The sequence below is a fragment of the Coffea eugenioides genome, chromosome 5 (assembly GCF_003713205.1).
Source record: "Coffea eugenioides isolate CCC68of chromosome 5, Ceug_1.0, whole genome shotgun sequence".
NCBI classification, from domain to species: domain Eukaryota; kingdom Viridiplantae; phylum Streptophyta; class Magnoliopsida; order Gentianales; family Rubiaceae; genus Coffea; species Coffea eugenioides.
Genome location: NC_040039.1, coordinates 36,714,873 through 36,859,051, shown reverse-complemented (window position 1 = coordinate 36,859,051; position 144,179 = coordinate 36,714,873). Strand labels below are relative to the sequence as shown.

At 36.0% G+C, this 144,179-nt stretch overlaps 5 protein-coding genes and 1 pseudogene across 5 annotated transcripts; 4 read left to right on the top strand and 2 right to left on the bottom strand.

Annotated features, from left to right (window-relative positions):
• Nucleotides 1–48,991: 48,991 nt before the first annotated feature.
• On the top strand, nucleotides 48,992–70,278 carry LOC113771516. Its single transcript, XM_027316092.1, is given in 9 exon segments — nucleotides 48,992–49,236; nucleotides 61,333–62,572; nucleotides 62,908–64,225; nucleotides 64,464–66,489; nucleotides 66,782–68,453; nucleotides 68,455–68,569; nucleotides 68,624–69,311; nucleotides 69,399–69,755; nucleotides 69,864–70,278. Coding segments are annotated over 9 exon segments (8,076 nt in total).
• Nucleotides 70,279–82,348: 12,070 nt separating this feature from the next.
• LOC113771515 (F-box protein CPR1-like) lies at nucleotides 82,349–85,354 on the bottom strand. Its single transcript, XM_027316091.1, has 4 exons — nucleotides 84,287–85,354; nucleotides 83,341–83,475; nucleotides 82,884–83,228; nucleotides 82,349–82,372 (listed from the first exon to the last, which is right to left on the bottom strand). Exons 1-4 carry the CDS (start codon nucleotides 85,352–85,354, stop codon nucleotides 82,349–82,351), a joined length of 1,572 nt encoding a protein of 523 aa, XP_027171892.1.
• A 5,990-nt stretch (nucleotides 85,355–91,344) lies between these two features.
• Nucleotides 91,345–95,380, bottom strand: LOC113771514 (RNA-binding protein 42-like). Its single transcript, XM_027316090.1, has 4 exons — nucleotides 95,141–95,380; nucleotides 92,937–93,114; nucleotides 92,703–92,800; nucleotides 91,345–91,654 (listed from the first exon to the last, which is right to left on the bottom strand). The coding sequence occupies exons 1-4, from the start codon at nucleotides 95,378–95,380 to the stop codon at nucleotides 91,643–91,645; spliced, it is 528 nt and encodes a 175-aa protein (XP_027171891.1). The 3' UTR covers nucleotides 91,345–91,642.
• A 6,966-nt stretch (nucleotides 95,381–102,346) lies between these two features.
• Nucleotides 102,347–103,128, top strand: LOC113771513. The gene is made up of 2 exons (XM_027316089.1): nucleotides 102,347–102,621; nucleotides 102,864–103,128. Exons 1-2 carry the CDS (start codon nucleotides 102,347–102,349, stop codon nucleotides 103,126–103,128), a joined length of 540 nt encoding a protein of 179 aa, XP_027171890.1.
• A 22,332-nt stretch (nucleotides 103,129–125,460) lies between these two features.
• Nucleotides 125,461–126,532, top strand: LOC113771512 (GMP synthase [glutamine-hydrolyzing]-like). The gene is made up of 2 exons (XM_027316088.1): nucleotides 125,461–125,582; nucleotides 126,262–126,532. The coding sequence occupies exons 1-2, from the start codon at nucleotides 125,461–125,463 to the stop codon at nucleotides 126,473–126,475; spliced, it is 336 nt and encodes a 111-aa protein (XP_027171889.1). The 3' UTR covers nucleotides 126,476–126,532.
• A 2,070-nt stretch (nucleotides 126,533–128,602) lies between these two features.
• Nucleotides 128,603–143,013, top strand: LOC113771511 (annotated as a pseudogene).
• Nucleotides 143,014–144,179: the final 1,166 nt, after the last annotated feature.

The following is a 144,179-nucleotide window of genomic DNA, read 5'->3' as shown; positions in this document are numbered from 1 at the left end:
GCGAAGAGTTGCGTCTGAGATGAATGGTAAGAATGAACTGAATGACGTAGAGACTTTCTTTATAAGACACAATTTTTAAGTGTCGAACAACCGAACGAAGTGAAGTGTTCGACACAGCCGTCCGAACCAAAATTTTTCTGGAAAATGTATGAAGAACACTATCGGACATCCGTTCTAACCCATTGGACGTCCAATAGAGAATGACCAGAAAAAAAAATCTTAGAATATTTTTTGTGAAACGCCCAGTTTTGTTCTCAGATACACAAATTGATCCAGTGGGAGGGCTATTGTGAGGATATCAGCAATTTGATCTTTAGAACAAACATATTGAGCACAAATTGTACCTTTGTGGACAAGATCGCGAATGAAATGATGCTTTATGTCTATGTGCTTAGTCCTAGAGTGTTGAATGGGATTTTTTGTCAAATTGATGGCAGTAGTGTTATCACAATACATAGGCACACAATCATACACCAAACAAAAATCATTCAATGTATTTATCATCCACAACAATTGAACACAACAAGCACCAGCAGCAATATATTCAGTTTCAGTTGTAGACAATGAAATAGCATTTTATTTTTTGCTAAACCAAGACACTAAGCAATTTTCAAGAAAGTTACATATACCTGTTGTACTTTTTCTATCTACCCTATAGCCACTAAAGTCAGCATCAAAAAATCCACATAGAGGAAATTCATGACACTTAGGATACCAAAAGCCAAAATTCAAGATTCCTTTTAGATATCTAAAGATTCTTTTTACCGCATTCAAATGTGATTCCTTTGGATAAGACTGAAAACGAGCACATAGGCACACAGCAAACAAAATATCAGGTCTACTAGCAGTTAAGTAAAGCAAATTACCAATCATACATTTATACTTCTTTTCATCAATTTTTGTACCTTCTTCATCCTTGTCAAGCTTGGTAGATGTGCACATAAGTATTCCAACTTGCTTTAAATCCTCCATTCCAAATCTTTTAGCAGCCCCTTGGTGTATTTGGTTTGATTGATGTATGTTCCATCTCGGGTTTGAACCACTTGGAGTCCAAGGAAGAAATTTAATTCTCCCATCATGCTCATTTCAAACTCTATTTACATGATATTGAAAAACTCCTTGCACAATCTCTCATTAGTAGCACCAAATATGATATCATCTATATATATTTGCACAATTAAAAGATCACGTGAACTTTGTTTAGTGAAAAGAGTAGTATCTACAATGCCTCTTTTAAAACCATTTTCAATCAAAAAACCACTCAAACGTTCATACTATGATCTTGGAATTTGTTTTAATCCATACAAGATTTTTGAGAGTTTAAAAATATGATTTGGATAAATTTCATTTTCAAAATCAGGAGGTTGATCAACATAAACTTTTTGATCAATAAATCCATTTAAGAAAGCACTTTTAACATCCATTTGAAATAATTTAAAGTTCTTAAAACATGCAAAGGTTAAAAACATTCTAATTGATTCTAGCCTAACTACGGGTGCAAATGATTCATCAAAATCTATTTCTTCTTCTTGAGTGTATCCCTTAACTACCAGTCTGACCTTATTTCTTACTACCTCACCTTTGTACCAATGATAGGATGATCTTGTGGTCTAACAACTAATGTCCAAAATTTATTTTTTTCAAATTGATTTAACTCCTCTTCCATAGTTAAAATTCAGTTCTCATCTTTCAATGCATCAACAACATTTTTGGGTTCAAAATGTGAGACCAATGCAAAATTATCTATTAGTTGTATAGAGGAGGAACGTGTTCTGACCTTTTCGGATGGATCACCAATGATGAATTCTTTAGGATGATTTTGGGCAAATTTTCAGACTCTTGGAAGATCATTAGGAGTGGTAATGTCTCTGTCGTTGTTTTTCCTAGTTGGACTGTCTTGAGTTTCATCTTCTTTTGAATCATTTTCTGGTGAAATTGAGTCTTGGTCACTGATTGTTAGTTTCTTTAGTTCTTCTTGAACACCTGCATCATCATCTTCACCACAACTCATAGAAATGTCACTATTAGATTCATCAAAAGTAATGTGTATAGATTCCTCTATAATTAGAGTCCTACGATTATAGACTCTAAAACCTCTCTTATTCTCACAATATCCCAAGAAAATTCCCATATCAGATTTTTTATCAAACTTTTCAAGATGTTCCTTGATATTTAGAATGAAGCATCTGCAACCAAAGACCTTAAAATATCCAACAACAGGCTTTTTATCAAACAACAACTCATAGAAAGTTTTGTTTAAAATTGGTCTTAAAAGTACTCTGTTCATGGTATAGCAGGCTGTGTTTATAACTTTAGCCCAAAAATACTTTGATAAATTACATTAACTAAGTATGGTTCTAGCAGTCTCTTGAAAAGTTCTATTATTTCTTTCAACAATCCCATTTTGTTAGGGGACTCTTGCAACAGAAAATTCATGTGTAATACCATTGTTATCATAAAATTCTGAAAAATCACAGAAACAAAATTCTGAACCATTGTCACTCCTTATTTTGATGATTTTTACACCAATCAGATTCTGAACTTTTGTAAATAGTGAAACAAAGTTTTTGAAAGCATCATTTTTGTGTGTAATAAATATCACCAAAGTGTATCTAGAATAATCATCAACAACAACAAGACAAAATCTTTTGCCACCTAGGCTTGTGGTTTGAGTAGGACCAAATAGATCAAGATGTAAAAGTTCTAGAGGCTTTGAAGTAGAAACACATTTCTTGGGTTTAAAAGATACCTTGACTTGTTTTTCAAATTGGCAAGCATCACAGATTCGGTCTTTTTCAAATTTAATTTTTGGAAGCCCTCTAACAAGTTTCTTTTTGAAAATTTCTTTTAGCAAATTCATATTGAAATAACAGAGCTTTCTATGCCATAGCCAGGGGTTCTCATTTGTTGCTTTGAGACAACTAAGGCTAGAGGAATCAACTTTTTCTAGGATAACTACATAAATGTCATTTACTCTTTTTCCTTTGAAAACAGTGTTGAGTTTTGAGTCAAGAATAAGGCATTCATGCTTTTTAAATAACACAAACAAATTCCTATCACACAATTGAGTAACACTTAGCAAGTTGTAGCTCAAATTGTCAACTAAAAGAATATTGTGAACAAAGGTTTGACCATTCTTACCAACATCACCAATTCCAACAGTTTTGGCTTTATTGTCATCTCCAAAAGTTACTTTTCCGCTTGCTTTTGGCTTGAGCTTAATAAACTGTGATGTATCACCAGTCAATCACTTACTTGCAAAATTAAGTATAGAGAAGAAATCTCATTAAACATGTAAAATTATAGGCATAATTCTCCCTACTTTATGGGATATACTTTCTAAAATACAAAAATCATAATTGCATGATAACCATTTCTAAGTCAAATGAGGATTAAATCTTCCAAAATACACATAAAGATTTCAAAAGTGGAAGAATTAGACACTTAAAATTGGAACAATTTGACACTTTTTAAATAAAATCGCAAAATTTTGAAGAATTTTTGGGCCATAGCAAAATATTGAAAAATATTTTAGAAATATTTTGACAGAACTTCCCCTTGTAACTGGGCAAAACTCCTTACCAACAAACCCAATTTCAAGAAAATTATCCACATGGCAATATTTTCAAGCACAATTTCAACATTTCTAAGTATTTAAATCCACAAAATATCATCACATGGCATTAGAATGTAAGTTCAAATATTTTCCTCCCCCACACTTAAACGTCACATTGTCCTCAATGTGAGAAAGGAAAAATAATGAAAATAAGAGAAAGTAATACTCTCCTAATGAAATTGCGCTGTCCAAATCCATGGTCAAGTGATGAATTTCCAACCTTAAGACGTCTTGAAGCACTAAAACCACAACATAAATGAAAATCACTTGAATGAGTTCATACAAAAGAAATAAGAAAAATCACTAAAAAGTAAACATCAAAAGCACTAAGGAAAACCACTACAACAAAAGAAAACTAGTGGCAATGCTAAAGTAAACATGCAAGGTTGGGAAAATGAAAGATGGTGATGGTGACAAGCACTCCCTCAAGTACCCGCTTGGTCAGGTAAAGAAGCTGGAGTCGGTGGAGCTTCAATGCCAAGTTTAGCCTCAATGCGCCGAAGACGCTCGAAATTCTGTTTGTTCTCTTGTCTACTCTTTTTTTACCTCGGTCTCGACGCAAAGCAACTTATCCATTATCTTCTTGAGAAACGACCGAATGTCTTAAGGTGAGGATGGACGACATGAGGAAGACGGATCAGTTGAGACCGATGGGGTAGCTATCTCGACCCCTTGAATTTCCTCAATACGTGCAATTTCAGAGTCCTCCTCTTGCCGAATGTCACCTTGAGCATCTCCTTGAGTTGAAGGACCACCCACATCTTTGATCTTCAAAAGAAACTTACAAAAATCCAATGTAAAGACGTCCTTCTTCTTGAAAGCATTACAAATATCAACTCTTGAAACACCAAGGTCAAGAAGCGAGCATATGGAAAAGCATGTTTGACGTCATTACATCGAACCACAGCCCACATGTGGTTGGTAATAATGCTTCCCAATGGAATGCCTTGGATGTTGCCTAGACCATACTTCAATTTATCCAAGAAGTAGATGTCACTTGTGCGCTCCTCATTGTACCACTTGCTCTTGGAATTATATTGGAGGCAAACAAGTAAATAAGAAAATGGTGCGACTCCAGAAATGAGGAAGTCAACACGGAATATCGCCCAGTCTTACAAGTATACTTGTACTCAACTCCAAAATGCACAAGTGCTTCTAGCATGTTTGAAGAGTCCAAATCGCACGGTTTGAGTGTTTTCTTCAAATCAATCTTATACCCCACGTCAGAAACTTGAAGATAGCTTTCCAAATGAGTTCTATGAAGTTGAACTCTTCTTCCTGGCACTGTACTTGTAATCACTTCCGTGTCGAAGTGAAAAGCTTGCTTGCCCTCCATATTGGCGTAAAATTCTCGGACAAACTCCTCGTAATAAATATTTGGGATATTGAAAAAATTCTCCCATTCCAATTTGGCAAAATAGGCCTTGAGATGGTAGACCTCCTCAACATCCGGAGTGACGTCTTTCTCAACCAACACCTTAGTTCCTTTCCTAGAATTATACCATGTTTTGTTTTCGGCGGAGGTAAAACGCAACCTATCATAAGGGACTTGCTGCTCTTGTTCCTCTTCTTACGCTACTTGTTGTTGAGTCTCCTCTTCGGATGATGGCTCATTTTCAAGCATTAGTCGTCTAATTGCTTTTCTCTTCATATGTGGTGGTCTAGAAGTAGACATAGAGGCTTTTTCATTTCTCTTGGGAGGTGGAGATTTCACCCCGACTTTCTTAGTATGAGCCATTGTACCTAAATAAAATTATTAAACATTAACTTCATTTAACAGGTACATTGCTAAATAAAGATAACGAACACTCGTTTACTTTTATCTTTAAAAAGACAACTTACTTACATAATATTAGCAATCAACACCATAAGTAATTATCCAAATTGACTATTAACAACAAGTACTCCTATAATTTTTCCAAAACAAAACATTTAAGTGTATAATGTCCACATAATTAAAGGAAACAATCGAGAAAACATACAACTCACTTTCAACTTAATTACCTAAATAAGCATAACTAAATGCTGTTGACCTTGGTCCCTAACTTTTGATGTTTACAAAATAATGAATAATACTAATATCTCTTTAAGAAATATTTTCAATTGTGAAGCAAATTAAATTCAAAAATCAAGTGCAATTGAAAGGGACAAAGGCTGTTGAAAGCTGTCGGATGCTTGGATCGGACGTTCGATAATCATTGCGCAACTTCAAACGCATGAAGAATTTCACCACCGGACGTCCGAAGGAAATAAGACATTCACCCTGGCTCACTGACCTCGATCGGACGCAAGCATCGGACATCCGATAGGATCGTTCAAACTCGACGAAACCTGTCGAACGCTCACAAAGACAATACCGGACGTCCGATAGAATTGAAGAATATTTTGCAAACTCACTGCCTGCTGTCGGACGCATGCTTGGGTAGTATCGGACGTCCGATACTTCAACGACCAGTTGACTGTTCAGCTACTTTCTATCCGTTGGAAGCATTAATGAAGCACTTTTTTGGTCTCCTATAAATAGAGTATGGTCAGAATCTTCAAACAACTTTTGCACACTGAAGATACAAAAGATCTAGAGTATTTTTAATGAGAAAATACTCTTCAAGAAAGATTTGTAGTCTTAGTGGTGTGAGGTTCATTGTAAGCTTTTCATTTGTGAGTGAATACTTCATGAGTGTAGCTCTGCGAGGGTTGTCCTAAGGGATAGTAAAATTTCCTAACTTGACCGAGTGGAGTTCGGGGTAAGAAGGAGATGAACCTTCCTTTGTATACAAGAGTGATTGTAATTCATCAACTTGAAAAAGCTTGTTTGAATTAATCTACAAGTTCAAGAGGAGTTGGGTAATTAATTGGTTTGCAATTCTTTCCTTTTTATTTATTGTTATATTGTAATCTTTTAATTGCTTATCTCTTCTACTCCCAAATAATCGTGCTTTCTTACTAATTGCTACATTGTGTGATCTCTTAGAAAAGAGGGTAAATTTCATATTGAGCAAAAAGTTTTCATAAGTTAATTAGGTTTTTAATCAACCTAATTCACCCCCTCTTAGATTATCTTCGATCCTTACAATTGGTATCAGAGTTTGGTCTCCTTGAGATTAAGCTCAATCGGCTTAGGAGTAAAAATGACAACCAATAATGCCATAGTTTTTGAAGGACATTCTGTCATTAGACCACCTATGTTTAATTGGTCAAATTATATGAGTTGGAAAGAATGAATGATTATCTTTTTGCAATCAATTGATATTGAATTGTAGTTTATTATTAGTGAAGATCCATATGATGCCTCTCTTATAAATAAGAATACTCATAAATCTAGACCAAAAACAAGAAGTGAACTGACTACTGTGGATAGAGATCATCTCACCTTAAATCCAAAAGTCATGAATGTGTTATATTGTGTTTTAGACTCAAATGAATCTATTAGAATTAAGGGTTATAAATCCGCTAAAGAAATCTGGGACAAACTTAGAGAAATCCATGAAGGAAGTGAGAATGTGAGAGAACAAAAGAAGTCTATTCTGGTTACCAAGTATGAATCGTTCAAGATGGAATCTCGTGAAAATATTGATGAGATGTATTGTAGATTTAACGATCTTATTAAGAATTTAGAGGTGTTAGAAAAGGAATACTCTCTAGGTGAGAAAAATAAAAAAATTCTGAATGCTTTATCCAAGGATTGGGATAATAAAGTTATTGCCATTGAAGACGCTAGAGATCTAAATTCCTTACCCATTGAATCTTTTATTAATTCTCTAACCTCTTATGAGTTAAACCTTAAATCCAAAGTGCAAGAGGAAGAGGATGTGAAAGTAAAAAGGAGTATTGCTCTAAAGGCATCTCAAGATGCAGATGATTCTGTCTCCCTAGATGAAGAAGATGCGGAAGCTGATGATAGTGATCTAACTCTTATCGTAAAAAGTTTCAAGAAAATGCTCAACAAACGAAGGTTCAGAAAAGAAGGAAATAGCAACTCATTCCCAAATCAGTTCAGTAACACAAGAACCAAAGAGAAGCAAGAGTATAATAAAAAGCAAACTGATAAATGCTTTGAATGCGACCAACTTGGACACTACGTGGGTGAGTGTCCAATGATAAAAAAGAAAGAAGGAAGAAAATCAAGATTTAACAACTTTCAATTCACATGGAATGAGTGGAACTCAGATAGTGAAACTGAAGAGGAAGAAGAATCTGCTCAATTGGCTTTTATGACCATTGGAGATGATGAGGTAACATCTTCTAACTCTCAATTTAAAAGTGATGATGAAAGTGATGATGATCTTGAATCTTTCATTATAAAATTAGATGATAGTTTGAAAGAATCTTATACTAGAAATAAGGAATTAAAACATAAAATTAGTTTTCTTCTTCAGGACAATGCACATCTTTTTCAAGAAAACAAAAACTGAAAACTGAAAGTGATTTCTTAAAAAAGAGTGAGACTGTTTTACACTTTGAACTTGATAGAAAAATAAGACTTTGTGAAATGTTCAAAAAGGAAAAAAGTGATTTGAAAGGAAGAATGAATAGTTTAAATGAGTTGCTCCAATATAAAAAATAAGACTGTTTTCATGGTAATAGATCAAAGGCTCATCTTGGCACTCATGAGAAGAAGTTGAATTCTGGTGCAAATAAATTTGCTATTTATAAGAGAAAACAAGTAAAATTTATTAAACCTGTTCATGTAAATAACTCTTTGATTTTGTATAATTTTTGTTATCAAAAAAGTCACATGAAAAGTGATTGTTATGTGAGAAAGGACATGAGAAGAGGCATGAAATGCGTGTGGATAGTTAAACATGATACTAACTCTAACAAGTAGAAGATATTGGTAAGATTGATGAGATTCTTGTTCATAATACTTTTTTGTAACTCTCTTTTGATGTTTCTGATACTTTGAACTGAATTTTTCTTGATATTTTTTACTGAATTTATATGATGTCAAAAATGGAGAGAAAAGAATAATTCTGATTGAATGATGATTTGCTTTGTTAAACTCTTTGTGATATGTTGGTACTTCTTTTGGTATCAAGTCTCTGTGATATATTGGTATGTTCGTGATTGCTGAATTCTGGTATCATTTCTCTGTTTTTGTTTGAAATATTGGATTCTCTGTTATTGTTACTGGATTACAATATGAGATTTTTATTCTCATCTTATGATGACAAAAAGGGGGAGAAATGGATGCTATGTGTAAGGAGGAGTTATTCTAAGATTATAAGTTTGGATGCAATGAGTGAGAGGGAGCTTATACTCATATGCTCTCTTTTTCCATCCATTGTTTTGTCATCATCAAAAGGGGAGAATGTTGACATTGGTCCCTAACTTTTGATGTTTACAAAATAATGGATAATACTAATTTCTTTTCAAGAAATATTTTCAGTTGTGAAGCAAATCAGATTCAAAGATCAAGTGCAATTGAAAGGGACAAAGGCTGTTGAAAGCTGTCGGATGCTTGGATTGAACGTCTGATAATCATTGCGCAACTTCGGATGCATGAAGAACTCTACCACCGGACATCCGAAGGAAATAAGACATTTCCCCTGACTCATTGACCTCGATCGGACGCAAGTATCGGACGTCCGATAGGATCGTTCAAACTCGACGAAACCTGTCAGACGCTCACAAAGACAATACCGGACGTCCGATAGAATTGAAGAATATTTTGCAAACTCACTGCCTGCTGTCGGACACATGCTTGGGTAGTACCGGACGTCCGATACTCCAACGGCTAGTTGACTGTTCAGCTACTTTCTATCCGTTGGAAGCATTAATGAAGCACTTTTTGGTCTCCTATAAATAGAGTATGGTCAGAATCTTCAAACAACTTTTGCACACTGAAGATACAAAAGATCTAGAGTATTTTTAATGAGAAAATACTCTTCAAGAAAGATTTGTAGTCTTAGTGGTGTGAGGTTCATTGTAAGCTTTTCATTTGTGAGTGAATACTTCATGAGTGTAGCTCTGCGAGGGTTGTCCTAAGGGATAGTAAAATTTCCTAACTTGACCGAGTGGAGTTCGGGGTAAGAAGGAGATGAACCTTCCTTTGTATACAAGAGTGATTGTAATTCATCAACTTGAAAAAGCTTGTTTGAATTAATCTACAAGTTCAAGAGGAGTTGGGTAATTAATTGGTTTGCAATTCTTTTCTTTTTATTTATTGTTATATTGTGATCTTTTAATTGCTTATCTCTTCTACCCAAACAATCATGCTTTCTTACTAATTGCTATATTGTGTGATGTCTTAGAAAAGAGGGTAAATTTCATATTGAGTAAAAAAGTGCCCACAAGTTAATTAGATTTTTAATCAACCTAATTCACCCCCTCTTAAATTGTCTTCGATCCTTACAAATGCTAATAACACCTTAACCATGAGTTTTAGGTTTAAAAAGATCATTAATTCTCCTTTCAACAAAATTCTAGAATAATTATGTCAAAAATCAAGAGATAAGCAAATTAAGCCTAAACTTAGCATGTAAATATCTTAGAGCAATCCATTAATCTCAAACAATTTTTTTCAATCCAATTAACTCAAGAATTTAGCTAATAATTATCAAGTCACATTAATTCTCAAAATTAGCTAAAAATTGCTAAATTTACCAAATAATCACAAACCCATGAGTTAAACATCACGAATAATTATCAATAAGCTCAATAAGTATAATAGAAAGCATCAAACTTCACAAAATGAAAAAAAATTCTAAATTGCCCAAAAAAGTGAACAATGGCAAAATTCAAATAGCAACATTTGGTGAAAATTTGTTACCTAAAACTTGTTGGTTGATGATTATGGACACAAATGATGAAGAAACCCCTTAAAATCTCACTCTAATTCGGCCTCAAATGGAGAGTTTAAAAATTTGAAACCCTTATTCTTGCCAAACTCAAATCTGAATTAAAGGTTGTTTTTGAAGAAGTTTAAACTATGGAATCACTTCTCAAGTGAAAGGGGAGTGTTTTTGTGTATTTAGTTGGGAAATTTGAGGGTGAAAAGAGATATTTTGGCAAGTAGTATGTGCTTTAGGTGTGAGTGTGTGAGAAGGTTGAAGAAGAAAGTAAGGAGGAAAGTGCGCGGATTCCTCTTTGTGCATGTTTCTGGCTAGAATCCGGCCGGATTGTCGGCCGGATTCTAGCCAGAGAAAAAATCCGACCGGATTCGAGGCAGTGAGTTTCAAAAAAAAATTTTCCGCCTCCCCTGTCAATCCGGCCATGAACCCTGCTAATATTTGGCTGGATTTGCTGCAGAAAAATCTGTTTTCTGTAGTTTTTCCTCCAATTTTCTTGTTTGATCAAGTTTTCGCACTCACCCGATTTTTAACTGTTTTTGTGTTCTTTAAGAAAAATTCACTTTAAACCATAAAAATGTGCTTCTTTCAACTAAATACACTTAGAAATATGAAATCATGCATCAATATAATTTTAGCATAAAGCACTTTAAATGCATCAAGTGAACATGAAAACTCTCTTTTTGCTTCCTTCTACGCTCTTTCGCACTTGAAACAATTTGTAGGAACCCTTGTCATTGCCACCTATAAAACATACAAAAATACTAGTTAAACAACTAAAACTTGCTAAAAACATGAAATTGTTGGGTTGCCTCCCAACAAGCGCTTCTTTAAAGTTATTAGTTGCACTATAGCACCTCATTTTTTTAAGGAGGTTTAGTTAACGAATAGTCCACCATTTTAGGTCGTGGTGGATCATTAAAAGATGACTCGATCACATGAGTCATATATCCAAATGATATGAAAAATGGAAGTGACTTACCAATCTCAAGTGACTCATAGTTATTACCTTAGATGTACATCACTTGAGTTTTTTTTTATATAATTACATGTGTAAATCCAATTTATACCCATTTTGACTACAAGTATGCAGGTCAACTAGTAGTTTAGGGCATATATCGAGTCGATCCCATGAGGAAGATTGGATAATTACTGGTACTAATAAAACTTCTGTATTATTTAGACGATCAATGAATTAAAAAGAGGTTTTATGCTAAACTTATGCAAGATAATAACAAATGAAAGTTCCTTAAGCTATAGTATCTCTAACTACTCATGCAAGTGCTATTTTTGGATCATTGAGTACTACTATCTTGACTAGTTATGGTGTAATTTCCTTATGTATGTGAAACCTATTTTCGTAGCCAATCAACTATACTTACAACTAATCCATACCTGCTCTCATGGTTATGAAATTAATTACAAGTTCATTTCTTCTATGAAATTACATGAACTGAATCACTAAATCCACATAAGTGTACCTCTACTCTCGTGAGTGTACCCCCTAAGTTTAGCACTTCTTGAACTAGTGTTAAATCTCAATTTTTATTGAAAACACAACACTTTTAGATAATCACAATTAATGGTGACAAGTTAATCATGATTTAAATAGCTAAAGTGCTAAATAACTTGCTCAAAATAATAGCATCAAATAGCCAAATAATAAACACTAACAATCATAGAAAGTTCAACCAAACTCAAGGCATAAATTTTAGAAACACATAATAAACATAAAATCCAAAACTTGTATATTAACTAAACTTAGAATCAAGTATCAAAGATAAAGAGTTTGGAAAGAAATGTAATCCTTGTCACATGAGTTCATCTCCTCCATCTTCATCTTTGCCTAACTAATAAACAAGAAGGATGAACTACAAGTTAAACTATCTTATATTAAACTAACCTAACATTAAGAAAATGTAAGAACTACATTTTTGTGGTATTTCTTGCACTCTCCAAGCTCTCTTTTACCTTGAAAGTCCATGGCTATATATAGTCAAGAAATAAGGCTTTAAACTTCCCTTTTTACAACTGCAAAATGGTTGTCGACGTCCATCAATAGCTGTGAATTATTGGAGAGGAAAACAAGTTGTGCAAGTGGAGAGCAACCATTTCTGAACAGAATCAGGCCGGATTGTTCCCCTGCCATACTTAGCAATTTATGTCCAGTCTTCAATGTTGCTCCAATTCTGCCTCAAATTTAATTGAACCTTTCTTGATGATAGAAGCTGAATTAACTCATAATCAAAACATGAAACTTATATCTCTTTGAGATAGCTTTCCAATGCATCAAGAATCACCTCATTTGGATTTGTGTAGGCTGAGAAATGATATAAATACCCCTGACTGCTCACTGCCTTGTTTCAGTTTCGACCATAGAAAATTAGCTACTGTAATTCGGTTTTTTGACTTGGAAAACCTTCAAACTGGATTTCGATGTCTTCACATAAATTGTAGATCTATCTCTTATCTTCAAAATAATTCAAAAATCCTCTCAATCCGATCATTATAGCTCAAGTTATAGCCGAAATATGAAAATATGTCAAAACTGTCAACTTTACTTTCTCATCCAAATGAAGTCTATTTTCAACTCCTATACAAATTATGGACAAAATGCAAGTAAAAAATGACAAAACCCTCATTTAATCAATTGAGAGCATTTTAAACTAATTATAGCCAAAATGATCCATTTTCTTGCAATAATATAGCCAAAGTGACTAAAAATAACATAAAATGTCATTCAAATATAGCGTAAATTAGTCACTTGTCAAGTTTTATTACTTCTACATTTATGGTAGTCTAGATAACAAAAAAATTTGAAAATCACCGGTAATCGAAAATCTTCTCTGTGGGATCGATCTTTAATACTGTATACTCGCTCATGACCTGTATACTTGCAGAAAAATCGTGTGTGGGGTATTTAAGATTTATAAATATAAAACTTGATTGTGGAATGAGCTTAATTATTATGTGTATATCTCGCACACATTATAAACATATTTTAATACTTTACCCACTTTTTTGTGTATTTTCATATTTGTTTTGTTATTCAAGATTTTCAAAAATTTTATATTCCAAATCATAACTAATTTAGTATAAATGACTCAATTGTTTCTCTCCATATAAATATGTAATATTTCCAATGTTATAAGGATGGTTAAGTCATTTGACCATCCATGAGGTATGCAATGGGACCCAATGTGAGAACTCGAGAAATCATATACATTTTGAATTTATTTTATTTTCTTATGTTACTAAAAACATTGCATATACCATTCAATTGATTAAATTAAATATCTAATTGATTTCTTATAAATTGGGAGCATGGAAATATCCTAGGTTAATGTAAGGAAATTTTTATAGGGATATACAAATTTGAACAAACAAAGTTTGAGGCAATACATGAAGGTAATAAAAATAACAACTCCTTAGCAAATAAATAAACTAATGTCAAAGGACCATTTTAACCTCAAGGCTTGAATCACTTACCATGCAACCAATTAACCAATTTTGATCAAGCAAGGGAAAAATCGAGAGCTAAGCTTTCTTACTTCTCCAACCTCAAAACTGTGAGCAAAGGTGAGAGTGAGGGAGAGAAAAATTGTTAGATTCATTACCTATTAGCTTCAATCGAGTGAGAATAAAGTAAATAGAAGAAAAAGAGGATCGGTGCTGTTTGAAGGAGCCGAAGCAGAAAAGCTAGTGCAGTCTGCAATTTCAGATTCTAAGGAAAAAAAGAGAGGTAAAATTCTGTAATAAACTCTTACTCAACTAATATATATGATACTTAAGCAGCATGTTAAAATTTAACCAAGGAAAATTCTGCATAGAAGATGAATAAGCTATTGGACAGAAAATTGAAGCAACCGAGAGCTGTTTGCTTGAGTTGCAGCCTGTTATCAGTATAAAATGAAAAATAGTGTAAGAAATGCATGCAATATGTACACCTTAAGTTTTATAAGAGGTTTAGCTGAAGAAACTTGTGAAAGGTTGGAACTTTAGCTGAAACTATTGAAAGAAACCTGCTGGGATTTTTAGCTTCACCCGAGAAGGGAAATGAGGAAGTTCCAGCTATCTTTTTTGAATTTCAGTTCTAAAATTCTGTATTAAACTGTAATATGTTGAATAACATCTTGATTTCCTCATGCATGAGAGATTTGAGCATAAAACTAAAAAGAAAATTATGGAGAAAGCACCGTATGTCAAACTGCTATACTGCTGGAAATTGTAATTAAGTTAATGGCAGAATTAGTTGAGGCCTTTGGTGGGATTATTTTATGGAATTGTGTGTTATTTGCTCTAGTTTAGGTTGCTCTAGTTTAGGTTGGACAGAATAGAAGATAGGTGCTTAGTGTTTTAAGCAAGTAAAAGATGGAAATTTGTTGAAAATTTTGAAGTGATGTTGCTGGAAATCTTGCTTGCTGGCCGAAACAGTAAAGAATTGAGTCTTCCTTGAAGTTTTCAAAAAATTCTAAGATAATTTGTTGTAATTATATATAAAAAATAGTTTATATCATCTTGACTTTGTTTTCACAAACATTTTAAAGAACTTGAAACTTGAAGGGCTGGTGAAGTGGAACAAATTGGAATAATATTCAAACTAGAGTCTAGTTTAGTCTAAAAAGGAAGAAATAAAAGTTCCACCAGCTTTAATTATTAAGATTGGAATGAAAATGATTTAATCTTAGCTCAAATGTTTTATAGGATCTTAAAATTTGTTATATATGTACATTAACCTTTTTTAGAGCTACCAAACTTAATGGATCTTGAAGGAAAACGTAAGAAAGATCGCTGGAATTTTGGTGACTTATTTTATAAACTTAGGAACTTGGGTTTTATTTACTTAAACCTTAAATTGGTATAAGATAAGTGGCTGTATATAAATTGAATATTCACTTTAGAATCATAAACTTGTCTTAGGGAGCAGCAGTGATCCAGAAAGCAACTCCGAGGTTCAAGAATAACTTATTTTAATTAAGGTGAGCGTTCTTAAGTTGCTTGTGCATGATTATTTGATGCTATTGCTTACTTTTGAAATTTTATTGATAAAAGGGCTAAAGCGTACTTAATCGCTTCTGCCTTAATGTTTTGAAATGGATATCACGGTGAATGAAGATTGGATTGTGCATGAATGATTGTAGGCCGTAGTGTACTTTATCATTTCGGCCGAATTGGACCCTAAGCCTTGGCAAGCTAATCTAGTCGAGCTAGTAAAGGACTTCGTCGATTAGGTTGGCTACCTTGAGCAATTGAATGGTATTCTCGAGTATTACCGGGAAAAGAGGAGATTATTGAATTGCTAATTGATTGACAGGATTGTTTATTGTTTTGGAGATTATAAGGGGAAAGAATGATGGAGTGAGAAGAAGTTGTACCCTTTAAATGAATGTCTACTTTATTGAATTACTCTCCTAGTTGGTTATGCTCAAGAAATGTTTTGTAATGTTATTGATCGTAAACTTTTGAGCCTCACTGAGGTTTTGCTCAACTCTTTAGGTTTTTTTCCTTACAGGGGTTGAAGTTTGGAGAATGGACAAGTGTCATTGGAAAGATTATGAAAGATCCAACTTGGTGTATAAGGATTGTTTTGTATCTTGTAATGACTGAAAGTGTAGTATTAAGTATGGTTGAATGATTAGTGTGAAATGTTATCTCTGAAGTTAATGTTAATAAATGAGTCCTGGTGAGAGCCAGGCAGGCGGGCTGCTAACTTCTAGGATACGCCCTAGGAGAAGGTGAGGTCATCACATGTGGTATCAGATCTCTTAATGAGCTCACACAGGGAGAGAATTCTCAAACTGCGGGGAATGTCCTGTTAAGTGTGAAAGAATTGCCATTTTTATGGAAAATTAAATATGTATGTTGGGTAGTCTGACAGCCCCTCGACAATATTGTCCCACAGTTTGACACCCCGTGGGGCCGTGGGTTTTGTTCTTGGCGGTGCTGCACAACACAACCGGCACCCGTAGGCTATGTCGCGCCCCACTTTTTGAATGTGTTAGTGTGGTGTGGTGAGTAGTGTGGAATATGTGAACGTGTGCAAAATGAAAATAAAGGCCATGGGACTTGATAATGCGACGGTTTGCGACGGTTTGGCCATATAAAGTTCAAAAAGGGTTTTTTGTATCAAAAATGGAGTCGCCACTTGGTATAGAGTTAGGGTGTACCATGTCACCCAAAAATGATTTTTGTTTTTGAATGAAAAAGTAAATAAACCCTTTTTGAGAACTTTTGGGTCTACGTAACCAAAAGAGGGATCGGGGGTCACATTTGACGAAGGGGAAGGCAAGGATAAAAATCCAAGGCACCCCTTCGACCTAGCCAAGGCTAGTTGCGTGACTTAAACCAATTTTTCCTAATTTTTCTACCCAAGGTATGTATCGCGTGTTGGATATGTCTATATGAATGCAAAAACCTAGACCTAGGGGGACATGGGGGAAATTTCTCTTCAAAGGTCGAGTGGTGCCAATCACATTAATTGTGAAGCCCAATAATGATCCTTTGGAGAGGTCACACCTAATCCTAAATGACGTAAGAATGAGTGGAATGCATGCCATGTGAAAATGTGAGTTTGTGTGAAGTGAGAAAAATAATAAAAATAATAGGATGTAAGTGAAGGTGTGCAAATGTATTTACAAGGTAAGGTGAGTAAAGAATGTGAAAATATCATAAGGTGCATGTGTGCGAGTGATATGGTGTAAAGTGTGAGTAGTTGAATGAAAACGTGCAAAAGTAGTGTGAAGTGAGAATGTAGAAAAAGAGAGAGAATATAAAGTAAGTGTATGTGATGGTGAATGAATGAAATGCATGAATCCTATAGGAATGCATCAAAACGGGTACGGGGACTCCTAACTTTGTGACTTGATTTTTCCTTTGGTAGAGGGAATACAAGCGTGCTAAAGCTTAGAAAAAGCCACACTCGTCTATATCCCATATTTAAGGGGACCTCAAGCAAATGGACCCTATACCTAGCATGAGATGCAAAAAACCTAAAAATGAGGGGAAGAGGGGTTCGAGGAGCATGCCAAATGATAAACTAAGAATAATGCATGACATGTAGTGAACATGCAAGTATGCACTAAAAAAAGGACGGCCTATCGGGTCTAGCGTTGGACTAGCCCTTTCTATGAATTCCTACTAGCATTGGACTAGTGGAAACGGAACAAAGAACCACAACTAGCGTTGGACTAGTGTGGTGACGGGAAAGGGAGTTACAACTAGCATTGGACTAGTGTGGGGACGTACATTCATCCATCAAGTTCATTTATGACTATAGAAAGCAAGTAGGCATGCAAACCATCTATAAACACGTAGCACATAACACTTAGCATGCTCGACTAGATGCAAGAACCTAATAAAGCGATTAAACACGTAGCAACAAAGCAAGCAATGAACCTATTACATTTGCTAACTAAAACAAAGGGGGAAGGGGAAAGTGGACCAAATTGCTCGCCAAGCCCTATCTATTACAAGCCAAGAGGTGTACACATACCCCATAATGAATAACTTAAATGAAAGTAAAGTAAATGAAATAATTGAAAGGAATTTAGGCAAGGCAAGAAAAGCGAAGTAGACATGCATATCCACATAACACGTAGGAGCACGTAGGAGAGACAAAAAGGGATAAAAGAAGTTGTACCTTCCCCCCGTGGTGAAATGAAGGAAATATTAGCTTTAAAACAATAAAAAGGGTCAAGGCACCTCAAATAACCAAATAAACATGAAATTGAACCATTGAAAGCATTTAAATAACTAAACAGCCCATGATTCACAAAATTAGGACCGAATTAAAAGGGAAAAAGAAAGTTGGAGGGATCAATTTGATTGATTTTTCAATTGTTTGGGCCATAGTGAAGCAAAGGGGAACTTGGGGGGTCAAAGTGCAAATTTTGAAAAAACATTTCATGCAATCTTCATGCAAATGATACGAAAACAAGCTTCTGCAACAAAACTTCAGCAACTAAGGAAGCTTTCATTCTGCAACTTTGGGCTTTCAAACGTATACTTCATACAAGATTTCAAACAAAAGCCAAAGAAACCATCACTCAACATACCCAATCGTGATCAACACAACCCAATCGTGAACATCAAAACATTAAAGATCAAGTGAAGAAACAAACAGAAAACACATGCGGCAACGGAAGAACAAAAACCAGCTTTCTAAATTTCTAAAATGGAGCTTCATCATTCAACCAAGAGGTCTATTGTGAAGTAACTCAAACGAAGCCTATTAAATCAAACCCCCAGATGCTATAACTTCGTACCATTGTCATTAACATCACCCAAAACAATTATCTATCCCTAAAAGAACTAATCACAGCAGTTAGCCATAAAATGCAGCAAAAGTAACGCAAGGATTAGCAGCCACTTCGTTAGACCAGAAATTCACTCGAGAGTGTTGTTAGCAACACACAAATGCACATATCTACTCTCAAAATGTCCAATAATGCTCTTCATACGAAAAATGCAAACCAAATGCAAAGCAATAAATTCAATAACAATGAAATGATCATTGCTGCAACAAAAAATGGAGCGAAACCTGTTGTTCGAAACAGCTTTGCTCGAAAAAGTTCATATTTCAGACAGAAACACGCAGCTTTGCTCAACAATTTTCAACCAAAATCATAGTTTTTAAACTAAACAACAAGACACTCGGCTCAGTCATCCAAACACACAAGAAAACGTAACAGAAATTGGTGCAAAAAATTCTGGACAAACATTCGTGTGACAGTGGCTTAGCAACCTGAAATTTACTTTTTTTCATCAAGCATTTGAACATGATTCAAGCATTTCAGTCTCTAAAGCATGCAAACCCAACACCAAATCATTCCATTTCTTCCATTCTACATAAGATTAAGCATGCCACTTAAATGCAAAAACTCAACGAATCAGCCACAGAGAAGAAAACATCACAGAAAAAATTGTAGCATCTTTTCCTTTGCTGCAAATTTCATAGCTTCAAACTTGCGCAGGTTGTTGTGTTAAACTCACCATTTATTCATCAAACTCACACACATCTTTAAACATACAACTTAACATAGTTTAAGCAGGATAGCCTATCCCCTAACCATCCCAACCAGTAGGAACCAAATCAAGAAAACGAGAAAACACAAGGGGATGCAGCAAAGCAAAAACATAGCTTGCGATAAACTTGGATAGCCCATTGCGGTCAAAATGAACATTTCGGTCAGGTCAAGAAACTTCAGCATAACACAGGAAAAGGAGACTATAACATGGTACTCTGAAAAGGATTAGCAAATCAAAAATCAGCGAGTAAAAGAAAAGAAAGGCTACCAGCGCTCCCTTGAATTGCAGAAAGATGGCGTCAGGATGGAGGAACAATCAACCTCAGCGTAAGCCGAATGAAGCTAGAAAAAATTCCATCTTTTTACTGCAACTCCTTTACAGATTCTGTACCACCTCTCTTCTCGCTGAGTTACCCGTTTCTTTCTCACTCGGTAGTTTCTCTCTCGGCTCTTTCGTTGTTGCCCGTCGCTCTTTTCCAGTTTCTTTCTCTGACTTTTCCCAGTCGCCACAAAGCTGCGTTTTTTTTCTCTTCTAAAACCTTAGTCCCTCTCTCTCAGCCCTCTCTGGTTTCTAAAACCTCTCCGTAGCCCTCTGTGTTCTGTCCCTACTCCCCAGTAATCTTACGCCGCCCCCTCTCTCTTTTTTCCCTTTTCTTTTTCCGTCCACCTCTCTCCCTTAGCTCTCTCTGTTTTGTTTTTGTTCTCTCCCGCGTCTCCCTTGCCTCTCAGTTTTTCTTCCCGTCAGCTCTCTCTCCTCCCCTCCTGCCTTTCTTTCCTGGTTTCTTTTGTTTTTGCTGATTTTTCTTCTTGCCCGAGAGCTCCTTTTTTTTCCTCTCTTGTGGCTGTCTTGCTGCTTTCTTTTTATATCAAATGATCCCCCCTTTAACCCTAAAACCTCAGCCATCTCTCCTATATTTGCAGCTAAGGGCTGCCTGAGCCCTTCTTTGCAAGCTGCGAACAAACGCAGCTTGCTGTCGCGTATTGCTCTTTTTTTTTTTTTTTTTTTTTTTGAAAGTAATTTTTGAAAGTAATTTAACAAAAATGATAATAAAAACTAAGTAATAAAAAACAACAATTTTACATCAAAATAAACAAATTAAAACAACAAAATTGCCATCTTCAATCTTTTTCTTTCATTTTTCATTTTTCATCATTTTTCTTTTTCATTTTTTTTCACTTTCAAGAAAGCATTGAATTTAAATTACAAACGACTAAATCATATTTTTTGAATGCTTTTTCCTTTCCAAAAACCCCTTTTTTTTTTAACAAATTCTATGATAAAAACTTAAAAATAAAAATAAAACTAGAAACTAAAACTAAAAAACGAACACGACAAATAAAAAACTAAAAATGAAATTACACCAAAATTTGGTGTCTACAGTTTGCCCCTCTTTGTCTGAGTTTTGAAAAAACTTGAGACAAAGAAATAGACACCAAGTACTTACCTGTGTTATTCGGCTGCGAATTACTCAAACGATGGGGACTGACCCCTGACAGGAAATTTTAAAATCGGGACTGACCCGAGACAGAAATTTAAACGGGACTGACCCGAACAGAATTTAAACAGGACTGACCCGAACAAGAATTTAAACGGGACTGACCCGAACAGAATTTAAACGGGACTGACCCGAACAGGAATTTAAAACGGGACTGACCTGAACAAGAATTTAAACGGGACTGACCCGAACAGAATTTAAAACGGGATAGACCCGAACAGGAAATTTAACACGGGATAGACCCGAACAAAATTTAAAATCATGGGACTGACCCGAATAAAATTTTAAAATCATGGGACTGACCCGAACAAAACGAAAATCATGGAACTGACCCGAACAAGTTTTTAATCATGGGACTGACCCGAACAAGCTTTTAATCATGGGACTGACCCGAACAAGCTTTTAATCATGGGACTGACCCGAATAAGCTTTTAATCATGGGACTGGCCCGAATAAAATTTTAATCATGGGACTGACCCGAATAAGCTTTTAACCCGAATAAGCTTTTAATCATGGGACTGACCCGAATAAGTTTTTAATCATGGGACTGACCCGAATAAGCTTTTAATCATGGGACTGACCCGAATAAGCTTTAAAAATCATGGGATAGACCCAGACAGACATGTGAATGGGACAGGCCCGGACAGAAATGTAAAATGATGATGCACACTAGTGGGACTGACCCACGGCTAGTGGCAATGCAAATGAAAATGTTCACTGGCAGGACTAACCTCAAGCTCCAGTGGCTGTGAAAATGAAATGCTCACTGGCGGGACTAACCTCAAGCTCCAATGGCTGTAAAAATGAAATGCACACTGGCGGGACTAACCTCTGCTCCAGCGGCTGTGAAAATGAAATGCACACTGACGGGACTAACCTCTGCTCCAGTGGCTAAGTAAATGAAAATGCTCACTAGTGGGACTGACCCACGGCTAGTGGCGATGCAAAATGAAAATGTGGGTATGTATGAAGAAAATTGTATAAGACTTTATTTGAAAATTTATCCAAAGATTTGCCCCAATAATGAATTGGTCAGTGGGATTAAACCCGAGCCTGCCATGATAATCGGCCAGTGGGATAATACCCGATCCTACCGAGGTTGGCGGGATGAAACCCGGTCCCAACGAATATGAACGGTCAGCGGGATAAAACCCGGTCCTGCCGAGGGTTGGCGGGATGAAACCCGGCCCCAAATGAGTATGAACGGTCAGCGGATAAAATCCGGTCCTGCCAGGTTAAAAGTCCCAACGAAGGATGGTCAGCGGGATAAAACCCGTCCTGCCGAGATTGGCGGGATAAAACCCGGTCCCAATGTGAGATGGCGGTCAGCGCGGATTAAACCCGGTCCTGCCGAGATTGAAACCCGGCCCCCAACGAGCTATGAACGATCAGCGGATAAAATCCGGTCCTGCCGAGGTTGGCGGGATAAAACCCGGTCCCAACGAAGTTTGAATGGTCAGCGGGATAAAACCCGGTCCTGCCGAGATTGGCGGCGATAAAACCCGGTCCAACGAAAGTGACAGGCAGCGGAAAAACCCGGTCCTGCCATCCAATTGGTCAAGAAATTGAATTTGGTTTGTCAAGAAACAAGAAACTAAATTTAATTTTCCAAGAAACAAGAATTTGAACTTGATTTTTGACTTTTGACTTTTGAATTTTTCTGATTTTTTGAGGGAATTTTTTTCAAAAATAATTTGCCCCAGTGCAGGGACCTTTTTCCCTTCTTTCTTCTCTTTCTTCGGCATCGGCCTTCCACAACCAGATGCTCTTTCGTCGATTTCAACTATGAATACCTGCACAGGGGGCTTACATGCACTCAAATTTTCATGAAAAAGGCAGCGTGATTGATTTGAAAGTCTTGCTTGAGTCTTTGACGAAATCCTCAAATGGACTATAAAAAATTTGCCCCAGTATGAGCCCATTTGATTGCAAACAATTGGTTTGGATGCCTCTCCATTTATTTGAACAAAGTAAGAAACTGTGTTTCCTATATAATGGGAGAAATCTGAACGTCTTGCTCAAAACCACACAGAAAATGTCATGATGAATTGGGGCAAATTTCAAGAGTGGTTTGAAGAATCTGAGATCGCATTGTTGTTCCAACCCTATTTTAGGGTAAAATCAGAATTTGCCTCAGTTTATGCTCAATTGAGGCTTTTCACTTTCATTTTCTTTTTTCTTTTGACTTTTCGGCCTTTTGCCATTCTTTTGAACTTTCACAAAATTTGCCCCAATTTATTTTTGAACTGAGGTTCTCTTTTCTTCCTTTGTCTTTTGATTTTGTGGCTTTTCACTTTTTTCACTTCTTGAAATTTTCCTTTTTCAACCCAACTTGCCCCAGTGTGGGGTTTGCGATTCTCAGGGGTTGCCAAACGAAGTATTTCATTCTGAAGGCTCAAAAAGGATAACTAGGGATAGATGCTTGATCGGAAAAGAAGAGGGCCTGACCTTTATTCCGTTCCTTACAATAACTCTGAAAGGAAACTTTCATTAATTGGAAATTTTTGGCATGTATCTGAATTAACTGATTGAGGAAGACCCTTGTTCATCCATATTTGTGAAACATAGGCGATCCACGCGGACAAAACTCTTCCTTTTTTCAAAATTGGGACCCAAGTAGAATCAAATTTCCGCAATTCGCGGTTCCCTCTTTTCTTTTAACTTTCGCTTTTCTCCTTTTTGGAAAAATCCCCAATCTCCCTCCCCAATGTGGGGTGCGATCATAGGTGCATTCGAAAAGAACCACCAATTTTAGCTCAAATGAGGGTGCAAGGGATAAATGGTGTTTAGGTTGTAGAAACGATGGCCAAAGCATCATTCTTACACCTCATGACAACCAAAGTAACGAAATGGCTATTGAAAATCCATTCCCCTTTTTTTGATATTTGAAAATTTTCCAATAGAGGGTAATGATCATTAGGGCTCTTATTTGAAACGAAATTATTCTTTCAAAGGTTCAAATGGGAGAACAAATGATAAAATATGTATAAGTAGAGAAAAGAATGCTCAAAGTATCATTCCAAATTTTCAAAACAAACGAGAATAACGCACATTTTTGCTTTCACTTAGATGTGATTGAATCAGATTAGACACCACGAACATTTTCAAGCAAAAGTTGCCCCAACTTGCAATTTATCAATCGATGTGACTGATTTTATTTTGGGGTTAAGTGAAGGAGAAAAGGTATCTCATTGGGCCTTTTGAGTGACCGTTCACCCTTTTCCTTTCTGAGCACTCTTATTGTATAGCTCGGATCACCAATCTAGTGTACGTAAGAATTTTAGAAAGCATACACTTATGAATTTCGAGGTTGAGGAAATCTTCAATTTGGTCTTATTTCTCAAAATTCATCATAAAATCCCCAATGAATAAGAATAAAGAATGAAATGTACATAAATTTACACAAAACAATAACTGTCCAGAACTTTATTGCTGAAAAGGTTTGAAACAAAAATTCCTCGTTCAATTACGATACAAATGAGGAGAGAAACTTCTAAAGAGCTCCACATATACACTTTTCGTCTCCTTTTCTTTTGAAACAAAAAAATGTATTAACAAGTCAAATATACAAAATTTTCCTTGAAAGCAATTATGAAATCTCTTAGAAACTCTTAGCCTAGAGCTTTCAGATGGATCTTTCATGTTGCCATTGTTGGATCTGCCCAAGAATCAAATAATACTTTCTGAACTTTATCGGATCAAAAATTGTTATTCAATATAGGGAAATATTTTCACCTTATTGACACATTTTTATGAATGCAGGGGAGGGGGGAAAAAAAAGAAAAATACCCAGAGTTAGTAGGCAAGACTACAAAAACAGTATGCATGTCCTATGGGGGAACCCTTTTTGTGCCAAGGGTAGGCCTAACATGAAAATGCAATCCTCCAGAGCAGGCACTATACAATACCTGATGGATCCAATCAGCTTATGGAATGAAAAATAATTTGAAACATTTGGCCCATTGGAATGAGAAGAGACGTTTGTCAAAATGAGGATTTCGTCCGAAGGGATTGATCACTTTTGATCGATACAAGAACTTACAAAAACGCACGGGTTTGACCTTGACGAACTTCCTATCGAAGATATTGGAATTCGTTTTGACAACTTTTCTCAGTGAAGCACGGGTCAAAACTCCAACTGATCAAATGGCTGGATGCAATGGATGTTTTTCTCAAAATCGACTATGTTTTCCATTTTGAAATTCGACATTGAAATCCTAATTGATCAAATGAAATTGACAATTTATTAAAAATCGACCGGATTACCCTAAGAAGGGAAACAGGTCAAATGAATTGAATGAAATTTAATTTATCCAAAATTAATCAGATCACCCTAAAAAGGGTAAATTGATCAAATAGATTGAACGAAACTTGATTTATTCAAAATCGGCTCGGTTGCCCTAAAAAAGGGTAAATTGGCCAAATGAAATGAAATTGAATTAGTGATTTATTCAAAAATCGGCCGAATGACCCTAAAAAGGGTAAATTGGTCAAATGAATTGACGATTTATTCAAAATCGACCAGGTGACCCTAAAAAGGGTAAATTGGTCAAATGAATTGATGATTTATTCAAAAATCGACCAGGTGACCCTAAAAAGAATAAATTGGTCAAATGAATTGATGATTTATTCAAAATCGACCAGGTGACCCTAAAAAGGATAAATTGGTCAAATGAATTGATGATTTATTGAATGATTTGGCAAAATGGATTGGTTGAATTGTCCGGCCATTGGTTATTTCAAAATTATTGAGGTGCATTAGTCTATGACCTTCTAAAAATCAAATTTTGGCCTCAATTTATTTATCGTCTCAATAGGAGGAATCATTTTTGAATTTCTTCAAATTAATGTCCTTCACGCAAGGGATTTTTACCAATTTTTGATAAAATGGCCAAAAAGTGATTATTAGATGCTCATATTCCAAAGATCACTCTATGAAAATTATCGGATCCTACCTTACCTTGTGCACTACCCCTTTGGATGGTACAAAATGTAAACGTGCAAGTCTCACTGGATTAAGTATCTGAGACACAAGGTGGTTTATTCCTAAATACGGGATTCCCTAAATGGCATTCCCCTTCTAGGGTTAATGCACGATGCCAGTTTATTAAAGTTATGTAAATATGTGACAAATATGACCTAAAGGACATAAATAATGCATCGAGGGGAAAAAGGTCTAAAATGAAATGTATTTATTAAGTATAATGACTGAAATTTAAACATGTGAGTTATCTAGTGGGTAAGTCACTAAAAGAGTACCAAAGAGGCCTCTTATTGCTACGGCACATGAATGCAGGCCAAGAAAACAAAGAAATGGTTAGTGCAATTGATAGTACACATAACACATTGGGAGCAATTAAGAAAAATAAATGCAATAAAGCAAGTAAAAGGGGTGGAACCCCTTCCCTCGTGCCTAATTGTGCTTAAAAAGGGTGAGGCTGACTCTACCCTAGGCAAACCCTAGCATGGATGCATGAGGCTGGGGTTCACTAATGCGACTAGACTCGATAAGGCTTCGGCTCCCAAGCCTTCAGACCTAAAGGCGAAGGGTCATCACTCCCAGGGCCTTCGATCGGTGGCTCGAGTGATCCCTTAGGTAGCGCTATGGGCGCAGAGCACACCATCCGCCTACCCAAGGCAATCGATCCTAGTCCTACAAGGCGGTGTGGGATGGCGCCCACGAAAATAAAATAAAATGCGATAACAGTAAGTAAACGTGCACGTATGAAGTGTTCCCTATTTTGAGGGAAAGGGTTGAGAACCACGCGAGGCTCTAAAGGTGACACACACCCCCCCAAATGCAATGCAAGCGCGAGATAAACAAGTAAACATACATCCAATCAACCAATCATACATTCGTGAGCGAGGGAGTAGTTTGAGACGTGAGTGAGGCAAAGGGTCCTAAAAAGGGAGAATGTAACCCTAATATCCACATGCCATGCATAAAAAAGGGTAGAAAAAGGAAACGAATGGGTAAATCAAATGCTTGGACCCACTTAGGAAGTCCCCAGTGGAGTCGCCAACTGTCGCGCCCCACTTTTTGAATGTGTTAGTGTGGTGTGGTGAGTAGTGTGGAATATGTGAACGTGTGCAAAATGAAAATAAAGGCCATGGGACTTGATAATGCGACGGTTTGGCCATATAAAGTTCAAAAAGGGTTTTTTGTATCAAAAATGGAGTCGCCACTTGGTATAGAGTTAGGGTGTACCATGTCACCCAAAAATGATTTTTGTTTTTGAATGAAAAAGTAAATAAACCCTTTTTGAGAACTTTTGGGTCTACGTAACCAAAAGAGGGATCGGGGGTCACATTTGACGAAGGGGAAGGCAAGGATAAAAATCCAAGGCACCCCTTCGACCTAGCCAAGGCTAGTTGCGTGACTTAAACCAATTTTTCCTAATTTTTCTACCCAAGGTATGTATCGCGTGTTGGATATGTCTATATGAATGCAAAAACCTAGACCTAGGGGGACATGGGGGAAATTTCTCTTCAAAGGTCGAGTGGTGCCAATCACATTAATTGTGAAGCCCAATAATGATCCTTTGGAGAGGTCACACCTAATCCTAAATGACGTAAGAATGAGTGGAATGCATGCCATGTGAAAATGTGAGTTTGTGTGAAGTGAGAAAAATAATAAAAATAATAGGATGTAAGTGAAGGTGTGCAAATGTATTTACAAGGTAAGGTGAGTAAAGAATGTGAAAATATCATAAGGTGCATGTGTGCGAGTGATATGGTGTAAAGTGTGAGTAGTTGAATGAAAACGTGCAAAAGTAGTGTGAAGTGAGAATGTAGAAAAAGAGAGAGAATATAAAGTAAGTGTATGTGATGGTGAATGAATGAAATGCATGAATCCTATAGGAATGCATCAAAACGGGTACGGGGACTCCTAACTTTGTGACTTGATTTTTCCTTTGGTAGAGGGAATACAAGCGTGCTAAAGCTTAGAAAAAGCCACACTCGTCTATATCCCATATTTAAGGGGACCTCAAGCAAATGGACCCTATACCTAGCATGAGATGCAAAAAACCTAAAAATGAGGGGAAGAGGGGTTCGAGGAGCATGCCAAATGATAAACTAAGAATAATGCATGACATGTAGTGAACATGCAAGTATGCACTAAAAAAAGGACGGCCTATCGGGTCTAGCGTTGGACTAGCCCTTTCTATGAATTCCTACTAGCATTGGACTAGTGGAAACGGAACAAAGAACCACAACTAGCGTTGGACTAGTGTGGTGACGGGAAAGGGAGTTACAACTAGCATTGGACTAGTGTGGGGACGTACATTCATCCATCAAGTTCATTTATGACTATAGAAAGCAAGTAGGCATGCAAACCATCTATAAACACGTAGCACATAACACTTAGCATGCTCGACTAGATGCAAGAACCTAATAAAGCGATTAAACACGTAGCAACAAAGCAAGCAATGAACCTATTACATTTGCTAACTAAAACAAAGGGGGAAGGGGAAAGTGGACCAAATTGCTCGCCAAGCCCTATCTATTACAAGCCAAGAGGTGTACACATACCCCATAATGAATAACTTAAATGAAAGTAAAGTAAATGAAATAATTGAAAGGAATTTAGGCAAGGCAAGAAAAGCGAAGTAGACATGCATATCCACATAACACGTAGGAGCACGTAGGAGAGACAAAAAGGGATAAAAGAAGTTGTACCTTCCCCCCGTGGTGAAATGAAGGAAATATTAGCTTTAAAACAATAAAAAGGGTCAAGGCACCTCAAATAACCAAATAAACATGAAATTGAACCATTGAAAGCATTTAAATAACTAAACAGCCCATGATTCACAAAATTAGGACCGAATTAAAAGGGAAAAAGAAAGTTGGAGGGATCAATTTGATTGATTTTTCAATTGTTTGGGCCATAGTGAAGCAAAGGGGAACTTGGGGGGTCAAAGTGCAAATTTTGAAAAAACATTTCATGCAATCTTCATGCAAATGATACGAAAACAAGCTTCTGCAACAAAACTTCAGCAACTAAGGAAGCTTTCATTCTGCAACTTTGGGCTTTCAAACGTATACTTCATACAAGATTTCAAACAAAAGCCAAAGAAACCATCACTCAACATACCCAATCGTGATCAACACAACCCAATCGTGAACATCAAAACATTAAAGATCAAGTGAAGAAACAAACAGAAAACACATGCGGCAACGGAAGAACAAAAACCAGCTTTCTAAATTTCTAAAATGGAGCTTCATCATTCAACCAAGAGGTCTATTGTGAAGTAACTCAAACGAAGCCTATTAAATCAAACCCCCAGATGCTATAACTTCGTACCATTGTCATTAACATCACCCAAAACAATTATCTATCCCTAAAAGAACTAATCACAGCAGTTAGCCATAAAATGCAGCAAAAGTAACGCAAGGATTAGCAGCCACTTCGTTAGACCAGAAATTCACTCGAGAGTGTTGTTAGCAACACACAAATGCACATATCTACTCTCAAAATGTCCAATAATGCTCTTCATACGAAAAATGCAAACCAAATGCAAAGCAATAAATTCAATAACAATGAAATGATCATTGCTGCAACAAAAAATGGAGCGAAACCTGTTGTTCGAAACAGCTTTGCTCGAAAAAGTTCATATTTCAGACAGAAACACGCAGCTTTGCTCAACAATTTTCAACCAAAATCATAGTTTTTAAACTAAACAACAAGACACTCGGCTCAGTCATCCAAACACACAAGAAAACGTAACAGAAATTGGTGCAAAAAATTCTGGACAAACATTCGTGTGACAGTGGCTTAGCAACCTGAAATTTACTTTTTTTCATCAAGCATTTGAACATGATTCAAGCATTTCAGTCTCTAAAGCATGCAAACCCAACACCAAATCATTCCATTTCTTCCATTCTACATAAGATTAAGCATGCCACTTAAATGCAAAAACTCAACGAATCAGCCACAGAGAAGAAAACATCACAGAAAAAATTGTAGCATCTTTTCCTTTGCTGCAAATTTCATAGCTTCAAACTTGCGCAGGTTGTTGTGTTAAACTCACCATTTATTCATCAAACTCACACACATCTTTAAACATACAACTTAACATAGTTTAAGCAGGATAGCCTATCCCCTAACCATCCCAACCAGTAGGAACCAAATCAAGAAAACGAGAAAACACAAGGGGATGCAGCAAAGCAAAAACATAGCTTGCGATAAACTTGGATAGCCCATTGCGGTCAAAATGAACATTTCGGTCAGGTCAAGAAACTTCAGCATAACACAGGAAAAGGAGACTATAACATGGTACTCTGAAAAGGATTAGCAAATCAAAAATCAGCGAGTAAAAGAAAAGAAAGGCTACCAGCGCTCCCTTGAATTGCAGAAAGATGGCGTCAGGATGGAGGAACAATCAACCTCAGCGTAAGCCGAATGAAGCTAGAAAAAATTCCATCTTTTTACTGCAACTCCTTTACAGATTCTGTACCACCTCTCTTCTCGCTGAGTTACCCGTTTCTTTCTCACTCGGTAGTTTCTCTCTCGGCTCTTTCGTTGTTGCCCGTCGCTCTTTTCCAGTTTCTTTCTCTGACTTTTCCCAGTCGCCACAAAGCTGCGTTTTTTTTCTCTTCTAAAACCTTAGTCCCTCTCTCTCAGCCCTCTCTGGTTTCTAAAACCTCTCCGTAGCCCTCTGTGTTCTGTCCCTACTCCCCAGTAATCTTACGCCGCCCCCTCTCTCTTTTTTCCCTTTTCTTTTTCCGTCCACCTCTCTCCCTTAGCTCTCTCTGTTTTGTTTTTGTTCTCTCCCGCGTCTCCCTTGCCTCTCAGTTTTTCTTCCCGTCAGCTCTCTCTCCTCCCCTCCTGCCTTTCTTTCCTGGTTTCTTTTGTTTTTGCTGATTTTTCTTCTTGCCCGAGAGCTCCTTTTTTTTCCTCTCTTGTGGCTGTCTTGCTGCTTTCTTTTTATATCAAATGATCCCCCCTTTAACCCTAAAACCTCAGCCATCTCTCCTATATTTGCAGCTAAGGGCTGCCTGAGCCCTTCTTTGCAAGCTGCGAACAAACGCAGCTTGCTGTCGCGTATTGCTCTTTTTTTTTTTTTTTTAAGTAATTTTGAAAGTAATTTAACAAAAATGATAATAAAAACTAAGTAATAAAAAACAACAATTTTACATCAAAATAAACAAATTAAAACAACAAAATTGCCATCTTCAATCTTTTTCTTTCATTTTTCATTTTTCATCATTTTTCTTTTTCATTTTTTTTCACTTTCAAGAAAGCATTGAATTTAAATTACAAACGACTAAATCATATTTTTTGAATGCTTTTTCCTTTTTCTTTTTTTTCAACAAATTCTATGATAAAACTTAAAAATAAAAATAAAACTAGAAACTAAAACTAAAAAACGAACACGACAAATAAAAAACTAAAAATGAAATTACACCAAAATTTGGTGTCTACAGGCTACCTCACCAAAAGCCCTCGTCGAGGTGGGTCATACCACAACAGATTTATCAAAGCAGCCCAGGCTGTCTCCCTAACCGATATAGGAGCATGACACTCCACCCTCCTAAGGAGACCCAGTGTCCTCGCTGGCACACCGGGGTCGGGAATCGACTCTGATACCAACTTTGATAGCCCCTCGACAATATTGTCCCACAGTTTGACACCCCATGTAGCCGTGGGTTTTGTTCTTGGCGGTGCTGGACAACACAACAGGCACCCGCAGGCTACCTCAGCAAAAGGCCTCATCGAGGTGGGTGATACCACAATAGACTTATCAAAGCAGCCCAGACTCTCTCCCTAGCCGATGTGGGAGCATGACACTAGCCCCACCTCCCCCTAAGGCGAACCAAAGGGTTCGGCGGACCGCCTGCCCATCTCTCGCCGGGACTCACTCACTCACTACAGTTCTCAAATAAATTACAATATACATCTCAAATATTGCATCTTCAAAAGCTCCACGAACAATCATACCACAAGGTACCTTTCAAATAATACATCAAATTCTCCATGAATTACATATCAAGCGAAGCGAAAACTAGTTCCCAAGCGTGGAACATACACATACATTCGTTCAATTCCAAACATTCATACAATCTCCACTATTACACAAGATGAATCTAAAACTCAAACTAGACAGCGAATAATCCATCCAGTCACCCGGAGAACTTAATATAAATGCTTCCTTTGCCTCGAGCCCTGTGGGGAGGAAAATTATTTTGGGGTGAGCTAGAAACTCAACGAGTATCCAGTAAAATTAGTAATCCACTAGTTTCACAATAATGCATTGAAATGATATCATGAATCAATGATCAACTGTATGTTTATTGCTCTTGTGAGCCAGTGAAATTACCATACTTAAACCCCAACGCTCAAACAGATCCAGTAAGTCAAATAGTACAAGGGAGCCATCGGTGCTCCAAATAAACAATGGAGAGACATTGGTTCTAAGTACAAGATTTCTCACGAACTCAATGGAGCCAAATCATGTCATGGCTGTGACAGCCCCACCTTACCCTAAGGTGAACCAAAGGGTTCGGCGGACCGCCTGCCCAACTCTCGCCAGGACTACGGATCCGGAACAGACGTAAACCCTACCAAACGCTCCAAAGGACTTCGAGAAATAAACGTTGAGAACCCAATCGAGCCCAACTAAAAGATACAATAACTCTTTGGTACAACGTTCCCACAAAAATCAAAACGAAAAGGAAGTGTCGTTGCCACTTCACAATCCAACCTAGTACAACTAAACTTTGTTTGACATGAGAGACTGTACATTCCCAAATATATGTCATATAAACACGAGGAAACACTTCAAAAGATACATAGTAGTAAGTTTACAAACCACAGGGAAACATTGTATTAAGATATATTTAGGGTTTCCAACTTCCAAGGAGCTATACAAAAAAGGTATTTATACAAGCTCAATTCATTCTCCAAAATGATCATTGGTTCAAAAGATGATTCCCCGTAAGGAAAACAAGGATAACGGGATGGGGTGAGCTAGAAGCTCAATAAGGTACCAAAATTATAAACAGTGGAAGTCATGAGAAATCACTTTTAAGGCACTTATTCACGTCAAATACAAAAAATAAATGAACACCACAAGGTAAAGGATACAGGTGGCTCTCAGGAGTCAAATTCCCATTGCCATACTTGATCCAGCCTCGTTGACCCTCCGTCAATGTTTAAATAAAGGAACCAGTCCAGTAGAACACCACTTTAACGCCAAAATTTCGTTCACCAAACATACCCCTTACCGAGCCCGAACGCCAAACAGGAACAGGAATGATAATACTCGAGTATACCGGAAATCCAGAGTCTCCAATACCCATATATTCCCAAGGAACAGGCACCCATGAATTGTCAATTTCCTCGACCAAGCCCTTGCTGGCTCGATTCAATCAACTCCCCATGAGGTTGAACTCAGATTTAACAGGAAGGTCGTTGGATACACTTCCAAACGACATTATAACAGGTGCAGGTAATAAATTCAAATATATACAGGAAACAAGTCACACAGGCTAGAGAACGAGTGTGATAAAGTACACCCTCATCTCGTACAGGATAAACAGTCAGGAAAGACATTCAAATAGCAATTTACAAGTACAGAAAATCAGTTTAGCAATAATTCAGGGGAGTGGTACACTCACCAGTTCAAGTACAGATACTTCAAAAGTTTTCACTCCAAAGTGGCTTTAATCGCCAAGAAATCCTAAAAGAACCAAAGTAAAACAATTAAAGGTTCCACATCCAAAATCGAGTAAACAGAATGCACAAGTGAGGCTCGACTACTAGTCGTATGCCTCACCAAATAATTACTAATGCAAGGGTGCAAAATATGATTTTTGGGAACGAAAAGGTAACATGAAGACCTAGGGCTCAAACAACCCAAAAGCCCTTCAGTTCTACCAAAAGACAACTCAAACTTAAAGGAACCAAACGACCTAGAAAATTGGACAGCATTCCCCCTAATTTGCTTACTTTTCCAACCATCAAGGCTTCCTTTTTTCCTCAATCAATCCCAAAGTCGCACATAAAATAATTTCATTTCAATAGCCGTTCAATAGGCTCCAAGTAGTACAAGTACAAATTCAAGTTAGGGAAAAGTCCGAAAAGGAAAACAGGTTTGACATTATTTTACGTAGCGGACACAACTGAGGCTACGCTTATCGGATTGGAATGCAATTTATACCTTTTCGAAGCTAAGACAAAGGCCTACAACTTTGATGAAGACCACTCAATCCAGTTCGTAGTGTAGCTAGGTCAATAGTGCAATATATGAAACCAGAATCTCACAAACAGGTTGGCTAACCGCACTATGGTTAGACTATAATAACTCAGGCTATCGAAGTCCGATCGAGGTGTATCTTATGGAGTTTCGAAGCCAAGACATATACCTACATTTCTTATGAAGACCTCCAAATCCAAATCATGCATTTTCATGGTCAAAAATGATACAAAACAGGGTGCATGGCCAGCCAAGGGTATTTCGGTCATTTCACATGCTACAGTGCTCAGATCGAGCTGAAATTTTGTAGGCAGCTATTGAATTCTATTTTATACAACTTTCATGTTTTAACCTAAGCCTGATTCAGCCTCTATCATGCCCAAATAAATCCGGTCATAATAGGGAAAATGTAAACCCTAAACCTGGAATTTGCTCACCAAACCAGAAATTTTCTACAACCAAATATATCCAACATATACCAACTCCATTTTACACCATAATAGGCTATCATACCATGAGTAAACCATAAAATACCATATAAAATAGAAAAATCCTCAATTAATAGAAAAATTAGACAACTCAACCATAACTTATGAAATAACCCACAAAATGACATGCTTCACCACTAAAAACCCTTAATTGATCATTATTATCATGAAAGGGAAGATATCTAGACAACTCACCTTTGCAACTCCAAGAAACAAGATGGTTAGAGCTTGTTCTTCACAAATAGCTCCACTAAAGGCCTTAAACTAGCTTATCAACTCACTTTTGTGGATGAATTTGGAATTTAAACGGTAGGTTTGCAAGATTCAAGTAAGAAAGGTAGGAAAATTGAAGAAGCTTTCTCTCTCTTTTTTTCTATGAGTTTTTGCTTTGTATTTCTTTTGATTTACTAGCATAGAAGATATTTAAACCAATGGTTGTGAAAAGTAACTTTGAAAATAGTTGTAAAATCACTCACCAATCACGGCTCATGAATCTCATCCATCATAACTCATTGCCTTGCTCAAGTCCAAACCCTAGATCACAAATATCAAGTCAAGCAAAGGAAATTCTAAAATCATCAAGTTCCTATCACCTTTTGGCATTTTAATCACAATTGAAGCTACACTTATCCGATTGAAACGAATCTTATGGCGTTACGAAGCAAAGACATATACCAACATTTCTTATGAAGACCTCCAAAGTCAAATTACACATTTTCATGGTCAAAATCGAAATCTTAGAGAAAAATGGAAACTGTCCGTGAAACAGGGCTTACGGGGGCAGTCAAGGGTATTTCGATCATTTCACAAACTACAGTACTCCAATCGATCTAAACTTTTGCAGCCAGATAGCTAACTCATATATCTACAACTTTCATGTTTTGTCCAAAAGTTGGTTCGGTCTAAAACATGCATAAATTTGCAGTCCAAGTTGAGGCCAGAAACAAAGTAAAAATTGAAATTACTCTTCTAAACTAACCTTTGCATATAACCACAATTACACATACGAATCATAAAATATACCACACATCTAATTAGGCCACATTACCCTTGAATTTGAGCCAATTGATAGCTCCAAAACCAACCACAAATAAAACCAAATTAGAAACCCTAAAGCTGAAAGAAACAAGGTAAAAACTGAAATTACTCTTCTAAACTAACCTTTGCATATAACCACAATTACACATACGAATCATAAGATATACCACACATCTAATTAGGCCACAATACCCTTGAATTTGAGCCAATTGATAGCTCCAAAACCAACCACAAACAAAGCCAAATTAGAAACCCTAAAGCTAAAATTTTCCGTACAAACTAAAATTTTTCCGCAACAACCACAACTAACACACAAAAGCTCCATTTGACACCATATCAAGCCACCATTCATGGCCAACCAACAATTATCATCTAAAATCAGAAAATTCACTAATAAATCAGAAATTTGTCAAACTCTACTTCAAATCATGAAATCATCCATAAACTAGCATATCTAACCTCTACAAACCACTAATTTCTGATTATGAGGAATAAAGAGAGGATTTCTTGGCAACTTACCGTACAACCACAAGAAACAAGGTAGTTTTGTGCTTTCCCTTCACCGAAAACTCCACCAAAGCCTTTATTCTTCCTTAGTACACACTTATATGGAGTAGCTTCCAAAACTAACGGTTGAAACTCAAGATTTGAACAAAAATGAAAGTTGAAGTTGAGGAAACTCTCTTGGTTTTTCTCTCAAAGTGGCCGGCCAAGCAAAGGAAAGAAATGAAGAAATATCAGCCAAAAAACAAGATAAAAATGAAGGAAAACAGCCAGTCAAAGTTGACTGCCAGAGGTGGCACATCACAATCCGGCCGAATTCCAGGCCGGATTCAAGGCAGTGGCGAATTCAAATTTTTTTTCCAAAATCCCTTCCAATCCGGCCAAGAATGCCGGATTTCGGGCCGGATTTCGGGCCGGATTCTCACTGAACACTATTCACCAGAATTTTTTCCTTTTCTTCTTCTTTCGGGCGTCACAAACTCCCCCCTTAAAAAAATGTCGTTCTCAACATTCCAACTTGTACTAATCAGATCAAAATAGTCCTCGAAAGTCAGTCAAGTACTAAGAATCACTCCAATCTCACTTATCACTGAGCAACAACCAATAGATAGCTAAACAAGTAACCAAAAAGAACATGCAAAAGGGCTCGGTTCAACCAATTAGCCCTGAGTTGGAAATAAAGTCCCAGATATTCAGAAAATTCAGGATATAACGTAGCCTCAAATAAAAAATTTTACCCCTGGCGGTGCTGGACAACACAACAAGCTAGCACAACAGCTATATTTCGCCAGAGAGCCTTAGTTCAAGAATTTCATCTCTGGTGGTGCTGGACAACACAACAAGTTAGCACAACGGCTATACTTCACCAGAGAGCCTTAATTCAAGAATTCCATCCCTGGTGGTACTTGATAACACAATAGGCATGCCTCGCTAGAACAATGGCGGTGCTTGATAACACCTCAGGCAATGCCCCACCAGAGAGGTTCAGTTCAACCGCTACAGAGGAGTAGTAGCCGGTCTACAATCACATATAAAACATACAAGTTCAAAAGCAAGATCAATTACTTCAAGTTCATGGAGCACGAATATGAATAAGAACTCACTCGCCTAGCCTATGCCCAACAATTCACATTCTCAAGCAGTCACAGAATTCAAGTCCATATACAGGTCATATACGAATCAAACTACTTACTCATGCATAAATGAAATATCATATATTTTGTCAAGTCAGGTCCATTAAGTGTACGTAAGAGCACACTCGCCTAAACAGGTTCAAGTCTCAAGTGCTTAGCTTAGTCGATCTCAGGCAGTTCAAATAGTTCATAACCTAACACTTACAAATCAGGTGGTGCAAACCTGAATCAAACAAGAAGACTAGAAGAAGGATGCAATACCAGAAGTTTTCTCAATAATTCCGGCCACCACCACAATCTATCAAAACCCTAGCCAAAATCTTATTGGACAAGTCCAAGATAACATTCATCATTTCAATGTCCTCATTTGGTTAAGTCTCGAGTACAATACAAAATCCTTTGTGCTCTAACCTGTGCCATTACAACTTATCTCAAACTCATACATCATCATATACTAAACCACGTTCCTTCCAAATTCACAAGCATTTCCTGAGGAAAAGTATCGAGTACTCAAGTACAAGAATCCAAAACTAAGAAACTGTACAACTCAGGACTTACGCTCGTACCAAAATCGGTTGATGTATGCTTGGGAGCAACCAAGTCATATCTTAGGCTTACCGCTTTCAAACCAGTCCCATAGTCCGGCATCCTAAACTTTAGTCTAGGATACACTACAGAGATCTGAAACCTAAGCTCTGATACCAATTGTGACAGCCCCACCTCCTCCTAAGGCGAACCAAAGGGTTCGGTGGACCGCCTACCCAACTCTCACCGGGACTCACTCACTCACTACAATTCTCAAATAAATTACAATATACATCTCAAATATTGCATCTTTAAAAGTTCCACAAACAATCATACCACAAGGTACCTTTCAAATAATACATCAAATTCTCTATGAATTACATATCAAGCGAAGCGAAAACTAGTTCCCAAGCATGGAACGTACACATACATTTGTTCAATTCCAAACATTCATACAATCTCCACTATTTCACAAGATGAATCTAAAACTCAAACTGGACAGGAGATAATCCATCCAGTCACCCGGAGAACTTAATACAAATGCTTCCTTTGCCTCGAGCCCTGTGGGGAGGAAAATTATTTTGGGGTGAGCTAGAAACTCAACGAGTATCCAGTAAAATTAGTAATCCACTAGTTTCACAATAATGCATTGAAATGATATCATGAATCAATGATCAACTGTATGTTTATTGCTCTTGTGAGCCAGTGAAATCACCATACTTAAACCCCAACGCTCAAACAGATCCAGTAAGTCAAACAGTACAAGGGAACCATCGGTGCTCCAAATAAACAATGGAGAGATGTTGGTTTTAAGCACAAGATTTCTCACGAACTCAATGGAGCCAAATCATGTCATGCCACACACACAAACACAAATGATATGCAGTCGAGTAACCAATGCAAAAATTGGTTCGAAAAGTAACTTTGAAAATAGTTGTGAAATTACTCACCAATCATGGCTCATGAATCTCATCCATCATAACTCATTGCCTTGCTCAAGTCCAAACCCTAGATCACAAATATCAAGTCAAGCAAAGGAAATTCTAAAATCATCAAGTTCCTATCACCTTTTGGCATTTTAATCACAATTGAAGCTACACTTATCCGATTGAAACGAATCTTATGGCGTTACGAAGCAAAGACATATACCAACATTTCTTATGAAGACCTCCAAAGTCAAATTACACATTTTCATGGTCAAAATCGAAATCTTAGAGAAAAATGGAAACTGTCCGTGAAACAGGGCTTACGGGGGCAGTCAAGGGTATTTCGATCATTTCACAAACTACAGTACTCCAATCGATCTAAACTTTTGCAGCCAGATAGCTAACTCATATATCTACAACTTTCATGTTTTGTCCAAAAGTTGGTTCGGTCTAAAACATGCATAAATTTGCAGTCCAAGTTGAGGCCAGAAACAAAGTAAAAATTGAAATTACTCTTCTAAACTAACCTTTGCATATAACCACAATTACACATACGAATCATAAAATATACCACACATCTAATTAGGCCACATTACCCTTGAATTTGAGCCAATTGATAGCTCCAAAACCAACCACAAATAAAACCAAATTAGAAACCCTAAAGCTGAAAGAAACAAGGTAAAAACTGAAATTACTCTTCTAAACTAACCTTTGCATATAACCACAATTACACATAGGAATCATAAGATATACCACACATCTAATTAGGCCACAATACCCTTGAATTTGAGTCAATTGATAGCTCCAAAACCAACCACAAACAAAGCCAAATTAGAAACCCTAAAGCTAAAATTTTCCGTACAAACTAAAATTTTTTCGTAACAATCACAACTAACACACAAAAGCTCCATTTGACACCATATCAAGCCATCATTCATGGCCAACCAACAATTATCATCTAAAATCAAAAAATTCACTAATAAATCAGAAATTTGTCAAACTCTACTTCAAATCATGAAATCATCCATAAACTAGCATATCTAACCTCTACAAATCACTAATTTTTTATTATAAGGAATAAAGAGAGGATTTCTTGGCAACTTACCGTACAACCACAAGAAACAAGGTAGTTTTGTGCTTTCCCTTCACCAAAGACTCCACCAAAGCCTTTATTCTTCCTTAGTACACACTTATATGGAGTAGCTTCCAAAACTAACGGTTGAAACTCAAGATTTGAACAAAAATGAAAGTTGAAGTTGAGGAAACTCTCTTGGTTTTTCTCTCAAAGTGGCCGGCTAAGCAAAGGAAAGAAATGAAGAAATATCAGCCAAAAAACAAGATAAAAATGAAGGAAAACAGCCAGTCAAAGTTGGCTACCAAAGGTGACACATCACAATCCGGCCGGATTCAGGCCGGATTCCAGGCCAGATTCAAGGCAGTGGCGAATTCAAATTTTTTTCCAAAACCCTTTCAATCCGGCCAAGAACTGGCCAGATTTCGGGCCGGATTCTCGCTGAACACTATTCATCAAAATTTTTTCCTTTTCTTTTTCTTTCGGGCGTCACAGGTAGGAATCCCAAATATGGCTGATTTACTCTTGGGACCTGCTGGTTTGAGTTTTGAATTATCCTATTGTCAGATTTTTGTACCCGAGTACTAGGTATTTCATTCAATGGTGTATCTCCAAATTGGAAAAAATTTAGTATGTTGCATTATGATGTGACTAGAAATCATGATTAAATTTGGAAAAGTTGAATCGAATGGACCAAGTCTAACCTTTGAAATTTAAAGGTGAAGAGTCAATAGTGAGATCTTGAAGATTAGTGCAAATTCTACTTTTTAAGATGAATAATTTTACTAGTCCTTCAATGGTAAATTGATTGTATGCCATCTCTTACCCAAAAATATGGGTTTTAGACCTAGACTTTGAGTGAAATAGTAGTTTAAGTAAGAACTATGCAGCTGTGAATAGTTCTAAACCATGAGGAGAGTTTTCAAAAATTGAGGTGAGATAAGTTTGACAAATCTGCCATGTGATTAGTGTGCTACAATTTGCAAATAATTATATGTGAGTTCTCGATGAAATCGTGGCTCCTTAAATTTTATTGGAGGACTATTTGGGGCTAATGTCCAATAGGATAAAAATACCTAGTTGTTAGGCTATTAGAAAACCTAATGTCAGAAATGTTTGAGTTCATTTAGAATACTTAAGAGCCATTGATGTATTTAGGTAATGATCATACTATTTGATTTGATATTAGACATAGTAGATCTACAATTTATTAAAGAATTTTTGATTAGTCTTACTAATAGGGTAATTGGATTAGTAAATGTGCTTGAAAAGATTGTCACCTTGGCTATGTTGGGATGATCATACACGGTAGTCAGTATGAAATAAACTTCTATCAATAGATAAAATTAAGACAAGGCTTAGATTAATGGTGCTTTAACTATTAAGGCAAGACTTATGATGGGGTGTTAATTGTCGGTTATTTTATTATTAATTTTCCCCTTTGTCCTTACCAAATATTGTTTAATTGTTAATATATACTTATATTTGGTATTAGGACCTATCTACAGGGAAGTTGAACTAAAATATGCTAAAAAGGGGAACCTGTTGGAGAAAATTGCTCCACATGTTGGCAACTCCAAAGAGCTTCACAAACCCTAGCCCACAGGGTGCCACAGACGGATTGCATTTCTTTTGCTGATTAGAAAAGTTGCTGACAAGGAGTTTTCCTATGGAGAGGAGACTGCAAACAAGGACTTCGGCAGAGAACTCCAATTCTTGGGTCCTTTGATCGGCGGGGACCACGGAGATAAGAAGCATGAGTCATTTGGGCTCTTGGAAAAGAAACGTACAAAGGCTTGTGAAATGGAATTGGACTCTCAATTCGTGCGGGGACCACGGGATAAAGGAAAGCATTAGTCATCTTTCTTTTGGCTTTAAAAAGGAGAATCGTACAGAGGCTAGGGGTTCTGATCAATAGCTTTTTGCATAGTTTAGTTTTTTTCTTTCTTAGTTCCTTTGATGGCCTGGACCTCAGTTAAATTACTTGGAGATTTTCTCATGAGGTGTGGCTAAGTTTCTTTTCTAGTCGAAGGCCAACTTGAAGGCGCGGTTCCAAATATCTGTGAGATCGAATTAATTTTATTTATTTCTTTTATTCATTGGTATTTGTACGTTTCCTGATTTAATTGCTTATGCTTGTTATGTTATTTGAATGTCGAGGGCCTGATATTCGAATTAACCTAATGATCTAATGCCAAATTAATTGATTGAATCCGTAATTGTTCAATCGATTAATACCAGTGGCGACTAGCGTGATTGGTTTCATGTTAGGGAAACGTATGATCTAACTTAAACAAACCCTCGTAGCATGTTTGTTGGTTAGGGTTGGGCTTTTCTAATTATTAATGCAATCGAGTAATTAAATCCTATGGTCGTATTTAGGGTTATTTCTTGGTTAGAGAAATAGTTAACGGTCGTACCTTAACTATCGAGAAATTAAGGAAAGACTGGTTTTTCATTGCGTGTATGACAACTATAACCAATCTAGTAATGAATAATTGAATTATCTTTGCATCGATGATCAGTTGAATGGACCGTGTCTGAAAAGTTGCACCTTTGGCTAGAGTTGTATTGGTTATTGATTAATTCTTGTTTATTTCTATTAGTTGTTTCATTAGTTAGTTAATTAGTAATTTTATATTTTCCAAAAATCCCTCATGCGCTGAACTCTAGAAGAAACGAATTATCCCCAGTCCCTGTGGATTCAACCATGCTCACCGCTATATACAAAAATTGTATTTTTCTTGAGTAGGTAATTATTATTGCACGGGCTCGAGAACCTGTCAACTTAGATGGATGAAAATAAGAAAATGAATTATTTTGTAGTAGAATTTAGAGAAATGTAATATGTGGAGTAGGTTATGATTCTTGGGGCAATGATATTATGGTGAATCGTTGCAGTTTATAGGTCTAAGGAAATACTTATCGTAACATGTTTTATAAGTAGTTGATATAACGGTTATTGATAACAAGCAGGAAAGGGTGAGAATATGTATAAAATTTAAAAGTTAGTAAATTTGATCTATTTATCATCTCATAAGTTTAGAAGTAAGAATAGACTAATATTGAAGCCATGACTTGATAGTTCTATTGAATGGAATGATATTATTGGGATATTTGAACCCAACAGTTAGTGTGAGATAGACTATGATCGATCTAAAAAAATCCTAAACTTTTGTGAATAAAAGTAGGAATTTCAGGGATCTATCAGCTCTATTATGGACTGACCTAATAAACCATTAGGTTGGGATGATTGAGTCAAAACTTTGTCATGTTTGGATACTGAATATACTTATACTAAAGACTTGTTTGACTTCTTATTAAAGTGTACTTGAGCTTGATATATGTTGTAATTGACTTTGTTATGTGGTGTAATTTAATTGATCATGAGTTTGTTTTGTACCGATGATATATGTGGAGTGAATGTGTTTCTAGGTTGTAGTTAACTACAATTGTATGCATGCATAATTGATTATTACATATTTGTATATAGACTAGTTGTAAGAGATATAGAGTTTAAGGAGCAATAATGTCAGGTATGTTATCTTAGGTATACGCCTAGTGCAATTGTATAATTAAAGTAGTTGAATTTTGTATACTTGGGGAAGTAGCCGACACACACTTAAATCGGAAGGAGAAAATGCTAAGAAACAAATCTCTTTGGTTAAGGTCCGGTGGAAACATGAATGATTGGAGGAAGTGATGTGGAAATTAGTAGGAAAAAATGCGAAAAGAATATCCGAAACTTTTCTCAGTTAAAGGTACGCATTTCGAGGACAAAATTCTCTTAAGAGAGGAAGGGTGTGAGAACTTGAGAAATTATATATATTTTGAATTTATTTTATTTTCTTGTGTTACTAAAAACATTGCATATACCATACAATTGATTAAATTAAATGTCTAATTGATTTCTTATAAATTAGGAGTATGGAAATATCCTAGGTTAACTAAGAAAATTTTAAAGGGATATACAAATTTGAACAAACAAAATTTGAGGCAATACATGAACATAATAAAAATTACAACTCCTTAGCAAGTAAATAAGCTAATGTCAAAGGACCATTTTAACCTCAAGGCTTAAATCATTTGCCCTGCAACCAATTAACCAATTTTGATCAAGCATAAAACTAAATAGAGAAGGGACTCAGCTGATATCATTTGGTACCAAATTGTTAGGAGCAAAAACAGGGGAAAAATCGAGTGTGAAGCTTTCTTACTTCTCCAACCTCGAAACCGTGAGTAAAGGTGAGAGTGAGGGAGAGAAAAGTTGTTAGATTCATTACCTATTAGCTTCAACCGAGTGAGAATAAAGTAAATAGAAGGAAAAGAGGATCGGTGTTGTTTAAAGGAGCTAAAGCGAAAAAAAGGAAGTGCAGTCTGCAATTTCAGATTCTAAGGAAAAAAAAGAGAGCTAAAATTCTGTATTAAATTCTTACTCAACTAATATATATGATACTTAAGTTGCATGTTAAAATTTAGTAAGGAAAATGAGTTCTTAACTAAGGAAATTTTTGCATAGAAGATGAATAAGCTATTCGTGACAGCCCCCCCTCCCCCTAGGACGTACCCAAGGGTTTGGTGGACCACCTGCTCAACTCTCGTCAGAACTCATTCACGTAGTACGAAATTTACCAAATATTAACATCAACAATGAAGGCAATAACATTTACAACCTTAGATATATACAATCGTGGACATCAACTGTCCACACAATCTCTAGATATAGTCGAGGGATTAATGTTACGAAATAAAACAAACAAACCTGCTAGAGAGCTAAGGAGTGCCTATTCGAGCAGTTAACAAAACTTAAACAAAGTCTATGTCTTCTCCAATTCCCACTTTCACGTTTTCACTCCTCTAAGGAAAAAAAATTGCATGGAATGAGTTAGAAACTCAGTGAGGTTCCAAGTAACCAAACAGGTAAAATAGCAAGCAAGAAACCATACACCAGATATCAAGAAACAAGTCAAATTCAAATAGAACATGACCCAGTATATAGTTAAACAAGTAGCCAGATAGATCATGCAATAGTGTATGGTAAAGAACACGTTCATGGCAAAGGAAATAGGCTGCTCTAAGGAGCAGGTTCCACCACAACTTGTTCAAGATCCTTGACTCTCCGTCAACCATGAAATTATAATATTTGTAGATCACCACTAAATATCAATCTCCGTCCACTGATCATCCCCTTATCAAGTCTGAACGTCAAACAAGTACCTAAGGTTTGTTGATCTTCTCGACCAAACCCTTGCCTATTCAATTCGACCAACTAGACTTGGGTTGGGCTTATAGCCCCAGATATTTAAGTATTCATGATCTGGCTTAAAACCCCAAATATTCAGGTATTCAAGAGTGGAGTCGTTGGCTGTTATCCAACGCTCACGCAGGTAATGATTGGAGACGTTAGTTGTCACTAAATGCTCCATATTCAGAAATGTCACAAGTTCAAATCAGGAATTCCAGTCAGGAGTAAACAGGTTAGGAACTTCATCCTTTACCCAAACCACTCTAAGGCTAGTCTCAAGTAAGAGATCCAATGAGGGCTCAGTTCAGCCGTTACTGATCTACATTCACGTATACGCACGAGTAACCCAAGTTTTCACCTATCCGACGTCTCGGATAAGGGTCCAAGGCCTAGTTCAACCGCTACAAGAGAAATGCAGCCGGTCTACAATTCAAGTGCTACAAGACGAATGCAGCCGGTCTACTATTCAACCATTACATGATGAATGCGCCGGTCTATAATTCAACTGGTGCAAGAAGAATGCAGCCAGTTTGCAAGTGTGAGAACCCTAAAATTTTCACATTTTCTCAGCCTTTCTTTATTTTCACTTCCGTTGTTTTATTCAAGTGAAACTTTGCTATCCATATTTCTAAGGAAGTTTTCATTATATATGTGAGGGTGTGGTTGTGTATATTAAGTGTATTTGTGTGAGAGATATGTATATATGTGTATGTGTTGGAAGTACGGATGAGCATGGCAATTGTACTAGAAAATGAAGAAAAAATTTTGTGAAAAGATGAAGGGCCAAATCCAGCCAGTTCTTGGCCGGATTGTTGAAGGGTTTTGAAAAAAAAATGGTTTTCTCCTCTGCTTGGAATCCGGCCGGAAATCCGGCCAGATTTCGGCCGGATTGTGACGTGGCACAGGCGGCCACCAACTTTGACTGCCTGTTTTCTTCCTTTTTATACTGTTTTTGGCCCAAAATATCTTCATTTCTTCCCTTGCTCAGCCGTGTGTCTTGGAGAGAAGAAAGAAAGTTCTTATTTTCCTAGCTTCAATTTTTGCTCGAATCTTAAGATTTCACCGTTGGATTTTCAAACTACTCCATACAAGTGCTAGCTAAGAAGGGTTAAAGGTGATAGTGGAGTTGTTTTTGGAAGGGAAGTTGTAAGTTCTTACATTTCTTGAGTCATAAGGTGAGTTGTTAAGAAATTCCCTTTTTGGTTCTAATATTGGTTAATTGGTGGTTCGTAGTGGTTAAATATGCTATATTGTGGATGATTTCATGGCTTTAAGTGGAGTTGGTTCCATTTCTAATTTATTGGGAATTTTTCTGATTTTATATGATAATCATGGATTGGCCTTGGATTGATGGATTGAGATGGTATTAAATGGAACTTGTAGGCGTCAATTGCGATTGTTTGCGGAAAATTTCCGCTTGAGGAGATAAATTCCGGTTCTAGGGTTTTAATTTGGGGGTTTTCTTATGGTTGGCTTTTGAGCTTCTCATTTGCTTTGATTGAAGGATATTGTGGCCTAATTGAATGTATTTTATTGCTTATTAACCGTATGTGTGATTGTGGTTAAATTGCTATGAGAATGGATGTTTGATTGTAGGGTGAAAGTGAAGAAAATTAGGGGAAGTGCTATCCGTTTCTTTTCTTGTAAATTGAGTGAATTAAAGTGGATTCGGAAATGTGATTTTTGTTGCAAATTGGACTTATTTCGTTTCATACTATCTAGACCCTCTCATAGGGAAATAAATGAACCGCTTTTCTTCTGGACTTGTACTTTTCCACCTGAGGAAGGTGGTGACCATTTTAACCGTTCTCAAACGTGATGCCTAGCTACAACTATCCAGTTTTCACCATCAACTGATTACTTATTTCTTGCCAAAATAAAGAGGAGTGGTTTAGGGTTTTCTTAGGTATTTTGTCCTCTTTTCACACGATTTTCATCAGGACTTTTGTTATATAATATCTACTTGATTATATATCGATTTTGAGTTACATAAACGATTCTGAAAAATAATATTTCTTAGCCTATCTAGCTGGATTCTGATTTGTCTTTGGTACAAGTGTTTTCCGCCGGAAATTTTATAACCCTTTTGAGTTTAGTTTTGTGTTTGGTTTATGAATCCCTAGTTATTTCCGTCCACAGATCCAAATACCCTCTTTTCACTTGAAAGTCATCTTTATATGTTTACTCGTAATTAGTCGGGTTTCTTCGATTTCATTTAATTGTTTTGCTAGATGAACTGTAATATTCTTTCTCGTTTAATCTTAGGTTTCATCGGTGACTGAGGGTAATATCTGGAAGGATATCTTGGACGTTATTTTGCGTAAATTGGTGAGTATTCCTTGTTTGTTATATTTTCCTTGACTTCATGGCTTGTTGTTATTGTTTGATAATGTGTTAAGTGCTTTCAATGATTGCCAAAACGAGTTTTCTAGGCGAGTGTGTACTTTGTCGCACTCGACTTAAATGAATGTGAAATTTTTAATGATTCAATGATTAAAATATTACTTGTGCATGAATGTAAGCCTTTTGGCTGAATTGGGCCCTGCCCTTCGTTACCGATCGACTCGAGCCAGAAGCGGACTCGGTCGGGCGATATGGTGACCCTGGGTGAACGTTTGGTATACTCAAGTATTACCTTGTTGTCGGGTAGAACCTGGCCAACGTCCAGGAGGAGGTGAATGAAATGAATGAACGAATGTCAATGCAAATGGATGGTTTTACTTATCAAAAATGGATTTTCAAATGATTGGAGGAATAAGGGAATGACAGGAGAATGAATGAACGAACGAATGAATAGCTCCCTGTGAGCCCGTATCCTTTCAATGGATGTGTTATTATCACTTTCCATTGTAAATGTTTCTTGAATTATTGGTTATCTATGGTTAATGCATTGGTTTTATTGTTTGGTTATGTGTTTAGAGCCTCACTGAACTTTTAGCACATTTCTTTAGTTTTGTTTTCCTTAATAGGGGAAGGCGAGCAAGGACGAGAGCTCTGTATAGACTAACTTAGTCTAGTTCTTTGATTTTGTAATGGTTCTCGCCCTAGCACTTGGCACGGGTTGAATGTATGAAGAATTGAGAACCTGTGTATATTTGAGATTGTACTCCCTTTTGGAGATAGAAATGTATATAAGTTTCGGTTTAAGTTTTGGATTGTTGTTATACTTATTTTGTGGTTTTATTCCGATTTTGATTGAGGTACGACTAAGTCCCGGCGAGAACTGGGCAGTTCGCCTTAGGGTGAGGTGGAGCTGTTACAGTTGGTATCAGAGCCTGCTTCGCGTGGTCTCTACGCGGAGTGAGCCTGGACCGAGTAGTGAATAAGTATGAAGGACTAAGTGCTCGTTCGAGCATAAGCTATGAATCATATATGTTATAGGCCATAAATCTTTCTCGTGGTGTCTGAGGACCATAGATAGGTACGTCAGGTAGGAATCTCGATTGTAGATAGTTTACTCTTGGGACTAGCCAACTCGAGATGTGAATTGTCTTATTTCGGATTCTCGTGTCCGAGTACTCTAGAGTTGAGACGATGCTAAGTATGTGAGATTTGCATTTTGGGAACATGAATAGGATTTGTTTGGCTAGAATGAGTACAAGATGTCAACGGACGTCTAGTTGGATAGAAAGTGACGTGAGAGACCGGACAGGGTTATTTTAACTGAGACTGGGACGACATCACCCTTTTCGTTTGATTTGCCTTATATTGTTACTACATGACGTTAGTTTGTGTATTTGTGTATATGATTATCTGTCTAACTTGATATGTATTTGTGTATTTAATCATCTGTTTCCTTGACATGTGGTGTGTTATGTATGTATATGTTTATTTGTATATTGGGTGTGCTAGAATTTAGTCATTTTAATCAGCTTACTGCGTTTATTTATTAAATTACCTTTTGAAAAAAGAAAAGAAAAGAGAGAGGAAAAAATATGGAGGGGAGACGTGGTCGTAGACGTGGACGTGGCCGTGGAGCTAAGCGAGTTCAGGAACCAAGGGAAGAAAGGGAAATATCGGCTGAGCAAGGACAAGGACCGAGAGTTGAAGCCGGAGATCAAATGGCAACGACAATACAACAAATGACGAATATCTTTGCAAGATTGGTAGATCAACAAGGTCAAATGCCCGTGAACCAACCCCAGAACCCTGAAATAGCAGAAGATCGGGCTCTTGAGAGGTTTCAGAAGTTTGCTCCTCCGAAATTCCTTGGAGGGTCTGATCCTGATGTAGCTGAACAGTGGCTGGAAGCCATGATCAACATCTTTGCAGTTTTGAACTACACCGAACAAAGACAAGTAAACTTTGCTGTGTTCCAATTTGAAAGACCGGCCCGAGCATGGTGGAATGTGATTAAAGCAAAGTGGGAAAGAGAACGGACTATATGGACGTGGGCGAACTTTATAAGAGAATTTAACGAGAAGTACCTTCTACCTTTAGTCCAAGAAAGGAGGGAGGCAAATCAAACACTTCCGCCCTTTCCGCCAACAGTCATTCTCGGTGTGATTGGCCTTTCCACAGTAGCCACAAGTCAAGTGAGAAGCCATCTTTTGGCTTTCTTGAGAAATCTCCTCATGTCCGATTTGGCTTCCTTTTGTAGACCTTTCATCTACAGCCCCTAATGTCCATGGTGGGCAGGGTAACGGGTTCACTTTCTGCACTTTAGAAGGTGCTATCGATTTACTAGGTTCTTCCAATACACTACCGCCGGAAGTGGTGATCATCAAGTTAGTAACTATCCGAGGAGACAGTCACGTGAAGTAGTACTCCGCAACTGGATGGAGCCAAAACAAAACAAGCGAATGAAAGAAGGAATCGAACAAGTGTACCGGCAAAAGTTTATGCGTTAGACAACCAAACAGTTCCGGACCCGTCTGAAGCAAATGAAGGTAAAAATTTCGAGAACAAAATTTCTTAAGGGGGAGAGAGTGTGAGAACCCTAAAATTTTCACATTTTCTCAACCTTTTGTTTATTTTCACTTCCGTTGTTTTATTCAAGTGAAACTTTGCTATCCATGTTTCTAAGGAAGTTTTCATTATATATATAAGGGTGTGGTTGTGTATATTAAGTGTATTTGTGTGAGAGATATGTATATATGCGTACGTGTTGGAAGTACGGATGAGCGTGGCAATTGCACTAGGAAAAGAAGGAAAATTTTGCGAAAAAGGTGAAGGGCCAAATCCGGCCAGTTCATGGCCGGATTGTTGGTTTTCTCCTCTGCTTGGAATCCGGCCAGAAATCCGGCCAGATTTCAGCCGGATTGTGACGTGGCACAGGTGGCCACCAACTTTGACCGCCTGTTTTCTTCCTTTTTATACTGTTTTTGACCCAAAATATCTTCATTTCTTCCCTTGCTCAGCCGTGTGTCTTGGAGAGAAGAAAGAAAGTTCTTATTTTCCTAGCTTCAATTTTTGCTCGAATCTTAAGATTTCACCGTTGGATTTTCAAACTACTCCATACAAGTGCTAGCTAAGAAGGGTTAAAGGTGATAGTGGAGTTGTTTTTGGAAGGGAAGTTGTAAGTTCTTACATTTCTTGAGTCATAAGGTGAGTTGTTAAGAAATTCCCCTTTTTGGTTCTAATATTGGTTAATTGGTGGGTTCGTAGTGGTTAAATATGCTATATTGTGGATGATTTCATGGCTTTAAGTGGAGTTGGTTCCATTTCTAATTTATTGGGAATTTTTCTGATTTTATATGATAATCATGGATTGGCCTTGGATTGATGGATTGAGATGGTATTAAATGGAACTTGTAGGCGTCAATTGCGATTGTTTGCGGAAAATTTCCGCTTGAGGAGATAAATTCCGGTTCTAGGGTTTTAATTTGGGGGTTTTCTTATGGTTGGCTTTTGAGCTTCTCATTTGCTTTGATTGAAGGATATTGTGGCCTAATTGAATGTATTTTATTGCTTATTAACCGTATGTGTGATTGTGGTTAAATTGCTATGAGAATGGATGTTTGATTGTAGGGTGAAAGTGAAGAAAATTAGGGGAAGTGCTATCCGTTTCTTTTCTTGTAAATTGAGTGAATTAAAGTGGATTCGGAAATGTGATTTTTGTTGCAAATTGGACTTATTTCGTTTCGTACTATCTAGACCCTCTCATAGGGAAATAAATGAACCGCTTTTCTTCTGGACTTGTACTTTTCCACCTGAGAAAGGTGGTGACCATTTTAACCGTTCTCAAACGTGATGCCTAGCTACAACTATCCAGTTTTCACCATCAACTGATTACTTATTTCTTGCCAAAATAAAGAGGAGTGGTTTAGGATTTTCTTAGGTATTTTGTCCTCTTTTCACATGATTTTCATCAGGACCTTTGTTATATAATATCTACTTGATTATATATCGATTTTGAGCTACATAAACGATTCTGAAAAATAATATTTCTTAGCCTATCTAGTTGGATTCTGATTTGTCTTTGGTACAAGTGTTTTCCGCCGGAAATTTTATAACTATTCTGAGTTTAGTTTTGTGTTTGGTTTATGAAACCCTAGTTATTTCCGTCCACAGATCCAAATACCCTCTTTTCACTTGAAAGTCATCTTTATACGTTTTACTCGTAATTAGTCGGGTTTCTTCGATTTCACTTAATTGTTTTGCTAGATGAACTGTAATATTCTTTCTCGTTTAATCTTAGATTTCATCGGTGACTGAGGGTAATATCCGGAAGGATATTTTGGACGTTATTTTGCGTAAATAGGTGAGTGTTCCTTGTTTGTTATATTTTCCTTGACTTCATGGCTTGTTGTTATTGTTTGATAATGTGTTAAGTGCTTTCAATGATTGCCAAAACGAGTTTTCTAGGCGAGTGTGTACTTTGTCGCACTCGACCTAAATGAATGTGAAATTTTCAATGATTCAATGATTCAATGATTAAAATATTACTTGTGCATGAATGTAAGTCTTTTGGCTGAATTGGGCCCTGCCCTTCGTTACCGATCGACTCGAGCCAGAAGCGGACTCGGTCGGGCAATATAGTGACCCTGGGTGAACGTTTGGTATACTCGAGTATTACCTTGTTGTCGGGTAGAACCTGGCCAACGTCCAGGAGGGGGTGAATGAAATGAATGAACGAATGTCAATGCCAATGGAGGGTTTTACTTATCAAAAATGCATTTTCAAATGATTGAAAGAATAAGGGAATGACAGGAGAATGAATGAACGAACGAATGAATAGCTCCCTGTGAGCCCGTATCCTTTCAATGGATGTGTTATTATTGCTTTCCATTGTAAATGTTTCTTGAATTATTGGTTATCTATGGTTAATGCATTGGTTTTATTGTTTGGTTATGTGTTCGGAACCTCACTGAACTTTTAGCTCATTCCTTTAGTTTTGGTTTCCTTAACAGGGGAATGCGAGCAAGGGCGAGAGCTCTGTATAGACTAACTTAGTCTAGTTCTTTGATTTTGTAATGGTTCTCGCCCTAGCGCTTGGCACGGGCTGAATGTATGAAGAATTGAGAACCTGTGTATGTTTGAGATTGTACTCCCTTTTGGAGATAGAAATGTATATAAGTTTTGCTTTAAACTTTGGATTGTTGTTATACTTATTTTGTGGTTTTATTCCGGTTTTGATTGAGGTACGACTAAATCCCGGCGAGAGTTTGGCAGGCGGTCCGCCGAATCCTTTAGTTCGCCTTAGGGTGAGGTGGGGCTGTCACAACAACTATGCGCATAAACATGCAAGTCCGCACGCAGGATCAATTATTTCAAGTTCATGGAGGTCGTGTACGAATAAGGAGACACTCGCCTAGCCATGACCAAGTCACATTTTCAAGCATTTCAAGTATTTCAAGTCAATATACAGGTCAAATGCAAATTAAGTTACTTGTACATGCATGAATGACATATCAAGTGTTTAGTCAAATTAGGTCAAGTGCGATAAAGTATACAATCGCTTATGAAATATCAAATCAAGTGTCTAGCAAATCTCTAGCAACAATGAACATGGAACATGTAGTTGGAACACTCACCAATCAATTGCAATCCTTCACTTTAACCCTGGTTCGTCCTCTTGAACTCTCTCAAGTCATGTGGTCATATACTATATTAAAAGACTAGCAATACAAAGCCAAAATATATGAAGAAATTGAGGTTTCAAAACTTCATTTAGAAAATGCATCAATTTACAAGTTTTATGCCCGTAAAACCTATCAAAATATAATATTTTCTTGTTGTAATCAAGGAGAAAACCTCATGTGCTAACTAAATCAATGTCGCAAAAGTCACTTGGAGCACAAGAGCATCAATTATAGTCAAATGTTTGAAGAAATTAGAAAAAAAAAATTTCAAAATACAAAGTTGGAAATTGTCCGACCTAAAATAATTCTAAAATGATTTGAAGAAATCCATTTTCTTTCATTTAAACCTCAATTCTACTCATAAAATCAAGCTCAAAATGGTTTAATAACTCCAACTTAAAGTTGGAAATGAAAGTAAGAACAAGTTTAGAAAACAGAATTTTTCTCCAGTTTTCCGCAATACTATATGAAAAATCATATCGCAAGTTTCTTAAGTTCAAAATTTATAAACTTTATACCGTTGGAAAATAGACTCAAAGGACTACAATTTTCCAGATACATATTTGTAAGATTCTATCCATAAATCAGTCAAATCCCAGTCTCAAGTTGCTACTTCATCAGGTAGAAAAACAGAGCAGGTGTGAAAATTCAGGAAACTTTGAAAAATCATAGATATTACTCTGAAATTCTGAAAATTCATAGGTATTGAGAAAAATTCTAAAATCTTCACGGTAGAATTTACTCTGAATCTAGTTTTAAACGCAATAAGTGAAAGTCAATTTGGATTTTTCTACACCAAGATATAACAAATTTCCCAAAACTGCTCTGAGTCTTCTACGGGAAAAATTTTCAGCAGCACTTCCCCTTATTTTTCCTAATTTTCAGCCATTTTCAAGGCTTCATTCTTACCACAAAAACAACCTCAAATCAAGCATATACATACCAGGCCAACAATTCACTAAATCAAGTATATACATAGCATATAACCATCACCTACTCAAACTAGAAAAATTAAACCCTAGGCTGAAATTCATAATTACAAACTGGAAATTTCTATTATAAAGCCAAAGAAGCATATAAAAGTTGGAAAAATCACATGTCAAGGCTAAATAGTCATAGCCAAACTCAACTCATCATATCAAGGCTGAAATTTATCACTCAAAGTTGAAATTTTCCAGCCACCACTTAACCCATGAAATTTTCCATGAAAACTACCAAAATCAAGCCCTAAACATACTCATATGCAAGTAATAAGAGAAGAAATGGTTTCAAGACATGATTACCTTTAATCCTATGAAGAAGAGCAACCGAAACTTTCTTTTTCCCCAAATTTCTCGACCCAAGGTCTTCCTCTTTCTTTAAAGTTACTTCCTATGGATTGGATTGGAAACTTATGGTGAGATCTCAAAATTCAAGCAAGAATTTCTAGGTTGGAAATGGAGTTTATTTTCTCTCCTTTTCTTCTCCAAGAGGTCGGCCAAGAGGAAAGAAAGGGAATGAAATTTTTGATCAATTTTTTTCCAAGATGAAAACTAAAACTAGTCTTGGTCAAAGATAAAGGTCCAAGGCCTTAATGACAAATAGCATCCAAGGGTTAATCCTCATCCTGTTGCCTTCTAATCACTAAAATATCTAACCAACCTTTAGTTATCCCTTAATACCTTATAAAATAATGTCCATTTACACAAAACTCCTTCTAATTTTCAAAAATTTATCGCACGCACCTCACTAGTGGGTCCTATTTCCATAATGCATTACAAATTAATATGTACTAACTTATATAACGAAAATGATTTAAAACCTTGACTCATTTGTAAAAATATCTAGAAAATGAAGGCAATACGGTAAAGTAACAAAAATGTATTCGAAAAGGTAAAATAAAATAAATTAAAATAAGAAAATTTTTGGGGTCCTCACACTATCGGACAGAAAATGGAAGGAACTGAGAGCTGTTTGCTTGAGTTGTAGCCTGTTATCAGTATAAAATGGAAAATATTGTAAGAAATGCATGCTGTGACGAGGTGAACCCTAAGGTTTCGATGGGCCGCCTACCTAGCTGTCGCTAGAATTCAATACAAGCCAAGTTTGTAACTTAGAACTACTCAACCAACAAGAAACTGATATAAAGAAGAAATCTCTTCCTTCAAAAGTTATTCAATTCTTCATCATAATATTTCCAAAAATTACATCAAGCTTCCCAAAAATATAACTACCAAAAGGTCAGTTAAATCATTTACATCCATAATCAGACCAAAATATATATCCAAGGCCAGCTTCTTCAAAATCTTTCCACTTCAAATTCCTGTTAAGGAAAAACAAACTTAAGGGGGTGAGCTAATGCTCTGTGAGGCTAAGAAAAGCAGACAAACAAACAAGTACAACTAGCATTAATAACATGTAGATAAAAGGCAGCCATAATATTTATGTAAAAGCACAAGAGAAAATAAAAGCACAATCACTAAAGGATACTCTTGAACCACAATTTCCAAATATTGACACTCCGTCAACCAAGCAAATAACAAGTCTGTAGAACCCCACTTTTCATGAATTTTCGTCCACCGTTATACTCCTTACCGGGCCCACATGTCAAACAAGATGTGATATTACTCGAGTATATCCAAACAGGTCAAGTACACGAGTCCAAAGTTCACCAAACCCCTTAACCAAACTCTCGCTGGCTTGAGTTGAATGGCTAGCCATTGGGTTCTGGGGCTCCCAAGATCAAGTCTAAGTCTATGAGATTGCTCTCAAATCGATGCCAGGTCAAGCACAAGTACAAGTATAATTGTCAAGTACGAGCAAATAAATTATCAAATCAAGCAAGAAAGGACAAGTGAGATAAAGCACACACTCGTCTCAATAAGTTTAATTCACATAATCAACAAGAAGTGATCCAAGTAGTGTGCAACAAGACAAGACATGCACTTTAAACTCACCAAAGCCAAAAGCAAACGAGCAAGCAAGTCCTTTGTTGTTCTGCACCGGGATTCCTTTCGAAATTCCTTTAGACACCTAAAGCAATATCAACCAACCATCACTAAATGCAAACCACCTTTAGGCCAATTCCCCCTTAAACCATCACTCATATACACCCTAAGTTACTTAGCACACAAGGAGAAAAAATTCATTTGCTTAGACAACTAAGATAACACTGTAGACACCAAAATTTTGTTAAAATTTTAATGTTTTTCATGAATACTTTTTATTGAATTATTTATTTTCTTACATTTTTATATATATGTATTTCCAGGTTTGTTTCTTAAAAAAAAAAGAAAAGAAAAAAAGATAAGAGGAAGTGGCGTTGGCCATCATGATGTTTAGATATCATGATGGCCACCAAATTTTGCTTTGACCAAGCTTTGGCGGACACAATTCCAGTAACGAATGGAAGAAGGAATGAAAAAGGCAAAAAGAAAAAAAGCAAAAGAAGAAGGAAAAGGAGCTTTTGGCTTCTATTATTGGCACTTTCTCTTGGACAAGATAAAAAGGGACAAGAAGCAAGAGAGAAAAGGTGGGGAAAGGGGGCAAAAGAAAAGAAAAGCAACGGATCTAATAAAAAGGAACACGAGGGAGGAAAAAAAGAAAAACGCAGAAATTTCCTCAGCAAAACCCACAACAAGGTTGACGTTTCAACCGACTTTCCTCCAGAATCGTTGCTGCCACACACCTGGTTCAACTGGCAACCTCGCTCAAAGCTGCTTCCATCTGGTTTTTTTTTTGCTCACACAAATCCAGTCCAGAAGCATTTCCAGGTAAGCCAAAACTTTTCTTTGCTCAATCTGACATTTGCAGAAGGATTTGGATGCTGTGGGTTTTATTTTTGTACAAGTTTCATGATTTAGTAAAGCTTATGTGTATGAAAATTTATTACTCAAATGTTTTTGGAGGATTTTTAGATGAGATTCTGTTTGTTTTGATTAAAATTTTTAGGTTTCAGTTTTTTTTAGATGAAAGCTGAAGTCAATTGTTTGTCTTCTTTGCATTTCGTTTTGCCTTCTGTTGCTTTGGATCTCTTGAATGGAATGTTTGTTATGAAGTTTTGTTGAAAAAATGGATTAAGGTCTTTGTATTAATTTAGTTGACGAATTGTTAGCTTTTGTTTGAGTTTTCTTGGCATAAATGCATCTGGGTTGAGGAAAGAAAGTTGCAGAGGATCTGCTGAATTGTTGTGGAAGAAGAAAGCTTTCGAAGGTTGCATGAATAAGCTGAAACAATTTCAGATTTATCCCCCAACTTTTACTTAATTCTAATATGGCCCAAAAACTTTTACAATTGAACCATTTATGCCCTATTGAGTTCTGATCCTATTTCCCATGTTTAAATGCATTTTTAAGTAGATTAATTCTGGGATTTAATGCATAATCAGAGTTTAGTATTTTTTTAGTTGAGTTTTTATCTTGTTGGGTTTTCACAAATAAGATGAGATTTGATTTGGAATTGTTGGTTGGGTTTGACAAATGAATTGATGACTTATTTTCTGGGTTGTTGATATGGGCTTTGGGAATAAAACCCATATATATTTTTAGCTGGGTTTCGCTTGGACCAAAGATAGGCTGGCCTGCTTGTCTTCTTAGGGCTTTCAGTTGGGCTAGGAAGCTTTCGGCCCAAACAAATAAGAAAAATGGCCCAACGGCCTGTTTAGTCAAGTATCTGGTCAACGAATTTGTAGGATGGTCCCTGTACTTTTCATTAAGTATACTGTGACCCTAAGACCTTTGATTTCTTTCAGTTATGTCCCTATTTTAATTACAAATAGGTCCCTTAACTTTATTTTTCTTTAATTTGACCCCAAAACTTTGTTTATTTTTGCAATTAGATCCCTAACAGATTTGATTGCTTAAATAGAAGTTGCTTTTCTCCTAGAATCATTGATTACACTTCATTTAAGTGTTTCAATTGATTGATTTCATGTTTATTTCCATTTGTTATGATTTATTTGTTGATTAAATTGGTGCCTTGATGATTTTGTTAATTTTGGAGTTAAATAGGTAAAACCAAACCCAATTAGCTACTACTTCAAGGGAGGTATCTTCTTGTTTTATTTTAAATTCTTTTATGTGCTCCAACGTGTTTTATGTGCAATTACATGTTTTGAGTGTTTTTCTTTTATTTATTATTATTATTCGTTTTTAATTTCATTAATTTTATTTAATTTAATTTTTGATTATTTGAGAGGCATTTAAATGCCAAATTGTAATAGTTAGATTATTATTATTATTATTTTTATTCTTTACCCCTTTAGATTGTAGTTAGGGCCCCGAATGTAATAGTTAAGTCTCTATTTGTTTTTATTTGTTTGTGTGATTGCATGCTTGTGTGATTACGTGTTTACTCGCTTCTTTAGGATATTTGCATCTAGATATTATGCTCACATGTTATGTGCTACGTGCTCTTACATGTTTATTTGTTTTAATTTACGTATTATTTATTTTACTATGTATTGTTAATGCATGACGTTACCACACTAGTCCAACGCTAGTTGTGGCTTCTCATTCCGTTTACTTGCTAGTCCAATGCTAGTAAGGGCTTTTAGAAATGAGCTAGTCCAACGCTAGGCTCTTAGATTGTTCATGCATTAAATTCATTTTGTGTGATATTCATTACTTTTTCATGCATATTTTTTAGGGTTAATTCCACTTTGTCCCCTCAAACTTTGGACAATTACCCGCTTAAGTCCCTAAATTTCAAAATGGGACACTTAAGTCCCTAAACTTATAAATACCTCCCACTTAAGAAAAATTGTTAACAAATCCTGAATGCCATTGGTGGTCGAAGTGTCCCATTTTATAAGGGTTTAGGGATTTAAGTGTCCCATTTTATAAGTTCAGGAACTTAAGTGGGAGATATTTATAAGTTTAGGGACTTAAGTGTCCCATTTTGAAGTTTAGGGATTTAAGTGGATAATCGTCCAAAGTTTGGGGGGACAAAGTGGAATTAACCCTATTTTTTATTTTTAGGATCTTTTCCCATTTGCATGATATTCCCTATTATCTATTATCCCCCTATCCTCCATGTGTTAATCCTGTTATTTAGAATTGCATCTCATTTAAGTTAGTTCATTTGCTCGTTCATGTTTGGAAAATTATTCTTTGAACATGGGAAATGGGTGATTATAACTCTTTAGTTTAAAATACCCCATCGATCCCGTGTAAAATTATTATGTCACGAGTTTTTGTCTCCCGTACCCATTATGCTGCATTTTCCTTTTTCTTTGATCACTTATACCTATGTATATAATTTAATTTTCTTTTATTTTATTTAATTTTCTTTTAATTTCATCATTTGCATACTCGTGATCCCTTCAAGGAATTATTTTGACCTTCGCAATTAATGCGATTGATATCAATTAAACCCTTGAATGGATATTTTGTTCCATTCGATATTTTATTTTTAAATTTGCATCCATATAGAAAATATCCAAATGTGATAAATTTAAGGGTTAGATTAAGAAAATTTTTGACTAAACCAGCAACTAGCTTAGATTAGGTTGAAAGGGTGCCTTAGGTTTGAGTTAATTAAACCTTTGCCTTCCCTTTCTTCAACCGTGACTCCCGAACCTATTTTCTCTTGTTTTCAAAGACCTGGAGTTGTCAAAAAGGGTTTTGATTTATTTTATTTTTGTCAAAAATATTTTTTGGGTGACTTGGTACACCAAAACTCCATACCAAGTGGCGACTCCTATTTTTTCTTAAAAACCCTTTTAGACTAAATTTTTGGACCCAAATTGTCGCATTTTTTTTAAGTCTAATTCTTGGTCCTTTTTCATTTATTTTAAAATAAAATCATATCTTTTTTATAAACTCTTTCTTTTTTCATCGCGAAAAAATGGGGCGCGACAACTTGGCGACTCCACTGGGGAAGCTAGAGAGTCCGAGCACTTGGTTTAGTGGTCTTTTCTTTTTCTAACCCTTTCACTTATTATATTTGGATGTTTTAGGTTGCATTTTTTTCCTTTTTAGGATGTTTTGCATTTTACTTTCGTATTCGTTCATCGTTTCTCGTGTATGTGATGAATGATTTATTTATTTACCTTTGTTTATTTACTTATTTGTATCGCGCTTTGCATTTGGGGTGGGGAATATTACCCTAGAACCTTGCATTGGTTCTCGATCCCTCTCCTCCAAATCGAGCACTAGCATACGTGCATACACTTTATTTTTTTATCCCTCATTTATTTTCTTTAGTGGCTTGTCACGCCACTCTTCCATATTAGGATTAGGCGACCCACTTGGACGTGTGATCGCGACACGATCTGTGCGTAGCATATTCCGAGGGGTCACTCAATCTTCCATTTTAAACTTTTGGTTGATAGCCTTTAGTTTTTAATCGAAAGTTGAGGATTTTTGATAGATTCACTCAAACACGTAGCCGTGACACGATGTGTGCGTAGCGGTGTTTGGGGAATCGCTCAAGCCACCGACAAGAAATCTTGGGAGTAATGATCTTTGGTTTCTAAATCTGAAGGCTCGGGGACCTTAAAACCTATCGAGTCTAGATGCATTAATGAGCCAATACCTCATGCATCCATGATAGTTTACCTAGGGTAGAGTTTGTCTTACCCTATTAGGGACACTATTCACGAGGGGAGGGATTTAACCCCTCTTTTCATTTTATTGTTTTATCTCTGTGTATTGCTTTGCTACAATGTGTTATGTGTATTTATCTGATTGAACTAACTTTTCTTGATTTTTGTCTCCATTGCATTCATAAGCCCTAGAAAATAAGAGTCCTGGCATGGTACTCTCTTGGAGCCACCCTGTTATGACACGTTTAAATTTCAATGTATTGCATTTATGGCATAATAACATATCATTTTAGGCTTACCCCAGCAATTAAAAGGGGATCCTTTTAGGTTACATTTCATATTTACCCGCTTTGATAAAATGGCATCATGCATAAACCCTAAAAAGGGAACGCCACGTAGGGAATCCCGTTTAGGAATAAAGCCAACCTTTGTTTTTCCCGTGGAGGGACTGCACGTTTAAATTATCGCCTAACTGGAGGAATGAGACTCGTAGGTAAGGTAATTGACAAACTGCTTTCTCCATTTTAGATGGATTGCCCTCGCCGAATTTATCAGTTGTTGATACCACCGACTGAGATTCAAAGATGGCCTACCTTCATGCTACCCAGTGAATTGCATCAAGTAGCCCAATATTTAGGACCGATTGGAGACTTTAAGGAAATAAACCCAACGGCTATTTGGTAGAGGCTTTAGTGCATCTTTGGGACCCAAAATGTTCTGCTTTTAGAATAGGTAATAGGCAAATGATTATAACACTCGAGGAAGTAGCTGGCCTCTTTAATCTGCCTATGCATGGAACTGCCTTGGTTTTTCCGTCCGCTTCAGACAAGGTAGAATTTTGCAAGATCATAGGATTGAAAGAGTCGGTATTGCGAGGATCAGACCAAGGCGTCGCCGTGAATATTCTGTTTGAACGTTTTGCACCACGCGATGGGTTTGAGAGGCATGTGAAAGATTTTGCGTTCACCTCCAAAGACATATGGGAGCATAAAAGACCATTAGTATATGGAGTAGCTATGGCTGGGATCTATTTCTTCCCGAGGAAGGATCAGAAGATAGCTTTCAAATTAGCAAAAGTTGTGAATGATCTTTTTTTGGGAATCCAGGAAAAACAATGCTCTATAGTCCCGACCCTTCTCGCAGACATTCTTTTAGCCTGTAACAGTTACAAAAAGGGAGAAAAGTTCTTTTATGGGGCGAATTTGGTTCTGCATATATGGGCCATGGGGCATTTCAGGAGACGATCATCTATTACCAATAGCCTGCCGGTAGTTGGATACAATTGGATAGTTACACATCACAAAAGAGTCAACGAAAAGGGTCTACCGAAGAACGCATCCGAATATTTGGATTATTTGGAAATGTTGCAAGATCATGACATTAGGTGGGTATTGGATTGGACGGACTGTTCTAAACCAGTACTTCGCACTAAGGTGTCAGAATGTGTTCTTTTGCTGGGCACTCAAGGAATCATCTCATATACCCCGAAGAGGTTTCTCAGACAACTAGGTCGCATCCAGGGAATACCGTCTGCATCTGAGTTGAGTGAAGTCACCGTTTTTTTTGATAAGGGAATATGTCCAAAAGAGATCCCTATGAAGAGCCAAATCACCGAAGCTTGGAGAACAATATCCGATGATAGATGCATTAGTTATCTTTCGGAACTCAAACAGAAAGGTGTAGCAACTTCCCAATATGAGAGTTGGTTAAGAAACTCCATCACGCAAGAGTTGCAATGTAAGCCATATGAGGAGTTCAAGAAGTTGAAAGCCATCATTGAAGCCAAGGACAAGGAGGTTCTACAGTTGAAGAAATCCGTCGAGGCACACAAGGAAAGGGCAGAGGAAAACAAAAGGTTGTATGAAAAGGAACGAGAAGAGCGCCAAGAGATGAAACGGAAATGTGGGAAATTACATGATCAAGCCGAACGTGTCAAGATTCCGTATGCTAGAGAAACTAGAGATTCTGTACTAGATAGGCTCGAAAATTTTGGTGACCTTGTACGAAGCCGCCTTTGTGACATGATGTAGACAAATGTACTTGGTATTTTGCAATCTCTCTTTTTTCACAAAATGATTGTCAATAACAGGTTTGATCAACGGGTCTCATTCCGAAAGTGTTGCATCATATTAGGCCTACCCTTGGCACAAAAAGGGTTCCCCCATAGGACATGCATCCGAATTATTTAAATATCTACTAACTTATGTTTTTTTTTTCTTTTTTCTTTTTCTTTTTCTTGAATAAATTACAGCAATTTGACAGAAAATCCATTCCTAAACCAGTTTCTTTTCTCCATTATCAGGTATTTCTCACAATAGCTACCCAAAGAAATCCCATCATCACCAGGTCTCGAAGTAGAGCCTTGAGACAGCCTGTAAACATGAGTTCAATGCCAGAAACTTCGGAAAGATCTGCTATGGTTACGACACCGGATTTCACAGCATTGGGAGCTCAGTTAAGTGAGGTAGTTGATAAGTTCAATGAGTTAAGTGTTGAAATGGCCGCACAGAGGCGTGTCATTGATCAGTTGGTAACAAGCAATAGTGGTGGTGGTGTCCCAAACGACCGAGAATCTGTCGATAACCACCCACATGCACAAGACAATCAACCACCCCACACATCCAATGCCCAGACAACTTTCCTTCCTTCCTTTGCTAATCCCCTTGAAAATACCTTTACCCAACTAAATTCAGACCTTTCCTATACGCATCCGAATTATATACTGATTAACCCAACCAGTAACCAAATACCTCAAACCCATCCACAAACCAATCTGAACGTTCCCCCCAACCCTCAGGAACCCCACCATCACGTTGCAGCACCTTTTGTGTTGGATACTGCATCTCAAGGGAAGGCGGCGGTAGAAGAACAACCTGTGCCTATTGACAAAGATCTGTTGAGAAGATTGGATCGATTCGATGATTTTATGAAGAAGAATCAAGGATTGAGCAGGCATGGTGGGTTGGATTACGATGAATTGTGTCTTTTCCCAGATATTCAGCTACCATTGGGATTCAAAACTCCCAAATTCAGCAAATATGATGGAACTGAAAATCCCAAAACGCATCTTAAGATGTTTGCCAACAAGTTAGGTAAGCCAGTGGATGATGAAAATTTGCCTATGCATCTATTTCCGGAAAGTTTAGAGGGGGACGCTCTAGATTGGTATTCAAATTTGAAATCTGGAGAGGTAAAAACTTGGTTAAATCTGTCAACAGCTTTTGTGAAGCAGTATGAGTTTAATTGTGAATTGGCACCGACACGAACAACACTGGAGGGTACAAAAAGAAAGCCATCGGAAGATCACAAGACCTATGCAAAGCGGTGGAGAAAGTTAGCTGCCAAAGTGGAGCCACCCATGACTGAGGAGGAGATTGTTCGTACTTTCATCAAGACTCATGATCTACCCTACTTTGAAGAGATTTTTCGCATGATTGGAAGTTCATTTGCCGCTATTATTAACAAGTTGGAGGAATACGACGAGTTTGTCAATGCAGGGAAGATTGTTAATGTATCGGCATTGAAGTTGCAATTGGATGCTTTACAGAATCAAAGCAACATTGGGAAAAAGTCCCAATTTAAGAAGAAAGAAGGAGAAACTGCTTTTATATGGGATCAAGGCCCGTCTTTTAGACCCAGAAACCATCCCATATATTCCGTTCCTTACTCGTATTACACCAACGCTCAACCAGTCTACCACGCTACTATCCAACTCCATCATTCCCGACCAAGTCATTTGAATACCTCACCATTACCTCCGACTCCACAACCTATCTTTCAAAATCACTCTCGTCCCAGTTATTATCCCAGACCAACCCTACAAAATAATAACCCTTCTCAAAATCCTTTTCAAACCAGGGAAGTGCAAAAAGCAAAGGCAATTCCGAACCTTCACCAATTTGGGCCGACCCATTGATCAATTGTATGAGCAGTTAAGAGCAGTTGGAAAAATTAGCACTGTTCCTCCCAAACTCTATCCCAGAGGTCCTCCTGACGGTTATGATCCACAAGCAATCTGTGCCTACCATTCTGGAAGTCCAGGTCATACCACTGGCAATTGTTGGGCTCTAAAACATAAGATCCAGGATATGATTGATTCTGGAGACATCGTTCTTAGAAGAAAGGGAGAGCAGGGACCGAATGTTAGTAAGAATCCTTTACCTGAGCATGGGAACACTGTGGGAGTTATCATCACTGATGAAGATTGTGTCGATCCCACTCAGTACATTGTAGATGAAACTGAAGTGTTTGGCGTGATAGAGGCTGACCATGCGAGAATGAGAAAACTGTCGCCTGTTGAAAAGTCCATGACTAAGGATAATGTCGAGGAAAATTTGAAATCTTTTGTGTTTGAAAAAGAGGAGCCATTCATAGCAGAAGGGGGAGTTTCCGAGGTTAACAAAGTTCCTTTTATTCTGGATCTGCCATCTTTTGAATGGGATGTATCAGAGCCTGTTATTCTCGAATTTCCAGAACAAATGCCTGTCAATAACTTGCAAGAGATACCATGGAACTACGAGGAACCTAGTCTGTTGATTGGAGATAAAAAATGCTTGAAGGAGGAGGTACCTACTGTTGCCAGGTCTGAAAAAGCTGCGAAAAATTCCGAAATCGGCTTTCAATTCAGAGCCAAGGATAATTCTTCAACGCCCAAGCCTCTTGTGTCTGAAAAGGAAGCTGTGGATTTTTTAAAGATGCTGAAGAGAAGTGAATACAAAACAGTGGAGCAATTGGATAGGATGTCTACTCAAATTTCTTTTCTGAATCTTCTCTTGACCTCCGAGCTACATAGAGAAGCATTGCTCAAAATTCTGAATGAAGCTCAAGTCCCTAAGGATATTCCGTTGGATAAATTTTCTAACATCGTGGGGAATGTACTTGCTGCTAATCATATTACCTTCTCTGATGACGATCTGACTGCAGAGGGGATCGGGCATAACACAGCCTTGTATATATCAGTCCGTTGCAATGGAAAGCTGTTACCGAGGGTTTTAGTGGATAATGGGTCAGCGTTGAATATCTGTCCATGGAACACTCTCACCAAGCTTGGATTTCTTGATATTAAACTCCGTCCATCTGCAACTGTGGTTCGAGGATTTGATGGTTCAAAAAGGGAATCTATGGGTGAAGTAGATCTGGTATTGGAGATAGGCCCTGCTCAATTCCAAGTTACTTGCCAAGTCATGGATTTTTCCAGCGTTTACAATATTTTGCTTGGAAGACCTTGGATACATGCTTCCAATTCAGTGCCATCTTCGTTGCATCAAATGTTGAGGTTTATTGCGAATGATCAACTCATTACTGTGTTTGCTGAGGATGACTGTACCATGATCGTTGATGCAAAATTCAATGATGAAAACAGACAAAGGAATCCAACTTCAGCTCATCATGTTGCTGACATCGTCTCTGTGGGATGGGCATCCAGGGATAAGTCGCTAACTCATTCAGATTTGCCAGAGGCCAGTATTATGATGGCGAGGGAGATGATCCGAGGCGGATACGAAATAGGAAAAGGTCTTGGGAGAGAATTACAAGGAATTTTGGAGCCAATAGATATCCCGACGCAGAAGGATACATTTGGATTGGGATTTAATCCGACTGCTAAGGATAGAAAGGAAATGCAAGCTCGAAAACAAGCTGAAAAGAAGGGCAAGCAAACTGCCTTAAATATCCCGCCGCTATATCACACTTTTCCTCGTCCATCAGAAGTGATCGTGCCAGAAACAAAAAATTTTGTGGAGGAAATTGAAGTGGACCTATCTCAATTATTTGTCGGGGCAATTGATGAAGAGGAGCCATCAGAGAATTCAAAATTTTTGCCAATTATCGAGGGAGCCATTCAAAATTGGACTGCTGATTATTTTCCCTCTCGAAGGGAATTTCGGTAAATTTAAGGGGATTGTCTTTTGTCTAGATTCATATCTAGATTGCACGATAGTCTGGAGATTTTGTTAAAATAAATTACTTTTAATTTCTGAAGTTTTATTCCCATTTCAGTTTATATTGTTTGTTTTGTTGAAGAAAACTGATTGGAATGGATGATATGTCTTTAAATGGCGATCATGTCTGTGTATTTGGCCTTTTGTGAAGTTTCAATGCATTTTGAATTTAATGAAATGGGCAATTTCTCTTGTATTTTCTATTTATTTATTACATATGTTCTATTTCATTTTCAGATGGCCACAAATAAAACCCTTTGACCCTTTGGATGTCACCATTTTGGAATTCGATGGCTGCAACCTCGATATCTCTCATGAGCTTGAAATCATGCAATTTGAAATTCAAAACGAGAGCGATAATGAGGAAGAATTTGAGTCTGTTTCCAGAGATTTAAAACAGTATGAAAAGAAATCCAAACCCAACTTAGAAGAAACAGAAATCATCAATATTGGCACCAAGACTGAGGTTAAAGAGGTTAAAATCAGCATTCATTTGAATAAGAAACAGAAGGAGGAAATGATTGAATTCTTAATGATATTTCAAGATGTGTTCGCATGGTCATATGATGATATGCCAGGGATCTCTACAGATATAGTGGTTCACAAGTTGCCAATTGATCCAAATTTTTTACCTGTAAAGTAGAAGCCGCGTAAATTCAAACCAGAAATGAGTCTCAAGATAAAGGAACAAGTTGTGAAGCAACTCAATGCTAAGATAATCATGGTGTCTCATTATCCCACCTGGCTATCGAATCCTGTGCCAGTGCCTAAGAAATCTGGTGAGGTGCGAGTATGTGTTGATTACAGAGATTTGAATAAGGCTAGTCCGAAGGACGATTTTCCTTTGCCAAATATTCATATTCTTTTAGACAATACTGCTGGACATGAAATTGAATCTTTTGGTGATTGTTTTGTTGGGTATCATCAAATCTTAATGGCAGAAGAAGACAGAGAGAAAACCTTTTTTATCACCCCATGGGGAACCTTTTGTTATCGAGTGATGCCTTTCGGGTTGAAAAATGCTGGAGCCACTTATCAGAGGACCATGACTACCTTGTTCCATGACATGATTCACAAGGAGATGGAGGTTTATGTGGATGATATCATAATTAAATCCAAGAAGGTCGGGGACCATTTGGTTGATTTAAAGAAGCTGTTTGAAAGATTGAGGAGGTATAATTTGAAGTTGAACCCTGCAAAATGTGCTTTTGGAGCTCCGGATGGTAAGTTATTAGGTTTTATTGTCAGCAAAAAGGGTATAGAGATAGATCCTGCGAAAATAAAAGCAATTCGAGATATGCCCATTCCAAAAAGTCAAAAAGATGTGAAAAGTTTTCTTGGAAAGATCAATTTCATTGGCCGATTCATTGCACAGTTAACCTCTACCTGTGAGCCTTTGTTCAAATTGTTGAAAAGGAATGCGCCGATGGATTGGAATGAAGATTGCCAACAGGCTTTTGATAAGATCAAGAATTATTTGTTAAATCCTCCGATCTTAGTGCCACCTCAGCCAGGGAGGCCTTTGATTATGTATTTGTCTGTTCTTGATGAGGCTGTCGAATGCGTTCTGGGACAGCATGACAAGTTTGGCAGAAAAGAGCAAGACATCTACTATCTGAGCAAGAAATTTACAGCATATGAGGCCAACTATTCTTTCCTTGAGAGAAGTTGTTGTGCTTTAGCATGGGCAGCTCAGAAGTTGAGACATTATTTGCTCGGTTATACCACTTACTTAATTTCCCGTTCTGATCCTCTAAAATACCTGTTGGAAAAGTCGATGCCCACGGGACGTATGGCTAAGTGGCAAATGATCCTTTCCGAGTTCGACATTGTCTTCACAACACAAAAGGCAGTCAAGGGTCAAGCTATAGCGGATCATTTGGCAGAAAATCCAAGAGATGATGATTACCAGAGATGATGATTATCAGCCATTGCATACCTACTTTCCTGATGAAGAAATCCTGTTCGTTGGAGCGGTTGAGGACATGAGTGAGCAGTATCCTGGATGGAGGTTATTTTTTGACGGTGCGTCAAACTCTTTTGGAGCTGGAATTGGAGCAGTTTTAGTATCGCCTGAAGGGAAACATTATCCTGCTACTGCCAAATTACGATTTCCTTGTACCAACAACATGGCTGAGTATGAAGCTTGTATTTTTGGATTGAAAATGGCATTGGACATGGAGATCAAGGATCTGATAGCATTCAGTGATTCAGATTTACTTGTGCACCAGACGCTTAAACAGTGGGTAACTCGGGATTCAAAAATTATGTTGTATCATTGTAACTTGCTTAGTTTGGCCAGCAAATTCAGGAATTTGGAACTCAGACATATTCCCCGCACTCGTAATGCCTTTGCTGATGCTTTAGCTACTCTGTCTTCGATGATCCAACATCCAGATGAGCTGGTGATTGAACCTATACAGATTCAACTTCAGAATAGGCCAGCGCATTGTCTGGTTACAGAAAGGGTCACTGATGGTCGCTCCTGGTACAAGGATATTAAGGAATTCATGAAAACAGGATCCTACCCTCCTGATACTGATTCTGTTGCAAAAATTTTCTTACGCAGAATGTCATCAAGATTCTTCTTGAATGGAGAAGTGCTATACAAGAAAACATCTGATTTGGGCCTTCTGAGATGCATCAATGAAGAGGAAGCCGATTATATGATGAAAGAGATGCATAGTGGGGTTTGTGGGCCACACATGAATGGGCATCTACTGGCTAAGAAGATCATGAGAACAGGATATTTTTGGCTTACCATGGAGCATGACTGTGTAGATTTTGTTAGAAAATGTGTTAAGTGTCAAATGCATGGTGATATTATACGTGCTCCTCCTACAGAATTGCATAGTATGACTGCTCCATGGCCATGTTCGATCTGGGGAATGGATGTGATCGGAACTATTGATCCTTCTGCTTCAAATGGGCATCGATTCATTTTAGTGGCGATTGAATATTTCACCAAGTGGGTTGAGGCCGCATCCTATAAGCATGTGACTAAGAAAGTGGTGTCGGATTTCTTGAGAAATAATATCATCTGTCGTTTTGGGGTACCAGAGACGTTGATCACTGATAATGCCAAGAACCTCAATAATGATATGGTGGATGGATTATGTGAACAGTTCAAGATTAAACATCGAAATTCGGCCATTTACAGGCCTCAGATGAATGGAGCCGTTGAAGCTGCAAATAAAAATTTGAAAAAGATTATTCGTAAGATGACTGAAGCACACCGGGATTGGCATGAGAAGCTGCCTTATGCACTAATGGCGTACAGAACTACCATCAGAACTTCTACTGGTGCAACTCCTTTCTCTCTTATGTATGGAATGGAAGCAGTCCTGCCTGCAGAAGTTGAAATTCCTTCCTTGCGCATTCTGATGGAAGCTCAGATAGAAGAAGCTGAATGGGTTAGAGAACGTCAGGAGCAGTTGTCTCTAATTGATGAAAAGAGATTGAATGCCGTCTGTCATGGACAATGTTATCAGCAACGAATGGCCCGTGCTTACAACAAAAAGGTTAAGCCCCGTTTGTTTGAAGTTGGAGATAAGGTTTTGAAACGGATTCTTCCAATGCAAGATGAGGCTAAAGGGAAGTTTGCTCCCAATTGGCAAGGACCATTCATTGTTAAGAAAGTGCTATCCGGAGGAGCGCTTATCCTTATGGAAATGGACGGTCAAATTTTTCCCCAACCAATCAATGCAGACATGTGCAAAAAGTTTTTCATTTGATTATAAAAATTTTCTTTAAAAAATACTGCAAGAGACGGATTTAAGGCATACTTCCTCTCATTGTTCCATTTCGATGTCTTATCCCTAATCTGTTTTCCCTTTTGACTTTTCATAACCACATTTTTTTTTTCTCGCTTGGCAGTCCCTTAAGATCACTAACCCCTATACCGGGGCAATTTTGTTTCTTTAAAAAAAAAGTTAAAAGAAGAGAGAAAAAGAAAAGGGAAAAGTAAAAAAAAAGGGGCAAAAGCCAAAAAAAAGTAAAAGAAAAGAGAAAAAAAAGAAAATATGAAAAAAAGGAAGAGTAAGTTTTATCTCTGCCAGAATTAAACTGGGGCAAATTTTATCTCTTTCTCACCCTAGATCGGGGTAAGTTTTGAAAGAATGCTATCTCAAATTATTGCAAACCCATCATATGATTCGCTGTCAAGCCTTTCAAGCCTTAACCTTTCCTTTGCCGAATTTCATCTTCTGCAGTATTTTGAAAAAAAAAATTTTCTTAATCAACTAGCAAATGATGTAAATACAAACTTTTCTGAAACATGTCAGAGAAGATTGTCTCACTGATGCTATTCATTATCAGAGCATGACTGCAGTGATACGGTTGGGGTTAAATTTATCTTGTCTATGTCTCTAGGTGAAAACCTGAAAGGGCACCTTCTAAAAAAAAAAAAAGAAAAAAGAAAAAGAGAAAAAGAAAAAAAAAGAAAAAAGGAAAAACAAAACAAGAAGAAAAAGAAAAAAATAAGAAAAAAGGGGTGGGGGTAACCTTAGTGAAAACCCAAAAGGGCGCTGAGGTAGGGTTTTGGAGTACAAGAGAATCAGCAACAGAAAATAAGATGTTGAGGTCTGAAAGCTGGTGACTATGTTGATTTGGGTCTCTTTCATACTGTTGTTCTTTTGTCGACAATGAATTCCAAAATGGATGACTACGAAAGGGTCAGATGGAGCATTTTTCCTCATCAAAGGCCATCCTCTAAACACAAATCCAAATTTTGATCCTTGGGCCTTTATTCAAAAATTCAACAATTTTGTTTTACTATTCTATTTGCTATTTTATTTATTTATTGTGTATCATTGTTTATTTCATATTAGCATTATTGCATGATGAATACTATTTTTTTTTATTTTATTATTTTGGGTCTCATTCAAAAGACAATCCCCTATAATTTATCTCTAAAGAGTCATGAAATTTAAGGTCCTATGATACTAAAGTACGGACAATTGACATTTGACAGTTGCAAAGGTTTTGAAGGGTTGTCGGCTGAATCTAAGGGAGCGATTGGTCGATATTGAAACTCATGTTTACATGGTTCTCAAGGCAAAGGGATCACATGGTGGTGGCAGTGTTTTTGTCAAAGTTGTTTCTTTTCCTTTTCTCCTTTTTGCAGGAAAAATTATGTGACACAACACTGGTTCATTTGAGCATGATTCACGCTGGGGCAACCAGTAGAAGGATTAAGTTCCGAATTTCGCTGGGCATTTCCGAAGAAAGAAAAGAAAAATCACTATTTTCTTTCTTTTAAAGTTCAAAAATCAAGAGGAGACTGTAAGTCCACCAAGTTTTGAGTATATTTTCATTCTCTTGAAATACTTAGATTCTTGGCAAAAATCAATTTAAATTCATGTTGGTGAGTCTCAGCGTCCACCGCGCACCCTTCTATCTTCCATTCATGACAAATTTAATTTTCTGTTGGAGTGTAATTCCGTACCCCCGCACATCAATTTAAATTCCTGTTGGTGAGTCTCAGCGTCCACCGCGCACCCTTCTACCTCCCCTTCTTGACAATTTAATTTGTTGGTGAGTCTCAGCGTCCACCGCGCACCTTTCTATCTCCCATTCTTGACAAATTTAAACCCTGTTGGTGAGTCTCAGCGTCCACCGCGTACCCCTCTATCTCCCATTCTTAACAAATTTCATTTTCTGTTGGAGCGTAATCGCGTCCCTCCGCGCATCAATTTAAATTCCTGTTGGTGAGTCTCAGCGTCCACCGCGCACCCTTCTACCTCCCCTTCTTGACAAATTTAAATTCCTGTTGGTGAGTCTCAGCGTCCACCGCGCACCCTTCTATCTCCCATTCTTAACAAATTTAATTTTCTGTTGGAGCGTAATCGCGTCCCTCCGCGCATCAATTTAAATTCCTGTTGGTGAGTCTCAGCGTCCACCGCGCACCCTTCTACCTCCCCTTCTTGACAAATTTAAATTCCTGTTGGTGAGTCTCAGCGTCCACCGCGCACCCTTCTATCTCCCATTCTTAACAAATTTAATTTTCTGTTGGAGCGTAATCGCGTCCCTCCGCGCATCAATTTAAATTCCTGTTGGTGAGTCTCAGCGTCCACCGCGCACCCTTCTACCTCCCCTTCTTGACAATTTAAATTCCTGTTGGTGAGTCTCAGCATCCACCGCGCACCCTTCTATTCCCCTTCTTGACAATTTAAATTTCCTGTTGGTGAGTCTCAGCGTCCACCGCGCACCCTTCTATCCCCATTCTTGGAGCGTAACCGCGTCCCTCCGCGCATCTTTTTCTAGTTATGACAAGTTGCTTTTCTTGACTGTTTTGGTTAATAATTGTGCTTTATCATTCATTTTTGTATTTCATGTTTAGAAGTTCTGAGAGCTCAGACTTTTTAGACTTTGCAAAGATCACAGATGGTCAATGCACATATTTCATTGTGATTCATTGGTTTTTGAACTACGTTTGACCTGATTCCCATGGTGGGATACGTAGGCAACTCTACATGAGTTCGGTCACGTGTTTTGTAATTTCGTTGTATCTTGTATTCAATAATCTCAGCCAAGTGTTGGTTTGTTTGTTTTAACTCAGATGCAGTTAGAAGAGATAGGTAAGCATTTTGGTGTCTACGTCTTTGTCTTGAATTTCCCTGAAACTCTAGACAAAGAGGGGCAAGTTGTAGACACCAAAATTTTGTTAAAATTTTAATGTTTTTCATGAATACTTTTTATTGAATTATTTATTTTCTTACATTTTTATATATATGTATTTCCAGGTTTGTTTCTTAAAAAAAAAAGAAAAGAAAAAAAGATAAGAGGAAGTGGCGTTGGCCATCATGATGTTTAGATATCATGATGGCCACCAAATTTTGCTTTGACCAAGCTTTGGCGGACACAATTCCAGTAACGAATGGAAGAAGGAATGAAAAAGGCAAAAAGAAAAAAAGCAAAAGAAGAAGGAAAAGGAGCTTTTGGCTTCTATTATTGGCACTTTCTCTTGGACAAGATAAAAAGGGACAAGAAGCAAGAGAGAAAAGGTGGGGAAAGGGGGCAAAAGAAAAGAAAAGCAACGGATCTAATAAAAAGGAACACGAGGGAGGAAAAAAAGAAAAACGCAGAAATTTCCTCAGCAAAACCCACAACAAGGTTGACGTTTCAACCGACTTTCCTCCAGAATCGTTGCTGCCACACACCTGGTTCAACTGGCAACCTCGCTCAAAGCTGCTTCCATCTGGTTTTTTTTTTGCTCACACAAATCCAGTCCAGAAGCATTTCCAGGTAAGCCAAAACTTTTCTTTGCTCAATCTGACATTTGCAGAAGGATTTGGATGCTGTGGGTTTTATTTTTGTACAAGTTTCATGATTTAGTAAAGCTTATGTGTATGAAAATTTATTACTCAAATGTTTTTGGAGGATTTTTAGATGAGATTCTGTTTGTTTTGATTAAAATTTTTAGGTTTCAGTTTTTTTTAGATGAAAGCTGAAGTCAATTGTTTGTCTTCTTTGCATTTCGTTTTGCCTTCTGTTGCTTTGGATCTCTTGAATGGAATGTTTGTTATGAAGTTTTGTTGAAAAAATGGATTAAGGTCTTTGTATTAATTTAGTTGACGAATTGTTAGCTTTTGTTTGAGTTTTCTTGGCATAAATGCATCTGGGTTGAGGAAAGAAAGTTGCAGAGGATCTGCTGAATTGTTGTGGAAGAAGAAAGCTTTCGAAGGTTGCATGAATAAGCTGAAAAAATTTCAGATTTATCCCCCAACTTTTACTTAATTCTAATATGGCCCAAGAACTTTTACAATTGAACCATTTATGCCCTATTGAGTTCTGATCCTATTTCCCATGTTTAAATGCGTTTTTAAGTAGATTAATTCTGGGATTTAATGCATAATCAGAGTTTAGGATTTTTTTAGTTGAGTTTTTATCTTGTTGGGTTTTCATAAATAAGATGAGATTTGATTTGGAATTGTTGGTTGGGTTTGACAAATGAATTGATGACTTATTTTCTGGGTTGTTGATATGGGCTTTGGGAATAAAGCCCATATATATTTTTAGCTGGGTTTCGCTTGAACCAAAGATAGGCTGGCCTGCTTGTCTTCTTAGGGCTTTCAGTTGGGCTAGGAAGCTTTCGGCCCAAACAAATAAGAAAAATGGCACAACTGCCTGTTTAGTCAAGTATCTGGTCAACGAATTTGTAGGATGGTCCCTGTACTTTTCATTAAGTGTACTGTGACCCTAAGGCCTTTGATTTCTTTCCGTTATGTCCCTATTTTAATTACAAATAGGTCCCTTAACTTTATTTTTCTTTAATTTGACCCCAAAACTTTGTTTATTTTTGCAATTAGATCCCTAACAGATTTGATTGCTTAAATAGAAGTTGCTTTTCTCCTAGAATCATTGATTACACTTCATTTAAGTGTTTCAATTGATTGATTTCATGTTTATTTCCATTTGTTATGATTTATTTGTTGATTAAATTGGTGCCTTGATGATTTTGTTAATTTTGGAGTTAAATAGGTAAAACCAAACCCAATTAGCTACTACTTCAAGGGAGGTATCTTCTTGTTTTATTTTAAATTCTTTTATGTGCTCCAACGTGTTTTATGTGCAATTACATGTTTTGAGTGTTTTTCTTTTATTTATTATTATTATTCGTTTTTAATTTCATTAATTTTATTTAATTTAATTTTTGATTATTTGAGAGGCATTTAAATGCCAAATTGTAATAGTTAGATTATTATTATTATTATTTTTATTCTTTACCCCTTTAGATTGTAGTTAGGGCCCCGAATGTAATAGTTAAGTCTCTATTTGTTTTTATTTGTTTGTGTGATTGCATGCTTGTGTGATTACGTGTTTACTCGCTTCTTTAGGATATTTGCATCTAGATATTATGCTCACATGTTATGTGCTACGTGCTCTTACATGTTTATTTGTTTTAATTTACGTATTATTTATTTTACTATGTATTGTTAATGCATGACGTTACCACACTAGTCCAACGCTAGTTGTGGCTTCTCATTCCGTTTACTTGCTAGTCCAATGCTAGTAAGGGCTTTTAGAAATGAGCTAGTCCAACGCTAGGCTCTTAGATTGTTCATGCATTAAATTCATTTTGTGTGATATTCATTACTTTTTCATGCATATTTTTTATTTTTAGGATCTTTTCCCATTTGCATGATATTCCCTATTATCTATTATCCCCCTATCCTCCATGTGTTAATCCTGTTATTTAGAATTGCATCTCATTTAAGTTAGTTTATTTGCTCGTTCATGTTTGGAAAGTTGGAAGTTCTTAAAATTACATTTTTGTTTGAAACCAGAAAATGGAGCTCTATGCAGTGGTACTTGAAAAATCATATTTTGAGATTTGTAAGTCCAAAAATTGGAAACTTTATACCGTTGGAAACTAGATTCAATGAACTAAAACTCTCTAGAAGACACTTTTTTCAGATTCAAATAATAAGTCAGTCAAATCTTAGCTCCAACTAGCTGCTTCATTAAAAACAGGGCAAAACAGTCTTGAATTTCAGTGAAATTTGAAAATTTAGCAAAATTCGTAGGAATCAAATTAGTTCCAGAAATTTATAACACTGAAAGAACTTCAAGTCTAATTTCAAAAAAAACAAGCAGAACTCAATTTGGATTTTTTTACATCAAGATACAACAGTTTTTCAAAAGCTGGTTTTTGAAACCTGGAACACAAAATTTCCAGCTTTGGAACTCCTGATGCAGTTTCTAAATCAGATCATAACTAAGGCTACACAAGTCCAAATTTAGCGTGGTTTACTGAGTTGAAAACTAGATTCAAAGTACTATAAATCATTATAAGAAACTGTCTTCAAATTCATTTCATAAAGGGAGTGAAAACGAGCTACAAGCTGCAGCTGTGCTTGTCTCACGATTAAAACAGTAAGAGAAAAACAGCCAATTTGCAGGTTCACTATGGCTCATAGAAAATGAATTAGTAGGTGTATTTTATACCTTTAGAAAGCCCTTAGAGTCTAGTTTCACATGCCAGAAACAGAACTTGATTTTGACTCCTGTACGAAAAATTACGTGCTATTTAATGCACTCTGGTTGGCTGTCCTGATCAGAATTTTCCAGATTTGTTTCTCTCCTCTAAACTTAACTTTCACCCAAACAAATGAAGTGATTTTTCGAAAATAATTTACACACACATAACCCAACTTATAACAAGCATTTTTGCATCAATTTAACCACAAATTTTGAAATTAAAGCAAGGGAAACAAACCAGCAAAAATCGGACAGCCTTGCTTCTTCTTTCCTTTCAAATTTTTCTTTCCAACTGTCACACCAAAACCAAGCTAGAAATCACTAAAACAACAACCAAACAAACAAGAAATCCTCAAGGCCACTACCTAATAATCCTCCTCAAGGCATTTACCTAAGAGTAAATCAAGAAAACAAGAATATCCTCAAGTCATCTAGCCTAACTTTTAATGGTTTCAAATACCTTTTCATAGCAACCCATAGCTACTATCAAATCTTGCATGGAATTAAAGATCAAGTAGAGTGGAGCTAGTTACCTCTTCTAAGCTTCTTCAACTCTAGTTAAAATCAAGCTTTGCACCACCAAATCCACCAAGAATCACCACAAGACAAGAGCTTTCTTCAAGCTTGAACAACTTCCAAAGGTGTGAAGATTTTTGAAGAGATTTTTGGGGCAAGATTTGTAGATGAAGAAGGAGTTTTCTCCCTCTCTTTTGAAGCTTCAAGGAGTCGGCCAAGAGAGATAAAAAGGAGAGGAGACGAAGGTTTGGTTGGTGATGTGAAATGAAGTGAAAGTTTGCCTTTTTGGTGGTTTAAAAAGTCAACTAGGAATAGTGATAAATAGTGTCATGCACTCACTAGTTTCCTTCTCGTTTCTTACTCTCAAATACTAATCTTCCAAGATAGTTTCTCTTACACCACTAAGACTCATTCTTACTAGTCCAAGGTTAATTCTCCAAATCCCCAATTAATCGTACTGGCGCGGTTTTTTTTTTTTAAAAAAAATTTTGACGCGTAAGTGATAAAATATAATTTAATTAAAGTTCATGTTAAAGTGATAAAATTAAATGACATGCCAATGCAAATAATTTTAAAACAGGTGAAATTAAGAATAAAAGTACGAGTCCACACACATGCAATATGTAAACCTTAAGTTTTATAAGAGGTTTAGCTATAGAAACTTGTGAAAGGTTGGAACATTGAGCTGAAACCATTGAAAGAAACCTGCTGGAATTTTTAGCTTCACCCGAGAAGGGAAATGAGGAAGTTTCGGCTATCTTTTGTGAATTTTGGTTCTAAAATTCTATATTAAACTGTAATATATTGAATAACATCTTGATTTCTTCATGCATGAGAGATTTGAGCATAAAACTGAAAAGAAAATTATGGAGAAAGCACCATATGTTAAACTGCTATACTACTAGAAATTGTAATTAGTTGCTGGCAGAATTAGTTGAGGCCTTTGGTAGGATTATTTTCTGGAATTGTGTGTTATTTACTCTAGTTTAGGTTGGACAGAATATAAGCTAAGTGTTTAGTGTTTTAAGCAAGTAAAAGATGGAAATTTTTTGAAAATGTTGAAGTGATGTTGCGGGAAATCTTGCTTGCTTGCCGAAATGGTGAAGAGTTGAGTCTTCCTTGAAGAAAATTCTAAGATAATTTGTTGTAATTATGTATACAAAACAACTTATAACATATTGACTTTGTTTTCAGGAACATTTAAAGAACTTAAAACTTGAAGGGCTAGTGAAGTGGAACAAATTGGAATAATATGCAAACTAGAGTCTAGTTTAGTCTAAAAGGGAAGAAATAAAAGTTCCACCAGCTTAATTATTAAGATTGGAATGAAAATGATTTAATCTTAGCTCAAATGTTTTATAAGATCTTAAATTTTGGTATATATGTACATTAACCTTGTTTTAGAGCTACCAAACTTAATGGATCTTGAAGAAAAACGTAAGAAAGATAGCTGGAATTTTGGTAACTTGTTTTATAAGCTTAGGAACTTGGATTTTAGTTACTTAAACCTTAAATTGGTATAAGATGAGTGGCTGTATATAAATTGAATATTCACTTTAGAATCATAAACTTGTCTCATGGAGCAGCAGTGAGCCAGAAAGCGACTTCGAGGTTCAAGAATAACTTGTTTTAATTAGGGTGAGTGTTCTTAAGTTGCTTGTGCATGATTATTTGATGGTATTGCTTACTTTTGAAATTTTATTGATAAAAGGGTTAAAGCGTACTTAATCGCTTCTATCTTAATGATTTGAAATGGATATCATGGTGAATGAAGATTGGATTGTGCATGAATGATTGTAGACTGTAGTGTACTTTGTCACTTCGGCCGAATTAGGCCCTAAGCCTTGCCAAGCTAATCTAGTCGAGCTAGTAAAGGACTTGGTCGATTATGTTGTCTACCTTGAGCAATTGAATGGTATACTCGAGTATTACCGGGAAGAGTGGAGATTATTGAACTGCTAATTGATTGACCGGGATTGTTTATTATTTTCAAGGTTATAAGGGGAAAGAATGATGGAATGAGAAGAAGTTGTATCCTTTTAAATGAATGCCTACTCTATTGAATTGCTCTCCTGGTTGGTTATGCTCAAGAAATATTTTGTAATGTTATTGATCGTATACTTTTGAACCTCACTGCGTTTTAACTCAACCGTTTAGCTTTGTTTTCCTTACAAGGGTCAAAGTTTGGAGAATGGATAAATGTCATTAGAAAGATTATGAAAGATCCAACTTAGTGTATATATTGTTATTAAGAATTGTTTTGTATCTTGTAATGAGTGAAACTTTTGTTTGGAGTTGATAGTGTAGTATTAAGTATGGATATTTGGATGATTAGTGTGAAATGTTATCTCTGAAGTTAATGTTACTAAATGAGCCCTGGCGAGAGCCAGGCATGCAGTCCGCTAACTTCTAGGGTACGCCTTAAGAGAATGTGAGGTCGTCACACCCAAATGACTTATAGGGGAGGTAAGTGATATTTCCAAAACTTTGGGAGTGGGCAGTGAAATTATTAGAAATGTCAATGGAGGTTTCTAAAATTATCCCTTAGAGCTTTATTAAAATGTAGTTTGAAACTTTAGAATTATAAAGTTAATCAAAGGTTTTGATATATAAAAATTTGCATTTACTTAAACTTAGCCCATTCAAACACTTAAAAATAAATTTTGACCAAGTTTTTGAACCAAAATTTGAAATTCAATTAAACAACAGGCCGAGTTTTGGCTAAATTAAAGTGAAATTGATTGAAACCTAACCCATTTAAGAGATTTATATGAACCGAACTCAAGCTAATATAGAAGATTTTTCTTCAAACTGAGCTTGAGCTTATTGAAGCTCTCATTTACAAAGCCTAATTGATAAGGTTATGCATATATATAGATTTTGGTTTAGACAATAAGCTTAGTAAGGGTAATTTAGTTCAAGGGCAATATAGTCCTTCTATTATGATATTAGTATGGCAAATTAGTCAACATATTTCAATTAATTAATAGGGGTAAATTAGTCAAAAAATTTAAAATAATGAATAGGTGCAAATTAGTCAAAAAATTTTAATACAATTAGTAGGGGCTCATTAGTCCATTTATTATCATATTATTGTGTGAGAGTATGGTTATATAATAGTCAGTATGAATTTGAATTATTTATAAAGGCAAATTAGTTCAAATATTATTATCTATGTAGTAGGGGCAAATTAGTCAAAAACTTTAAAATTAATTAGGAGGGGCAAATTAGTCCATTCATATTATATCGTGTGGGAGTAGGGTTATATAATTATAAGAGTATAAATTTTTATTTTTTATAAGGATAAATTAGTTTAAAATTGTATTATCCTATCTATTAGTCATCCTAATATAACTAATATTGCCTTCCCCATGGGATTATTTTATCCCATGAAAAGAGGATTAATTTGGTTAGGTAGAATGTGTCATCCTATATATCTAATGCAATGAAACATGAGATGACACAATATGACTAACCCAATCCTATGTCATCCCATCAACCAAACGGACCCTTATTGAATTATGCATCCAAACAATATAATTAGAAGCACTTAACCACTTAATAAGTACTTTTATCAAATGCTCAATTGGTGAAGTACATTTTAATAATTTACTACAACCCCAAACATGCCCTTAGACACACAGACATTAAGGAATGAGAAAGCCAGGAGGAGCTATCTATTCCTCGGCTTCCTTTTTCCTTTTTGTTCATTAGCTAGAAATAAATTTTCCATTAATCCTTTGCTTCATTTTTTCTAAAATAATAAATCCTAATCATATTTTTGCCTGCGAATCAATCATGAGAAGTGGCTAAATTTTTTTTCTAGTCAGAGGATAATCGAAACTTTGGTTCATCGAAAACTATGACATCTAATTGTTTTTATTGTTTCATTTATTTATAAGTATTTGCATATTTCCTGTTCGTTCATGAGAATGATTATTTTGTGTGATTAAATAACTGATCACTATTTAATTGTTGGAATAGTCTACTGCGATCTAAAATACCAAATCCGTAATCATTTGGTAGTTTTAGTACTTTTGGCGAGTGGTATGATTTGATTGTAGTAGAAACTTTCGAATTTATGTCACGGGAGTATATAATCTAACCTAAATGAACCAAGTTTGTATGTTGTTGGTTAGAATTGATAGCCTTTCTAATAATTAATATTGTCAATATAAATTAAATCCTAAGTGCTTGTTTAAGTTTGTTTAATTAATTGGCAAGGAAAACAATCGCACAGATTATTGTCGTTATCGAGGTAGTATAGAAATGTAGGTTGTCAGAGCTTGTTGACAATCATAACCAATTTATTTATCAATAAATGATTTTTATTGTTGCATCAATGATCAGTTAAGATGAACCAAAGGTGAAGATTAGCCTTCTGACTAGAGAATTGTCTTTTATTGATCTAGTTCTATTTAATTTTGTATTATTATCTTTATTTGATAGAGTTATTTAGCTATATTTCACCAATCCTTCATTTTTATTTATCGTTACTTTACAAGAAAATAAATTATCTAGTCCTTAAGGATATGATCTTATTCACCACTTTATTCGAATTTATATTTTTAAAGTAGAAATTTTATTTTTGCTAGTTTGACAATCCAACAAGCTTGATTGAAATTGAGGTTCTTAAAGGTTAAACGAAAAAAAAAGGAAGAAATAAAAAATTCTGACCTTGCATGTTCCCATCTCTTTTATAACTTTCATCACTTTAGAGAGTTGTAAAGACTGTAGTGACTTCTCTCTCCCTTAATTTTTTTGTGGCAAGACTTTTTTGCTTCGTATAATTTCAATAAAGGGTGAAAGCATGGTGGGGCTCCAGAGGGTCAGTTGTCCCCAAAGATCTTCCAAAATCTCATATACCTCTTTTTAAATTTCTTATATTTATGAGTTAATTTTATGTATACTAACAATGTATATATTATTGTGACTGGATACATGATATATATACAAAATTTGGATTTTAAATTCAAATTCAGATTATATATTATGCATCTAATGATGAAATTGTACTATCAGTGCATAAAAAATTAATCCTATATTTATTATGAATATTCACATTATAACACTATTCCGATATTAGATACTTACCCCTCCAAACATGAGAATATTTTATGAAGTAGACAGTATTTTCATGCATTTCTTTTGCTCTAACAAAAATGTCGAAATCCTTATTTGCACAAAAAAAAATTATGATATTATGTCCTCGCTCCACAAACTTTAAAACTTAAGTATTTAAAGACTGTATTGTTAAACATTTCCTATTTTACTTCCGGAAGTTGAAATCTTGGTTTCACCACTGACTCAAAATATGATTTTGTTGACAATCTATACGACACCAACAATTTAAGTCTCATAAGTATATCATATAACCTTTTGGAAATTGTGTTTGAAATTTGCCAAATCTAAGTGATCATTTGCTTTGGCTAAGTAGAAGTGAATCCCAGTCGTTACTACTAAAGTTTTTTAATTTGTTTTTTACCCTTAAGATGGAGAATATACTGCTTGCTTAGCTTAGTGTATCCAACTATCCATTCGATCCCCCCAAGTACCTGAAAAAGTAAAATATACGAGCCAATCTTCCCCAATATGAAATATAATCATCAAGTGTACTTTATAAGTAACTTTCCACAACATTTCTTGACAGTCTCTTATCAGACTAGGATCAGGTGAAAAAAAATGCAGTGGAACAAGCGTTTTATGGAAATACAATCTTGCCGTTTCCTAGCCCTCGATAACACGTCCTGGTACGTCTATGAGGGCAGTTAATGACGGAAAAAGAAACTTGCCCACTTTGGTTTTTGCTAGGTCGGTAGCAGATTCCTATCTCTTGCAGTACTGGCACATTGCGGTGAACTCGAGCGTCGTTCAGGCATTTTAGATCTGGAGTCCCATGAGTTGTGCGCCAAATCATAGAGTTAACGTCACTTACTTCATGACTGTGGCCCCGGGATAAGCCGCCCTGCTCTAAAATGCTTAAAAGATTATATCGATTCTTCAGTTTAATAGCAAGATCGAAGTACTGAGTCTGGTTGTACATGTTCTCGGAACACGTCCCATGCTTCTTCCATTCATGTCCCCAAAATGATTGGGCTAGGACACGACTTCCTACTGTGTCATATTCTGGTCTTGGTTGGTCAAGGTCAGGCCAGATTGAGTCCAGTTGTTCAAATTTGTTTTTATCCTGGAAATAATCCTTTGAAGTTAAGAGTAAACAAGACCTGTATTGGAGCAACAAGTAGTAAAAGTTACCTGTATTGGAGCAAATCCGGTTTTTTTGCAATTTTCCACTGTACCAGTGTGGTTTGCTGGCCACAGGCCATGGATAGTGAAATCATTTGGCCAAGGAACTCTTCGGCATCTGTGGAACTGGCAATAACCACCCGGCCACTGTTCAACCATATTGAAGTATTGAAAAGAAGAATCAATAGCTGAAGGACAAAGTGCAAGTATCAGGATTAAGAGTTTAAACATTTCAGCCAGCATGGCCACTTTGTTAATGTGAATAATGCGTATTGCAAGTGAGCAATTAGAGGTGGAAGGGATGGATTTCAGTAAAGATATGCGAGACTATTTATAGTCTCTCAAAGTCATGCTTCAGGGTAGATTTTTAGTGGCATTGTTACACGGTTAGGCAGGCCACATGCATGGGACATGTCACATTCATCATATGCATTTGTCACACAAAAAAGCAATTACTTGAATAGTTATAACTTTTGATAAAGTTTCAGCAAGAATTTTTAACAATTTGAGGTTGTTATGCAAAAATAAGTTAAATTTGTAACAAAACTAGTACTATTATTTACTTGAGAATACTGCAGTTTAATCCTTGTTCAACAATTAAGTCTAATTCTCTTTTCATCTAATGATCTACGCTCAAGAATGTGTGCCATCTTGCACTTCATTCGCAAGTCACAATAATTTGAGTTAAGAATCTCCAACGGATAAAGAAAAATAATTCAACTTGAAGAGCACACATGAGTAAACTTTCTTCTCCAATGTACTTGTATCATAGGAACAAAAGAAGACCTGAATTGCATAAAACCAAAACCCTGTATTAATGAAGCTAGAGAATGTATGAACCACAACTACTTGCATTATTGCAAAGCCGGGACATCGAGACGTACAGATGAGAACTAAAAAATGTAATCTAATCAAGTCCTAAACTAGACTATAACTATCATAGACATTTGTCCCACTACATTCAATAGAGAGAGAAACCAAACTTTCCTTTAGAATTACGAGTTGTAGGTAAAATCCTTTAATATCATATTTCTTCAACTTGGAATCATTTTGGATACCAAATGAAACCAACTGCTTGCAACAATCTGCAAGGAGTTTGTCATTGTTCCAAAAAGATAATACGCACTGGATTCCTGAAAAAGGTCCCAAGAAAAACTTCTTTACCCAAGACTCCTCAACACCGTATTCCATCATTGCCCATATCTCAATGTACTGTTCTGATTTGTCATACAATTCACTATCTAACAATCTGCCTCTTGAAAATAAAATCAACGCCATGGAATCATCTAAAACAACAAGACTGTGCTCTACCCACCGTGGTTCTGCTTGTTCTCCTAGCCAGCCATTAGGATACTTGATCTCTTTGAATACCTCAGCTCCCATCTCAAACGAAAGAATATGCGGGCTAGATTCCGGGCCTGCGCTCCAATGGAAAAATCCGTTGAAAAGTAGGTCGAAACAATCGCGAAGTATAACTGGTGGTGGAATGGCATCCACTTGTCTCCAAGAATCAGTACTCAAGTTGTATATCTCGGCTCGAAAATCATAAAGGGAGGATTCAAAAATTCTGACGACCTTGAAGTCGTCAATAGTGCTGTCAAACCCCAACCCCACAACATGTGTCTGTCGGAGGAATCCCCCTGGGCTGCCAAAGGAACTCTGAGGAAGTGTTCGAAATTTTCGCGTCATTGGATTACACAAATGTATTCCTTCATGAAAATCCCTGAGGCAAACTATCCCATTGCAGGGGCCAATTAGCTGCAGGGGCCAATTAGCTTCATCAAGTTCAGGCAGCTCCAATTCAGGGGCTGCAGCTAGAAGAGATTCATCAGCTGGAGAATGGAATGACAACACATTTTTGTTATCTTCGTCTCTTAAACGCTTGATGATTATGTACTCCGTGCTTTGCGCAAGGCAGAGATGCATATTGATGAAGCGACGACTATTGATCAAATCACGCCAACCTCTACAAACACAGTTGAATTTGATCAATGATTTGACGGGCAACCTCAGTAGGATCTCCATAACGATTTCTTCATTTAGATTTATCTCACTTGCGCCATCCATTTTTATTCGCTTGGTGAATGGCACAAATGATAAGACTAATAATCTGCTACCTTCCCGGTTTCTTTCTTCTAGTCACGTTGGTTTTTGCTTTTAGTAAGTGGTGAGTCTTATGGAAAGCTTTTCAAAAGTCATGAGGGGCCTAGAATGGTTGTAGATTGTGCATTTATGATGAGTGTAGTAGATTTTGGCTCGGAAAGTTTGTTGATGTGATAAATGCTTGTTGCCGGATTAGCCTCTTCTCCGCTACATTCCCCCTCCATATTTTTCAACCATATTTTTATTCTCTTAACTACCTTTTCTATGTCATATAGGTCTCCTGTCAAAAACAAAACCAAAAAAAAAAAAAATTCTACAGAATTACTTTTTTATTTATAAAAATGTACACTGCAAAGCCACCGGAGAGAGGTGTGCGACCATGCTACTATCTGGACATAACAAGTGCTATTATACATCTAATGACAAAATTAAGCTATGTGGGTAATATAATAGTGATAGGTTGTCGAGTCTGTGCAATAATAAAAATCTAACTACCACTAAAAGCAGTCAACAATCGATTCCAAGTACTGGAACAGGGACTCTAGATGTGCAATGGGTTACTTGATTCACCTGGCTCCGAAAAGTTTGCTTAATCCGATATACTAGAATTGACTAACTGACAAAATTACTAACTAGTAGACAGTGGCAAGCGGGGTTGAATCCACAGGGATTGGGGATAATTCATTTCTTCTAGAGTTCAGAGCATGGGGGGTTTTTGGAAAATATAAAATAATTAATTAACCAACTAATCGAAATAAACAGCAATTAATCAATAACTAATACGACTCTAATCAAAGGTGCAACTTTTCAGATACGGTCCATTCAACTGATTATCGATGTATAGATAATTAAATTACTCATTGCTCGATTAGCTATAGCTGTCATACATGCGATAAACAACCAACCTTTCCTTACTTTTTTAATAGTCAAGGTACGACCGTTAACTATTTCTCTAACTAAGAAATAATCTTAGGTACGACCGTAGGATTTAATTCCTCGATTGCATTAAGAATTAGAAAAGCCCAACCCTATCCAACAAACACGCTACAAGGGTTTGTTTAAGTTAGATCATACGTTTCCCTAACATGAAACCAATCACGCTAGTCGCCACTGATATTAATCAATTAAATAATTAAGGGTTCAATCAATTAATCTGGCAGTAGATTATTAGGTTAATTCGAATATCGGGCCCTTGACATTCAAATAACATAACAAATATAAGAAATTAAATCAAGAAATGTACGAATATCAATAAATAAAAGAAATAAAAAATAATAATTCGATCTCACATATGTTTGGAAGCGAATCCACAAATTGACCTTTGACTAGAAAACAGAGATTTAGTTCTTCATTGTTGAGAAAATTCCCAATGTGATACTATCAAAGAAAAACCAAGACATGCAGCCAATCAGCACCCCGAATTTGTTGCTGGCCAACTCCTAATCACGCGGGAATCTGGCTTTTAAATTCTTTGTTTCCTACTTAACCTCAACTACTAATAATAAGATATGTTCCCCAAAATATAAAAAGGAAACTACTAAAAATAATATTCCAAGCTAGTTTCCTAATCCAATACTAGCTAAGACTAATAATGAAAATTAAAATCTTCAAAATCTTCTTCCAATATTGCCTTGAATTTGATTCGGACTTGGAAACCGGTTCCGAACGTGCCACCATCAAATTAATTGGAAAATTACCCCTTTTGTCACGTTTTTCTCCTTTTTCTACAATTAGTACTATTAATCAAATATAAGTAGAATCCGACAGGCTAAAATCAAGGGAAGAATAATTATAAATTTAGCAACAAATTATGACCTATCAAATACCATAATACACTACCTCCTATGATGTGGAAATTATACATCTAATAACAAAATTAAGCTATGTCGGTACCATAATAGCATAAAAAAGTACTTCCTACGATGTTTAAACATCAAGTCAAAGAAATGTTGGTTGGAAACCTTTTATTAAAAAGATTGAAGATTAGGGGCATTCCCCTCGAAAAATATGTGAAGAAATAAAACCATCGTGGTCAACTGATTTATAATAAAATTCTTGATCCCAATCTATGTTTATCACAAACAAGTCCACACTTGGGAAGAAAATTAAAGGCTAATTTCATTATGCACCCACAAATTTCCAATTCTCACTTTCCACCGGTAATTGTAGTGTTGCACCCAAGGCTTGGGAATTCGTCCGACTTTGAACCTTCAGTGAACCATTTTGATAATACAGACTGCACATCATGATCTTTAGCAAGGAAATCAAATTCACCTTCAACCCTTAAATTCTTCCTATTTTATCTTTAAACCCCAAACTCTATAGTTTTTGCCCTAATTTTGTTTTAATTTCCTTATATATTTATTAAATGTGTAATAGGCATGCATAAATGTTTATTTGGTATTTGACACAATTCAAGGCCTTCAAATTTATAATATTGATTTTCTAATATTTGTATCTCTATAATGGCATGAATACTAAATTATAAAACGCTAATGCATCTATATGTAAGTGAGCGATGGGCATGGGTTAGTATAGGTTTTATTAGAAAGCAGGAATTTGTCTACAAGCAAGCTATTTACCACAAGTACATACATTCAATTCATATTTCATAGTTCAATATTAAATGAAAACATACTAGTACTATTTTAACGAACATATTTTTTAAAATTTTCTTTAGAAGTAAAGGTGCGGGATTTTAAGAAGTTGAAAAGGTGAAGGACAATAAACTCAAATCCTCTAATTCTTGAAATATCAACTTTAAATAAATACTGCGCCTAGGCCTCCTCGGCTCAACTAATATATATAATCCATTATGGCTCGCATAAGTTATATGTTGGTTAAAAACACAATGACTATAATGTTCAAAGCCAAATCATGATTATATACAAGTTGTTTATCATTTATGCATTCTTTTCAATCTTGATCTAATCTAGGAGATATTCCTCCCTCATTTTATGATTTCATTCAAAACCATATTCTTTTTTTTTTCAAAGTAAAACCCTGTAAATAGGGGAGGGATGCTAGCCCTCCTTGTGTGAGAAATTTATTTCAACAAGCTTCTATTTTGAAAGAAAAATACCAAACTCAATATTATGGAAATATATTTAAAAATCGAAGATTAGGCATAAGGTTTCAATGTTGAACAACACGTTTTAAAATTTTTTAATGCTTTTTTTTAAACCCTTCCACCCCTTTCCATTACTTATTCCTAGTATTCCATGGGTTGATTTTTCTATGGACTTTGTAATTGGGTTACCTAGGACTAGGTATGGACATGATTCTGTTTATATGGTTATTGACCATTTCTTTAAGATGGCACATTTCATTCCATGTCATAAAACTGACGATGCTAAGCATGTAACTGATTTGTTCTTTAGGGAAATTGTTAGATTGTATGGAATGCCATGTACCATTATTAGTGATAGAGATGTCAAATTCCTTAGTTATTTTTGAAAATCTTTATGGAGTAGGTTAGGAACTAAACTCTTGTTTTCTACGTCTAGTCACCCTCAAACTGATGGTCAAACTGAAGTGGTTAATAGGACACTCTCTACTTTGTTGCATGCTATCATTCAAAGGAATCTTAAATCATGGGAAGATTGTTTGCCATATGTTGAATTTGCTTATAGCCGCACAGTCCATAGCACCACACAATACTCACCATTTGAAGTTGTTTATGGTTTTAACCCTCTCACACCTCTAGACTTATCTCCTTTACCTATGTCTGAAAGAGTTAATATGGATGGTTTGAAACGAGCTGAACAAGTGCATGCTTTGCACCAAAAGGTAAGAGATAATATTAAGAAAAGGAATTTCAATTTATTCTAACAAGGGTCGTCACAAGATGATTTTTGAGCCAGGTGATTGGGTGTGGATTCACATGCGCAAAGAAAGGTTCCCGGTAAGACGATGCAATAAACTCTTGCCTAGAGGTGATGGACCTTTCCAAGTGGTGGAGCACATCAATGATAATGCTTACAAGTTGGACCTACCAGGTGAGTATGGTGTACACGCTACTTTCAATGTGGTTGACTTAAGTCCTTATCTTGCAGATGATGAGCTTGATTTGAGACCAAGTTGAGCTAGGTGGTCCAATGACTACATTTTTTGGCAATCTCTGCCAATTTAGAGACTTACATTGTTCATGTTGAGACACCTGAATCTTTTCCTCAGCTGTCCACAGAAAGTTTTTCAAGCCCAAAAGTTGAATTTCAAACTCAAATTTTGCATAGTTGTCATTCATTCAACGCTGATAGTGTATACACTGTCAGTGTAGGAAATATTGGTTATCAGGATATCTTCACAAAATAAGTTAATAATGTGTTTTTTTTTTTGTATAGATTTGTTTAGATCGAGTACAACTAAAACATTGGTTAGCAGGATATCTTCACAAAATCACTGAATGGTAAAAAAGTAACAAGAGAGTCTACAAGAAGTTTATTATGGAATACTTAGCTCTAATACCTTACATCCTAGAATTCCAATCATGGAAACAACTAGAATTCTTTAGTCTCTTCAATGAAGCTAAAAATCTCATTGTCTACAAGCAATGGCACAAAATCTTTTTTGCTTTTTGATATGTACCTTATGCCACACCCCCAATATCAGGTGGCAGCAATAATGGTACAAAGTCAACTGCAGCACTTCGGCAATAAATTAAGAAGAAATTAGATTAGAAAGATTATGATTTGGAGATTTTCTGGTAATCAACAGATGACACGGTGATATTGCATAGCAAATCTGAGTAGACCAACTCAGCTGACACTGCATAATATGTAACAATCATCTAACGTGAAAAACTGATAACTAATCAACAGAAAAAGGTACTTAATTTCTAGTGACATCTTCAAGAATTCAAAGATACAAATTTATTGGGAAAAAAAAAGAAAAAGAGAAACTATTCCCACATCAAATTAATCCTAATTATCCTAGGGTAAAGAACTGAATCTGCTTTGCTCAAGTTTCCAACTTTTGAGCATCTGTAGAAGTTGTTGGACCCAAAATTATACTCAAATATAAACCTACAGGAACAATAACGAGAATTTGATATATGAGGCAAAGCAAATTTTCTTCAATTAATCAAACAAGGCTGCAGCTACAATTCTTACAATGTACAAAAAAAAAAAAAAAAAGAACCACCGGAGGCTACTGACTTTTATATCCAAGAGACACGAGACAAACTACTTCAGACTCCAACTACTCCTAATACTAACATAGGAATTAATCATCCGCTTCACACTACGAAACACAATCATGCACCTATATAGTCAATCAATTAAAATAAATTAACAAATACACGTGGCCACACTACAACAAAAATGGCCTTTAGCGGCATTTAAAAGTGTCAGTATAGACAATTTAACCTGACATTTTATCTATCCTCACACCTAGGGCGAGTGTTGTCCCTTCCAATGTGGGGATAGCCTCAAATCTTTAGCAACATTCAAACGTGTCAGGAAAACCATGCTGCTATAGCATTCCCTCTGCCAACAAAAACTTTTTTTTGTGATAATCGAAAGTATCCGTATAGCATTAGAACATCAGTAGCGGATCAGTAGTATATCCAATTTATGAAGGCATCTTTAGTTGTCTTAATATATGACTTTAAGGACACGTAGCCATGTGAATTTACACTGCTTTGGACGACATGCCCATTTGTCATTAGTGTTTTTCGAAGTTAAGCTATGCTGACATTTTTAATTGCCAAGAGTTTTTTCCCTGTTTTTTTTTTATATGGAAGCAACCTGCAATTAGTCCTCCCTGCTGTACATTCCATCAACCAGAATCCCAAGGGACTTGTAAAATTATCTCAAAGAGCAGAATGCATATAGCAATTTAAAAGAAGAAGTCGATACTCAAATATAATTCATTGAATTAAAAGTCGATAACAAGTACAAACATAGCAAGTACTAAAATCGCAAACAAGTGCTCAAAGCAAGTACTAAAATCCCAATAAAGTACCGAAAGATTCTCATTTACAATAACTTGAAAGACTTTCTTGTGCACAAACAAAAAGACTCTCATCCCTAACAAGTTGAAAGAAATGCTAAAAGTCAGGTAACGTAATTGTACAATATTAGCAACGATCCGCGAGAGGTATAGTATATATATAGTACATTGTTTGGGCTCATCAAGATGAAACAAACAACTACCACTGCCCATGTTGATGTATGCTCAAGAGTTGTCTCCTCATTTCCACTTCCTTCAGCCATCTCTAGGTGGAGCAGTCCGGCTATGCTTTAGTAGAGGTTAGTGCCAATCCTTCAGAAGAAGAGAAAACAGCCGAGAAATTGAAGGGATGAAGAAAAGTGTATGCAGTGATCTGGGGAAACAGAAATTTTTTTTCCAATTCTTGAGCATTTGAGATTGGAAAATGATAGGAAAAAAATTGCAACAATAATAATATAATAACACCCCAGGAAATAGTTTGCGTTCAAGCAATTCAACCTACTAGAAATCATGTCATGCTAGAAATATAGCCTTTGGTCTATCAAATGCGATGGAAAAAATTATAGATATTGGACATAACTATGTACTGCAATTTCCTACTTGACAAGGTGTGTGGGACATGTGTCCAAGTCTCTGCCTCAGCTGGTCCTCACTTAAGTCAGTGCTAAACAAGTCATCATTATTTTTGAAGCCAAATCAATCATTGAAGCAGTTTTGGGGATCGTAGCATTGTACTCCCAATCACTAACTGGTGCCTGAACAGCCAACATTGTCAACAAGCTGAAACTAAAGCTCGTCGTCCAGGCAACATTACATACAGTAGTGATCACAGTACCAACACTGTCAAGTAATGCACTGAACAAAAGACAGTATGACTAAGCAGATTAATCATTCTCCTTTAAACATCAGATAATATATATTATGTTTGACTAACTACAAGGGGCATTTGTCACGACAAAAGGGACGAGTGTGGATGCAGACACAAAAGTGCACAGATTCAAGAGCTCAGAGGCATGAGAGATTCTTAAATTTCTCTCTTTTATAAAAATGATGGTAGAAGCACCAGTATGATCAGCCAGAACAGTGTTCGATACCAAGCATCCCTTAAGCTAAAGAATCATATGCTAGCAAAATTTAATCTTATTTCACACAAACATAACCATAGATGTTGTCCAAGTTCAAAGTTTTAAACTCGTACATCAGATCAAAGCACTTCTTCGAAATCAGATTAAGGGATCATGCAAAATCAGGTCAGAACCTCACCAAAGGCAACCACGACAAGGAGACAAATTAAAGTTTCGATAATTCGAACAAGAGAAGGTTGAGACATATAAAAAGTGGACGAGTTCAAATAACTCACCCTGGCCATGTTAAAAGATGGAAATCTTGAAAATGCTTTGGATAGAACATCATCATTCACCTCATTACCAAGATCACCACAGAACAAACGAGAATCATCTGCACAACACAAACAGTAATACTGAAGGCATTAATACTAGCAAAAACAAGATCAGTGAAGGAATTAAGACAGGCGAAAATTGTCATAAAAAATGATGAATGCAACCACACAAGGAGTAGAGTACATGAAACTCACTCTCTGGCCAATCTGCAAGTGTAGGATCCTCCCATGCCTGCCCTGCTGCCTTACGAGGTACTGTTTTCTTCTTAGTCTCGGCCTTGTGCTCAATCTCACTACTTGCAAGCGCAGCTTTCACACTCTCTAGCGCTTCAAGTGTTATTGTTTGTGCATCCCTCTGAAATAATTGCTGGGCCTGTCCACCAAAACTTCAGATATTAAGAACTGACTGGTTTAACTTTAAATATTGCCATCATTCCTCTTCCTCAAACTATACTTATACCTAAATTAAGATGCAAATATAAACCCCCCCTCCCAAAAAAAAAAGAACTCTTGCCCACACATACAAAACCCCTGGGTCACCAAACTTCCACAATAATATCACCACTGCGACAGTCAGCCCCCAAAAAAATACTAATACACCACTGCGTCTGGATAAGCTATCCAAGATTATCTATTTGATCAACATTAACATTTTTTTCAGTATTAGATATCGCTTAACTTAAAGTAGGTTTGAATATGAAAACTCTGTATTTATAAAATCATTGCAAGTAATAAGCATGTGCCCTGTAAAATTGGCTGCAAAATTTCAGTAACTTTTAGTAGAATGTAATGTACTATAGTTCTGTATTCTCAGATAATGGAAATCCGACATTGAAAGACCAATTTTTCGATTACCTTTTTCCAATTCATGTCGTACCTTTATGAATTTCTAGTTTTCTGTTCTTGTTTCAATGCTGAAATTGAAGATAATTGGCAGATTGATGTCCCAACAATGGGCCGGTATGGTTTGTCTTCTTCATTACAAAGAATCAGTTCAAGATCCTGGGACCAAAATTTACTTTCATTTCTGGTTTGATGGGATGTTTTGCTGATCAAGTACTGCAGTAAACTGTTTTAGAGCAGCAAATTTTGACAACATGTTTCAAGTATGAAGACACATTCACTGACGAGTCTAGTATGCCTAACAAATTAATTAATTGAAGCAATCAACTTAGTAACTTGGGAAAAGAATAGTGGCTGTAGCAACTAAAATCTGTCGAATGATTAGACTCCACCTTTTGGATTGAAATGAGCACGTCTACCTCAGTGTTGTCACCGGGCAAATTTCCCTGCGTGCAAGCAGCAGCATCAGCTTCTTGTTATAAGGTTAGAACAAGATAATATAACACTTCCCAAAGTCCCAATAATTTTTCTATATATCTGGTTTAGATTTCAGGGCCTCCTAAAGCAGCATAATCTAAGGTACAGCTTCTCCCCATGCAAAGTCTGAATAAATAAAAAAAAAGAAAAAAAGAAACTGCAGTTAGGATACAGAAATGTAGTCATGCAATAGCTACTCAAGTAATGTGTTGGCCAGTAATCCAAGAACAAACATGAAGGAGAACTCCTTCATTTCATTTCATTTCATTTCTGCAGTAACTCTCAAGTCTGCTACTCATAATTAGCTCTTATACACATTGAAAATTTCAAAATCATTTGCTTCCGTTTCTCTTAGGCGATGGTGTATAGAAATTGAAGGACAAGACATTCTACTGTGAAGCTGTGAGAGTATACTACTTCCACACTTCAGTTCCCACTCTACTAGTTCATAAAGAAACGAAGCCCATCAGGAGCTAGCAAAATGAATACTCAGCAAGTCTGCAATTCTGCCCACACATACAAAACCCCTGGGTGCACGCGACAAGTTTCCCCAATATTTTATTTGGCCCACCTTTGCACCCTAAAATTTGTGAAATCCCCTTCACCTTCTACATTGCCCCCCTCCCTCTTTTCTAAAAACTAAAATCTCCACCACTATCATATCAACTTAAGTAAATAATCACACCTCAACAATAAAGAAGGTCAATAATTTTAGAAGAAAAACATTAACCTAAAGTTCTTCTAATGCCTAAATTCAACTTCCTAAATCAATTTAGGAAGTTCTTCCTAAATGAATTAAGCCATATATATAAATGAACAGACCGGGTATTTTACCGAAAAATTGGACTTCCTGGTTCCTCCACTCACATAGACAACAATGGTATACATATCTCGACTCCTACCAATAATTAAAAAGATCAATAGTTTCTCATCATAGCTGCTGACAAGGGAATTCAAATGTCAGGGGAAGAGGAAAAAGAGCCGAAATCATTGCCCTAAATCTCTCCAAAAATATTCCATCCAAAATTCATATAAAAAAAACAACGTGGCTTAATGATTGGATATAGAAAAGTTCGTACCTGTTGATACTGAGGGAGGGAGTACACGGTAGGGATTGTAGCGGGAGCAGGATAAACGTGGGGAACCGCAGGAGGAGGAGCAGGAAATTGCAGAATTGAAGCGGCAGCGGCAGCAGCCACATAGGTTTGCGGCTGTTGTAGGTGAAACGGAGTCGGAAAGTACGTGCCGGTAGTGTAGGTGAATTGAGACGACGCCGTTGAGGATGAAGAAGAAGCTGCAGCAGCCGATGTCGACGACATTGCGAAACCGCGAGATTTGAGAAGCGGGACCAAAAATTAGGGCTTCGTTGTTTTTGGAGAATTCAAACTCGTCCTTTTCAATGTCATGTTGTTCCATTTTCTGGTTTTGACGAACCTAAACCTGATGATGAGAGGGAAAGAGTAGGGGCGACGGGACGGCAGAGGTAGGGAGCAGAGGAGAGGAAAGTGGCCGAGAGAGGCAGAGGGCAAAAATTTAGGCAACCGAGAGAAATCAATTTAGGGCAAAAATTTATCATGGAATTACATCCCTTCAATGGGAAAGCAAGGATAGTTTGATTGCGGAGAGATTCAACAGGAAAAACTTTGTGGGAAAGCAAAATTTTGGCCAAGAGTTTTGAGAGACAGTTTGCCGAGAGAAAGACTTTGTGCGAGAGATAAAGAAGAAGCAAAATTTCACTGGGAGGCAAAATGAAGTTTCGAGACTTCACTTGTTTTGGCAAAGGAATCTTCCGCCAAAATCCAACGACGTCGTTTTGTGTTTTAATTTTTTTTGGTGTATCTCACATTTTCGTAAGTGTCATAATAGGGAGTCTAAAGGTACATTATTATTTTTATATCAAATAAAATAAAAAAAATTAGAGTATATATTATTGAGTTGATAACTAGTGTCATGATAGAAGTTTTATAATGGCACAAACCAGCAAGTGTCCTTATAGATATGTCAGGAAAGACCATTTTTGTTGTAGTGCCACTAATTGATGATGCTTGGCTTAATATTTCTACAGAAGTTTATGGCACAAAACTTTTCCTTCAATTAAGCTCAAGCTCACATTTTCTGGTGCACCTTGAGAAATTGATCAACTTTTTGGTGACCGAATAAGGCCATCCTTTTGCTATTCCATCTGGCGCAGCAGTCAGAGACACCAACTTTAGCATAGCACTCTGCTGTAATATACGTCGTACAAACTCTAGATCAGATTCACTGCTGCTAAATTGATGTACTTTAATTTCCTTAATCTGTGCAGAATAAAACGAAACTTCCCCCGCCGACCCGATGAAAGTCACACTCAAGATAACGAAGATTTGGGGCGTCAAATCCAACAACGTCGGCCAGACCTGTGGCTTTGATATTAGTCAATGTCAATTTTATCGGTGCAGTAAGTCTAATTCAAAAGTATACAAGCTGATCAATAGACGTTGTAGTAATCTGTAAATCCTCAAGCAATGGGTAGCCATTTTCAGAGATTTCCCAACCTTTATCATTGCCAGCCAATACGTTCATGTTATCCAGATGCAAGACCTTGAGATTTGGCTAGAAATTCAGCTCACGTAGTTTGATTCTTTGTCCAGATAATTTCAAGACCACAAAAGTTTTTTTATGAATATTTGATTGGGCAAAATTTGACTACCGACGAACTGCTGGTACCTTATGTCAAGAACTTTAACATCCCGAGAAAGCATGGCAATCATCCAGGAATTAAGCATTTGATCAGGGTTAAAGAACTAATCCGAAATTTACTCACTGAATTCGCTCTGGATTGCAGTAAAATTGTGTTGACAAAATCCATGAAATTATCATTGTAAATAAATGCATTTTAATTTGCTTTGAAGTTTGAAAGGCGTCGGATCGTCGAAATCAAAGCTGTTAAAATCGTGTTAGATATACCTCCACCTGGTGGACAGAATTGAGGTGGCGACTGCAAATTTTGTGGGAAGAAAAGAGAGAATGTGACTTATGATAGAATCTAGTAATCTGCTCAGTCTGTCTCCATATACATCATCTGGGCGCCTTCCTCCTCCGGAAGCCTTGACTCCTTTTGCCATGAAGGAGAGAAAGGACGGGAAGATTTGAGGTGGCAGGATTTATGAACTTGATGTAGATGACAAGGATTCTTTTCTCTACCGAAAATCGATACTCCCAGAAAGAACCGCACTGCGTTTGGATTTGGATTGTCACGTTTTTGGAAAATTTTTTTTGAGTATTACCTAAATAGGTTTTTCAACTACTTTCTTGTTTCTAATTTACCTTTTTTCTTTCTCTTGGGTGGGTCACATATCCATTGAACTTTACTTATTTATTTTATATGAGTTTGCCCATTAAACTTCTGAAGGTAAATTATTTTGGGGTAAGGGATAAGAAAGGTTGTCATAACAACTGTCATGAATGGTGTAATGCTATTTCAACAAACTGTAAAATATGCTTAACTACTTGTACAATTTTACAATAATTGTGTGATACTCCATCACTATTCATATGGACTCTATATATATGTAATAACTGCATTTCTGTTATGAAGTTTTATAAATAGTTAGACATAACTTACAACCTGTTATTAAGTTATTACAATGTTTAAGAATGGAAGTAGAGGCATATGATGTGCAAACCTTACCCTCATGGGCAGGGGTGGAACTAAGACCCCACAGTAAGTGGGGTCAAATTTTAGTATAGTAAAATTAATTTTAAAAAAAATAAAAACTACTAACATTATATACAGGCTATAATTATACTCTATGAGTACTCTTTTTCTAAAATGTTGCAAAATCAATTCATTATCAATTTTGTTAAATGTGTCTTTTTCAATGTAAGCAACTGAACCTCTTGAATTTTTTTAAAACAATCTGTGAATTACCATCAACTTGATCTTCTACAGGTTTCTTTTATAAAATTTATCTTTACCCTATTATAAATAAAAATCATAATAACTTAATTTCGTATTATAAATAAAAAGTTCGCCATCCACTTGAATAATTCTTGTTTTTGAAGACTTTGAAGTTTGAAAAAAAATAATTTGAAAAATTGATTTTCTCACTCCACTCAAGAAAGTTCACCCCTTGTGTTTGAAAATTTTAGATAAATTTATTCTTAAACTAAGTTCCATAGATAATTTATTCAAAATTATTGTGATGGTAAGAATTATGAATTTTCAATTTTTTGTGGTCAATGTTAATAGGAAAGAGAATTTGATAAAATATAATGGAGTCAAATAAGATGCAACTTTGAAATTTTCTAAAATTCCTAAATCTAAGAACTAATTTTTCAAAGTTAAGTGGGGTCTGTGGCTCTGCCACTGCTCATGGGGCATTTTTGTCTTTACAATAATAGCGCATCTTTACAAGTCCCAGGAACCAATTTTCAAAAACCCAGTTTTCATATACCTTCCCCAAATCTGAATTTACGGGCTTAATCTCAAGTTTAGCATCATCGTCTTCCATTTGTTTCTTTTCTTTTCATCCTTGATTGCTGGAAAATTTTGGGGTTTTGTTTGGCCGAATTTCTAGAAACAAGCGAGCTGAAATCGTGTCAGACGGGATTCTCTGTCCAATTTTCTGTGTCCAATTTCCTGTCCAACACAAAACTACGTAGTTCCATTTATTCTTGTGGCTGACGTGGCATATAAAAATAAATGCCTGTTTGGCTCAAGCACCAAGCAACAGCCCTGTCAAATTGTAACCATTCACCGTGAATTCCTCCAAAGCAAACCACTAGCCTAACGGAAAGACATAGCAAAATTTGAGACATACAGAGAGACAATCAAATCCTTGGAAGTACAAAGCAAAATTTGCAGCTGGGCCTAACGGAAAGAATAATCTAAAAAATTGGTGAAGGAAAACAAATTGTCCTTCTCGCTTTCTTTGAAGGAAAACAAATTGTGTTTTAACATTTTCAGATAGAAAAAGTGTTTCTTGTACCTTTTGCAATCTATTTTTTATTCTGGTAAATTGATTCCTTTTTTTGTTTTTTAAGTAGAATTATGTCTTCATTGATACAGTGTTCATTTAATTTATAATCCATCTCTTGGGGAAATATGGTTAAAAACTGACATATTTCATTGGCTTGGTTGACAAAGTTGCTAATTGAATGAAAAATCATGCGATGGATAAAAATTGAAAACCTTTAACCATCATGGAGACCTCTGCTATTTTAAGATGTAATAGCTGTTTTCTTTTCTTACCCCCCCCTTTCCCAGAGAAAAAAAACACCACCCCCCCCACATACACACATTTTATAAGGCATACGGATTGCGGTGGTAAACAAATATATGTGCTGCAATTTGGTTCACGATGATTGTTGTTTCAGATGTCAATGCCTAGAAGATTATATGCTTAGCCAGTTTTTTTATTTTTGGTTTTATGGAATTATATATTTCCTTTTCACATACAGTGATTTTTGTGATCACTGCTAAACCGAGGGAATTGTTATGGTAGTAATAGGGTTTTGGGAATTGTAATAAAGATATGTAAATAAAGGAAATTCAAAAAAGAAGAGAGATCCAAAAGTATAATGGAGCCAAACAGGCATTTATTTTTGTGTGCCACGTCAGCCACAAGAATAAGTGGAACTACGTAGTTTTGTGTTGGACAGAAAATTGGACACAGAAAATTGGACAGAGAATCCCGTCTGAAATCGTGTATACCTCATGTTTGAGTATTTGTCCAAGTGAAAACCGTTTATAAAAAAAAAATAAAAACTTCTAGCTTCAGTAAATTAAGAGTGCTGCCGTCTCTAGCCGCAACGGATATTCTGTCTCACATCCTGTGCCAATCTCTATCCCACTTTTTATTATATTGCTATTTCTCCTTCACAAACATCATGTTTTAATTCTTTTTTATTTCCTTAAGATCCAATAAATATTAATTGAGTAATACACAAAATTTAACAAACTCGAAAAATCAAAATGCATAAAAAATGAGATTTTTTATGAATTTTCTGCTGTATTTTTTAATTTTATATTATATATTAATTTTTTGAAACTGTTGTATTTATTTTTTACTCAATTAATAGTTGTTGGATCATAAAAAAAATAAAAAGGAATTAAAACATGATGTTTGTGAAAGAGAAATAGTAATATAATAAAAAGTGAGATAGAGATTGGCACAGAATGCGGGACAAAAGATCCGTTGCGGTCTTGCGGTCTCTAACTCGTGCTTGGTTGACGTATTTTAAGTTTGGCATCTTTATAGCTATTTTTAGAAAGTAAGGGCTTGAAGGGGTCGCGCAGCCATCTTGGGCTGCTTTGCCTTCATGGCCACACGTCCCTCCTCCTCTTTGGGGAAGGACATTCCCTCTACTGAAGACGCAAAGGCTACCCCTCTCTCGTTTGCAGAGGTTGTTTCGGCGAAGTAGACCGTGGGGTTTCAGTCGAAATCTTTCGCTTCACTTTTGTCCCCTGCCTCTGGGGAAACAAGAGTGCATGCCGTTGCTTCCACTCACAGAGGGGAGCCAGCAGTGTGTTTCTCCGTGGAAGATATCGAAAGGGTCGCGATTCCATTTCAGTTCGCATTGGTGGGGAAGTTCTCTAGGGGACGTCCTGCTTTGGAGGACCTGGGGAAATTCTTTCGTGCGCTAGACCTGAAGGATGATTTTTTGCTGGGTTTGCTGGATCGTCGGCATATTATTATTAAGTTAACAAACGAGGCAAATTTCTATCGTATTTGGTCGCGTAATATCTGGTATGTTCAGGGTGCTCCGATGAGAGTGTTTAAATGGTCGACTGATTTTCACGTGGACAGAGAATCCTCAATTGTGCCAGTTTGGTTCTTCCTGCCCAAACTCCCGATACACCTATTCCATAAAGAATGTCTCTTCTCCATTGTATCTTGTCTGGGTCGTCCGCTTTGCGTGGATTCTGCAACAGCTGTATTTTCACGGCCAAGCATAGCGAGGGTTTGCGTTGAAGTGGATCTATTGAGGGAGCTCCCAGGAAGGGTGTGGATTGCAGTGGGGGATAGGCTGGGTTTTTGGCAGGCCTTGGTGCTAGAAAACCTCCCTAAATATTGCTGTTTTTGTCTACACCAGGGACACCATGAGGAAGAATGCCGGCTCAAGCATCGTACTGCACGTCCTGAGAAGATGGGGCATCCGCAGATAGAGAAGACAATGCAGCGGTTAAAGCAAAAGGCTGATCCCACGACTGGGCATCGTACTTGCATGGCCGGGGGAAAGGCTGAGGAGTGTGGAGGAAGCGCTGGAGCAGAGCTAGAGGATCTTGGTAAGGAGGCAGCAAAGGAGGACCATGGAGTTGAGGGCCAATTGCATGAGAGGGTACCACCAGGTCATCAGGTGGGTTCAGAGAAGGCAGCGACATCGTTCGTGCCACCTCGACTAGATTTGGTGAAGGTGTCAAGCAGTGGGGAGAAAATTTTGTCAGGAGCCTGTGGGAGACCTGCCGATGAGCTAGTGGATGCCAATCTTTCTGCTATGGTGACGTTGGTGGAGGAGGTAATTAATAGAGCTACTGACAGTGTCATCCAGGACACTGCTGAGCGTGTCATGGCGGAGGAAATGGAGGTAGCGGAACAAGGCAAGCAACAAAGGAGCGACAATGTGATTGGGCCTCTCCAGCAGCCATCCATAGTAGCTACGGACAGGTCGTGTGATAGAGAGGGATGACGATGGGATTGATGGGAGATCCATTGATTTACCCAAAGATGCAGGTAACCTGTCGCCAAGGATGGTCATAGTGCCAGAGCCCAGCTCGGCATCTCTTATTGTGGAGCTGAACATTGAACACCCTGGCGAAGCAGGGAAAGGGCATAAAATGACTACGGGTCGGGGAGCTCGGGTTCGTATTCCGTCAGACAGACAGCTCAGGTCAGCAACAAATGTTCAAACTTCTTTACATTATCTCCATCATGATTAATGTCGTTATGTGGAATATTCGAGGGATTTCTCGAAGACCTAACTTGCGTAGATTGATTAGATTAGTCAAATCGCATGACATCACATTTGTAGCTATCTCGGAACCAAAATTGAGTTTTTCTCGAATTGATTACATCCGCATGCGGTTAGCATTTGATTCGGCAGTTGGCAACCAAACGGGAGATCTCTGGATTTTCTTTAATACTCCGTTTGGTTGCTCGATTGTGGGAAATTCCAATCAACATATCTCACTCTCTGTTCAACACCCATGGTTATCGAGTCCTTTGGTATTTTCATTCGTCCATGCCAAATGTTCTGTGGAGGAAAGGCGGGAGTTGTGGTCGAATCTACTTCGAGATAAACCTATGGCTTCGCCTTGGTGCATTGGGGGAGATTTCAATGTTATTATAGCCCCCCATGAAAAGCGTGGAGGGAGGCATTTTGCTATGACTGAAGGTTTGGAGCTCTTGTCGTTTATGGAGGTGGCGGAGGTCTTTGATGCTGGATTCTCGGGACCAAGTTTTACGTGGAGCAATAATAGGAAGGGATGGGCAACGATATGGAAGCGGCTGGACAGAGTAGTAATGAATGAAGAATGTCTGGGTGTAGCCTCGAACATATCTGTTGTCCACCTTGCCAGGCATCCATCGGATCATTCTCCTCTGAAGATCTCATTTGGGCCTCGGATTGATAACAAACCACGGCCATTTCGCTTCTTGAATGTGTGGACAACAAGGCCGGACTTGATGGAGGTTATTAGAGAGGCTTGGAATGCGGAAGTCCAAGGATCCCCTCTACGGACTTTCTGTTCTAAATTGATGGATGTGCGAAGCAGTATTCAGGGATGGAATAGTCAAGTCTTTGGAAATATTTTTGATGCAGTCAAGACGCAGAGGCAAGGCTCTTAAGAGCAGAGGAAGTTGTGGAGAATGATGCCTCTGAGGGGGCACAGATGGAGCTCCAAAGGGCCCAAGGGAAGCTTAACCGGGCTCTAGCGGTGGAAGAGCTATACTGGCATCAGAAGGCTCGAGTAAAATGGATTCGTAGTGGAGACCGGAATTCCAAGTACTTTCATGCCGTGGTTAAGCAGCGGCGGGTGCAAGGAATGTTACATAGGATCAAAAAGGCTGACGAAGCGTGGGTGTAGGACAAGGATGCCATAGCATCCGAGGCGGTTGCTTGTTATTCCAATCTGTTTTCAAGTGAGGCAACGTCACAATAGGATGGGTTACTCAACCTGATTCCAACATTGATTACAGAAAAGGATAATTTGTGCTTAGAACAGATACCGACCTTGGAGGAAATTAGACGAGTGGTGTTCGCAATGGATGGGGACAGTGCTGCGGACCCGGATAGGTTCACAGGGAAGTTCTTCACATATGCTTGGGACATTATAGCTCAAGATATTTACAAGGCAATAGGGAGTTTCTTTTGCGGGGCAGAGTTGCCTCGATTTGTCACCTCTACGTCCATAATACTGATTCCCAAGGTTCCTAATCCTCAAGATTTCTCTAAGTTTCGGCCAATCAGTCTATGCAATTTCTTCAATAAGGTGATTTCCAGGATTCTGGTAGAAAGAATCGCTCCGATTCTACCAAGAATCATATTTCCCGAACAAACGGGCTTTATAAAAGGACGGAGTATCACGGAAAATTATTTGTTGGCACAGGAGCTGCTCACTGACATGGGTAAGAAGACAAGGGGAGGCAATGTAGCATTAAAGTTGGACATGACGAAGGCATATGATCGGATGTCTTGAGTACATATTATTACAGTCTTGAGGAAGTTTGGCTTTGGCGAAAGGTTTATTGACATGGTTTGGCGTCTACTGGCAAACGCCTGGTTCTCTGTGATCATCAATGGGGTGTCACACGGTTTTTTTAAGTCTAGTAGGGGAATCAGACAAGGGGACCCTCTATCCCCTGTTCTGTTTGTTATTGGAGCAGAGATGTTATCAAGGGGTTTGAATAGCTTAGTTCAGCAGAGGGGTTTTGTGGGATTTCGGGTCCCAAGGGGATGTCCCACTATTACGCACCTGACCTTTGCAGATGATATAATAATATTTACAAGTGGTGCTACCAAAAGGTTATCAGGCGTTATGCAAGTACTGGGGGCATACCAGCAGTCCTCGGGACAACTGGTGAATGCCCAAAAGAGCGGTTACTTAACGCATCCGTCGATGCTACTAGGCCGTAGAAAGGTAATTGAAAGGGTCACGCAATTTACACGTCAGGATTTTTCTTTTTAGTACCTTGGATTTCCCTTATACATCGGAAGGTGTAAGTCAGCATATTTTGGGATGTAGATCAGGTGCTTTTAAACAGGATCTCCTCCTCGAAATCCAAGTTCCTTTCCATGGGGGGTAAACTAACCTTGATTAGGCACGTGCTGCTGTCTGTTCCAGTACACTTACTATCGGCGGCGGTGTTACCTGCCTCGATATTCAGACTGGTGGAAAAAGTGTGTGCAAACTTTCTATGGGGTGCCTCGGAGGAAGGCACAAGATATCACTGGATTGGTTGGTCCCAATTATGCTATCCGATTGAGGAGGGAGGAGTGGGCCTCAGACGGTTGAGTGATATTTATACCACTTTCTCCTGTAAATTGTGATGGCAATTTAGGACTGGGGTGTCTCTCTGGGCGAATTTTATGCAGGCTAAATATTGTCGACACCTCCATCCGTGTCAGATTGACCTGAGTCGCCGTGCTTCCGGGACATGGAGGAGAATTTTAAATATCAGTAGACAAGCAGAGCTCTCTATGGTCTGGCGGATTCAGGGGGGCACGTGTCACTTTTGGTATGACAACTGGCTGGGGAGTGGTGCGTTATTCCTTAAGGCCACGGTGGATCCAGCCCTCTCTTTTCAGGACTTCATCGATAATGGAAGGTGGAGCCCAAATTTACTCGCTCGAGCCCTTCCTCCTGACCTAGTCTCTTCTGTCTTACTCCACCCGTTTCCTCGTGGTACACAACCTGATGAGCCCATATGGACTTTGACTTCGTCTGGCGATTTCTCAGTGGCTTCTGCTTTCGAGGAGGTTCGTCTGGCTCGCAGTTCTTCATTTTTTCATTCTCATCTTTGGCACCCCCGAATTCCGTTGAAAATATCCTTCTTCATGTTGCGGTTGGTGTTGGGAAGGCTGTCATTCCCTGATATTTTGTGTAGGATGGGGTTTCAGATGATGCCGTCAAAGTGTTTGTGTTGTCCTGAGGGAGAGACAGGGACGGTGGAACATACATTTTCCGAGGGACAAGTCGCAAAGGATGTGTGGAATTATTTTACTAGCATGTACGGTCTCACGCATGGAGGTTCTTCTTTGAGGGCTAGAATAGCGGCTTGGTGGATGTCGCCTCCGAGATCAGCTCATAAGCGGATCATCTTTTCGCTGATGCCGAGTTTTATTTGCTGGCACATTTGGAGGGCAAGGAATACATCCATGTTTGACGGGACCCGGATGCACCCGACTACCATTTGTCAAGCCGTTTTTTCTGATATAAAGGCAGGGGTGGAGATTCACTTTAATATGACGCTTGGTTTGCTCTCATTTCCTCCGCTTTATGAATGGTCAGGTCGCCAAAACAGCTTAATTACTTTCCAACTAGTACGGTGGAAGGCAAGGGAGCTAGGCTGTCTGACGTTGAATAGGGACGGATGTTCCAAGGGCAATCCAGGGTTGAGCGGTGGCGGTGGAGTTTTACGTGACTTGTCAGGAGTGCCTCTGTTGGCTTTTTCGGCTTTCTTTGGAATAAGGTCGAGTTTACAGGCCGAAGCTCTCGCAATGTTAACCGGCCTTCAGCTGTGTGTGGAGCGAGGGTTTGCCAGGGCAGAAATTCAATCGGACTCTCAGGTGTTAGTGGGAATTCTTCAACGTCGTTTTCGATGTCCGTGGCAGATCCGAAATGAAATAGAGCAAATCAGGGACCTCAAAGTGGACGTGGTGAGAATTTTTCACTGCTTCAGAGAAGCCAATCGTGTGGTGGATATTCTGGCTAACGTAGGTGTCTCTCACCCACAACAAGGTTGTGTTATCTATGATGATATAAGCGTGTTTCCAAAGTTAGCACCTCAAAGTGGACATGGTGTGAATTTTTCACTGCTTCAGAGAAGCCAATCGTGTGGCGGATATTCTGGCTAACGTAGGTGTCTCTCACCCACAACAAGGTTGTGTTATCTATGATGATATAAGCGTGTTTCCAAAGTTAGCACCAGTTAGCAAAGGGGGAAATCCGATTAGATAAGTTAGGGATGTCATCTATTAGAAGGATAGAAGGGGATGCGATGCAGATCATTCATGGGAAAGCACGATATCCATAGCGATTACGAGATGTTCTACAGGAGATGCTAAAGCTTAGAAGGGCCTTTACAGAGATGTTTCATTGTTTTCGTGACCTGCCTCATTTGGTGAGAAATGACTTGGCTTCTCGTCAATTGGGATTTCCAAACTTTCGTAGAATTAGAATTTAGCAAATGCCATGTGATATTTTTCTTGAATTTGGGTGTGTTGGCAGGGAGTTTCATCCATTTATAAGCGGAAACTCTGTCAAAATTTTCTTAAATTAAATAAAAATATATATATTTTTTCGGAAAAAAAAAAGAGAATTGATACTAACAAAGTTCAGTGGGCAAATTGAAACTTTAAGTCCTCATACTAGTATTATGGTTGTAATTATTCGATGCTGGTTAGATTAGTCTAGCTAACGTTAGTGTGGCAAGAAAGCTTGAAAGTTTGAATAGAAATTAATAGATAGTATATTTCAATTTGTTTAATAAAACGTATAAGTAAATGTAGTTAAATTAGTTTTGAAGTGGGGCATGCTTTGGTGGGCCGTTTATTTATTTATGGGTTAATTACATTTACCTCCCCTGAGGTTTGACCATATTACCAATCAGTCCCTGTAATTTATCCAAATAACGGTCTCACCCTTTGAATGATCAAACATTTAACAAAAACCCTTAAAAAAAGAACATATTTTTATTTTATTAACCTTGAAATAATCCAAAAAAATAGAAAAAAGTTTTTGCTTATTATTTTATAAAAACCATATCTTTACTTCCATAAATAGTTTTGAATCAATAATTATTTTAAATCTTAAAAATGAATATTAAAAATTAGATAAATTGAAAGAAAAATAAAAAAAGAAGAAATTATTTTAATTCCTGAAGTATGGTTCAAATTGAGGAAACATGCCTTGTGCTCTCCGCAACATGCCTTGAACCACAAATTCGAACCATACTTGAGGATTTAAAATAATTGCTTCTTTTTTATTTTTCTTTCAATTTATCTAATTTTTAATATTCATTTTTAAGATTTAAAATAATTATTGATTCAAAACTATTTATGGAAGCAAAGATATGGTTTTTATAAAATAATAAGCAAAAACTTTTTTCTATTTTTTTGAATTGCTTCAAGGTTAATAAAATAAAAATATGTTCTTTTTTTAATGCAACATGGCCTCAATAAGGGCATTTTCGGTATTAAGGGGGTTTTTGTTAAATGTTTGATCATTCAAAGGGTGAGACCGTTATTTGGATAAATTACAGGGATTGATTGGTAATATGGTCAAACCTCAGGGGAGGTAAATGTAATTAACCCTTTATTTATTTATTTATTTATGTATGAATTGTTGATAAGAAAGATATATCATACTATCTAAAATTATGTAAACTATAATTAACTTTAAAATCTCAAAACATATTTAAAAAAAAAAGTAGATACACTTAACTATCCAATATGCTTTAACCAAAAAAAAAAAAAAAAAACTCTATCAATGCAATTAGACTAATATATATATATATATATATATATATATATATCTGTGTTGTGTGTCTATAAGCATGCATGCATGTATGTATGAAAGTAGCAAATACAATTGGGTTTGTTTTTCATTCCTAAGTGGCGTACTTAATTGAAAAGAATTAACGAATCATGGGCCTCATTCAACCCGCTTAGTTTTTATTGGTATTTTATTATTAGAAAACACATGTTCTAACCAATAAACAAGTTATGAGGTTTATTTAAGCCAGATAGTATGCCTCACTGTCACAAATCCAATCACGTTAGTTACCATAATTTAACGTAATTAAACAATTAACGAATTTAATTGTCTTAATTGGTCTAATTTAAGGTAATTAAATAATTACAAATTTAATTAGCTTAATTGATATTAGATTGTTAGGTTAATTCAAATACGAGATCTTCCATTATCCTATGACTAGAAAAAGGAAATGAGATACTCCTCGCGGAGGAAATCCCATGCAAGAAGACAAAAGAAATGCAAAAGTCGACTTCTCCAGAAAAGGAAAAGAAACAGTAGTGTTTTTGTCTCTAGGAAGAAAAGAAAAGGCGAAGATGAAGACGTTCTTCCCTTTTCGTTCGATGTCTCTCCCTTCTTGTTTTGGTACTTCCCAATAACAAAACTAATTCTCGCTGAACGGAGGAGCCCAAAAAAAAAATACTAAATACTAGTAAAAGTAACTGTTTCCTAATTCAATAAAAGGAACTGATAAAAGTAACTAGTAGTCTCCTATCTTGAGGTGGAAACATGCTCTAGAGACAAGTGTCGCAGAAAATCAGTAGCGAATTAGGAAGTATCTATGTGCAGGAAAATCCCAAACTTTTCGGACTTGACAGTAGGACTTTGGCACATCCACGCCAAACTGCATCGAAGTCTTCTGAATATTTTTTACATTCCTACAGTTAATACTAAATAAAAGGAAAAAATATTTACTAATTTACTAATAAAAATACACCCTATCAAGGGTTGTGCAAGCTTGACGGGTATTTTACATACGTGCAAGCTAAAAAATACCGAATTACACCCGTTCACTGCAAGTATACAGATCAACTAGTAGTTTAGGGTATATATCGGGTCAATCCCACAGGGAAGAGTGAACAATTTCCGGTATTACTAAAGCTTCTCTATTATTTAGACTATCAATGAATTATAACAAATTTAACCTACTGAAATTATACGAAATAACAAATAAAAGCTCCTTAGGTTGTGGTATCCCTAACTACTCATGCAAGTGCTATATTTGGATCATTTAGTACTACATCTAGGCTAGTTATAGTGTAATTTCCTTAAACATGTGAAACCTACTTTCGTAGTGAATCAACTATACTCATAACTAATCCATACATATTTTCATGGTTATGAAATTAGCTACAAGTTCATTTCTTCAATGAAATTACATGAAATGAATCACTAAAAACCACATAACTGCACCTCTACTTTCGTGAGTGTACTCCCTATGTTTAGCACTTCTTGAACTAGTGTTAAATCTCAATTTTCATTGCAGAAACAACACTTTAGATAATCACAATCAATGGTACCAGATTAATCATGATTTAAGAAGCCAAAGTGCTAAATAACTTGCTCAAATCATAGCAGTCAAATAACCAAATAATAAACACTAACAATTATAGAAAGTTCAACCAAACCCAAGGCTTAAACTTTAGATACACATATTAAACACAAAATCCAGAACTTGTATATTAACTAAACTTGGAATCAAGTACAAAAGATAAAGATTTGGAAGGAATACAACCCTTGTCACATGAGCTTTCTTCCTTGCCTTCTTCATCCTCCATCTTCTTCTTCATCTAGCTAATAACAAGAATGGATGAACTATCCTACTCTATACTAAGCTAAACTAACACTAGGAAGATGAAAGAGCTACATTTCTGCAGACTCCAAGCTTCTCCCGTATATCTCTCTTCTTCTCTCTTACAATGAATTTGGCTATTTAATGATGAAAGGTTGTCAAGGAATGAAACTTTACACTTTCTCCTTACAGCTGGTAATGTTTCTCACATGTCTAGCATCACATGTGAGTTGGTGGAGGTGAAATTGAGTTTTACGCGTAAAAAGCAGCCTTTTCTGACCACAATCCGGCCATAAATCCGGCCACAAATCCGGCCAAGTTCCGGCCGGATTGCTACAGTAAATCTGGGCTGCTACAGTGATCCGAGCTGCTACAGTGCCCCCGATCCGTATGGATCCGAGCTCGGTTCCACTAACCCAGAAACAGCCGAGGGTTCGGATGAATAGTGGATCCGAGTGTGGATCACTTGCTCTGTTTTTGGCCCAACTTCAACTGATCTTTTCTTGATGTTAGAGGCTGAACCAGCTCATGTTCAAAACACGAAAGTTGTATCCTTTTGAGTTATCTTTCCAATGCATCAAGAATCACCTCATTTGGATCTGTGTAGGCTGAGATATGACTGAAATACCCTTGCCTGCTCCATGCCTTGTTCCAGTTTCGACCAATAGCAATTGACTCTGTACTTTGGCTTTTTGACCTGGAAAACCTTCAAACTGGATTCAGATGTCTTCACCAAAGTTGTAGATCTATCTCTTATCTTCAAATGGGTTCAAGAATCATCCCAATCCGATCATTGTAACTCAAGTTATAGCCGAAATACGAAAATGTGTCAAAACTGTCAAAATACACAAAATCCAAGTAAAAAGTGATAAAAACCTCATTTAATCACTTAAAAGCATTTTTACCAATTATAGCCAAAATGAATCATTTTCTTCCAATAATATAACCAAAGTGACTAAAAATAATATAAAATATCATACAATTATTACGTAAATTAATCACTTATCAAACTCCCCCACACTTAAATCATTGCTTGTCCTCAAGCAATCCACACATAATCAAATGCAATGATTCAAGAGGTGAAACAATATATGCACTTTGTCCAATTTAATTCCTCAAGACTTGGAAAATAATCATTATACAATTATTCAATTTACACTAAATACTCATAATATCAAGTAAAGGAAAGATAATTATACCCTAAATTCAACAAGTTAAACTTAATCTCTTACCCTAACTTAATTTTACAAATAAGCAAATCACATAGTCAATTTATAGCCTTCCTCCTCCTATAATCATCTTTTTCTCAAAATTCTATAACTAAGAGGGATTTATTCATACTAATTTTTACTTAAATAGTGAAAATGCCTTTTTACGCGAAAATCGACACTTTTAGGTGAAGATCCCCGGTTACTCAACATTTCACTTATTCAAGTTGCTATGCATACTCTTAATTCAAGTACCTTTTTACGCGAATGTCGACATTTGTAGATGCCAACCCCCGGTTACTCGGTAGGTGAATCATTGGAGTAGAACAATTTTTATTTACTTTCTTTTATTTTCTTTTTTTCTCTTCTTTTATTTTATTATTTTTTTTTATTTTTTTTATTTTTCCCTCATAGAAAAAATATATAAAAATAATCAAAGGAGGAGTATAACCTTTATCGACTATATCAATCACTTACTTGCAAAATTAAGTAAAGAGAAGAAATCTCATTAAACATGTAAAATTATAGGCATAATTTTCCTTACTTTACCAAATATACTTTCTAAAATGTAAAAATTCTAATTGCATAATACTATTTCCAAGTTAAATGAGGACTAAACCTTCCAAAATACATATAACATTTCAACAATTGGAAGAATTAAACACTTAAGGTTGGAACAATTAGCCCTTTTTTGAATGAAAATGCAAAAATTTGAAGAACTTTTGGGCCATAGTGAAATATTGGAAAAGATTTTAGAAAAATTTTTACAGATTTTCTCCTTATAAATGGAAGAAAGCTCCTTGCCAACAAACCCAATTTCAAGCAAATTATCCACATGGCAAACATTTCAAACACAATTCCAACATTTCTAAGCATTTAAATCCACAAAATATCATCACATAGGCTTTTTTTTTTTTTTTAAAATTTAAAATGCTCTTTATTAATAAAAACGAAATTACAACCACAGCGGGCAGTACCCAAAATGGGCCATCCTATACTTTTCTCAGCCTAACACGTCTAATTGATGGCAATCCCAATCTGTTTAACCTAACCTCCCCCCGAGCCAACACGGGAAGACCCAGCTCACTATCATAAACTCTAACCAGCTCACATAGGCTTAAAATGCAAGTTCAAATATTTCCTCCCCCACACTTAAACTTCACATTGTCCTCAATGTGAGAAAAGGAAAATAAATAAAGAGTAAAAGAAAATACTGCTCAATTGAACTTGCGCAATCCGAATCCATGTCCAAGTGATGAATTTCCAACCGTAATTGAGAAAGAATGGAGAGTTCACTTGTTGCACCCTGAAAAAGACAAAATCAAAACAAATAAATTTCTTAAAAATAAAAGGTTGCAATCAACAAAATCATGCAATTCAAGGAAAAAGGAAAAATGATCAAGCATGTGGAACCATACAATGTTCAAGGGATAAAAACATGAAATGAGCTAATCTTTACTAATCAAATATATGCATTAGTATCCAAAGCAAAGGGAAGCTAATTTCACACAAAAAATCCACAATCATGAACAAAATAAGTTCCATTTATACATTTTGTCATCAATGATCAAATCCCCGCAAGTACAAAAGTAATCTCAAAATGGAGGCAAACACACCGAACCAAAATATAAATGACCTTCGTGAGAATTCATGAAATACTAAAAACTATTGAACCACAAAAATTGTAAGTGCATTTATGAATTAAGGTCATCTTCAATTCACCTCTTCTTTTAGAATTACCTAAGACTTCACGAAATCATTCAATCAAGCACCTTTTCATTCATTAGATAATCTAAATTACTCACATAAATATAAAAAACTCCCACTAAGCTAATTAAAATGCTACATTTGGCTACTTAATATGCAACTTCGTTATCAAGCCAAATTAAGCATAAAACTAGCAAGAATTCACCAAATAAGTACAATAAATGCAAATCACAAAATATAGTTATCACTAACAATCACCAATAGCATCAATAAGCTCAAATAAATGCACCTAACTTCACATATTAAAAATTGCCTAAAAATAGAAAATATTCATTCATGGCAAAATTCAAATAACAAAGTTAGGTGAAGAATTGTTACCTCAAGGTGGTTTGGTGATGTTTAGAGATGAATATGATGTGAAAACCCTCAAGAAACTTACTCCAATATGACCTCAATTGAGTGATTTCAAGAAGGTAGAACCCTAACTAATGGTAAGCTTGAAACCACTTTAGAGTTGTTTTTGAAAAAATATGAACTATGAAATTCACTCTAGAGGATGGGAGAAAGTGATTTGGTGAAAGTTATTTGAAGATTAAATGGTGAGAAGTGGTGTTTTAGTGAGTGGTGTGTGTTTGAGGTGTTAGTGTGTGAGTTGGGTTGAAGAAGAAGGGAGAAAAATTGTGAGGAATCCGTGAAACGGATTCATCTTACGCTGGTTACTGTTCACAATCCGGCCAGAAATTGGAGGGATTCGTGGAGGGATTCTGGGCAGAAATTATTATTATTATTATATATATATATATATTTTTTTTACAATCCGGCCATTTTTTTGGCCGGATTTCAGGCCGGATTTTCGGCCGGATTCTGTCCAGAATGCTCGAAAAAAATTTCTTTTCTCCCCTGACTATCCGGCCTTCAATCCGGCCAACATTTGGCCGGATTTATGACCGGATTTGCTGCAGAAAAAGCTGTTTTCTGCAGTTTTTCCTCCAAATTTGCTTGGCCAACCTTCCACATTCAACCTACTTCATGTTCTTTGAATAAAATTCAAATTTAACATGATCATGCATGAATATAACTTAAACATGAAACACTTTAAATGCATGAAATGCAGCAATTGAACATGAAAACTCCCTTTTTGCCTTAATATAAACACCTTTGCAATTGAGATCATTTGCATGAACTCTTGCCATTGCCACCTACAAAACACACAAAAACATTAATCGAACAACTAAAACTTACTAAAAACAAGCCAACATGAAAAAAAGTGGAGTTGAAAAGTGGAGTTGAAAAGTGATCAAAGCCTTCGTTTTTAAAAGGATCCGAGGTCGGATCATGATGATTGAGCTCGGATCAAGAAGCTCGAAGTTTTTCTCTGATTGCAGAAGTGGATCCGAGCTCGGATCCATTGAATCTGCACTTATTGCAGAATTTTTGCAATTTTCAGTTTGACCTCAATTATTCAAAATACACCCTAGATCATTTCTATGTCAAAATAAACCATTCACGCACATGTAAAATGATATAAACATGCATTCTAAACCTCTTTAATGCATCAAAAACCATAATTACTGAATTTGAGGTATTGAGATCTTTGATCAAACTTCGCTCTTTTCACCTCATTTGGTCACTTTTCAAGACCTACAAATGAAAAACAACAAAATTACTCAAACTTATACTTTAAACATAAAATCACTCCAAAGTAACACCGACTTAAACAAGCATTGGGTTGCCTCCCAATAAGCGCTTCTTTAAAGTCAATAGCTTGACTATTTCACCTCATTTTTCAAGGAGGTTTAGTTAACGAATAATCCACCATTTTAGGTCTTGGTGGATCATTGTAAGGTGACTTAATAGAAAAAGCCACATGATCTAATGATGTGAGAAATGGAAGTGACTTACATATTCCAAATGTTTCATAGATCTTACCTTGAATATGCACCACTTGAGAACTTATCAAAGGAAATGCCATGAAAGTATCTTGGGCAGGAATATCTTTAAAACCTGTACTTTTTATACACTCCTCAAGAGGGGTGAAAATTGAGCCATTAAAACTCACCTCTTGAGGTTCAAAGTTAGTTCCAAAGATATTATCATGTGAAATGGATATTTGCTCATTAAAACACTCTTGAGATTCATCATTTTCATCAAAATGCAACCCATTTTCACATACAACATTCCCACCATTCATGCTAGGATCATTTTGTACATTATTAGAGGAAATAACTTCACACAATGCACTCAATTGCTCATGTATTCGACCAAAGTGAGAAGCTAATTCATCTATTCTTTCCTCAATCCTATCAAAACGATCGGAAGTTGCATTTGCTAGCTTTTCTAATGCTAAATCAAATTGATTAGAAAAATTTTCTACAGCTAGCTCCCAAGATGCATTAGAATCATTAGCTAATGGTTCACTTTCTAACTCCCAAGGTAGAGGTGTATTAGCTAACTTCTCTATTGCCAACTCCCAAGATGGTTTTGATTCATATTGGACACTTTCAGGTTGGTGATCATAAAAATATGAATTATCACTATAAGTACATTGATTATTCCAACCATAAGCAGGAGAATTACTCCAATTAGCACTATATTGATCAAAACAAGGATTGTAATGCTCTAATTCATCATAATAATCCACATTTTGTGCTTGCATACATGTATTAGTAGCATGATAACCTCCACACAAGTCACAAATCACATGATAAGAATTAAAAGCATTAACATTCCTCCCTTGCTCAATTTCATGCATAATTGTGTCCATTTGAACTTGTAACATGATTACATCAAATTTTTCCTTTAAACACTTCAAACCATCTTCATAAGACATACCTCTAGTAATTTCTTGGTTACCTCTATTGAAGGAGTTTTGCACTTGGTAACCATCCCTTGCCAATCTTCCACTTCTCAAGCATTGTCCTCCAAATTGACCTACCCTTCTCATCACCTAAAATTGCTTTTAAACAACCTCAAAAGCAAAATTAGTAAGAAAAATAGGTAATGAAACACATACACACATAAAATACAAAAATAACAGAAAATAACATTCACACTATAACTAATGAAATGTCTAAACTAATAAAGTTACTCTTCACACCGATATTGCCAAATCTTCCCCGGCAACGGCGCCAAAAACTTGATGGGTATTTTACATACGTGCAAGCTAAAAAATACCGAATTACACCCGTTCACTGCAAGTATACAGATCAACTAGTAGTTTAGGGTATATATCGGGTCAATCCCACAGGGAAGAGTGAACAATTACCGGTATTACTAAAGCTTCTCTATTATTTAGACTATCAATGAATTATAACAAATTTAACCTACTGAAATTATACAAAATAACAAATAAAAGCTCCTTAGGTTGTGGTATCCCTAACTACTCATGCAAGTGCTATATTTGGATCATTTAGTACTACATCTAGGCTAGTTATAGTGTAATTTCCTTAAACATGTGAAACCTACTTTCGTAGTGAATCAACTATACTCATAACTAATCCATACCTATTTTCATGGTTATGAAATTAGCTACAAGTTTATTTCTTCAATGAAATTACATGAAATGAATCACTAAAAACCACATAAGTGCACCTCTACTTTCGTGAGTGTACTCCCTATGTTTAGCACTTCTTGAACTAGTGTTAAATCTCAATTTTCATTGCAGAAACAACACCTTAGATAATCACAATCAATGGTACCAGATTAATCATGATTTAAGAAGCCAAAGTGCTAAATAACTTGCTCAAATCATAGCAGTCAAATAACCAAATAATAAACACTAACAATTATAGAAAGTTCAACCAAACCCAAGGCTTAAACTTTAGATACACATATTAAACACAAAATCCAGAACTTGTATATTAACTAAACTTGGAATCAAGTACAAAAGATAAAGATTTGGAAGGAATACAACCCTTGTCACATGAGCTTTCTTCCTTGCCTTCTTCATCCTCCATCTTCTTCTTCATCTAGCTAATAACAAGAATGGATGAACTATCCTACTCTATACTAAGCTAAACTAACACTAGGAAGATGAAAGAGCTACATTTCTGCAGACTCCAAGCTTCTCCCGTATATCTCTCTTCTTCTCTCTTACAATGAATTTGGCTATTTAATGATGAAAGGTTGTCAAGGAATGAAACTTTACACTTTCTCCTTACAGCTGGTAATGTTTCTCACATGTCTAGCATCACATGTGAGTTGGTGGAGGTGAAATTGAGTTTTACGCGTAAAAAGCAGCCTTTTCTGACCACAATCCGGCCATAAATCCGGCCACAAATCCGGCCAAGTTCCGGCCGGATTGCTACAGTAAATCTGGGCTGCTACAGTGATCCGAGCTGCTACAGTGCCCCCGATCCGTATGGATCCGAGCTCGGTTCCACTAACCCAGAAACAGCCGAGGGTTCGGATGAATAGTGGATCCGAGTGTGGATCACTTGCTCTGTTTTTGGCCCAACTTCAACTGATCTTTTCTTGATGTTAGAGGCTGAACCAGCTCATGTTCAAAACACGAAAGTTGTATCCTTTTGAGTTATCTTTCCAATGCATCAAGAATCACCTCATTTGGATCTGTGTAGGCTGAGATATGACTGAAATACCCTTGCCTGCTCCATGCCTTGTTCCAGTTTCGACCAATAGCAATTGACTCTGTACTTTGGCTTTTTGACCTGGAAAACCTTCAAACTGGATTCAGATGTCTTCACCAAAGTTGTAGATCTATCTCTTATCTTCAAATGGGTTCAAGAATCATCCCAATCCGATCATTGTAACTCAAGTTATAGCCGAAATACGAAAATGTGTCAAAACTGTCAAAATACACAAAATCCAAGTAAAAAGTGATAAAACCCTCATTTAATTGAACAAAAGCATTTTATACCAATTATAGCCAAAATGAATCATTTTCTTCCAATAATATACCCAAAGTGACTAAAAATAATATAAAATATCATACAATTATTACGTAAATTAGTCACTTATCAGGTTGTGAATAGTTAAAAAAAACTGGTCAAAAAAAGGGGTTCAATTGTCACTAGGAGAAAATGGGATGAACCTGTTATGGTCTCAGATCTGATTGATCGGAATTTTGGTCAATGGAAGGAAGATTTGGTAGATTCTGGTTTTTGGAGTGATGAAGCTGAGATTATAAAGTCCATTCCTTTGGGGTATTCTTCGAGTCGAGATAAGTTTGTCTGGCATTATACTAAGTCGGGACACTTTAATGTACGGAGTGCTTACCATTTGGCCATGAATCAGAATCTTATTGATGATTCAAGCATCCCAATGTTGGTGGAATCTAGCTCTAATCACAATTCAGTTTGGCTGAAATTTGAAACCTGAAATTACCAAATAAAATTAAAGTCTTTCTTTGGAGGGCTTGCAAGGATTTTCTGCCTTCCTGTTACTCGCTTTCATCAGAGGCAAATTCAACTTGAAGATATTTGCCCATTATGTAGAGCTCAAGGGGAAGACCTTATGCACATTTTTACGTAATCAATCAAAACAAGCTAGATTGGTAGGAAAATTTACTTGGAATTTCCCTCCTCACATTTTGTATGCTGCCATAATAGTGGACTCCTTCAATTAATGAAATCTTTGTGTTGTTTTATCAAAAAAGAAAAAAGAAAAAAAGAAGAAGAAGAAGAACTCTCTAGTTTCTTAGATGACGCTAAAAATCTCATAGTCCATGAGTAATGGCAAAAAATATTTTTCTTTTTCATATTACACCTTATGCCACGCCACCAGGATCAGGTGGCAGCAATAATGGATACAGAACCACCTGCAATTAATTAAGAAGAAATTAAATAAAAAAATTATGATTCGGAGGTTTTCTGGGGTAATCAACAGATGACATAGTGATGTTGCATGCTAAATTTGAATGGACCAACTCAGCTAACACTATATTATATGTAAAAGTCATCTAACGTAAAACACCTGGTACTATTTCAACAGATAAAGGTACTCAGTTTCTGGTGACATCTCCAAGAAATGAAAGATGCACATTTATTTCAGAGTCAGGAACTGAACCTGTTTCAATCGAGTTTTTGAAAAAACAAAGAAGGCCTGTTTGGAATCCAAGTTTTTGGCCAAGTTTTTTAGCTACTAGTTTTTTAACAACTTTAGCTACAGGAACCTAAAAAAACTTATCAAATTTTTTAATCTACACACTTCAAAATATCTAATACACAAAAAACTTTCACTTTTCTTCTTCTTTCTCCCCCACCCCATCCACCACACCTTCATCGGCGCCGGTCACCTATTCCGGCGCCGGCCTCCCTTTTTTTTTTTTTTTTTTTTTTCTTTCTCCCTCTCCCTCTCCCCTTACCCTTTGACCGATCTACAACCATTCTGTTATGCTATTTTTCTTTCTTTTTTTTCTCTCCTTCCCCCTCTCCTTCCCTCCTCTCTCCCCCTCTCCTCCCGGGCCACTCTCCCCCTTCCCCTAGATCGCAGCCAGTCGCAATACATACGCGATTTTCTAATTTTGGCATAGAAAAAAGCTCACGGCGCCCCACTCTCATTCCTGTTTGTGCGTTTTTGTTGGTATCCCATTTCATTTCCAAGTGCAGTAGCAAAATTACACATTGACCGAAGCCATGAAATCAACTTTGCTTTAGACTCCAAAAAAGTGGAATTCTTTAATCAGTCATCCCTACTGCTAGTAGAAGCCATGATTGCAACTTGTTTTTTTCCTCTGAATCAATTGAATTTTGGTGCAAAAACTTCCTCTTGTTTTTGGGTACCAAAAATGCAGATGGAAGGGGAGGAGAATAAGAAAGGGCAGAAGGGGGGAGAGGGAGATGGAGACGAGGGGGAGAGAAAAAGTAAAAAAAAAAAAAACATGGCTGCCGCAATGCTAGTTCTCTGGCTTTGGAGGGAGAGGGGGAGGGTGAGGGGAGTAGAGGGGGAGAGGGGAGTAGAGGGGGAGAGGGAGAGGGAGAAGAGGGGAAGAGAAATAGAAAAAAAAATTGGCTTGAGGCAGAGGTGGAGGTAGCGGCTACTGGTTCTTCAAAGCTGGAGGCAGAGGTGGCGGGGGAGGGGGAAGGAAGAAGAAGAAGAAGAAGAGAGGAAAGAAAAGAAAAAGAAAAGAAAGAAAGAGAAAAAGAAAGGAAAAGAAAATTTGGGACCATCAGATGGTTCTTCAATGGCGGAACAGAGGTGACGGGGGAAGAAAGGGGGAGGGGGAAGGAAGAAAAAGAAGAAGAAGAGAGGAAAGAAAGCAAAAGAAAGAGAAAGAGAAAAAGAAAAAAAAAAGGAAAAATAAGTTTTTCATCTTAAAAATTTTTTTCAAAAACTTCTACAGTGTACTACAGTAAAATTTTAGACAAACTTCCAAAAAACTCAGGTTCCAAACAGGGCCTCTAGTTTCCAACTTTTGAACATCTGTAGAGGTTTATGACCTAAACTTTTTCCTTCAATTGAGCACAAGCTCACATTTTTTGGAGCACCTTGAGAACTGGATCAACTTTTTGGTGATTGAAAAAGTGTTAGAACTTACAAGATCCCAATATCAGATATTTGAATACAACTACAATATAAACGCAAAAGCATACTTGGACGAATGTTGACAAACTGACGCCTGAATCCTTAGAGAATTTTGGAGTGGCCTTTCAGGTTAACACGTATTCGCGAATTCCTTAAGAGATGCCCTTAGTTTCTTTCTAGTATCTTTCCTTTTAATGGGATATCAGAAAAGACTTATTTTATGGTACTAGAAAATACAATAATAACAATACGTGTGACCTGAGAACCATAACCCTATTTATAGATAACATTCATGTTATCTTTTGGATTCCTATTTTAACTCATCATAGAAATAGAAATTACCCTTAACTCTCTACATATTAAAGACCAACATCCTATTAAATATATTAAAACCCAAACTGTAATTGATCACTTTAATTGGGTTTAATTTTATTTAATAATCTACAACACATAATTATTCATATATAAGTATAATGTTGGATTAAGAATCCAACAATTTCTCACTTGGACTATGTGTATAAGTTTATAAGTATGTTTTGCAATTAACCATATAAACTCAACTTTACTGTTATTAGCAAAATGTATTTGTAATTAATTCGATCCATCAATCACACCAACATTGGATCAAAGCGGCATTTGTTACAATTTTGTAATTTGACCCACAATGGTCACATATGCTGATATAATTGAATGACATGACATCTGCTCAAATAACTGTCCAAAAGTAATATTTTCAAATGAAATAACATCTGTTCCCATTTCTTTTTGTAAATTATCCATTATTCTTTGTGAAAATAAACTTGGTAATCCAAATGAAGCATTACAATCTGGTCTTTTTAATACATTTGTTAAAAACATATCTTTATACCATCTAAAATCCGACAAAGTTGGACATCTTAAATTTGTTAAAAATGCTTTATTTGCAGTTAATTCTTCTTTTGGATTTCCTACAAAATACATTACTATTGTAACAATTAAAAATTCTGCAGCATCTAATTGTGCTTGAATATTTCCTTGATCATCTTCGACTTCTTGCGTATGATCTAATATAGATAATTTATCTTGAAGTGTTAAAGCATTATCCCACCAATTTTTTAATTGTCCTGTGAATCCTGATACTAATAATGTCGCTACATTCCTTTCTTGATTATTTTTGAGCTTATAGGCTAATCTAGCCATTCCCATTTTTTGTAAAGTATTTAATACTTCATATTCTACTCTTCCATCTATATTCCATTCATAAATTGAATCTCCATCATATTTAGTAGTATGAAATTTTGATCTTTCTTCATATTGAATGTCTGGAGGACTAGGTCTTGGATAATAATTTCTAGTGCTTACCATTTGCCAATCTTTTTATTATTTCTAAGAGGTTTTTTTCTTCTTATTTTATTTATTTGATTATCTTCTTTTTCTTTAAATTGATCTTCTGTAGGTGAAATTATATCTTCATCGTCTTCTGAATAATTTGTCTCTTCTGAATAATCAAGTAAAACCATTCTATTTAATACTATATCTCTGTTGATATCATTATAATATTGGCCGTGTACAATATTGCTACTAAATTTGTTACAATTTCGTAATTTGACCCACAATGGTCATATATGCTGATATAATTGAATGACATGAATCATGATGTAGATGTGTAGCATAAAAATTTCATGCAACGTGATCATAACATGCCTATTTTCAATTGGTCTACTTTAAACTTTTATGAGAACAAACCATACCAAAATCAGAGAGTAAATAAATCAAAACTTTATTTATGCATAAAAAATATCCTTAAACATTAATAACAAAAAAATACAATATCATAAGAGCATTTAAAATAACAAACTCCCACTAAAATTGAACATCACTTGATAATATGACACCCATACGAGCAGTGTGCTCATGAAATATTTTGGGTGTCAATCTCTTAGTAAGCGGATCTACAATCATAGAGTTTATCCCGATATGCTCTACTAATAAGGGTCTACTCTGTACTCTTTCTTTAACAGTCAGGAACTTAATACACTACAAGAAAATTGGTCATCAGTGACAACTTTTCTCTGTGACGAAAAAAAGTTGTCACAAAAGTGGATCCTTTATTGACGACTTTCTAACTCGTCACAAACCTCTAATGGGAGCCAACTCATTTGTGACGACTTTTCTAAGTCGTCACTAGTAAATTCCCGCCAAGTTTTAGCAAGAGCGCGGGAGTGTTTAGAACACACAATAGTGACGACATTAAGAACATCATCACTATTGCTTGGCCTATTTACGGACGACTTTTTGTTGTCGTCACTGATCACTAAAAAAAAAATTTATTAGTGACAACATTTTTTAGTGATGACAATAAGTCGTCACAAAAGGAGCTTCTTTAGTCGCGACACCTAAAGTTGTCATAATTGCATCAAAGCAACTAAATGTTTAGTGACGACCCGTTATTTTCGTCACAAACTACACTGCAAGAAATATGGTCATTAGTGACAACATTTTTTAGTGACGACAAAAGTCGTCACAAAACGTGGTTGTTTAGTGACGACAAGGAAAGTTGTCATAATTGCTCAAAGCAACTAAGTCTTCAGTGACGACCTTGAAAAAGTTGTCACTAAAATGATCTATATAGTGACAACTTCTAATATCGTCACTGTCACTCTACCGATTTGGATTTAGTGACAAGAATTAATCGTCACTGTTTAAAGTACTTATTTCTAAGTCACTTTCTGTAATTCTACTGTGCCACCCTAACTTTTGCGATTTAGCCCCAAATGTTGTAAAAAATTCCATTAATTCGATTATGATACCTTAACTTTTACAATTTAGCCCCATATGTAGTGCACCGATTTCTTTAATTCTATTATTACTTCCTAACTTTTGTAATTTAGCCCCATATGTAATTCACCAATTTTATTAATTCTACTATGGCACTCTAACTTTTACAATTTAACCCCCATATGTAATACACCAATTTTATTATTTCTATGATGGCACCTTAGCTTTTACAATTTAGCCCCTATTTTTTTATTAGGAAATTGCGAATGGTATCTTGATAAACTATGCATAAATATTTTATAATTTTCTCAAACTTAAGTAATAATTTGTTATAAACTCTAAAGATATATCTTTCATTACAATAGTTATAAGGCAGGCAGGTCTTTTTATCAATGGAATAAGAAATTTATGCCAGATTTATCCTTTGTACTACATGCCAAGTAGTATTAGCAAAGGAATAACAAAGTACTACAAAGTAATTAACAAAATAGCCTTTAGGGAGTGTAGTTTATGGGCAAATGAGCATTATCTATTCAAAGTACCAACTTTTTATGGGCATTTTACTCTCAAACATATAATTTATGATAAATTTATAAATGTTTGTAAGTAAAATTCAAAAAGTGTTACACTGATTTCTTACAAAACGAAAACTGGCAGGTTATCTTTTCAACATAAATTAAATTTTTTTAAAAAAAGAAATGGCCCATAAAGTACCAACTCTTTGTGGGTTTCCTCCATTACATGAACAAATATTCTGCTCTTTATGGGCATTTCACTCTGAATCATTTAATTTATGTTAAATACATAAATGTTTGTAAGTAAAATTCAAAAAGTGTTGCACTAATATTTTTATGAAAGGGAAACTGGTAGGTTTTGTATTTAACATAAATTAAATATGTGAAAGCAAAAAAAAAAAAAGAAATTACCCATAAATCTATGTCTTGCAAATCTATACTAGTAAAATAGTTTCAAACAAAATTAAACATTAAAATAAACTGTAATTTATACACATTAAAATATCTGTAATTTATACACATTTTGCAACTACTACTTTGTGTTTTCTCTGTAATGAATTTTTTAACTATTGAGAACTTAAGTTTTGTCTTGCAAATCTATACTAGTACAATAGTTTTAAACAAAATTAAACATTAAAATAAATGTTTGAAAAAGAACAAAAGTACATTTATCACTTGCAGTAATGTAACAAAATTTTCTCAACCATTATCAATATTTTCACAAAAGTATTAAAAACTAGCAATTGACAATATTAAAAACTAGCAATTTAATTAGTGACGACTTTTCTTGTCATTATAATCTTGAATAAATTAGTGATAACATTATGTCATCACTAAATTTTCTTTGATTTTGACTTAATAATAATGTCTTATTAATAGCATTTGATTATTTTTAATGAAAGTCTGTTATAACCATAGAATTTGACTTTCGTTATTTTCAATTAATGATGTACTTTAGTGCTGCAATTATAAAAAATTGCAGGGCTAAAATATTTGCAAATTATAAAAGTATATTTTCACTTATATGTAATTAACAAATTTTGCCACCTATATTGATGAAAATTTGTGTTTTTGTACTAAAAAATAAAGAATAATACTATAGCAATAAAATCTATGCTTCAAACCAAATTAAAAATAAAAAAAGCATGATGATTGGTCTCAAATGTTGGGAAAATGATTATTTTTATTGAAACTATGTTATAACCATATAATTTGAGTTTAATTATTTTCAATTACATGATGTTCTTTAGTGCTGCAATTATAAGAAATTAGTATAAAATATTAGCAAATTATAAAAGTACATTTTCAATTATATGAAATTAACAAATTTTGCCACCTATGTTGATGAAAATTTTTATTTTTTGCTAAAAAATAAAGAATAATACTATAGCATTAAAATCTATGGTTCAAACCATATTACAAATCCAGAAAAAAACATGATTTTTGGTATCAAATGGAGGGAAAATGAGTGAAGTCAAAATTTTGATCAAATCATAGTGAAAGTGCCGCGCAACAAAAACAATATCCAAAGCAAAGCAAAGACCAAAGCAGCGGAACACATTCTGAAAAGAAAAGCAACGGAACACTTGGTCTGAGTTAAAGCAACGGAACACTTGAGCAACACAAACTTTCACCGAGCTGAAACAAACAAGCTTCTGCACTGAGCACAAAACAGAGCTTCCGCACGGCACCTGATACCTTCACCCACACAACAAATCCGTTCTCTGGCTTCTCACTAGCATCACCATGGCTGTCCAGCATTAAAGGGCAAGGTTTTCATTGGAAAGGTTCATTTTTCTCTCTCCTATACATTTTCCCCAATTTTTCCAAATCCCTAATATTCTACAATATTTTTTGCAAATTTCTGCCCAAAATCTTTTAGCTGTCGAGGAAGAAAAGGGGGACGTCGGCAGGGGAACGAAGGAAAAGACTAAAGTTTCATTTGGGGGCTGGTGATTGAGGAAGTGAAACCAGAAACAGAGAAAGGTCTTGGCCTAGAGGGGACACAAAGAAAATACAGAGCAACAGCCGCTCATCGGCCATCACAGCGCGCAATCTCCATAGCTGCCGTCACTCTGCTCTCATCCAATTTCCGCCGCCTCCAAGTTCCGCCACGGCACCTCCATTTCGTGCGCCGCCTAGCTGCCTGACGCATCTCCCCTTCCCGCACGGCCTTTCTCTCTCACTGTCGCTCCTCGATTTCATGTTGCCACCCACCACTGGCGCCCAGCTCCAGCGCGGCTACCATGGCAGCTACAGCCGCCTGATCATTCGCACCTTCCTTCGACCATCACCATCGCCTGCAGACTTCGCCAAGCAAACGCTGTAAGCCGTCTGCCTTCTTTGAATTTTAGTTTTCCATTTTTAGTATGAACATTGAAAAGTCTCAAAGCATGTTTGCCGTGCGTTTGTTCAGTGCCAACTTCATGTTGATTGCTAACGATTTTAGATTGTATGCTATTGTATGTTGTTTGGACTGAAATCTCTTGTGTTTTGACAAATTTTGGGGGGCTAATTACAGTCCCAATTGAGCAAAAATTGCTGGATCCTTCTATGCCCATGTACTGTTTGTTAAAATGCCCGAGTGAAGGTCTAAATAGAAGATTGATGCCTAATCTGCTTGGGGAAGACGATCGTTTGCTTAAATTTGCAATTCCGGTCATTCCATTTTCTTTTTTGTAATTTAGCCCCAGAGTTCCTGAACTTCGTAATTCGACCCTAAAACATCCATAATTCATTCAGTTAAGTCCCTATTTAGTTGCATTTGAACCCCTCTAAGAATATCACTTTCAAACTCCATTTACGTTTTCTGTTGTTTTCTATGGCTTTTTTGTTTAGTTTTATGAAGTTGGATGTTTCTTTTCCTGTATCATTTGTTTTGCAATTTGTTTCTTGGTAAAATTGAAGTGGGTTTTTCTTAGAATCATTAGTAAAGGTTGGTTTGATTTGGTTTGGTTGTTTTTTTTAAAATATAGCAAGTTTTTGCTGTTTTCTTGCCCATAAGGTCTGTTGGAGTTCAAGGTGATCAAAGAACACATTCTCATGTTGTTGCATTGAGAGCTGTCACAAGTCAAGATGGGATGACTGCTGACTGGTACAATTTTGAACACAATTTCCTTGATGTTGTTGCAAGAAAGATATGCAATAGTGTACGTGGTGTAAATCGAGTTGTTCAAGATATTACTTCCAAGCCTCCATCAACAATTGAATGGGAATAATATCATGTGATATGCAGCGTGGTTGATAAAGTTTGGAAAAATCTTGCGGCTTTCTGCTGATCTATTAAAAGGTACTAATTCTTGTAGTCAAAGATGCTGATAAGTGATTCATGAAATTTTTTTTATGAAGAAATATTTATTATTTTTCAAAAAAAAAAGATGGTGAAAACTTCAATTTTGCAGGAAGATTGTTGCGCGCTCCAATGGTGACTTTTTTTTCGTAAGTATCAGTTCCAATGTTGATGTTAATTTTTAGCTTTTTAAATCAAATTTGGCTATTTTACTTTTCCGTGTTTGTCTTCATACAAAGATCTCTATTTCATATTCAATTACTGATTGAAGGATTTGCAGTACTCTCGATTTTCAAGTAAAAGTTGCCGGTGAAGCTCAAGTGGCTGCTTCCTTCTACACTACCACTCATACCTCACTCTTTTTTCTTTTTTTTTTTTAGGTGCGGTTTCTTGTCTTTTTCTATTTAAACAAAATTTTGGCCTTTCTCTTTTCTTCGTTCAGTTTTATCGTTTTACTTAAATAATTTTGGGTTTCTTCATTGTCTAGGTCTATGCAGCTGCTACTGTCTTTCTTGTACCATTTTTGGAGATCAAGGGAAATTTCCTGAGGTGAACTTCAATTTCATTATTTATGGGTTATTTTCTTGCGTTGCTTAGGTAATTTCTTTTAACCACATAATACATCAAAATTCATAAAAACACAATAATTTTACAGAAATTTAAGGAAAGTTTCATGGTACCAATAATTTTTTACCTTGTTTCGCGTCCAATCTATATATATGCTAAATCACCCTTGCCGGAAGTCATAAAAGATTTCCTTTTTTGTGTTAAAATATTTGGCTATGGGTTCAACATCAATTTTAGTGCTTTTGCACAATTATACTACAGGTTGTAAGCATTTTTTTAACTCTATTTTAATGTTGAGTTAATATCGAAGACAGTGTAGTGGAGATAGGTTTTGCATTCAGTTGGTAATATGGAACAGGCTTGTCCTTAAAGTAATTGTCTAGGTACTATCACAACCACCAACCAATGAAAAACACTGGTAGTTAAGTACCATCTTACGTGTATTGAGAACTAATTTTAGGATTCCCAGTTTTGGAGGATGAAGTATGAGAAGACTTGTATGCAAAACAAAGGTCTCGTTCTTTCTTTATCTTACATCTATTCATATTCAAATATTTATAACCCATTGATATGCACATAACACGCTCATAAAAATATAGCTGGTTAGATGCTCTGAATTTCATTAGCCATAATGTTGACCGTCTGCCTGATGCATTGGATTGAAAATATTGTGAAGTGAAAAAATTCTACTTAGAGACAGCGAACTTTTACTATTCTGATGGCAAGGTGGTGCTCAATGAAAATAAGCTGCCTGATTATTCGATTCAGTGACTGTCTGCCTGATTATTGTTTTTGCCTGTTAATGTGCTAGATTATCACTGTATAGGCAGAAACTCTGGTAAAACAAGATTACACATATGATATTATGCCTGTTGATGTTACAGCAAAAAAAGCTCTCATAATTTCTTGAAATTATGTCTGTTGATAGTCAAACAACTATAGCTCATTGATCAGCATTGGCCTAATTTTCAATGATAAAAGAACACCTTTTTTTTACTAGCCATTGATGTCTATTTTCATTGTTTTTGTGCTATTATTTTTTCTATTTCATTTTCATAAATGAAATTTTTTTATCTGTAAATTGGTTGGAAATGATTCAAATTAGTTCTCTCCAATTAAGCCAAAAAGTATATCAATTCGAAATGAGCCAAAAAACAAAGAGTTATTATCTGCCACGCCCTCCTCACGTAGCAAGTGACTAAAGATTTTTAGAATAACTATTATAGGATCTTCTTTAAACTAACTCAGTTCGCTAATTTGATAGGTACTATTTGATACTTTCAAAGCCATTTTTTAGCAAGGAAGGATTGGGAAGGAAGAAAAAAGGGAGATGGGAAAAAAAACCATTAACCACTAGGCTATCTATCAGATTGTTCTTCGCAGTTCATATCCTTCTTCTGTTCCTGCACTGTTTGTTAGTTTGATACTTGATGTTCATTTCATTTTCTTGAAATTAAATGAGTTCTTATTTTTTCCACTTGTTCTTGGGATGGTCACCACAATGTTTGAGCAAGCTCTTCGAACTCTTCAATCCCACGGTTGCTCGAGTAATTGTGGATTTCATCATGAGTGTGGAATTGCTTCATCCTGCAGTGTTTTAGTTTTTTTCTCTCAAAAACTATACATAAGAGTTTTACTTTTTCCAATAATATTTTTCGGTGCAAAAGGCTGTCTATCTACAATTTCCATCACCAAAGAATAAGCTGCAAAATTAGGAATAGTCATTGGAATAGATCTTGGAACTACCTATTCATGTGCTCATATTTACAAAAATGGTCATGTTGAAATCACAGCAAATGACCAAGGAATCGTATTAAGCCATCATGGATTGCATTTGCTGGTAGCGAAAGACTGATTCGATGTTAATGTTGAAAGAACTATCTTTGATGTCAAGAGACTTATTGGATGAAAGTAAGGCACACTCGTGTATTTATCATTTTTGCTGGAACATTTTGGTGTGTATACATATGCTCACTGAAGTCTTAACTGTTATATAACAGGATTGAGACTAATGAAGTTTAGAGGGATATGAAGCTCGTTCCTTGTAAGATTGTGAACAAGGATGGAAAACCTTATATCTAGGTGAAAATTAAGGATAGTAAGGTTAAAGTCTTCAGTCTTGAGGAAATTAGTGTAATGGTTTTAACTAAGATGAAAGAAGCAGCTGAAGCTTTCCTTGCAAAGAAAATTAAGGATGCTGTGGTAACTGTTCCCGGTATAGTTCAATTTCTAGAGTTACTCGTTGAATCATATTTTACTTCAATGATGCCCAGAGGCAGGCAACAAAGAATGCAGGTATTATTGCTGGGCTGAATGTTGCTAGGACTATCAATGAACCCAGAGCAGCAGCAGTTGCCTGTCTAACTACGAATTAAAAAAGTTTATCTAACTACACTAATTAACTGTTGATTTTGCAAAATATTGAACAATGATTAAAGCAACCAATTTCTTGTATAAGTTTTATTAGTTACATTTCTTATAAAAAGCTTTCATATGGTTCTAATTGCTCTGTTTTATTGTAGGCAAAGGCTTTCATCAAAGGATTATAGAATATTTCATCAAGTTGATTAACAAGAAACATGGAAAGAACATCAGCAACCACAATAGACCACTTGGAAAACTGAGGGAAGCTGAACGTGCCAAAAGAGCTTTAAGCAGCCAGCAGCAAGTTAGGACTCATGCTTGATTTGACGAGTTGAACAATGACCTCTTTAGCAAAAACATGGGACTTGTCAAGAAGGCTATGGGGGATGCTGGTTTGGAGAACCACCAGATGCATGAAATTGTTCCTGTTAGTGGGGCTACCAGGATCCCAAAAGTCCAATAACTTCTCAAGGACTACTTTGATGGAAAGGAACCCAACAAGAGTGTAAAACTAGATGAAGCAGTGGCTTATGGGGGTGGTGTTCAAGGAGGTATTCTAAGCCGGAAAGGTGGTGATGAAAGCAAAGGTACTTTTTAAAATTTTTAATGGACATGTAAAACTTGATATTTTGCAAACTTAAGATGCAACTTGATTGTCTCAAGAAAGTTGAAACTGTTGGTATTGAAACTGTTGCTGTGGTAATGACCAAGTGATTGGTACTTGTGAATTTATTTTGCTGCTTCATAATTTATGAATTCATTCCTTGTGAACCCAGAACAAAAAAAAAATTTGCATGTGACCAAGTTGTAGCAATATCTTGCTACTTCCATTAACTGTTACTGCAGTAATGACCAAGTGATTGGTACTTGTGAATTTATTTCATTGTCATCTGAGTTGTTGTTACATGTTAATGGAATGTATTTGAACATCAAAGGAGCCTCTTTCTTTTGAATCATCTATACTAAATTACTGCTGTATATGTAAATATCATGCTTTCCTTTTTCTTGTGAATCATCATTACTGCATTGGCTGTATCCTTTGTATTAGTACATGACTACTCTTTGAACTAATATATTTTTGACTAATACTCCTTTTCACTCCCAGCCCAAGTTCACAATACACACCACATCACTCTTTTCATCATCTAAAATATTAAAAATATTACAATAACAAATACAACCTTACTAACAGGTCTAAAGTTCCCACGCCTTGCGTGGGAAGCAATCACCTAGTTTTAATATATAAACAACCAAAAGCATAAACATTAAACAATAATTACTGTGGGAGTCCAATTTAATTGTTTAATAAGTTGAGCTATTTAAAGAAGAAGAAAGAAAATTAAAAAAAACTGTTTTAGAGAGCTCTTTAGTTGAGCTTATGCAGTGTTATATTTGTATAGATTGGACTGTTATTTCTAACTTCTTGCTGGTGTTGTAATATGTGGGCCCAAATTATATGAGGTTCTTAATGAATTGTAATTTTTGTCTTAATAATCTAAGTCTCATTACTTGTTCTTTGTTATTGTACTCCTCCCCTTACCTACTTCTTTTACTCTTTTATGACAGATAAATGCTATTCATACTAGCTTTTGGAAGATATCTATGGTTATGGTTGAAGAATGTTGAAGACAAAATTGCCTTTTGCTCATGGAGTGGTTCATTTAGATGTTCTTCAATTTCTTAAACTGTGATTGCTTTTGTAAATGTACCTTATGTACAAGTGATATTTTGGACAAATGTTATTTTTGTAGGCATTAGTTGGGCAATGTACACTTGAATTTGGCATTTGAGAATGCTATATTATTACCATGTAATCTAATGCAAATACTTTTGGTTATCAATCGTTCATGTTTATTTGTATGGTTTGTTTAAAATCAATGATTTAGCAATGATTACAGGCCAAATTATGACTATTAAGCTATTATGAAATTATCTAATGACAAAAAAAAGTTGTCACAAAATAGAAAATAAAAACTCCTTGTCACAACAGAGACTGTCACTAAATCTAAGTTACATTTGTGACGACAATTGTTGTCAGTAAAATAGTTATATACAATGGCTTTCGGTGCTTTTTAGTGACGACTTTAAGTAGAGCATTTTTGACAAAAGGTCAATTCGTCAATAAAACACTTCCAGATTGTCGTCACTAATGACAACTATTTAGTGACGACCAAATAGTTGTCACTAAATAGTTGTCATTAGTGACGACAATCTGGAAGTGTTTTATTGACGAATTGATCTTTTGTCAAAAATGCTCTACTTAAAGTCGTCACTAATGAGAACTATTTAGTGACGACATTTTAGGTCGTCACTGTTTACTTTTACCGACGGGGATTTAGTAACGACTTTGTGACGATCAAAAAGTCGTCAATAAAAGGTATTTGTGACGATATTTGTATGTTCTGTGATGACTTTGTGTTGTCACTGATGAACAATTTTCTTGTAGTGATATCTATATGTTTGGATTTTGTTGAACTCCTATTGTTATTAGACTATAGGACTGCTAATTTATTGTCATAAAATAATTTTAGTGATCTTTTAATAGCATCCACTATACGTAATTCTGTGACAAAATTTTGTATCCAAATTCCAAGATTGGACGCCTTATAACAAGTTATAAATTCTGCAGCTATAGTGGAAGAGGCTATAAGAGACTGTTTAATACTCTTTCAAGATATGGCACTCCAGTCAACAAGTAGATATAGTTTGATGTTGGTTTCATACTATCTTAACATCTAACATAATCGAAATTCGTATACCTAATGATCTCGAATTTATCTGACATCCGATACGTGAGCATATAATCTTTTATTTTCTATAAATACCACAAGACTCGTTTGGTTATTTTTCAATGATCTAATTCAAACTTGTTTAAATATCTACCCAACATCTCAATAATGTACACAATATTCAGACGCGTATAGACTTGAACATGCATTAGATTCCCTACTATTGATGTATAAGAATTTTTTTGCATTTCTATTTCTTCAAAAACTTTCTTAGGACATTGATTGAGACTAAACTTGTCCCCTTTAGTCACAGAGGTGTCACTTGATTTATAATTTGCATGTCATATATTTTAAAAATATTTTCAATATAGCCCTTTTATTATAGTCCAAAAATACCTCGAGAGTGATCTCGATGTATTTGTATACTTAATACAAAAGATGGATCACCAAAATCTTTCAGTTCAAAATTTTTAGTTAGAAATCTCTTGATTTCATGCAATAGCTTTATATCATTGTTGGCAAGTAAAATGTCATCAACATACAATACCAGAAAAATATACTTACTCCCACAGAACTTATGGTATATACAATCATCAACTAAATTCGTCTCAAACCCAAATGAGATGATCATTTGATGAAATTTGTAATACCATTGTCCAGATGCTTACTTGAACCCATAAATGAATTTTTTAACTTGCAAACCATATTTTTTGGATCTTCTAATACAAAGTTTTCTGACTACACCATATAAATTGTCTCATCAATATCACCATTAAGAAACGTTTTCTTCACATCTATTTGATGTAACTCAAAATTGAAATGCTCCATTAATACCATTATAATTCTCAAAAAATCTTTTGAATAGACTGAAGAGAAGGTTTCTTTATAATCGAAATCTTCTTTTTGTGTAAAATCTTTAACGACAAGACGAACTTTGTATCTTTTTGCATTATCTTTTGAATCCCTCCTGATTTTAAATATCCATTTACAATTAATAGGTTTCGCTCCTTCTGACAATGGATAAGATCCCAAATTTCATTATCTTTCATGGATTTAATCTCTTCATTCAGGACATTGATTAACTTTTGAGAATTTAAACTTTTTATGGTTTAACAGAAGTTGATTGGATCATCTTCCATTAATCTAACGTCATCCTCATGTTCTTGGAAAAAAATAATGTAATCATCTGATACTGCACTTTTTCTTTTTTTAGTGGATCTTTTTCATAGCACTGGTTCTTGAAGAGGTACAGTTTGTTCTTCTATAACAATTTATTTTTGACATTATTTTGATTTGTTATGTCATGATCAAGATCAGAAATGGAATCGTGAACAAGATCAATGATATATGTGGAAATATTGACATATTTCTCTTCAAAGACAAGATTTTTAACTATATCTTCTCTCCCAAACTCGACATCTTAAAAGAATCGAGCATTTTTGTCTTAAAAATTGATTTAGTCATGAGATCATAAAATTCATAATCCCTGAATCTTTCAAAATATCCAATAAAATAACAACTAACTATTTTCGAGTCCAATTTCCTTTTATTTGGCACATAAGGCCTTGTCTCAGTTAAACATCTCTAAATATGTAAATACTTCAAATTAGACTTTTTTTTGTTCAAAACTCATAAGGGATTTTGATAGTTATTTTACTTGAAATTTTGTTAAGGATGTATGCTGCAGTCTTATGTGCTTCTCCTCAAAGTGATTCTCGTAAGGTAGAATGACATATCATATTCCTTATTATATCCCTAAAAGTTCTATTTCGTCTTTCAACTATACTATTCATAGTGAGTGAATCCGGTATAATATACTGTGGGATGATATCGCATTCCTGTAGATATTTAGCAAATAGTCGTGGACGTTATTTACCTGAATCGTCATATCTACCATAGTGCTCACCACTACGGTCAGATCTGACGCTTTTTATTCTTTTATTAAGTTGGTTCTCAACTTCAGTCTTAAAATTTTTAAATACATCCAGCGATTGTAATTTTTCAAAAATGAGATATATGCAATCATATCTTAAAAAATTGTCTATGAACATTATAAAATATTGTTGACCATTCCAAACAGATGTAGAAAATGACCCATAAATATCTGTATGTATAAATTCTAAAAATCCAAGGATCTATTGATTTCAAATCTCTTTTTATTGGTATGCTTTTCCTTTATACAGTCAATACAATCATCAAAATTTGAGAAATTTAAGGGATCGAGAATTTCATTTGACACAAGTCTTTCCATTCTCCATCTAGAGATATGACTCAATCTCTTGTGCCATAGTGTAGCCGAATTCTCATCGATTAATTTTGTCTTTACTTCTCTGATACTCAAATGCAGAGATTCATTAAATGAGATAATTATATCAATTAAATATAGATTATCATAGTGCATTAAAAAATCAAAATTAACCAATTTTGAAACATGAAACAATTTAAACTTTTCATTTTCGAATGAACAAAAATAATCAAATTTGTCCAAAACAGAAATAGAAATCAAATTTCGTTGAAAAGATGGTATAATAAATGTTTCATTAAAATCCAAATAAAATCTGATATTTAACAATAATTTAAAAACTTCTATTGTCTCAACTTGAATAGTTTTGCCTTCACCGAAGTAGATATATCTTTCATTATCATTAGACTTTCGACAATTTAGGTAACCATGTATAGACACACTGATGTGAGTTATTGCACTTGAATCTAACCACCATGTGTGTCTAGGTACTAAAGTTAAATTAATTTCAGAACAAATCAAATTAAGAAACATACTTTTCTTACCACGCCAAACGTAATAGTCGGTGTAATGCTTCTTTCTATGGTATTCAACTCCATATAAGAAACAACTATTTTTTTCTTGATCAATAGATTTCTTTTGTTGTTTCTTTTGAGGTGTCGTACTTACAACTTCTTTATTCTTCTTCCTTTTACGCCCCTTATCTTTATTATTAGTGGTTGAAATCACAGTGTGCGATGAGTTCATTTAGAGATCAAATCTCCTTTTGATAGTTATAACTCACCTTAAATTAACTAAATTATGTAAGAAGAGATATCAAAATTAAATTCACAAGTAACTCGTCTGAGAGTACTAATTTAAGTGCATTTAATTTAGAAATAAGATGAGAGATCTCCATGATATACTCTCTGATATTACCTTTACTATTATATTTCATTGAAACTAAGCGTGTTAAGAGCAAACTTATTTCAGTTTTTTCATTTTTTATAAGCATTTTTTTAATGTCCTGAAGGAACTCCTTAGTGGTAGCTATCATTTCTGATATTGCTCCTCTGAATACTTCTAGAATAGCCTTTTTAATGATTATCAAATACAAGTGATTTGATCTCTCCCACCTTTCCTTATCTCTCTTTTCGTCAGAGGTATTCTTATTTGTAAGAGGTGGAGGAAAATTATCCCTTAACGTAAGGTCGAGATTTATTACTTTAAGTACTATCAAAAGGTTTTCTTTCCAAGACTTAAAATTTATACCATTCAGTATAAGAATATTTTTTGATGTTGATAGTAATATTTGTAAGATCATTTGCAACTGAATAGAAAATATAAAATAATTAAAACAAACTCACATAAATCAAAATAATAATAAATTCAAATAATAGTAACCCCATCTCAAGATATCGATGTTCCATTAATATTTTGTCTTTGGATAAAAATATTAACTTCTAAATAATATCTTGGTATAGTAATAAACATTGACAATAATAATATGTCAAAAAATAAATTTTTCTTTGGGTCAATTTATAATTCACATGTAAAAATCTCAATAATCATCACGTATTTATTACCACAAGTATACATGCAATTTTGTTAAGTATTGATCTTCCTTTGAACCGATCAATATGCACAAAAGTACAAATACCCAACCAGCTACATTCTAGAATAAATTAATTTTCACAAAAGAGGCCACTTTGTTAGCATATTGTTTCAATTAATTTATTCCAATAATATATATAATCATGCCAATATTTAAATTTAAAGTTACACAAATTATATACAATTTTGATCAAAGTCAATTTTGATCAACTCTGTCAAACTAGTCAAATCTGGTCAAATTAATCAAATCAGTCAAACTTGGTCAAACATGGTCAAATCAGTCATATTAGTCAAATCTGATCAAACCAATTAAATGGATCAAGATTTATTGGACTAAAAGTTCATATCCATAACTTGACCTAGTTAGATATGGTTAAACCAGTTAAATGGATCAAAACTTATGGGACTAAAAATTCATATCTATAACTTGACCCAAATTTATCATTTAAATAAATTTTTTTTTTGAAATCCATAAATGACTTATAAGACTGTATAATTAATGGACCCATATTTTGGACTTTATAAGGTTTAAATGTCTCTTTTAACTTTATTAGGGTTCACTCAAATTAAGGAACCCTAATTTTTTTAATATAAATATAGGCATATTGGATTTTAAACAAGCAAAACCAATTCAAAGAATTCAAGTTAATATTTCCTTAATAATTCAAGTAAACAATTCCCATGGCTTATATAAACAATCAATGAACACGAGTTTGCACGCCTTATGTAATCAATTCCATAGTTTACGTAAACACGTGCCAACTAATTAGTGTCATTGAACATAAAATTGTATCATGGCTCATGTATCATGCGGCCGAATTCACGATCCATGCTCGGGCAAAATTTAATGACTAAATCAACTTCAATACTTGACAACCATGCATTCTTTATCGAAAACATAAATTGGCTAGCGACTTTACCTAGGGTTGGCAATGGAGTGGGGTGGGGCGGGGGACACCTCCCCCAATCCCCGCCCCGTTGTATTTTAATTCCCCCCACCCCCGCCGCACCCCCATCCCGCCCCGCGTCCCCAGCGGGGTTAAAAAATTTTTATTGTAATTAAATTTGAACAAATAATCAAGTACTAAAATATCAATACATCACTAAATTATTATTCATTGTAACTTCACAATTGAAACTCATAAAAATAATTAAACAAAGGTTATTTGAATACAATCTAATATGATAAAACAAATATAACTAAAATAATCAAGTTTTCACTTTTGATACAAATACAATCACTAAATTATTATTGTGTTTTTTTTAGAAAAAAGTGTTATTGTATTAAGTGTAGTTAGGAATTTAACATAAATGTATTAATAAATTTAGTATAAATAATTAATAATTTTTATTAATAGACATGTATAATTAGTAGTATAATTGATAATATCATTATATATATATATATAATAATGTACATATATATATATATTCAAGCCCCACCCCCCACCCCATTTCTAAACGGGGGGAAAAAATTCCCCCTGCCCCCGCCCCAATGACCCCCCCGCCCCCTCATTGCCATCCCTAACTTTACCACATGAATTAGACAGCTTTTTTTTCACCGAAAACATAATCAATAAAATTACATGAAAGCTACAATTCAAGGTAGTCAACAGCCATACAATCATGTGCAGAACTACGGAACAATAATCATGACTCGAACAAGAATTCAAATTATTTCCCAATAATCAAACATATCTAGTTCTGATATTACTTGTTAGGTGATTGTTTATATTAACCTTTGGTGAAAACCATCACCTATTAAACTTAAAATCTTTATGGCGATTATTAAGAAATAAATTAACAGCAAAATTGCAGAAGCATACCTGAATTCATGTTAACAAACTGATACTTGAATCATCAGAGAATTTTGGGGTGGCCTTTTAGATCAACACGTATTCGCTAATCCCTTGAGAGATGCCATTAGTTTCTCTCTGGTATCTTTCCTGGTGATGAGATATTAGGAAAGAGGTATTTTATGGTACTAGAAAATATGACAATAGGAATACGTGTGACTTGGGGGCCATAACGCTATGTATAGATAACATTACTCTTATTTTTTGGATTCCTATTTCAACCCATCATAAAAATAGAAATTATCCTTAAGTCTCAATACATTAAAGGCCCATAGCCTATTAGATATATTAAACGCCAAACTCTAATTGATTATTTTAATTGGGTTTAATCTTATTTGACAGTTTGTGACACATAATTATTCATATATAAGTCTAACATTGGATTAAGGATCGAACAAAAAGACCATCCATTTGCTATTCCATCTTTGCGCAGCAGTTAGAGACACCATCTCTAGCATAGCACCCTACTGTACAAGACATCATACAAATTCTAAATCAGATTCATTGCCCGTAAAGTAATGAAAATTTATAAACTCACCACTTCCCTAACTTGTGCAGCAAAACCCACCACTTTCTTTCCTATCAAACCTGTTTTCTCACATAGTAACTACACTCAAAATAATGAAGATTTATAAACTCAACAACTCCACCTATTAGGCCTGTAATCTTAATCAATGTCAAGTTTATTAGTGAAGTAAATCTAATATGAAAGTATTCAATCCGATCAATAAACTTTAAAGTAGTAATCTGCAAATCCCTGAATCCGGGGCCGGCCGCTCCTGTCCCCCGTTTTTTGAGTGTGTCTATTCACGTTGTGTGTGGGATAAGGTTCAGAGGCTAGGAAAGAAATATGCTGATTATGTTCTGGCTGATACTTGGTAATCTAGATAGTCCTTATGTTTCTCATTTTCTCGGGTGAAGACTGCCTTTTGATGCACACAATCCTTGTGGTTAAAAGTACCACGACTAAATTGAATTGTTTAGATTTTTGTGATGTCTGTTGGAAGTCACTAACTCTTGTCTAAACCTCTCCAATTATGGATATACTCCATCTGAATTTCTCTTGAAAACTCCAAATAGAAAATCTAACTATGAGTTAAAGATCGTAGCCAAAATTTACTCACCAAACTTGCTTTGGACTGCAGTAAAATTGCGTTAACAAATTCCATGAAATTATCATTGTGATTGAATCTATTGTTGTTGACAATGAAGGCGTAGGATCATTGTTAGGTGGATAATTGTGCACATAATTTGTGAATAATTTTCCCTTTATTTTGCTAAAATATGATGTTAATTGCTAGATTTTACTGATATTTGATTTTTGGTGTTACTTATAGGAAATTGCTGTGAAAAAGGAAGAAAAAGTCCACCAAAAGGCTACATTCTATAAGGCATGACCACGTCTTATTCTACTATGAAATCTGAAGTTTGCGCGACACAAGATGAATATGTAGTTTGATTAAGAAGTCAGCTATGTCTCTTGGTTGTCCATATGAGTCACGAAATTGGAGATCCTAATTGGTTATGATTTGATATAGTTTATTTTGGAAACCAATTGATATGTTTTGTTGCTTAGTTTATTTTAAGTAGGAAGCTAGAAAGGAAAAGTAATCTTTTCCTTATTAGTAGGAGAAAAACTAACAAATAAAGAGGGAGAAGAAGTAGACATTTGCGCGGGGCATTAGACTAGTCTCGGTAGTCTCATTCCTTTCTTCTTTTTCTCTTCAAAAACAATAAACTCTAACTTAGTTTTGGCTGCGAATCCACCATGAGCGGCTAGTTTCTTGTTCTAGTTGAAGGATAATCAAATCTTTGGTTCAACAATACCGTAAGATCTAATTTGATTTATTTATTTCATTTATTTATGAGTATTTATATATTTCCTGTTCATTCATGATTATGATTATTTTATACGATTAAAAAACTGGCCACTATTTAATTGTAGGAATAATCTATTGCTATCTAAAATATCAAATTTGTAATTGTTTGATAGTTTTAGTATTTGTGACGAGTGATATAATTTGCTTGTAGAAAAAACTTTTGAATTTATGTCACAGTAATATATAATCGAAATTAAATGAACCGAGCTTGTGTGTTTTTTTGGTTGCCTGCCACGGTATCCAGGGCTTTGCCCTGACTAATCCGTTGGTCGACCCGGGTCGCACACCTGGCTGTGGTGGGTGAGTCTCCCAACAAGGGTAGCTGCATACGCCAGGTTTCGAACCCGAGACCTGCTTAAGCGGAACCAAGCTGCTTACCACTTGGCCCAACCCCAGTTGGTGAGCTTGTGTGTTTGTTGGTTAGAATTGGTAACTTCTTAATTATTAATACTGTCAATCTATTAAATTTTAAGAGCTTGTTTAGGGTTACTTAATTAGCAAGAGAAATAGTCATAGAGTTTGTTATGGTTATTGAAACAGTAAGGAGAGGCAGGTTGTCGGAACTCGTTGACAACCATACCCAGTTTATTTATGAATAATTGATTTTATCTTTGCATCGATGATCAATTAAATGAACCAAAGTGGAGATTAGACCTTTGACTAGAGTATTGCCTTTTCTTGGTTTAGTTTTATTTAATTTTGTGCTATTGTCTTTATTTTTATTAAAGTGAGCTATTTAGCTAATTTCTCATAATCCCCCTTTTTATTTATTGTCTTCACAAAGAAATAAATCACTCAATTCCTGTGGATACGACCCTACTTATTGCTGCAGTCGAATTCAAATTTTTAGAGTATGAATTTTATTTTTGCTGGTTTGATAACCCAACAAATTTTGACGCCATTACCGGGGACTGGTGCCTTTGTTGATTTATTTTCTTTGGCTTTTTGTTTTTATTTTCTTTTTATTCTGTTGCTAGTTTATGCCTTGATGTTCTCGTACAAGTGAATTGCTATACAATCTTGAGATAGAGAAGACAAAACGGAGATTGAAAAAGGAAACTAAGCAATGAGCAAAGCCGTCAGCTTCATCCCCTGGGTTAAAATTGGCATCTAACTTAGTTGAATCTTCTAGTGAATCTGAAGATGAGATTGAAGTCATGGCAAACGAGAGAACTTGAGAGAGTTAGCTACACCAGATTTAAATCAGAAACCTCTTGGCATAACATATCCTACTTTAAAAGCACCATTTGAATTGAAATCTGGGATAATTCACTTACTTCCTTCTTTTCATGGACTTGCACCTCAAGGAATTTCATGTGGTATGGCCGACCATGAAGCCCCAAGAACTCACTGGGGAGCAAATAAAATTAAGAGCTTTTCCATTTTCTTTAGCTAATAAAGCTAAGTACTAGTTCTATTATTTGCCCTCTAGATCAATTACCACGTTGATCAAGATGAAGTAACAGTTTCTTGAGAAAGTTTTCCCTGCCTCTCGAGCTGCAAGTATTAGAAAAGATATATGTGAGATCAGACAGTTCAATGGAGAGACCTTGCACGAGTATTGGGAAAGGTTCAAATAATTATGTGCAAGTTGCCCTCATTAACAAATTCTGGACCAGCTTCTTATCCAGTACTTCTATGATGGACTATCATCAACGAATAGGAAGATAGTTGATGCTGCAAGTGGGGGAGCATTAGTGAATAAAATGCCCACAAAAGCAAGGAGATCGATTTCAAGTATGGCTGCCAATGCGCAACAATTTAGTGACAGATAAAACTATATTCCCCATAAAGTTAATGAGGTAAGTGCTCATTCAATTGAACAAAAATTAGATTCTCTAACTACACTTGTAGAAAAATTGGTTGTAGGACAAGTGCAATAGATTAAAACATGTGGGATTTGTTATGCCCCGGGTCATCCAACTGACAAGTGCTTCACACTCCAAGATGATTCGATTGCTCATGTGAATGCTATTGGAGGCTTTCCAAGCTCTCCCTAAAGGGGGTATAATCCTTATTCGAACACGTACACTCAAAGATGGAAAGATAACTCAAACTCTAATTATGCAGTAAGGTCACCAATTCCACATCAACAGCCAACTTCTACACCAGGTATACCTCTTGAAGAAATTGTTAAATCATTAGCAACTAACACACAACAATTTCAACATGAGACAAGAATAAGCATTCAAAACTTGGAGAATCAAATGAATCAACTGGCATCTATAGTGAGTCGAGTGGAGTCTCAAGTTTCGGAAAAATTGGCTTTGCAGATCATTGTCAATCCCAAGCAAAATGTGAGTGCAATTACTTTGAGAAATGACAAAGAATTGCAAGAGTAGCAAAAAGGAGCATCTAAGCATGATCTTAAAGTGCAAGTTGAGGAAGAAACAATGAAATTCTCAATTCAATCCCTTCCAAGGAAAGAGCCCATAGATGAACCCCTTGTAGTGGTGGCACCTACTCCTCCATTTCCCAGTCAATATGCAAAATCCAAGGAGAAGGAGCAAGAGTAGGAAATTTTTGACATTTTTCGCAAAGTTGAGATAAATATTCCCCTTCTTGATGCCATTAAGTAAATTCTTCGATATGCAAAATTTCTTAGAGAATTGTGCACTACGAAGAAAAAGTTAAAGGGTTTTGAAAAGATTTATATGGGAGAAAATGTTTCAGCAGTGCTACAACAGTAATTGCCTCCTAAACATAAGGATCTAGGTATGTTTACTATTCCTTGCAAAATAGGGAATGTTAAGGTCGAAAAAGCATTGATAGATTTAGGAGTTGCAATAAATATCATGCCTCATTCCATTTATAATTCTCTGAACCTTGGACCCTTAAAAGAAATGAGTGTCATTATGCAACTTGCTGATAGGTCTAATGCATATCTTAATGGACTGTTGGAAGATATTCTAGTTCAAGTTAATAAATTGATTTTTCCTGCAGATTTCTATGTGTTAGATATGGATGATGATTTTTCTATTTCACCCCCAATTTTGTTAGGCAGACCAATGACATCTAAAACAAAAATTGATGCCTATTCAGGAACCTTGGCAATGGAATTTGATGGTGAAATAATAAAATTCAATATCTGTGATGCCATGAAATGTCCAAGTGAGTCACATTCTGTTTTTGTTATAGATGTAATTGACCCTTTCATGCAACAAATGTTTGAATTCAATGGCAAAGATGTGATGAAGGTTGTAATCAATCACAATTTGGATTCGCAAGAAATCTGAAGGGTTGCAAAGAAGTTTGAGTTACAACCTGATTGAGATCATGGTATAGTCTAGCTAAAGACATTAAAAAAAGACATTACTTGGGAAGCAACCAAAGAATTTCAATTTTTAGTCATTTTGTGTTTTTATTTCATATTTTTGTGTCAAAATTAAGTTTATTTCATTTCCTATTGACAGAAAACTTTTTGTTGTAGGTCGCGGGTGTGTTTTGTGAAGTTTTTATTTGGATTAGAGGCAAATTCTTGGGTAGAAGACTTCCTGTTTTAAGACGTGCCCACGCTTTTATGTCAAATGCAAATTGGTGCTTTTAAAAATTAATGGACAAAATATTATTTCTTATACAACATGCTACGCCTTACAACAAAATCTCCAATATTGAGATCCCGAGTCAAACCTCACTACGTGCTTCACTTGCATCGATTTTTAAGCAACTTATTCCCTCCCGGCTGTTTAACTCAATAATCAAGAAAATCCCCTTCTTCTTCTTTTTTGCAGTTAAGTTTCATACATTGACGACAATGCCTGATATAGGTGTGGGGGAGGAGATATTTAGGTGCAAAAGCCTTTTTTCGCTTGATAGCGGAATATAATTGTTCCTTATTGTTCACTTCAAGTGAAAATTAGTGAAAATTTTTTGTGAAAATTTGTCATAAAAAATTTGCCAATCTAGTTTTGGAGCTTCTATTGCGTTTTACAAAAGTAGTCAAGATGTAAATATGAATAGTGTAATGTTACTAGCATGAGCATGTTATTTTCTTGCAATTGATTTGAATGATGGATGTGCAAGATTTGACATAACTTTAACTAATTTGTGAGCTTTTGAGCCTAATGAGTATTTCAATTAAATTTTCTCTATTTTCTTTTGTTGAGTGATATCACACATTGTTTGACATTCTAGAACTTGCTTTGTTATGCGTGTAGAGACCACGCTTGAATTTGATGCATTAAAATGATAAGGGCAATTTGGTTTAACCCTTTTGACTTTCTAAATGCCTTCCCTACTTATGTTTACCTATAGTTAACCATGTTTGAGCCTCAATCCTTTTCTTTGTTTAATAGACCAATTTATTACAAATTTATTACCTTAAACATTTTTGTTTCTACCTTCTTATTTGAACCTTGTGTCAAAGGAATACCTTAATATTCTTGCATGAGAGTTTTGAGTG

Coding starts and splice junctions, on each gene's coding strand:
- LOC113771515 (XM_027316091.1), bottom strand. CDS start 85,354: ATGGATGGCGCAAGTGAGATAAATCTAAATGAAGAAATCGTTATGGAG. Junction 83,229..83,340: donor GTGGCCAGCAAACCACACTG/GTACAGTGGAAA, acceptor GATTATTTCCAG/GATAAAAACAAATTTGAACA. Junction 82,373..82,883: donor GAGTTCACCGCAATGTGCCA/GTACTGCAAGAG, acceptor GGTGTCGTATAG/ATTGTCAACAAAATCATATT.
- LOC113771514 (XM_027316090.1), bottom strand. CDS start 95,380: ATGTCGTCGACATCGGCTGCTGCAGCTTCTTCTTCATCCTCAACGGCG. Junction 93,115..95,140: donor CCCTCCCTCAGTATCAACAG/GTACGAACTTTT, acceptor TTTGGTGGACAG/GCCCAGCAATTATTTCAGAG. Junction 92,801..92,936: donor ACTTGCAGATTGGCCAGAGA/GTGAGTTTCATG, acceptor TGTGTTGTGCAG/ATGATTCTCGTTTGTTCTGT.
- LOC113771513 (XM_027316089.1), top strand. CDS start 102,347: ATGGCTTCGCCTTGGTGCATTGGGGGAGATTTCAATGTTATTATAGCC. Junction 102,622..102,863: donor TCTGTTGTCCACCTTGCCAG/GCATCCATCGGA, acceptor TTTTTGATGCAG/TCAAGACGCAGAGGCAAGGC.
- LOC113771512 (XM_027316088.1), top strand. CDS start 125,461: ATGTTGCCACCCACCACTGGCGCCCAGCTCCAGCGCGGCTACCATGGC. Junction 125,583..126,261: donor GACTTCGCCAAGCAAACGCT/GTAAGCCGTCTG, acceptor CTTGCCCATAAG/GTCTGTTGGAGTTCAAGGTG.